The sequence below is a fragment of the Eupeodes corollae genome, chromosome 3 (genome assembly GCF_945859685.1).
Source record: "Eupeodes corollae chromosome 3, idEupCoro1.1, whole genome shotgun sequence".
Classification (NCBI taxonomy): domain Eukaryota; kingdom Metazoa; phylum Arthropoda; class Insecta; order Diptera; family Syrphidae; genus Eupeodes; species Eupeodes corollae.
In genome coordinates this window covers 63,937,811-64,064,754 of record NC_079149.1, presented here as the reverse complement: position 1 = coordinate 64,064,754, position 126,944 = coordinate 63,937,811, and the positions used below count along the sequence as shown (strand labels likewise).

At 33.0% G+C, this 126,944-nt stretch overlaps 5 protein-coding genes across 8 annotated transcripts; 3 read left to right on the top strand and 2 right to left on the bottom strand.

The window, feature by feature from the left end:
* Positions 1-52,081: 52,081 nt before the first annotated feature.
* Positions 52,082-68,037, top strand: LOC129950517 (fork head domain-containing protein FD3). The gene is made up of 2 exons (XM_056062450.1): positions 52,082-52,296; positions 66,883-68,037. The coding sequence occupies exons 1-2, from the start codon at positions 52,082-52,084 to the stop codon at positions 67,976-67,978; spliced, it is 1,311 nt and encodes a 436-aa protein (XP_055918425.1). The 3' UTR covers positions 67,979-68,037.
* Positions 68,038-71,962: 3,925 nt separating this feature from the next.
* On the bottom strand, positions 71,963-84,010 carry LOC129950516 (putative uncharacterized protein DDB_G0274435). Its single transcript, XM_056062449.1, has 3 exons — positions 83,447-84,010; positions 83,184-83,371; positions 71,963-72,053 (listed from the first exon to the last, which is right to left on the bottom strand). The coding sequence occupies exons 1-3, from the start codon at positions 84,008-84,010 to the stop codon at positions 71,963-71,965; spliced, it is 843 nt and encodes a 280-aa protein (XP_055918424.1).
* A 1,307-nt stretch (positions 84,011-85,317) lies between these two features.
* On the top strand, positions 85,318-92,090 carry LOC129952600 (uncharacterized). 2 transcript variants are annotated; one of them, XM_056065272.1, is made up of 6 exons: positions 85,318-85,820; positions 86,094-86,287; positions 86,370-86,532; positions 86,612-86,720; positions 86,807-86,988; positions 91,894-92,090. In XM_056065272.1, exons 1-6 carry the CDS (start codon positions 85,754-85,756, stop codon positions 91,971-91,973), a joined length of 795 nt encoding a protein of 264 aa, XP_055921247.1. In that variant the 5' UTR covers positions 85,318-85,753; the 3' UTR covers positions 91,974-92,090. The 2 variants fall into 2 exon arrangements, with proteins under 2 accessions (XP_055921247.1, XP_055921248.1); XM_056065273.1 differs by having other exon boundaries at positions 86,807-86,998.
* Positions 92,091-101,270: 9,180 nt separating this feature from the next.
* On the top strand, positions 101,271-119,602 carry LOC129951396 (phosphatidylinositol 4-phosphate 5-kinase type-1 alpha). Of its 3 annotated transcripts, none has more exons than XM_056063520.1 (16): positions 101,271-101,530; positions 108,564-108,592; positions 108,651-108,800; positions 108,896-109,093; positions 109,404-109,546; positions 109,610-110,131; positions 110,206-110,310; positions 110,378-110,510; positions 110,575-110,662; positions 110,813-110,875; positions 111,176-111,256; positions 111,335-111,592; positions 112,588-112,744; positions 118,975-119,147; positions 119,223-119,286; positions 119,362-119,602. In XM_056063520.1, the coding sequence occupies exons 1-15, from the start codon at positions 101,437-101,439 to the stop codon at positions 119,264-119,266; spliced, it is 2,238 nt and encodes a 745-aa protein (XP_055919495.1). In that variant the 5' UTR covers positions 101,271-101,436; the 3' UTR covers positions 119,267-119,286; positions 119,362-119,602. The 3 variants fall into 3 exon arrangements, with proteins under 3 accessions (XP_055919495.1, XP_055919494.1, XP_055919493.1); XM_056063519.1 differs by having other exon boundaries at positions 101,272-101,530; positions 110,218-110,310; positions 119,201-119,286; XM_056063518.1 differs by having other exon boundaries at positions 101,272-101,530; positions 119,201-119,286.
* Positions 119,603-122,653: 3,051 nt separating this feature from the next.
* Positions 122,654-124,196, bottom strand: LOC129951499 (inactive selenide, water dikinase-like protein). Its single transcript, XM_056063687.1, has one exon. The coding sequence runs from the start codon at positions 124,079-124,081 to the stop codon at positions 122,879-122,881; it is 1,203 nt and encodes a 400-aa protein (XP_055919662.1). The 5' UTR covers positions 124,082-124,196; the 3' UTR covers positions 122,654-122,878.
* Positions 124,197-126,944: the final 2,748 nt, after the last annotated feature.

Below are 126,944 nucleotides of genomic sequence, written 5' to 3'. Positions count from 1 at the left end.
TAGTAAAGGAATATAATGAATAACATAATCCGGATAGTTCAAATGAATTATCAAGTGCATAGGAAAAAAAATTGAGAGGCTATATTCGTATTGAACTAATAATAAGTTATTTTTATACCTATTCTAAGATTTTATAAAACACAGTTTTTTTAGAAATGCGTGAAATAGGCAAGGGTTTTTTTGACTTTAATATAAAAGACTCAATTCGTTCAACATTCTGCTCATTGAAATTGAATTGGGAACTAACCTAAGAGACCTTAAAAAATTAAAGTGTCTAAATTTGTATGTATGTACATATGTATGTATTTTATTATAGAAACTTTGCGAAATATTTGATTTTGGCGAAAATTATATCGGAAACGGTTAAAATATTACCAAAGTTTATGTTTCGAAACAAAAAACCAACTCTCTATCCATGTTTTCTAACATAAGGAATTTAAATCTATAAACATACGAGTATGTTTGAGTTTGCTCTTATTTTTTTGCACTATTAAAGCCAGAAACTTCAATATCACAATTGATATGACGTTTTCTCCGATTAAAATAGAAGGTTATGTCAAGAGGGCCCTGTAATTGGTGCCCTCAAAAATTGGCAATTGCTGTTTTTCAACTTTGAAATGTTTGCAATCAATAACTTAATCTTAAGATATTTTCTGTCGTAATATTTTGGACGTCTTAGTAAATAGAGAATCAAATTGAGTAGACGTGTAATATGGAAGCACCTAGAAAAACTTTGTCTAACATTTTTTTGGAACAAGAGTTTTAATTAGATACCAGGCTTTTAAAAGGGGTTTTCAAAATGAGTGTATTTTGTCATTTAAGTTAAAAACTTAAATTATTTCAGTAGCATACCGTGACTATTTGTCAGAAAAGTGTTTCTCCTAACGAAAATCATTTTATTACGATTTCATAAAGAACGTTTACGTAGTTGGGGGTGTATTTAAATAAAATGCACGACTGGGTCGCACGAACTTGCTCCTGTATGCAAAGAGTCTGTTATATACCTGTAAAATAAGTTTGGCTTCAAAGATATAAATGCCATTTGATTGGTCAAAATCCTGTGATTCATCTAGGATAACTCATCCCGGAAATGAAAAATACTTGAAAGCATACTTAACGAAAACAATTGTTTGTGTATTCAACTAGTTCGTTCAAAGGCTTTTTCTTAGGATAGCTTTATTTTAATTTCATATTAGAAGGACCAGGGCGGAAAGTAAATTATCTGAAGATAAGAAAGAGGAAGAACATGTACATTTGTTTAAATTGTAAAGTGATCGCCTATTGGTTGTGTAGTTAGGCTGATGCCTAAAACGAATAAAGAATAGTTCGTTGGTGTGCTCAGTCATGTTTATGATGATAATGAAGGAAAGTTAATAGTAGCTAGAAGGTATTTACTTCAATCCAATCACATTCCTTCTTTCCTACAAGTTTTTAGCGCAAACATGGAGTTATTACGTTCAGTTTATTGTTTTTCGTTAAATTTTAAAAGAAGCAAGCATACGAACAAGTACAAAAAATTGCTATTCATATGTGTTTACAGTCAGGCTCTTATGCGTTTTGGATTTTAGTTATGAAGTGGCAGTTAAGCAGGGGTTGTGCGTAACACCTATACATACAGGTATAATGTGTAAACATACGTTAAAAAACTGATTCTAATTGAAAATACATATACCTACTCTTTCTTGTCCGTTTCTTAAACTTGTACTAAGTATTTATTCTTTTATATAGGCGAAGGCAAGTAAAAATGTGTGAAACCAGCTTATTTGTAAAGAATAATATTTTAAAATCACATATACAAAGGTACCAAGATAATACTTCTTGATAGACACTTTAAAATAGATTGTTGATTAACTATATCATATAAAAGTGTACCAAATCTATTGTCGTTGTGGTTTAATGAAAATGCGACAATCAATCAATACAAGTAAATTAATTCTTTATTTTATAATTTAAAGTTTCTTAAACAAAATATTTCGCACAGCCTTTTTAATCTAGACGACAAGTTGGAATGATTGAAAAATGTCTGCTTCCTTTCTTCCTTTCTTATTTTTACTGGATGATGCCATTCATTTAATTTAATAGTTATGCCATCTATGTTTCAGTCTCTACAAATCCATGAATTTGGATAAAAGATAGTAATGTAATTACTAGTTTGTGAAAATAATGCGCTTTTTCGGGCTCATGCACAGTTAAAATAATTAAAAAAAAATATTAAAAATTTTACCCGAAAAATAAGTTTGCCTTAAATTCCATTTTATAAATAATTTTTTTTTTGAAAATCGTTAGAGCGGTTTTTTTTTTAAATTATTTTGTATATATAAAATTTTTCAATTTTCTTCTAAAAATATTTTTGGTATGCAGTTGTTTAGTGATTGTAAATATACGCTTTACATTTGAATTTGTAAAAAAATATTGACCCGTTTATGAGATATACATACATATGTAGAATTTTGAAAAAAAAAAATTATTTTTTTTAAATCCAATTAATAAAAAATTGCATTTTTGATAATTAAATATTGTTAAGGCAATATAAGAGCTTATTCAGAATAAAAATTATTGAAATCGGTTAATAAGTTGCTGAGAAAATTAAGAAACAAAATAACGGTTCTATGAGTGGTACCTTTTCGAAGCAAAACAAAAATATTTTTTTCTTACTAAAAGAAGCTAAGTTATTTTTTTAAATTTTAGAGAAAATTAAAAAAAATCTATCGGTTTGTTTTTGAGAAAATTAGAGTTTTCGTTTTTTGACAAAAAAAATGTATGGGGGCAACCGTTTGTTTTAATCTTAAAAAAAATGAAAAAAAACGCCTAACGCAAATCTGCTCAAAACCTTAACTTCCAAGTTTAAACTCAATCGACAATAGTTTAGGCTGTAAGAGCATGGACAGACAGAAAAAACCGACCGCACGGAATCGCGGGATCCTACTTTTTTCCACTTCTCTACCATCGTAATATCATGTTTGATTTAAATCTCGAGTTCGAAATTATGCACGAATGCAAAACTTGCCATATAGTTCCTATCCTATATGTCGTAAGAAAAAAGAGTAACAACTACAATCCACAACAGACGAGTAAAAGTGAAGTTTTCCCAGGGATCGGAAATTTGTATCCTTGCTCTGATAAACATTTAATTGAAAGTCGATATTGGTATAACTTTTGAGAGATAGAAGCAAGGGCGAATCCAGAATTTTAATCAGGGGGGGGGGGGGCATATTTCATCCACTAAACATACATATATACGAGTTTTTACTCACCGCTTATAAATGTTCTTTAACGTTTATTAAATTAATGTGCATCTTAACCTTACATTTACTCATTTCAAGGTCTAAAGTGACAACTTTGGCTATAAAATGATTTTAGAACACTGTTGCCCAGCAAGTAATTGTCTTACTTTTTAGTTTACGACTTCCTACATATGAAAGCATTCCAAGATTCCAACAGTTTTTTAATATGTCATATTTAAGAGCTAAAACACAATAGTTTAGACGTTTTTTAGTGCATTACACGCAGAAATGTAATAAATTGTTTGAGAGGATCTTTTACGTAGTATTTTCGAATTCAATTTTCTATTATTAATATCGCTATCAGTCTGCTTACTCGAAGAAGGTAGATAATATTTTGATCTTACAGAAGTCAACAAAACTTAAAAATTTTAGAGAGAAAATGTTTTATTCTTGAATTTAAGGAAATACGTAGGTGCATTTACTCGTAAGTACATAATTTCTTTAAAAATTAGATAAAAATAAATTAAGATAAACAAATAAGTTGAGCAGAAACTTTTGTGTGGAACTCACAAATTACACGTTTTCAGAATCTCTTTTCATTTTAAATCTCAAGAGATTCAAAGCCTTCATACCAATAGATATGACACGTTCAATATGTTTTTCAATTAGCCTTTAGTTTAACAAAAGTGTCACTTTTGCTGTTTTTGGGACATTTATAGTATTGAAATTCTTGTTGAAATTTTTAAGCATCTAAAGCAAATTCACTTCAAAAAGTATATTTATTTAATTGTTTAATGCACAGACACACCAAATAAAGACCGGAATCTTTCGTAAGTTTTACCCTCCAACACCCATCTGGATCCGCCATTGGATAGAAGAATGTATGAACAGGGTTGTTAAATTGTTTTAAATTATTTTTTTTTCTGCAAATTTAATTAAATAGTTCTTTTTTTCTTTCAAATCCATCTATAGGCATATGTTTTGAAATGCGAGTAAATTGAAGTTAAAAAAAGGAGGCTTGGATACGATACACACTGATAACTTCCCATCCCATCTGTCGATTTGTCCTTCTTCAAACTTTTACGAAATATTTATAACAATATTGTGTGTGCGATAAATAGTTTAAAGTCAAAATCTTTTATTGTTCTCCTTTTACTTGATACAAAAAAAATGTATTATCTGATTTTTGTTGTGTTGTAGGTTTTCGCGTCTTTTAAAAAAAGTGGATATTTTAAATTTCCTAAAAAAATACTAAAACAATATTTTGTATATAATGAACTTCTTTGATTTCAAAATCTATTTTTGTTAATGAAATTTTTAGTCGAAACCCATTTTAACCAATTTTAGTAGCATTTGTTGAAAGTTTGTATTCCTTATATAAACAAATAAAGTTTGGAATTTTGTTTTAAGAAACCTATGCACAGAATTAAATTATTTTAAAGTCAATACCTTTATTAGTTCACAAGATATCGAGAATTGAACATCAATTTTTACCAATTTTACGTACTATTTTTGTAGATTTTATTTTCTATGAAATAAACTGACAAATTAAGTGAATGTCGAAAACAATATTTTTTATAAGAAATGAGTCCAAAATCATTTTTTAGGTTTTTTCTGTCCTTTTGATTTTTCTCAAAATCTTACTGAATGTTGAAAGCAATATATTTTACCAACTTTTAGTATTGATTTTAAGGATTTTATTTTTTGTAAGAAAACTGTCAGTTAAATTTTGCTCAAAATTTTACTAGATGTCAAAAATGTTATTTCTTTTTGCATACAATTATTTTGGAGATAGACTAATTTTTTGTTCATAAAATATTCGAGGGGACGATTTTTTTAGTTTTGTTTTTATTTATAAAATTAAACATTAATTTTTTTTTCAAAATTATATCATTTTGAAATCAAGTCACATTATAAAAATAAAATTTAATTCAAGTCGCTAGCATTATTGGATGCGTGAGATATTTTGGGTAAACCAAACATTTTGTATGTTAATTGCTATGGTAATAAAAACATTTCTCAGATGATTTTTACAGAATATGTTAGTCCTTTAACGCTTTTAACACTTTTTAAAAAGGACGCTAAGCTTGTATTGGAGGCAACAAATTTTGGGAGAATGTGAGAGGAGTAGCAATGTTTTTTTTACAAAAGTTGTGGATTTAAAGTTTATGTAATTCTTCTCAAAAAGATTGTGACACTTTTTCGTTCAATTCATAGATTTGAAAAGAAGCAATCGAAAAGATTGGGTCAAATATTGTCAAACATAAAAAATATGTGAAAATTTTTATTTTTTGTTTAAGTTTGGACAAATCTTTTGTATTATTCAATATACGATTTTTAAAGTGGTACAGGAAAAAAAATCCTGAACAAAAAATTCATAGCATTTTGTTTAATACCTCCGAAGAATATTTACAAAATTCTCTAAAAAAGAAGTTGTAGAAAATACATTTAATTGTTACTCGTTCTTAAGTTTCAGCGCTGTAAATTTTATTTTTTTTGTCCAAAAGTGTATATGCCTTGCAGAAAGAGCACAGTTATTAACATGGAATATTTACATGGTCAACAACTTTTGACAAAAACTTTTCAAATCGATTGACAGGGAAAATGGTACATAAACATATTCTACGTAAGTTTTCCTATTCACTATTTAAACTATTGCGATATTCTCGAGGACTAACGGTTCTTTTTTTTAGACGTGTGGTTTTCAATCTGGCAATACCTTTTTTCTGTGTTAGCCTTTATGAGAGCTGTCACTTTATTTAAGTTCAGTTTCCAAATTTTATTAAAAATGAAATTAAAAAAATAAGAACGAACAAATCGATTTTTTGAATAAAGTGATTTTCTTGCGTCTTGGCCCTATATCCTTCAAAAGAATGCAATTCAAACCGCTGGACTTTTTTTGTTGGATTGTTTATGTGAATTAGTTTATACGCAGATAGGCCCGAGAAGATTGACGCCTTAGAATTGAATATTCGGGTCATTATTGATGTAATAAGTGGTCTCTTTCGGCTGAAAACCACACCTCTAAAAATACACTGCTTATTGAAGTATTCCCCAAAGTCTTGAATTATTTTCAATGATTTTGATTCCGAATTTCGTATTAAGGGCTTTGAAAAAGTAAAAATATGTGTTTTCGTTCATATGTTGTCAATTGCCGTCGGCTCGGAAGGTTCGGCGGCGGGGGGCCAGGCTGTATGCAGTTTTTATATTAACTTTAAATAGAATCTGTATTTGAACATGTCGTTGTGATTGTAAGTTCTTACATTTATTTTACTCAAATTGCTACTATCTGTCTATTTTTGTTCTCAATGTTAATCTATAAAAACAAATATATTTAATCCAACGTAAGATTTTGTTCCTAAAGAACCGTTGGGGTTCAAATCGGTATCTATAACTATTTAACAATAGATAGGATTATTGAGTCGAGAGGTGGAAGGATTATTTCTTTTATTCAAAGATGTACAGAATTTGCATCCAATTTCAGAATTTATACATCGTTTAATCAGAAATAGTCACAACTTCTAAATTTATATATTTTTTTGTTTCGCTAAGTCACATAAATAAATATCTGTACCAACACACATTCAAAGCTAAGAAGGATAGTTATAGTCACTCGATGTAGAAGTTTTGACACCAAATAAATTCATTTGAATTAATAAGAACACAAATTAGAACAAAACACTCTTATTTTATCACTGAAAGGAATATAAGCTCGTACCTCTAGGTTTTTTTTCTTCTCGAAAGTGTACGTTAGGGAAATAAACAATGACTACCTACAGGGAAAGAGAAAATTCGCTCAGCAAGGATCGTCTAGGGTTCATAAATAGCTACATTCACATTGTGTTTATTGTTTTGACAGAGTTTTGGGATAAGGAATTCTTGTGCTTGGATAACTTGGTATGTTCAACCAACGCAACGTACCTCTAGCTTTCTGAGTACGCTCTCTCAATCGGTATATCATGATGCAAACACGCCCTTATTTTCAACAGTATACACCCCTAGAAGTCCTAGTGCAGCCAATCAGGACGATTGCTGTTATTGAAACATCCCTTTATTTGAAATAAACATGGTGTAAATAAAATTGAATCTAAAGGGTCCGTCACTTTATGTAGTTTTGTATTGTGTGAATGGGGTTATCTTGCGGTGAACAGTTTGTTTTATTTGTTAGTCCTTTTTCCATTTATTTACTTCATATTATAAATTAATCTCCACAATCGGAAGAGAAATGCGTTTAAGAGGTGTAACGCTATTTACGAAAATGTTTACAAAGTGAAGGTTTGCAAATTAAATGTTTTTATGTTCATTCTTGTCTTTTTGTGTCGATAATTGGTACCTATACCTACCTACCTACCTATCTAAAGTTCTACAATAAAAAGCATGCGTGAATATTAAAGTTTTTGGTTGTACGTTTATATGAATAAAATTAATAATTAAGTTACTTCCATATCCAAATCTTGTAATACAAAAATTTCAAACAAGAACCACAAGTATTTGAGGCTCAATTGAGCAAAAATAAATTAAAATTTATGAAACCGTATAACGTGTTATGAGCCGTGCGTTGTCTATGTGTTTAGTTTCTCAAAGAAGTTGATTTTTAAATTTTATCTCCCTGAAACAAACATGACTGAATGTTACATCTTCATCAACAACTACAAAATATACACATTATAAAGTGAGGTCTAGCATAGATTATCCAAACTACATATCAATATTAAATAATTGTTTGATTCCATCGTTTCCCATTCAAAAGTAGTGCCAGGGATATACCTACGGGGATTTCCAATGTAGGGATTGGTACTTTTTAATAGTTCATGTTTCTCAAAAATTTATAACTGTTAGCTAACGTGCTTTGAATTTTATTATTCTAAACAAGTTTTAAGTTGACTTCATTTTCCGTACAGAAAAATCTTTTTTGACGGCACGGCTATATTTTAAATGGAAAAATCGTAAACAATGACGCAGTACATTACCAGAAAAATAATATTTTAGAAGTTGATTGTGGGCCAATGACATTCACATTATTATTAAAATATGTTTCAATAAATTTCGCAAATTTATAATCTTTATTGTCAAAATTCAACTTTGATATTTTGAGTATCTAATTTACTCGCAAGCAATTCTTCGTATGTTTTGTGAGTCTTCGCAACTGTAAGGACACGCAAAACAGCTTACACAGTTCTTAACCCAGCAGGCAAAATTATTTTTAAAGCAATCAAGTTAAGATTTCAAAACATAAATTATTACTGGATTATTACTTTCGAAAGAATCACTAAAATTCGCCTCTAGGACATATTTTTATTGTTGAGAATTTCGTAAACAAAGGGTTTTGAAAGATAAGGAAAGAAAACAAATTGTTTGTTACGAATTACATATGTACATACATATATCATGTTTTTACATTTTTGACGGAGTAACAGTACAAACTCGATTTACGCAATTAATAGAAATTGGGGCAGTTGGGATAACCGAGTTTGTTGCACTTATACTGGCTTGGAATTGTTTTTTGATACAAGTAATTAAAATAGTATAATCTCTCATACATAGATAACGACCTTGTTTTAAACAGAGAAACAAAACTAAACAAAAAAAAATGGTAGTATTTCATTAAAATTTACACAAAAGTAATATATTTTAAACTGCCCCCTGTAGTCCTGGTCCAGATTCAGTTCTAGCCACAAATTGCTTAAGATCGGTTCCCTTTTCTTATATGCGGATTTTTAAAGATATGATTATATTTATCGCCCGTGCGTTGGACTCTTGCAGCGCGTTTTCGACAAGATTCAGCGATATTGCGAATTTAAAGTCCAGAAGTCGGAGAAAATTATGTTCCGGACTAAGTTGGCTAGGGCCACAAGGGATACGTGCAAGAATTGGCGCAAGATGTTCATCGTTGATCATCATTTGCAGCGATTAGCGAACAAAAGTGTAGTGAAGTACCTAGGGGTCTGGTTAGATCAGTATTTATATTTCGACAGACATAAAAATGCTACTACTCTGACCAGGGCCAGAAAAACCTTCGCTGTGACGAAACGGCTGTTTTACAGCAGTCGGCTTGACCCCAATGTGAAGGTAATTTGCTACATGGCCCTCCTACGGCCGATGATCGTTTATGGTTGTCCTGTGTGGTTTAACGTTGCTCCTTTCCATATGGAGAAGTTTCGGGTATTCGAGCGGCAGCGTTTACGACGATGTACGGGCTTATTGCATTACTATTCCAACGAGGTCCTATACAACGGGGCTCGAATCAACAGAATTAACAATTTCGTGATCAAATTGTTTGAGGTCACATTGCAAGAGCTGTGTCTTCTACGTTCTACCAACAATTTAACTTTCGGGGCGTTCTATCCGAAAAACGAGTATTTTGAAAGTGCACGCTTGAGCGGTTTCATTCCACCAGAGGTATCTTTTTTTTTTAGATAGATGCAGTCTAATACAGGATAGATTGGCAGTTCCGCTAATTTGCCACGTCAGACGACGAACCGTGGATAGACGAGTCCTGTACAATCGATACGTGATGGTACAAGGCGGAGCAGAGCTCCTTCGGTTCAGTAGGGCTGTGTCCGAACGGGACCGAACTGATAGGGTGAAGCAGGAGAACCAGTTTTGGTGGCTTCAATCGGCACTTGATAGTTTGTAGTCGGGATGGGGTCTTAAGCCTTGGCCGGCTCACATGCTTGTTTTATAGTTTTAGGGTTTAGTTTTAAGTAGAATAGGCATTTTGGCACAAAAAAAAATACAAAAAAAACATGGAATAAGAATAATAAGGACACCAAAATATGAAAAACAAAAAATGTTAGATAGTTAGATTTGCTGCTGTGGTTATTCTATAGTTTTAAGAAGTTTATAAGTAGAATAGGTAGTTTAAGTTAGCTTTATGTTTTATATTAAGGACCTTATTTTAAGTCGTTTTAAGTAAAAAAAAATTGATATTGATATTAGTTTTTTTTTTCTTCAATTTTTCGAATAAATACAAAAATAAATAAAATTGAATTTAATTTAATTGAAGTATAATCGATCTTTGGGCCGAAAGGCATTATTATAAAGTGTTATAGTTTAACTTAGAGTGTCCGTATGGGACCAGTAAGTAAGTTGTAACTGTAAGTTATGGTTAATTAGGCTAGTTATAGGTTTAAGATTGAAGTAATAAAAATGAATTAAAAAAAAGTGCGTTGGACTTGTTTTGAAATTTAATATAAGCTTTACAATTCTGAAAACAAAAACTATTTTTTTTAACAAAATTTAAAGAAATTACTTAGCATTTTTTAGTAATAATTTTTGGTTGGAAACTTTTGTTTTAAGTTGTTTACTCGAACAACAATTTTTACCTGTGACATATAGGAATTATGTATGTATATGGCAAGTATTGCATTCGTAAAAAAGTTGAATTCGAGATTTTAATCAAATATGACATTATGATGGGAAAGAAGTCGAACAAAGTGCGTCCCCGATTCCATCCGTCAGTTTGTCTGTCATTGCCCCTACAGCCCAAATAATTAGTTCAATTGGGTTTTAAGCGGATTCACGTTAGCCTTTTTTTTTTTGAGTCTAAAAATAACAGTAGTCCCCTCCCCATAAAACTTTTTTGGTCAAAAACCGAACACATTATCTCAAAAATTAACTATTAGATTTAACCAGTCTTTTTTTTACCGGAACCAAATTTAAAACGTTTATAAATGAGTAAAAACTGCATACTAAAAATATTTGTAAAATAAAAATTAAAAAAATGGATGTATACACACAAACAAAATTTAGAAAGAAACTTTTTTAAATGAAAAAATTGAAAAATTTAGGTTTTTTCGAGAAATCAAAAGGCATTTAAATTTTTGAAAACAAACTTTTTGTACAGGTATATTTTTAAATCTTAAACTACAGGAAATATTTTTAAGCAGACTCTTTGGATATATGAGCAAGTTCATGCGACCCCATCATGCATTTTATTTTTTTTAATGTAAAAGTTTCAGTTATCTATAGTTCTGTCGTCTATTATATTTAAAGCTCCTACTTTGATTCTTTTCAAAAATTCTCTTTTAACGAGTTATATTTACGTTTAAAATGAAGATTTTGTAAATTACAGTCAGATCAGAAGGGGTGACAACATTCTAGCACCATCGGAGAAATCCTAAACAAATCATTCCATAGGAGGTGAACTATAATACACATTGAAGTAGTGACAAGTTTTCTCAATGAAAGTGCCGCTCATTGAAAGTGGCAGGAAACACCAAAGAGTTTTTTAAGCAATAACTAAATAAATTCTACAGGATTAATGATTCCCTAGTGGACAATGTGAGGTCGGACTTTCATGAGCTTATCATATGTTGCCGTTGAAGTTTCACAGCAGAAGGAAAAGGAAGTGGCTCTGAAAACGAATATGAAAAACTTGATTATATTGTTAAACAGTTCAACGAATTAGGGACTGTTTAAGAATACGAGATAGATAGTTGGAAACAAAACGGATCCATTGAGAACACAAGCATTTGTTTTATGAATTTCAGACCTGAAACCATCTAATACAATTTGTATTCAACGGTTAATAAGGTAGTTTCTAAACTAACGAAAAAGGGATTCACCAATACTAAAAGTACGCATTTTCGATAAGAAAACTTAGTGCCAAGCTCTTTTAAATATTTTTGAAACGATGTACAATTTTGTTCTGCTGTTCTTTTGGTATTTACATTGTATCGATATGTGTGTTTAATTGAAATTAACTTTCGTAACCGGAATGCGCTACTTAAACTTTAATTCATTACTTTTTTTCCAAAATCAAAAAATGATCGGGTCGTTTGGAGAAAATTCGAATTTCTGACTTTAATCAACAAATTTGTTTGATTAATTAAATTCACAATTAATTTTGTGATGATTTAGCCAGGTTTGTGGTCAGATTAATTAAATATTTAAAAAAGATTTTTCCTTATTGACCGCAAAAATCGTTATAAAAAGACAAAATTTGTTGTTGTTTTTAAAATTTGTATTATTAATTTAATTAATTTGTGTAATCTCTTTGTGTTTTTGTTTAATTGTCGTCCGCTGATGATGGTTCCGCAGTTGAGAACCGAAATGCATTCGTATTAAATAAAAAGTATACAAATTTTAAAAACAACAACAAATTTTGTCTTTTTATAACGATTTTTGCGGTCAATAAGGAAAAATCTTTTTTAAATATTTATTTAAATTTGTTTGAGAACTACTGCTATTTTTGGTATTAAATTTAAATGAAAAAAACACCTGACGCAAATCTGCTTAAGGTCTTAATTGACACTCCGGAACCACTTTTTTTGACTTATCTTCCATCGTAATATCATGTTTAATTAAAATATCTAGTTCACTAGTTAAAAAACACCCCACCCAAAAACATGAGGTTATTAAATTTTTGACTTAATTCACTACACCCCAATATTTTTGATCGTTTTTCTAGAAAACTAGAATTAAAAAAGCATTCAAATCGTTTTTTTTGTGGAATTAATTTTGAAAACTAAAGTTTTCGAGTAATTTGTATTAAACTGTATCTGCCCCCTTTTTATGCACGTAGAAGTGGATGACTTTCTATGGACTTTTAAATACGTATTAATGCACTGAAACACTCTGCCAAAATTTAGCTTTGTCGGAATTTAAATTTCTTAATTAAAATCTTCCTGAAGTAATAACATTAAAATAAATAATAAAATTAAAACAAATGTATGTGAGCGATTGCGAAGCCGCTTAGGACTTCCCCACTGCACATCCTGGGATTTAGATGTTAACTTCTGTCTTCGAGGGTATTTTAGGTTTGTAATTTAGATATGCATTAATCTGAGCCTTATTGAAGGCTCGTTGAGCTCCTGATTTCTGAAGTCCAACTACTTGAAATTATGTTTCATATTTTAAATGGCGGGTACTTAGTCGAAACTGATACTTGTATTAATGGAACAACTTTCTTTTTGTGAGCATTGAACATTATGAATCTCAATTTTCTCGACCGTTTGTATGTAGATTGTAAATATATGTGCTTATTTTCCCTTTACCATTGAAACACGTGTTGGCTAGCACTTAAGTGGATGTTGGCACGTGCCAACCGATTAATTTAACACCATGTATACAAATATTTTATTATTAGAATTGGTGCGATCACAACACCAAAGTAAATATTGTTTGTTGATTGAATTGCTTGTCTGGTGGTACTTTGATGTCCTGATTAAGTTAGGAATGTGTTTAATAAAACTTCTTGGAATGTGTACTTATTGAATGCATGCAGTTGTATCTGATGCGATGCTAAGATTGTGTGAATACATTTATTTGCAACTACACGTGTTTGTTGCCATGAGATAATGTAAATAATAAATATTTGATAAATAGGTACTTGAATTCAATTTTCATCCAAATTTCATTAAAAGCCAAGATCTATTTAGTTAAAAACACCATGTATAAGTAGAGGCAGTCAATTGGCATTGTTTGTATGGATATAGAACCGGACTTTTGATGCATTTTTACATATATAATTTTCTAAAACAAATGACATTAAAACAGGCAACAAAATATTATAAAATAACGTTATCAAATACAGGGTCATGGTATAGCATTTTAATAAGTTAGAGAAGCTCATACTTACTTACTTACTTACTTAAGGTGGCGGTACAGTCCTGTGTGAACAAGGGCCTCATACAACAAACTTCTTCATCTAACTCGGTCCCTCGGTCTAGTTTCGCGCTCTAATTTGGGTGAGATGACTTTCCACTTATGCGTGGTCCTATTCTACTGCGCTGAACTGTGGGTGTCGATTCGAAGACTTTCAGGGCCGAATCATCGGATTACATGCGCTCTTTGTGACCCAGCCATCTTAATCGTTGGACTTTTACCCTTCTGGCTAAGTCTACGTCGCTGTACAGTCCGTACAGCTCGTCGTTCCTTCTTCATCTCCACTCCCCTTCGATGCATACGGTATCGTAAATCACACGAAGAACTTTGCTCTCGAATCGACCCAATGTGATTTCATCCGCTTTTGTCATAATCTATGCTTCTGCACCGTATAGCAGGACGGGGATGATAAGGGTCTTATATAGCCACACTTTGGTCCTTCGAGAGAGGACTAACTAACTAACTAACTAATTCTGCGTTTGATCTTTGCGCTGGAGTTGTTTTCTGCGTTTACAGCGGAGCCTAGGTAGACGAAATCCTTGACTACCTCAAAGTTACAGCTGTTGATGGTGATCAAGACGTTGGTGTTGTATGTCCTTCCTTGACGACAGCATGTTCTTTGTTTTGCCCTCATTAACCGTTAAACCCATTTTTACCGCATCTGCCTCAATACTCACAAAAGCCCCACTGACATCACGCTGAGTTGTTCCGATTATGTCAATGTCATCAGCATATGCTAGTAATTGGACAGACTTTTGAAAGATAGTGCCTCTAGAGTTGACGTGTGAGCTCTGCACTGTTCTTTCAAAGTACGATGTTAATTTGTAAATAAAGTAACTTTACAATCGTCTTCCGAAACATGGAGAACTGGGGAGAAAATCCATCTGATTTTTGTTTTAAACTGAACATTGGCCTTCATAAAAAATATGAAATTTAGTCTTTGAATTCTCACAATTTTAATTTTGCGGTTAAAAAATATCGAACAATTTAAAAAAAGTATAATTTTATAATTTAATAATAAATTCAAAGGTTGTACAAGCTAATCGTATTTTACAGGAAATCTGGAGGCAAATGAGTAAATGTGTTCATTTATTGTTCCCAAATACATATGTTGATATTTTGTAACATTTCTGTTATATTGAGGAAGAAAAGTATTAAAAGTTGTTGTTATTAGTAAAGTTTGTAGATGTTGATGCTAAATTTCCTAATTTTTTGGCAAAACGGTATTTATTAGACGTCATTATCTAGAAAACTTATTTGTGTTATAGAAGTGATAGAAAAGCCAGATTTTCGGTTTTCGAATATGCAGGTCTTAACGTCGACACCTACCCGATTTTACCTGAAGCTACTCTGAATCTATATACTGAAATTGCAGCTTTTAGTACCTGGCACTAATTTTTCAGATAACCAACATACACCAAGATGCTCCCGAAGGGTCTCCTCAATGTGTGTCGTATGAAGACTAAGGGGTACCCTCTTGTCAACTTACCGGGCTGGACATACCCCGTGGCACCGTATATTGTTAGTTTTATTTAAATTGTGCATGAATTAAGGGACCCGCAGTGTGATGAACTGTCATTCAAGGAGTCTTGGGTTCAATCCCTGCCTGTGCCACCTAACATTTTTCACGGGTACTGAAAATGAAAAGTGCTTTCTCTTTAAACTGTAGGTCCCTTCCATCTCTGGCAACATAACTCGCACACAGGAATTGTTGAGAGTTGTTTTCTACGGACTGTTAGGCTACCTAATTTACTTATTTGTGAATTAAGGGACAATCAATTTTAAAAGGGGATCTGGGCCTACTTTCACCCATATACACCCCCTTGCACTGTAATATACAGTAACGTTACAATCTTATTATTGTAACTTTTACATCCGCGGTTACATTTATAATAATATCTTGCAATATGATTTTGATTAAGCGGGTTCTTTTGTTATCAGCCCCAGAACAAGGATATAAGAGACCTTATGATCCGGAGATCACCAAAAACAGTTCCGTTCAATATAGTTAACAAACTTACTGCATAAACAATCAGACTGCCTTATTTAGATATAACTATCTGTCATATGGTAATGATCGCCATCGGGTTCTTATATGCAGCAGTCGATTATCATATATCCAGGAGTCACCAACTGGAGTTACACTCAAGCATTTCCACAAACTGGTTATAGTATTCATTAATTGTTTTATTTGTTGTAGATTAAGGTACAAAAATCTTACATCTAACTTACATTCTTAAGAGTTTTGGAACTCAACATTTTGTTCTTTTCAGCTTTAGTACATTTGTATACAATAAAAAATAAATCAATTTATGTATATAATATTATTAAGGGAAATTCTACAAAACAAATTCCTTACCTAAGTAATACTTATAATCTAAATTGCACATAGGTTATTTATTAGACTGTTGTCCGAGAATTGACATTTATACAAAAAATCTGATACATATTTTATAGAAAGATTAGCAACAAGGTTGAAATTAGTTTTTTTAATGTAATTTCAATGTTAAAGTTGTTTAGGTAATTTAATTTTGTATTATTTGTAATTTTTTTTATGACAGGTAGCGCAATCGTACCAGACAGGAACACCGCACATTAAGATAGGTTGAAAGATTGTTTTATACAAAATAAGTTTGTTTTCTGTACTAAGCTTTGAACCTCGACTAATAAATGGTTAAAGTATTCTAATATACATATTTTTTTATGGTATCTATAGTACGTTTTTGAAAAGTTAGCTTTTTATTCAATATGGTACCCAAATATTTATATATACTGGTATATACATATGTACATAATTTAAGGCAAGCTGATGGTAAATAACTGCTTTTCCTGAAACGTGTAAAGAAAACGGCTTGTGACTTAGTAGTATTGGCTTTAATTTTTTAATTCTTAAAATAGTTTTCAATCTCTTTAAGTGATGTTTGCAATAAAGACATAATATTTACAGGGCTTACATTGGTAAAGTATATTGCAGTATCAACTGGAAAGTATATTGCAGTATCAACTGGAATATACACAATCCACAAATTGAAGAGGATAAAACCCAAAACTGATCCTTGAACGACACCAAGAGTGATATCCAAATATTCTGAATTACGGTTTAAAATAAATACAGAAAAAACTTTACATTATTTTGATCATGAATAGAAGAAATCTACACAAGTGCTTCTTGCCAAACTGTTTTAAATGCTTTCTTAATGTCCATCAAAACCAACCCTGTAGGCGTTTTTAAAGCCAAGCCTTTTTTATATAATTTTTTTATTCTGATGATTTGTACTATGCCCCAATAGAAAGCCAAATTGTTGTTTTGGCAGTACTTGATTTTCTGTTATGTGTTTAACTAAATACTTTTTTAATAGGCTGATAGCTTAATGGATTTATTTTGGGTTTTCCAAGTTTTGGAATGGCAACTACTTTTGCTTTTTTAAATTGATTTGGGAAATAGTTTAAAGTTCCTTGGCAGTTCCCTAAAATATTTGTTTCGTATCTTGTCAATTCCCACGGTTATAATATAGAACTTCCAATGGAGGTCTAATTTTACCAATTTAGTTCAATTTAGTCCGACTCCGGTTTTTCAGTAGGTGAGATCTTATGATATTTTTTCTGAACTATTGAATATGATTTCCAAGCCAAAAAAAACATAAGAACCTATACGCAGCTGCATGTCCCTTATTTGACAATGCGCCAAGATCGAATAAGCTTTTGGGCGATTTTTATCAAAAGTGCAAGTACAAAATTTACCACAGTGACACAAACAATTTGTGAAAACGCGTTTTAGTATTAGGCTACAAGGCTATACTTACTTACTTAGGTCCTCAGACCTGTTAAGTCCGTTCAGAACTGCTTAAGGGGCATAGGTCCTTTACTACGCCTACGCGCCATCGTGTACGGTTTCCGGAGATGTTTTTCAGCTCCCTCCAACTCTTGCATAGAGACGCTGATTCCGCCTTTACTGTCCTGCGCCATGTGCTTCGTGCAGTCGTTACCTTTTCGAAGCGTATGACCAATCCATTGCCACTTACGTCTTCTAATTATAGATTCTATAGGTTCCTGGCATGTCCTTCTATGAAGGATCTCATTTGATATACGGTTTGGCCAGGAAATCCATAGGATGTTACGAAGACATATATGTACGAAGGTTTGCAGATTTTTTGTTATGGCTGAAGTAACTTTCCTGCACCCATAAAGAGGAATTCGACATTTGTGCGAAACAGGCGTAGCTTTGTTCTTAAGCTGATAGAGTTATTTCTCCAAATTTTAGGCAGCACACCGAACGCCACTTTTGATTTGCCAATGCGGCAGATACTTCCAGGGTATTGAAAGCTCTTCACTTTTTCCGCCGGTTGCGAAATATATTTTACAACTGATCATTTTTGTTGCACGAAAAGGCTGTAATATGAAACCTTAATTTTATAAAAAGAAAGTTGTAGTTTTCAATTAATGTTATCATTTTAAATGGCTAACAGTTTTTGCTCTATTACGTTCTTAGAAATAAGAACAGTTTTATCTAGTCATCCAAAATTGTACGCATTTTTAAAACACGTCTGTCTCAGACACCTTTAAAAAACTGTTTTCTTGTTTCGCAATAGCGAGCCGACGAACGTCTTCAGCCGTCCAATCTCCGTTATCGTCTTTCAACACATACAGGCTCTACAAGTCAAAAGTTATGGTTAGGTTTCTGGATTTAAAGGGGTTTGACATACTATGTCATGGTATTTTGGGTAATTAATTTTTGGGCAACAAATTAATATTTGAAAAGCTAGAATTCGTTTCTTATAGTCGACCGCTCTTTTCAGTCTAATTTACTGGAATTTTGAATAGCAAATTAACTGTTGTAGCTCTAAAAACGAAATTAACGCTTGTAACTTAAAAGTATTTAAAAAAAACTACAAATTTAGACACCTCCCAAATGTGGTCACTATTTAAATTGTTGACCGTTTACTTTAAACTTATTTAAGTGAAAGATTCAATTAATTACTCAACAACTTTGGAAACTAAAAATGTTCGGCTTGTGCCATACAATTTCTGAGATTTAGTTTTATTGATCATAAGCTAATATAATCAAATGAAAACATTATTTTGATACATTTTGTTTGTGATTTTCATTTTAATTTTAGTTTCAGAAAGTTTTATTTCGGGTGTCTAACGAAGTTAACCAGACATTTTAAAAATCAGTTTTACTTAAATATACTTTATAGTTAAGTTCCTGATTTGGAAGTTGAGAAAACGAACTTTTAAAAATATCAGTTATCTATTTGTGAAAACTAACCCTTAGGGATCACTTTCATCGATGCGATGCCATTATTGCCAACGTTTTGTCTCTACATATGTTAGAGTCAACAATTTGTTTTTATAGCAATAAACATTTATTTATTTATCATCAACCCGAGTTATTAAATGCATTATTATTTTTAATGACCATCCATAAACGTTTGTGTCGATAAATGGGTAGGCTTTAATGTTAACTAATCCTTTGTTTGGATTCCATTCAGTTTGTGTGATATTAAACCATCAAAAGTAAATAAATATTATAAACACCCCACAAATATCAATTCTAATTCACCCACTCTTTTATACCAATTGCCGCCATGTGTGGGTTTGTTTCGCTCAGCGGTAGCTTAATAGCCTCGTTTGCGTGAAGCGCTTTATTGATCATTTCACTACCTCTAATCGGGTATCAACTATTTAATTTATACACTTGGTCTGTCAAATTCGAAGGGCTGATAGCTTGCTTTGCTATTGCTACTGGATTACCAAAAAAACAGAAAGGCTCACTGAAGCAAAATGTCCTTTCTCAATTATTATTATTGCTGACAAGGACAAGCCAGCAATAAGATTCCTTGCGCTGGTGTTTTCTGAAAGGGATTAACCGAGCGTAAAATATTATTGCTTGATACGTCCTTATTGCGATGGGCTCAACTCGGGCTCTGTGTGATTCAAGTTCTTTTCACAAATAGGTCTTCATATATACCTTCATTGAAGGATTAAATGAATACAGGGGGAAGCACTAAGTACGTTGTGTACCTACCTATAGTATAGTGGTACTGTATAGTCTATTCTATATTGTGTTTTGACTGTGTGTTTTTTCACCAATACGAATACCATTGAGAAGAGAACAATAATAAATCAAGTTATACTTTCGGAAGAGCCATGCATATAAAACGTCCCTTTTTAAGATTATAAGTATTCGGCATCCATTGTATACACACCCTGAGAGACAGTTTTGAATGAAATAACCCCCGATAAATTGAGCTAACGACTTTTGTTTTTGACTTTGAATGGAAGAATTGTCTTGTTGTTCCTTTGCACCGTATATACCTACTTGATAGCGATATTGCAGTAATTCAAGTGTCAGTTCTGTTATTTGCTTTGTGTAAATTTGCAATAAGGAACATTATTCAACATTCGACAAAAGGAGGATTTTATTAAACTCGTGAACATGTATATATATTTATTTATTATGAGGGTGGTTGCACTTTGATTTTATTGCTTTTTGAAGGTGGTTGCGGTTTTTTACCTATTTTATATTCCTTTAGTATTTGAGTCAGTGTTTTGTAAGTATATTGCAAATACAATAAGTTTTTTTCTATAGTTCAGTCAGACCACTAAATGATGTTTTGTTAAAAGACATTCTGGTGTTTATTAGTAATTTTTATTTTAGCCCAGGAACTGGCGATGGCCACAACATTTTTGAAAGATAATCTAAGGGCTGAATTTCATTAAATGCCTTAACTTATAGCTAGATTTTAATAAAATCAATTTCAACAGGCGCACCCTTGTCCAGTTTTTATTGGAGAGTTTTCAAAAAAGCTACCAAAAAAATATGTTAAAGAACGATGAAACCGGTAAAAGAAAAAGTTTAAACACACCCACATAATTTGGCTTCACGTTCAAAAAAACTTAAATATTTTGACTGTTTCTTATATATTTTTAGATACAAATTAAACAACATATTTCCTGCTTCAATACTGTTGCCATGCCGTACAAATAAAATGCACTGGATCACATGAGCTGCTCATGTATACCTGCTTAAAAATATTTACTGTATGTATTTTGAAATCTAAAAAAAGAGGCGGGGATTCGACCCACACTGATAACTTTCCATCCCGTCTGTCGATTTGTCTTGCTTAAGAGTTTGTAGGTTTTCGTGTTGGGTTAAAAAAGTTGTCTGTTGAATTATTCTAACAAATTTTAAAATAACTAGCAATATTTTTCATTTAAAGAAATAAGAAAAACAATTTTTACCAATTTAAGTAGCATTTCTTAAATTTTTACAAATTAAATGAATGGAATTAATTTGAGAGATATCAAGAACCGAACATCAATTTTTACCAACTTTTATTAATATTTTTGTTTAGGTTTTTTTTTTTTTTTAAAAAAAAACTGTCAGTTGGATTTTTCTCAAAATTTTTCCGAATGTTTAATTTTTACCAACTTTTGTTAAATTTTCTTTTCAGTTTTTATTTTTGTGAAAAAAATGTCAATTCGATTTTTCTCAAAATTTTACTGAATCTTAACAACAATATTTAAAAAAAATTAAATTAGTTTAAAGCCAATTTCTCAAAGTTTTAAAAAGTTATTTGAGTCCATAATCAATTTTTACCAAATTTTTTATAAATTTTCTTTAAGTGTGTATTTTTAATAATAAAAATAATTGTCAATTTGATTTTTTTCAAAATTTTTACGAATGTTGAAAACAATATTTTTATAAGTAAAATTAGTTGGAAGCCAAATGTTTTAAAAGATATGTATTTGAGTCGAAAATCAATTTTTACCAACTTCGAGTAGGTAATGTTTTTTTTTAGTTTTTTATTTTTTAATTTAAAAAAACTGACAATTTGATTTTCTCAAAACTTAATTAGATTTTGAAAACGTTACTTTTATTAGATTTTGAAAACGTTACTTTTATGTTTTGGATATGAAATCATTTTGCATTCGTAAATTTTTTGAGGTGACAATTTTTTTTCAGCTATTTTTTGATTTATAAAAAAAAATTGGTATCACGTTACAATATATAATATAGTTAATTTAAATCTCTGGCGTCATTGATTCGTGAGATATTTTTTTGTTAACCAAAATTTTCACCTTCTTTTTAAACTGCTATGGTAAAAAAAACCACCACGCAATTTTTTTGAGAGCCCTTTTTGCATATTTCTGCATTATTATCTGTCTAACAAAAATTATTTGAAGTCGATATCTCTTCTGATTCTTGAGCTATGGACAACGAAAAAACGTCGCAAACGTACGGACGTACGAACGTACATATGTACACACGCACGCACATACATCTTTCTAAAAATCTTTTATTTCGACTTTAGGGGCCTTGAAACGTCGAGAAATGTCAACATTTTCAATTCGACAAATCGGACCCATTAAGAAAAACTTCCAATGAGAAGTTAAAAATTTGATCTCAAAAATTTAAATGCTAAAAAAACTTAAATTTTTATTTAGAAGTCGTTGAGCGATTACAAAAAATAAATGGGTATAGATAGAATTTTTCAGTTTTAGTCTAAAAACATTTTAAGTATGTAGTTATTTAGATAAAACACGTTTTGCATTTTAATTTAATAATAATAAATATAACACCCGTTTTTATATCCATCTTCAATCACAATTTTTTAAATATTTTTTTAAACTCAAAATCAAAATAAATACAATGGTATTTTTGATCATCAAATATTATAAAAGACAGTAAAAGAGCTTGTGCAACGAGTGCGTGAAGTTAGCCCCCCTTTTTTTGATTTCCCAATTTTGGAAAGTTGTTCCAGGTTGTTTTTTTGAAAAATACCAAAAATGTGGGTTTAATACCTCAAAAACTGTTTTTGACGTAGACCCCCTTTTGAAAATCAATTTTTTGAAAATTGTTCCAGGTTTTTCTAGTTGTTCTGAACATTGTTCCAAATTTTTGGACCTCTATGATCAAAATTTTAAAAGATATGAGCAAAATTTGAAAAAAATTCTAGCCTCGCCTTTTTCGAAATTCCAACTTTTTTTATTTTTTTAAAGTCTTAAAAGTGTTCTAACCATTGTTCCAAAAAATGAGAGTCGTAAAATGTATATTTTAAAAGATATTGCCTCCAATTTTTTTTTCAAAAATGCAATGTACATCTCACAATTTTTTTTGTTTTTAAACCCCCATTTTTGGGTATTTTCAAAAACAACTTTGGAACAATGCGGAACAACCTGGAACAACTTTCCAAAATTGGGAAATACAAAAAAGAGGGACTAACTTCACGCACTCTTGTGCAACAAACAAATTTATGAAATCAGTTGATTAGTTCTTCTTATTTTATTTAAAAATAAAATAACGGTTTTAAGGGGGGTACTTTTCTGGAGCAATACAATAATATTTATATTGAAAGAAGCCAAATTAAGAAAAAAATGTTTGCGAACATTTTTAAAAAATCCATTGGTTGGTGATTTGAACAAATTTAAATTGGGACTACTTTTGTTTTTAGTCGAAACGAATTGGCTCGAAACGTGATTTTTAAATTTGAAGTCAATCGACCCATGGGTCGACAATGGGTTTTATTGCCCAATTCAATTGGAGTTCCAAATTTACGAATCTTTACCTTAACCTATGTGACTTTTAATAGTGACTCAAGCTTCCGGACTTTAAATACGATTTAAAAATCACTAAAGATTTATTGAAATATAGAAACCTTTAGATTAAATTTATGTTGTAACAAAGGGATATTGTAAACTTAAATCTTTTTACCACACTTACAGATAAGGAAGTAAATTATGAACTGAATACGGTTTGCTTTTTACAAGTGCTAACCTACAAGATCACGCTCAATTTAAGAACCACATTTTCTTTGAAATTCAATAATAATATAAAATCAAATATAATATATATAAATTATTCGATAGAGTTCCTGGTGGGTTAAAAAAAATTAGTAAAATTAGTAAATTTTAAGCTATAGACGTTTAGCAATACAACCCAAACCAATAGTTGAATTTTCAACTTTTTCCCTACAATTTTCTTCCGTAAAAACCTTATTTATTTATTTATTTATTTTTATCAGTAACATATTAAAATATATTACAAATAATACATTTAAGAGCACTAGCAGCTAGACTATCGGCTCTTTGTATTGAAAGTATTATAATTTAAGTTTAAGTAGTGTTAAAATAAAATTAATCATTTGGATATTATCATAGTTTGGTTTATTTAATATTTCTAAGATATTTGTCTTAAGGTTGATTTTGTTTTTTATAACATTAGAGGAGAGAAGGCAGGAGCTGAGAAGGTGATCAATTGTGATGATGTTTTGGCAGACACAAGTTGGGGGAGGGTCCTTTTTGAGTAGATACTCGTGAGTTATTGCGGTATGGCCCAGCCGAAGTCGAACAAAGTTGGAGATTTTTGACTTAGGTATATTTGTCGGATATTTTGGATGTGATTTGCTTGGGTTGATCTTAGAGTAATGGTGTTTGTATGCGTTCCACTCTTTTTGGTTGTTTTCGCAAATTTTCGAACGGATAAGTTTTATTAGATCACTCTCTGAGTACATGTCGAACGTATGAACCGGAGCCATTCGTGCGTTGTTAGCTGCTTTGTCGGCTAATTCGTTGCCTAGTATGCCAACGTGTCCTGGAGTCCATATTAACTTTAGTTTATTGGTTTTTGTAATTAGTACGTCTCGGATTTTTGAGATGATCATAGAGCTGTTTGAAGGATTCAAAATAGCTTGTAGGACAGAAAGACTATCAGAGCATATTGCCCATTTGCCTGATACATTAGAATATTTTTTTATCGCTTCTAATATTGCTATAGCTTCTGCTGTAAAAATAGAAGTTAAGAAATTTGGGTAAACATTTTTTTATATATTACGTCGTTGGTACTTTGTTTTTTGAATTCCGAGAGGGTGAGGAGGATTGATTCTGTGTTAAGAAGACTGGGTTTGTGAGATGGTGTATATTTTTGGTTACATCGATAGGGTATTTCCATTTGTTTCCCCGTTTCCAGTATGGTGTGGATAGTAGAACGGATTCGTCTGGGTCTTTTATGTGATGCAGCCAGTTTGATATCTTTATCTATAACAGATCCCGTTAAAAAAGTTAATTTGGGTAAAAGCCTGGCGATAGCACTAGAATGACGTTCTTCAATTGTTGGAAGCCCAGCTTCAGCAAGAATGTTTCTGATTGGGCTGGTTGGAAAGGCGTTGATACTTCTTCTTGCAGCTTGATGATAGGAAGGTTTGAAAATGTTACGTGTTGTTTTTGGGGCGGATCCGTAGATAGAGAGAGCGTAATCAATCTTACTCAATACTAACATTTTAGTTATTTGACATAGGGAGTTTATGTGTACATTGCTTTTGTTTGATGAAAGATATTTTGTTATATTGAGTCTAGCTGCTAGTGATTTTTTTAAATAAGTACAATGGTCTTTCCAATTATATTTACAATTAAAGACTAAACCTAAAATACATAGACTATTTACATTTACAATTTGAACATTATTAATTTCAAGATTAAAATTAAAACAATTTTTTTTTCTACAAATATGAAGGATTTTACATTTGCTTAGAGATAATTTAGAGCCAGAGAGCGTTGACCATTCATTGATATCTTTTAATAAGTTTAAAAATAAGTTTTTGGCGAGTTCTTGAGCATTGTGTTTACAAAGGATATATGCATCATCTGCATAGACACAATGATCTTGATCTTTGTATTTAGAGATAATAGAATTTATTTCATCAAAAGCAATGGAAAATAAAATTACTGATAATGGTGATCCTTGAGGGATACCGTTGTCAAGTAAAAATGTTTTAGAAAAACAATTACTAACTTTTACCGAAAATTTTCTATTAGTTAAAAACGATTTAATGTAATTGAAAATATTTGGGCCGACGCCCCATTGTCTTAATTTTTGCAAAACTAGGTGAATACCGATTCGGTCGAAGGCTTTTTCAAAATCAAGAGCCAAAACGGACACATGATTTCGAGCAGATAGAGCGTTTGAAATTACATAATCAAGATGAAGAAGGGCGTCAGTACAACCTCTTTTGGGCTTAAACGCAACTTGTTTATTGCTTAAGACTTTTTTAAATTCAGTAAACCACAAGATTCGATTGGCAACAATTTTTTCAAGTACCTTAGAAATACAAGGCAGTAAAGATATTGGCCGATAGCTATCAATAATGTCGATATCTTTCTTTGGTTTTAAAATAGGGATGGTTGTAGCTGTTTTCCAGCTTTGTGGTATGACACCACTGTCAAATATTTTATTGTAAAGGTTAAGGAGTCTAAGTTTAGTGAATTTTGGAAGGTTTTTGAGCATAGGATATGGTATTCTATCCCGACCAGGGGTCTTACCTTTGACTACACTCAAGCAACTTTCCAATTCAAGAGAAGTGATTTTGACTTCAATTCGTTTTGCTGCAGCGTTTTGAGCGGCTAGAACAGGTGCTGTGAGATACTCATTTTTGTTGGTATTAAATTCTGATGAGAAATTTGAGTTATTAGAATTACGAGACCATGTCTCAGCAAAAGCGTTTGATTGTTGTTCAGGGGTTGTGGCAAAGCTTTGTGCGTTTTTATTGAACTAGAGAAGGTGGTTTTGGAACTCCCTGTGAATGTACGAATGTTTTGCCATACTTGATTTATTGGGGAGTTGGGGTTAATCCTACTAGTGAACTCTTCAAAGGATTTTGTTTTACTCGTTCTCATAAGTTTTCTAAACCTAGCATTAGCTTTCTTGTATGCTAGTAAGTTGACTTGGTTGGGACTTTTTTTAAAAGACCGTCAGGTTCTGACTTTTTCGGCTCTAAGCATAGCTAATTCTTTATTCCACCAAGGAACAGATCTTTTTTTAAGATCTGTAGGTGCAGTTTGAGGAATAGAATTGTTGGCAGCATTACGAATGGTTTTGAGAATTTTTGCAGCTTCTTTGTTGACACAAGTGAAGTTCGGTTCAGGTGGAATGTTTTGGAAGCTGTTTTTGAACTTGTTCCAGTTAGCACGTTGGATGATATATCTTGGACTATGTACCTGAAGATTATGCTGTGAGCTAAGTTCAATAAATGCTAGGATTGGAAAGTGGTCACTGCTATATAATTCTTTAAGTGCACACCAAGATGTTTTCGTTATTAAATCAGAGGTGCAGCAAGTAATATCAATATGAGTTGGTGTGTTGTGTGTTGAAAAATGTGTAGGAGATCCGTCATTTAATAAAGACAGATTTGATTTTATAATAAAATCTTCAAAAATTGCCCCACGTTTAGTGGTTTTTGGAGATCCCCAAAGTTGGCTCCACGAATTAACATCCCCCATCAATATAAAAGGAGTGTTAACTTGTTTTATAATGTTAACTAAATCTCTGTAAGCGAAATTTTGATCAGGGTGAATGTAAATACAGATAATTGTTCGTTTGATACTTGACAGAATTTCGACTGCTGTTAAAAGTATATTCGAGTTGATTTGTAGTAGTCTGTGGGGGATATTATTTTTAATAAGGATACCAACTCCCTGTTTGCAAGTGTTGATGTGAGGGAAATTATTTAAATAAGCAATATATGGTTTAGGTATAAAGGGAACTGTATTATAGGCGCAATGCGTCTCTTGTAAACAGATAACATCTGAATTGAATTCTTTTATCAGAAGGTTCAATTCGTCGTAGTTGTTAATAAATCCTTGGATGTTCCATTGCATGAATTTGAGTAGTGATGTGTTATTTGTGAGATTGGGTATTTTGTTGAAGGTGGTATGGTGAGCTGGCCGATGCTTTCGACTGCGGAGGAGAGAGTAATCCCAACCTAGAGCGGATGGGCTCGCTTCCCCCTCCCCAGGTGAGAGCACCGGCTGAATTTTGGAGGTTGAAGGTTTTTCATTATATTTGTTCATTGTGTTCTGTTTGGTGAGCAGTCATATCGACTGATTGATCTATAGATATTGGAGTTGATTTAGTTTTTTTTTAATGTGTTTAATTGCGGGAGTTGGTTTGAGTTTGGAGAACTGGAGATTAGATTTTGATGATTGTGCTTTTGTAAATAATTGAGATTTGGAAGAGTTGGTTGATCATTATTAATAGATGAGTTGGAAAGGGATATGGGAGAGTAATGAAGAGAATTCGATTTAAGAACAATTTGTTCTGCGAGAGGTAGCTTATCAGAGAAGGATGTCGTAGTTTTCAGAGAATCAATATGAGAGGTGTGAGGAGGAGAAAGAGATGAGTTATTTGGTATTTGATTAGGGATAGACTTTTGTTTAAAAGTAAGAGAAGTACTTTCGAGAGGATTTTGTAGAGTAGGAGGGATAGATAGAGAGTTATTTGTTTTATCGGTAGAGTTTTGAGGTGAACTTGCGGGGGCAGATTGAGGAGCGTTGACTAATTGTTTAACTCTTTCGGCATAAGCAATGTTAATAGACTTAACAAGTTCGGGGTTTTGTTGGTTGTAAGCACGCTTGGCTTCAGCCATACTACATTTTTTTTGTGTTTTGATGATTAAGATGTTTTTGTTTTGGAGGTATTTAGGGCAAGTTTTTGAAGAGGCGGAGTGCTTATCTAAGCAATTAGCGCACATAACCCGTGAGCATATGGATGGTTCGTGAAATGGAGAATTGCAGTGTTCACAAATTGTTTGATCTTTTGAACAGCGTTTAGTCGTGTGGCCCAGTAATTGGCAATTGCGGCATCTCATGGGAGAGGGAATGTACTCTTTTACCTTTGCTTTATACCAACCGATCTCTACGGTTTGAGGGGCTTGGTATAAATGAAATGTGAAGAGCATTAAGCCTGTATGTTGGTATTTATTTGTATCAATTTTTTTGAGAACTTATATACTTCACTTACTCCCTGATCTTTCATTTCTGCTACAATCTCAGCTTCACTGACAGTAATAAGGGGCATACAAAATGCCTTTGGAAGAGTTGAGTTGTTTGTGTAGAGAAACGATAACTGGGATTTGATTTGCGAGATTTCTTATTTTCAGAATTCTGTCTGCGATTTGCTGATTTTTGACCAAAATAAGAATACTACCATCTCTCAAGAAGGAAATATTTTCATAATAAGTACTGATAGAATCAATAGATTTTCTTAGTATAAAAATACTTACAGTTGAAAGCGGAGTTTTTTGTGGGTCTTTAGCAGAAATAACAATAAATCGAGGATTTTTTGTGTTTTGCTGTTGCGGCAATGCTCGGAATTCATCAACACAATTTTTGTTTTTTTTTTGCCCTAGGTTCTAGCGACGAGTTATCATACAAACCATCGTAGTAACCTGGGGGTTTCTTTTTAGAACCCGTCTCCGGGCCCATGCTTTAATTTAAACCAAAATATGGTTATGTTTTCACACAAACAAAATTGAAAAAGAAGAGAAAAAATTAAGAAAATAATAACTTGAAAAAGGGAGACAACTGAATTGTCAATTGAAGCACTAATCAACGAATGAAGATGTCTCTTAATCGATGTTCTCGCTTTGAAAGCTAGTCTACGACTGTAAAAACCTTTTCTTCTGGTTATTATTAACAACTGAAAAAAAATGGATACATTTTTACACATATGAAATTATATGTCAACATGAAATCTTTTTTGTACACGTCTCCAGCCAGCTCGGTCCCTAGCTAGCTGTCTCGAGTTTCTCCTGAGTAGTGGTCATCCTGGAGCGTTGATGTCCATTCGCTGTAATGTCGCTGTAAAGCCTAAAGGCCCAACTATAATAGGCATAAGCAAACAAAAGCTTATGTCAAAAACCCAACGAAAATTCACTTAAGTTTGCGAAATTACTGCATAGCCATAATGCAATTTTGTTCACGTATAATAAGTACTATTCACATGAGCACGACCATAACGACCAACGAATGAACGAATATTCGTCGATTTTGACGTTTCTTTCACATGAGAGTTTTAAATTCGTCGCGAATGAAGCCACAGCCGAACACCATTCACCACCGAAACCAAAACAAAAATGATTTTTTAGGTTAAGTACACGCGATTATTTTATTCGTTGCGAATGTGGATAATGTGGAACGCGAATAAAGTTTGACAGTTCGTATCAAATATAATTTTTTCGCGACGAATACATTTTTTTTTCTTAAATTTATTAATATATTATATTGAAAAGTAAAAGTATGTAGCTTAAATCAAATAGAAACTATATTGCTATCGTTTTGTTAAGAATTTGTATGGAAATATGTCTTCAAACGTATATAAACTCACATTTTGTAATTCATTCGTCGTTCGTTGGTCGCGCTCATGTGAATACTACTATACTCATGTAGGGATGTGACTGATATATTAGTATTCACTAAGATATTACTAATATTTGCAAATATTCAATATCACTAATACTAATACCATAGACATCATAATACTCCGATATTTATTTAAATACCCAACAAACTTCTCCCTTCACAAAAATGTTAAGTTCTCTGTTCTCCCTTCACAAAAATATTGACTTCTCCCAACACAAAAATATTCACTTCTCCCTTCCCTACACATCAATGTTTGTTAACTTCTCTCTACACTAAAACTACTCAAACGCACCTTCTACCGATTTCAATCTTATATTCTGAATCTGAATATCTTATACATACTAAAACTAATACGAATACTATGAGATACCTACCAAAATATTCGCTTCAGCCGGCAATGATACTAGTACCTAATATACTATGATACAAAAATATTAGGTTTGAAGCTAATATTTTTGTAGCCTAATATTTGTGTATCCTAATATTTTTGTATCATAATATTTTTGGTATTAGGTAGGACGTAGGATCATTATTGTCGGTCGAAGTTCGAAGACGAAGCTAATATTTTTGTATCATACTTCGAACTATTTAAGATATTCATATTCTTATTATTAGTTAATACTATATTAGTATCAGTATGAGTATGAGAGAAAAAAGCGTTTGAGGGTTGATTTGGTGAATATTTTTTGTTTTAGGTGTAGCTTGGGCTACTTCAATCCTGCCACTTGAGTTTTTTGTGCAAATTAGTATGAAAATGAAAATCTGTTGACTTTTTTGAACCGTTTATTGTTCTTGGCCTCTTGGGCCAACATGTTAAATGTATGGAATGGCAGTACTTATGTTTTTTTGAATGCAACAAGGAAATTATTTCTTACAGTTATTTTACAGTTACAGAATACTCATGTCATATTTTACTTATGCGGCGAGCGACTGGGATCGCTCTTGCTTAAGTGTGCTTAAGTTAACGAAACTGAGAAAAATTGAACGAAACGGAGCTAGACTCCATGATGTTCACTCGTATTGAGATTCTTTGTATTCGCACGTTTACTTATGCGTGCATATGCTATCTTATGCCTATTATAGTTGGGCCTTAAAAGTTCGTGGTTGTATCTTGTCTTATGCAGATGTGACCAAAAATCACCCTTAGAATTTTTCTCTCGAAGCATCCTAAGACTCTCTCATCTTTTTTTGACAGGCTCCAGGGCTCCGCACCATAAATAAGAGCAGTGGTGATGAGTGTCTTATAGATGGTGATTTTAGATGCTCGAGAGAGGACTTTACTACTCAATCGCTGCTGCTGCTGGTGTCATTGTCTGAATTAATAACGGTGTCTAGGTAGATAAAGTCCTTAACTACGTCAGAGTTAAAGCGGTCCATGGTCACGCATTTACTTGGTCTTGCTATCATTCACTACTAAAGCCATCTTCTCCGTTTCCATCGCACTGCTCAAAAACGCTCCACCGAGAACACACTTTGATCTTCCAATTATGTCAATATTATCAGGCGACGTATCCGAGTAATTGGAAGGACCTTTGGAAGATTGTATACCTAGTGTTGACTGTTGAGCTTTCATACGCGGCTTTAAAACGATAAAGAGATGGTGGATATCGATTTGAATTTCCTGGATTTATTCCACGATATGCCGTAATGTGAATATTTATTCAATGGTGGAATTTCCTGGTCTGAAGCCACACTAAGAAAGGAAAGTTTGAACATGGTCCCAACCTATTCATCGCCTGTTACTTTAAATAATTCGACAGCGATATAATCAGCTCCACCAGTTTTGTTTAACTTCAGTTTCCATAAACGCTTAGTCCAAAATGTCGTCGTACAGCAGCCTAATCTTAGTATTTTTTGAAAAAAAGTACTAGGAAAAAATGTAAAAACCAAAGTGATAACAATGAAAAAAAGTCAGTTTCCACATTCAACTTTTTGCCAATTTTTAAAAAATTTTGATTGCGATTTTCAAAAACCTTAGCCTTAATACGGTTTGTCGTCATTCACTCGCTCACACTGTTAAGACTCTAGACTTTTTGCCTCAGTCTAGTTCCAACAACAAATCCACACCCAAATAGACTATGCCTTTGTTCTCAGTAGCAGTCCCCGTATTACGCAGCCTTTTAGTTTGCGAATCCCCAGTCCATCCCATCGCAATTCTTGGATGGCGGTAATATCTGCCTTGTAGCAGATTAGAGCTTCGGCTGGACGTGGTCTTTTAAGGGACCTAACATTCCACGCATAGATTCGAAGTTCGTTGTCCGTAAATCCTTCCGAATCCGGTGCTCGTTGGTGCTGAGAAACTAGAATGTTTTTAAATGGTCAACAAGACACCCCGACGACACAACCCCCTACGTGGACAGCCAGATCTTTAGTATAATTCCAAGAACGGGAAGCCAGATAAAACGCTCCGTATAGGGGCCTACAGAGCACTATAAGGTGTTCACTCACTGAGTAGTTCAACCTAACTAGAACTGAATCGTTGATTCCATATCGGAAATTCCTTCGCTGCGGAATGGATAATGAGAGGTGCCGTAGTGAAAACCTGCTGCCCCTAACAAATGTCCACTGGGGTTAGAATCTGATCTCCACGTAGTGGTAATATGCACCCAATGGTCACTGCGGGGAGGTGACAGTAGGAGTTGATAGACAGAGGTAAGAATGCACATATTAAACCGTTATTAATGGTTAAAATATCAGTCCATCAAATCATGGCTCGATAGCTCTTGCCATTCACCTCAATAACAGACTGCGGTAGTATTTGGACTGGATCTATTTAAAACCCAATGAATTATTTATAAACTCGTATTATCTAAGCGGCGCGTAACGTTATTACTACTTCACAAAACCTTTTTATCTGAAAAGCTTAATTAGAAAGGAAATACGTGAGTTTTAGAGGCGGAATAAGCTAAAACTGGTTAATAGTTTATTATCTAAATGTCATTTTTCACAAAGAGTGTGAGAGAAATGTTTTCACAATTTTGAAAGAATGTAAGTGGTTTTATTGAATTTTTGAATTATTTAAATAAAATTTGTTTTAATCAAATTATCTAAATGTCAGTTTTCAAAAAAAGTGTAAGGTTTTATCGAATATGTGAAGTATATAAAAATAAAATTTGTTTTAATCAAATGAAAATGGGGGATAAAGATTTTAGTAAAAAATAAAAAATTAATTCTGGGTATTTAGCTTATACTTCTTTTGACCTGGCTTAATTTATTGAAACTTTTCTTTGATTGATTGTCGAAAAAGACAAGAAAAGACAATGTACTTAAGAGAATTGCCTCCTGAGGTTTAAGACTTAAATTAACCCAGAATTTCATCACCTTCGTCCGTAGGGTTGGTGGGTGGTATTGGCCACATATTCACCCTGAAGAAAATATTTCATTTAGATGATAATACTTTTTTTTAATTAATTCAACACCAGAGCTTATGTGTCTTTACATAATCTTCTTCCAAAACGAAAACTAAATGCCCAAAATACTTCATTTAATACATTGGCAGTCATTTTCCTCCTAGGTATACTTTTTTAATATCTATTTTACATGTCAGATGTCCACATACAATTCTGTTCACATTGCACTATAGCAGCAACACGTTATAACCCTATATATGTAAGACATCAGGGCAGAGCATCAGTGTCGCAGTTATCGCATTAACCATTGAGCATTGAAATTTTGATTACAACGATTAGATCGACGTCACCCTCAGGGCATAATAAACAGATGGATTTTACTTTTGATATACGTGTGTACACAAAGGGACAATTGCGCACACTTTATACTATTCCGAGGATATTTCTAATATTGAATTTTCAAAACAAGTATAAAGGAAGAGGGCTGAATGGATTAACACAAATCAAATATTTAAAGTTGACAAATAAGTACCATTGTGAAAAAGACAATTATTTGTTTATGCTGTCATTTAAATTGAAATTCAATGTCTCAAACTTGTAATATTTATTTGTTCAAAACAAAACATAGAAACTTTACTTTATTTAAAAAAAAAGTGCAAATGTGTTTGATTTTAAGATTTCGTCTAAGGGATTAAATGTTTCTTTATGTACACAAAGGATATAGTTGTTAGTTTAGTCTGAGTTGTTAAATTCAGTTGAGTAGAATGGGAAGTAACTATAATCAGATTTATTTATGATAACAAAGAGTACTTTGCTACAACTTTTAATAATGCTCAAAATCAAAAATGCTCTTTTGGGGTAATTTTATCATATATGTACATAAAAATGAGCTAAGTTTTCAATGCGGCCACATTTTGTTCGTGTCAAGCTATCCTGTAATTCAATTTTGTACTAGCCCAACACGTATCTAATTTTGACACTTTTTAGTTTTTTTTTGGAAGTTATTGCAATCTGTCGATTTGTAAAGTTGCAAATTGAAGAGATGTGTGTGCTCGTGTGTATGCATTGGTGTGTTTTCTTATACATAAACACATACGGACATCAAAATTGTTTGTTGTTTGTTCTACAGTTAATAACATTAAGATTAAGGATTTTTAAAATAAAGTACAAAAAGTTGTACCAACTTGCTCATGTATCCAAAGAGTCTTTTTAAAAATATTTCCTGTATTTTAAGATTTAAAAATGCACCTGCAAGAAAAGTTTGTTTTCAAAAATTGAGAAACCATTTGGTTCCTCAATTAATTTTTTAATTTTTTTTATTTGAAAATCAACATTGTGTATATAAAATGTTTCAATTTTAGTTTAAAAACATTTTTTGGTATGTAGTTATTTAGAACTTATAAGAACACGTTTTACATTTTATTTTGCAAAAAATGATGACCCATTTTCAAGATATCGAATTTAAAAACAAATTTTAATATTTTTGTAATCGAAAATAAAAACAATGACATTATCTTATCTTTTGTTAAATGTTTCCCAACCGCGCATTTTCAATCTCCCGCAAAATGTTCTTTTGGATTTAAGTCAGCCAATTGAGATGTCCACTCCAATACGCAGATTTTTTGGTCTTTAAAGCACTTTTGAGCAGATTTGGATGTGCGCTAAGGGTCGTTGTCCTGCTGCATAAGACATTTGAGAGGCATGTTCTCATCCGCATAAGGCAGCATCGTATCCTTCATTATATTCACCTTCATATTTTGATCCATTTTACCCTCTATAAACTGTATTGGTCCAACCGCATACCAAGAAAATTAACCCCAAAGTATGATACTGCCTCCACCATTCTTGACTATTTTCTGGATGTATTTGGGATTCAGTTCTTTCAAATAAGCCTTCTAACGGTTTATTTGCCATCACTTCCGAACAAATTTATCTTTGTTTGATGCATCCACAAAACATTCCTCCACTTTTTGCCTAATTCTGGCCCACTCCAATCAAAATGATCGTGGGCGAATTTAAACCGCGTTGTTATATTTTGTCTTCATTCTTGGGAACCTTTTGAAAAACTAAGCATCAATAAGTCATCTACGAACAGTTCTGGAAGTTATTGGAAGCTGTAGTTTGTTTTTTATTTCCCTTGAAGACTTGTAAGGATTATTTTTAGAAGCGCAAATTATCTTTCAGTCTTTCTTTCTCTTGTAGTTGTTTTGCTTTGTTTTCCCCTCAGTTTGTTGGCTCTCAGAATTTAAATTGCTTTTGCAATCAACTAGAGAGATTTGCTCATTATTCTGGCTATTTCCATCAAAGATTTTACCTCACTTCCTATCCTGAAATCAATCGACTCAATGGTTTGGGCTTTAGTAGGACAGACGGACGGAATTGAGAGACCCCTTTTTTCGACATCTCTACCATATCGTAATGTCATGTTCGATCAAAATCTTGAACTCGAAATCCGTATGAATGCAAGACTTTCCATATATGTACATAGTTCCTAAATGGTGCAAGTAAAAAAGTGAAATATTTGTTAGACCATACTTATCAACCAAACCAACAATATTAAATCGACTTCAAAAAAATCAAACCAATATTTTTCTTTTGTATTCAAAAATGCTTACAAGCTCAAATATTTTACGAATAATGATATTGTCTTTAAGATGATTGTATTCTACGAACACGTAGCATTAAGTTATTTTTTGGGAAAACTCAAGTTACAAACCTTAAAGTCGTAACATAAAATACTACTAAATTGGTTAAGTCTCGAATACCTTACCAGAAAACAGTTTATTACAAGAAAAAACATCATCATCAATCTCCACACACTTAAGATATTATGGCTTTCACTAACATTTTTAAATATAGAACGTGCTTTGGGAAGACTTTAGAAGAGATGCTGAAACATGTTAATTTTATAATTCTGAGTATCGAAATAACAATAAAAAATAGAAATAGTAAAATGCATTATAAATTCTTCAAGAGCGGCTAAAAAAAATATTTATATTCGACTGAAGAATTTTTGGAAGGGCAAGTATAACAGTAAAATAGAAACGCAACTGGATCTATCGATAGCTTTTTATTTAATCCCAACGTCTTTCATGACAGATAACTTCCCATTCTTGTCCATCTGGTGGATATAAATACGTAAAAGTTTTACAAAATATTAATAACAACACTTTGATAAAAAAAATTAAATCAATATTTGTATTTGTTCTCAAGGTACTTAAGTCGAAAACCATTTCTAATCATTCTTTGTTTTTTTTTTGTTTATTGTAAAAAAATAGGTGTCGATTATATTTTTCTTAAAAAAATGAACTAAATGTTATCAACAATATTTCGCATTATGATAAATATAGTTTAATTTCAATACCTATTTTTGCTCCTTAGGAAGTTAATGTAATGTAACTTCCCATAGGAAGTTAATGTAATCGGTCCAATTTTTCGATTTAAAAATGTTGAATTTCTCGACGTTTCAAGTTCCCTAGAATCTAAATAAATTTTTTTTAGAGATAAAATCTCTTTTCGTGGTCCATATCACAAGAACCAGTAAAGATTTCTTCTTTAAATTAATTTTGTACATATAATGACACAGAAAGGACTCTCTAAAAAATCGAGTGCTTGTTTTTTTTTTACTATAGCAGTTTAAAAAATTTTGGCCAGCCGTTCTATTTATATAAATAGAAACCTATAAAAATTGATTTTCAACTTAAATATCTTTTTAAAAATTAGAGATATTCAAAACTCATTTCATCTTATAGAATCTATTTGTGTATCGTTTTCGACATTCAGTAAAATTTTAATAAGGATAAAACTGACAGTTTGTTCATACAAATTGAAATCTAGAAAACATAGTACGCAAAATTAGTAAAAATTGATATTCGATTCTCATAAATAAATGTATTGCCTTCAAAATTATTTCATTCTGTGCTTAATTTTGTTGTTAACGAAAGATATTGTTCTTAGAAAAATCTAATCTTAACGTGGTATAAGATATACAAATTTTCAAGAAATACTGCTTAAATTGGTCAAAATTGGTTTTCGACTAAAAATCATGTTAACAAAAATAGATTCTCAAATAAAACTATTTCATTATATGCAAAATATTGTTGGTAATTTTAAGTTAATCTTTTTAAAAAAATCAGTGTGGGTATCACCTTTTTTTTTATATTAATTTTGAGTGTTGTTTTGGACCTTGGACGTAATACCATTTTTGTTTGTAACTTGTTTTGATTTATAAAATGAACCGTTAGTTGATTTTTGTTTAAATTTATACAAATTAAGTATCACCAGGGTTATTAGTTTGAGAGTTATTTGGGTTCAAAAGAATTTTTCACATTTTTTTAAAATTGATGTAATAAAAAAAAAATATATATTTTTGATGTTGTTATCAATAACAATTTAGATTCTAGGGACTTTGAAACGCCAAGAAATGTCAAAGTTTAACTACCTATAGGAAGTTAAAAAAGTTTTTTCTTAAAAGTACTTCTTAGCTTTTAAATAATTCATCCTCCATTGATTTTTGAACATGCGCCTCGACAATGGATTATCACTCAATCAAATGCTACTAAATTGTTTTAAAGTCTCGAATACCTTGCCAGAAAACAGCTCATTACAAAAAAGAGGCTGGGATGCGACCCACACTGATAACTTCCCATCCCGTCTGTCGATTTGTCTTGCTTAAAAGTTTGTCTATATGTACTCGTATCAATTTTTACCAAATTTGCGTACCTACCATTGTTTGTAGATTTTATATTTTATGAAAAAAGGACTGCTGGATTTTTATATAAAAATAACTGAATATCGAAAACAATATTTTCTGTAAAATAAAATAAGTTTGAAGCCAATATTTTTAATTTTTGTAAAGCTATTTGAGTCGAAAATAAATTTTACCAACTTTTGTTAAATTTTTTGTAGGTTTTTAATTTTTTGTACAAAAACATTCAATTCGATCTTTTTCAAAATTTTACTGAGTGTTAAGAACAATATTTTTTGAAAGATAAAATTAGTTTGAAACCACTATTTCAAAATTATCGAATGTTAAAAATAATATTTCTTATAAGATAAAATAAGTTTGAAACCAATATTTCAAAGTTTAAAAAAGATATTTGAGCCGAAAATCAATTTTTACCAACTTTTATACATTTTTTTTAGGTTTTTTATTTTTTGTAAAAAAACTGTCAATTCGATTTTTCTCAAAATTTTATCAGATGTCAAAAAAATTATTCTTCGTTGCACAAAATTGTTTTGGAGATGAAATCATATTTAAGTCGTAAATTTTAAAGGTGACAAATTTTTTTTTTTCAGATTTTTTGATTTATAAAAAAACCGTTAAATGGAAAAAAAATATATTTCTTTAATATCACGTTTCAATATATTATATAAAATTTAATTCAAGTCACTAGCGTTTTTGGTTCGTAAGATATTTAGGGTTAACCAAAATGTTCTTTTTTTTCAAACTGCTGTGGTAAAAAAACCACGCACGAAATTTTCTTGAGAGCCCTTTCTGCATCTTTCTGCCTTATTATCTGTACAACAAAATTTATTTGAAATCGATATCTCTTCTGGTTCTTGAGCTATGGAAGACGAAAAATACGTCGCGAACGTACAGACGTACGAACGTACGCACACACGCACGCACAGACATCTTTCTAAAAATGGAACGTGCTTTAGGAAGATTGAAAAAGACTTAAAAAAAAATTGTTTGCCTCATAATAATAATATTTTATAAATAAATGTGCATGCAACAATCTTGATTTTGCTATAAATAATAAAATAAAGTTTCAAAAACAACAAATAACAATATAAGAAATAGTTATCGTTCAAAAAAAAAATATTTTAAGCCTTATGAAGTACCATTTTAAATTCATTTCATCATGCTAAAAATATTATTTTACTGTTTTAAACATTATCGTAACACTTATAATTATAATTTCTTAATAATTTTTTCACAAATGGTCACCGGTTGGATTTGTTAAGGTCAGATGCACAGTTACTATACTATTTTTCCAATCGAATATCCCATGTATATAACAGATACAAGGTCGACCCTAGGACACTTCCCTGTGGTACACCGGCTTCTAATTTTTTTAGTTCCGAGTAATTTTGGTCTTTCTGTACTCTAAAGACTATGTCCGTCTCGTTCATATGCAGTTTGTATTAAAGCTCCAAATGGAAAACTTGGTCAAAGGCTTGAGCAACATCTACAAATATAGGCGAGAAAACTTCTTTTTGTGTCTTTTTGTTATAAATACAAACTGATGGTATGAAATAAGTCTGCTTTCATCTATTATTTTTCTGAGGCTTTTCAGTATTAGTTTTCAAATTCTGTACCATAATTGGTTTAAGTCTGTAAGTTGTTACGAGGGCATTTCATTGAAAGCTTAAGCAGTTAAAAGATGGAAAAACATTGATAATTTATAATAATATTAGATAAATAATGTTATCGTTCTTATCAACAAGTTGTAAAAGATCTGAAGCCTTATGTGGTGGGAATGGTGGACAAACATTTCCGACATGTTCGGCAAAGAGATCAGATTTTGTTTCGGGTTTCCGATCCATTTGTTATCTTGAGATTCATTTACCAAAATCAACTTCTTTAGTTAGATCTGATCGAAAATAGTTGCAGTACTTTCTCCCGCAGCCTGTTGCACATCAGCTATAAATTGTTCAACTCCAATAATTATGTGTTCAATTTTTTGCATAGAAAATCAAAGGTTTATATAAATTACAAACTGATTAACTATATTTGATAGGTGTTCGGCATGGTTTGCTAGGCTACCATAAGGTTATGTTTTTTTTTTAAGGTAAGTGCGTTGGACTGTCATGCAAGGGATCTTGGGTTCAATCCCCGCCTATGTCACCTAACTTTTTTTACGGGTACTGCCTCTTTCGGGGAATTGACAAATCCTCCAACAGTAATTATTCTTGTCATAAAAAAGTGCTTTCCCAAATTAGCCGCTCGGATTCGGCGTATAAACTGACAACATTACTCGCACACAGGAATGGTTGAGAGTTGTAAGTCACTTGGCCCTGGTTCTTCTTATTTATTTATTTATGATTTATGAATTTGTTCCAATTTATTCTTTTGTTTACGAGCTTATTTGTTTTCTTTTATTTCCGCTTTAATCAGTGATAAAATTATTGGAGTAGGATGTGAAGATAAATGTTAATCACAATCGACACTTATATGATTTGTTTTGATACCTTTAACTACGAAAAAGTCTCAGAGGTCTAGTAGTCAGAGGAGTCAAAAATTGCCGGTCATTGTTATTATAAATACGTTTAAGTAAACCTAGATAGGAGCAACAGTGTATCTGAAATATAAGGTTTTGTAACCATTACACTTACATAATTTTTTTGGAAGTAAATTTTTTCAAAAAATTCTTGATGATTTTCTTTAACTATAATCAATGTCTTGAAGTTATAAAATCAAACTTCAGATGATGTTAAATGGAGTCTCATAACAAATTATAATTTCTTTAAAAAAAGTGAGATACTAAAATTGTTAAAACTGTGTCTAAAAGATAAATATATGTAATTTGCAAAATCATTTATATGACTTGTTCTTGAACACAACGTTAAACTACTACCGTTGACTTTTGCTTCTTATTTTTCCAAACCTTCTTCAATTAGATTTTCGATTGAAAAGTAAAATGATTTTGAGTTTGAGGTACTTATTCTAAATTCATGACAAAAGAAATTGATTTGATTGCATTATTGTAGGCAAATTAATAAATTTACACTATCGTCACACATACCGATTGTATGCTGGATAGGTATAGGCACCGATTTAACATTTTTTGTATCGTTTTTAATAAAGATATGAAAAGTACGTGTTCCGTATACTTGTCTTAACATTCATTAGAATTCAATCACAATTTTACACAATTATTTCCATACAGGAAGATATGCACAGAACGTTGAGGACGCTTAAAGTCCACTTATTGAACTTACCCTCATGTATGTATGTGCTGTGTATTTATGTGTCTATAGGTATATGGCTTCAGCCTTCGGGCTGCTGTTTTTGAAGTGGTGGTATAAACAAGTGCACTCATTGTAGAAAGAATATTTTGCTGTTGCGATGTTTTTTTTATAAACTTTATTATACGGGCTTTGAGTACACTCACACATCATTGGTATGTATTCCTAAGTCCTGTGCCTTGTCATTGGTACCCTTCCAAAAAGAAGTGCTTCAAGTGCTTTAAAATATAAAGAAAAATTGGAACTATTGATGTTATTGGGGAAGTTTGTTCTTCAAGGTGAAAGGAATCAATGTGTGTTGAGAGCAAATAGGTTTTTTCATGATATTAAAATGAACATACCCACTTATGTACAGATATTGGTGGTGCATTCTCGGAGTGCCTATACAAGTGTTTTTAGTAAATTCGTAATTTATTTGTTAGTAAATCTTCCAAACAACAAGGTAAACATTTTGAACATTGAGATTTAGGAAAAGGTTTTAAAACAATTTTTATTGAAAAAAGTAGGATGTCTGATTTCACATTGTTTTATAGATTACTTTTCATACATAGTACCAATACATTTCTTGTCAGCTTTCTAGTTATCAGATGAATTCTGTATTTAACAGATATTGCTTATTGAACTGTTCATGACATTTAATAGTTGAAGTTTTTGACGTCAGGTTTATAAAATACATCCATTCAAAATTAAGCTTCACAATGTTCTGTGACACTACACTCGAGAACAAACTCAACAACTCAAATTCGAAATATTTTCTAATTTAATGATCAACTAGCACCTCAATTAGACTAATGAGCCTCGCTTGGATATTGGATCCAAAAAGATTGAAGCAACAACAATTTATGACAAAAAGTTACAAAATTATGGCGTTCATGGTTTTGGAGCCGGAAATAGATAAATCTATGTTTAACGTATTTTACGTGCAACGAATTCGAACATGATCTACTTATTGTAGGTAGTTTTCTAAAAAGTCTTACACAAATGATTTGATCGAATACTCTTTACGAAAAGCAGCAAAGTTTCTTAAAACTATCCAGGCACAAGACCCGTCAATAAAATCTCAAGATGGTAAATGGTTTGGAAACCAGATCCTTTTGTCATGCTCAAAAGAAGAAGAATGCATATATCAACATAAGTTATTCTATAACAAATTAACAGGGAACGATCTTATCACTGCTCAGGTTTTTACAGAAATGCCTTCAAAAATTTTCAAAAAAAGATCCAATTTATAATAAATGAACAGAAGTAACATCTTACAGACTAATAAAACTTATAAAGGGTGATTTTTTTGAGGTTAGGATTTTCATGCATTAGTATTTGACAGATCACGCAGGATTTCAGACATGGTGTCAAAGAAAAAGATGCTCAGTATGCTTTGACATTTCATCATGAATAGACTTACTAACTAGCAACGCTTGCAAATCATTGAATTTTATTACCAAAATCAGTGTTCGGTTCGAAATGTGTTTCGCGCTTTACGTCCGATTTATGGTCTACATAATCGACCAAGTGAGCAAACAATTAATGCGATTGTGACCAAGTTTCGCACTCAGTTTACTTTATTGGACATTAAACCAACCACACGAATGCGTACAGTGCGTACAGAAGAGAATATTGCGTCTGTTTCTGAGAGTGTTGCTGAAGACCGTGAAATGTCGATTCGTCGCCGTTCGCAGCAATTGGGTTGGTGTTATTCGACCACATGGAAGATTTTACGCAAAGATCTTGGTGTAAAACCGTATAAAATATAGCTCGTGTAAGAACTGAAGCCGAACGATCTGCCACAACGTCGAATTTTCAGTGAATGGGCCCTAGAAAAGTTGGCAGTAAATCCGCTTTTTTGTCGACAAATTTTGTTCAGCGATGAGGCTCATTTCTGGTTGAATGGCTACGTAAATAAGCAAAATTGCCGCATTTGGAGTGAAGAGCAACCAGAAGCCGTTCAAGAACTGCCCATGCATCCCGAAAAATGCACTGTTTGGTGTGGTTTGTACGCTGGTGGAATCATTGGACCGTATTTTTTCAAAGATGCTGTTGAACGCAACGTTACGGTGAATGGCGATCGCTATCGTTCAATGCTAACAAACTTTTTGTTGCCAAAAATGGAAGAACTGAACTTGGTTGACATGTGGTTTCAACAAGATGGCGCTACATGCCACACAGCTCGCGATTCTATGGCCATTTTGAGGGAAAACTTCGGAGAACAATTCATCTCAAGGAATGGACCGGTAAGTTGGCCACCAAGATCAGGCGATTTGACGCCTTTAGACTATTTTTTGTGGGGCTACGTCAAGTCTAAAGTCTACACAAATAAGCCAGCAACTATTCCAGCTTTGGAAGACAACATTTCCGAAGAAATTCGGGCTATTCCGGCCGAAATGCTCGAAAAAGTTACCCAAAATTGGACTTTCCGAATGGACCACCTAAGACGCAGCCGCGGTCAACATTTAAATGAAATTATCTTTAAAAAGTAAATGTCATGGACCAATCTAACGTTTTAAATAAAGAATCGATGAGATTTTGCAAATTTTATGCGTTTTTTTTTTTTAAAGTTCTCAAGCTCTTAAAAAATCACCGTTTACCAATCATGGTACAAATTTCCAAAAAATTGCTTCTGAAAAGGCTCAATAAAATAATAGAAGAAAAACGACTAAAGACATGATCGAAAAAGTACATTTATGGAATTACAGATGTGGTGGCAAGGGCACTTGAAGAAAAACAAGTATGCTCGGCTACATATGTTCTTAGATGTTGCTAAGTCATAACGTTGTCGGTTTGGCACTTAAGGCTTGAGTACAAATTAAATAATGATCTTTCAAGAAAGTACTATGAAATATTGAAATCCTACCTTACAAACCAACGCTGTAGCGTACGATTGTTGGACTACTATTTCTCGAATACGAAGAGTAAAATATTATTTAATATAAACAAATTAATCGAATTTACTCGCGGGTAAAATTATTATTATGATTGTATTTAAGATAAGAAAAAGTTAAGGAGAATGGACGAAGTCGAATGTCTAAAACTAAATTTGGTTTCAAGATCAAACCCTGTATTTTTTATATTCAAGGAATATTGCAGTTGATATGAACGCTATTATGCCCACTTTTGCTGATGATACTGCATTATTTGCGGATAATACGAAAGGCTATACAAAAATTGCAAAATACAGTCGATAAAGTAAAAATGGAGTATTAAACTAAATGAAGCCAATTCAACGCAAATGAATTTTACAAACAAAAAAGCAAACAGTTTCAATTTCTTAAAACAGTCAAGAATACCTTACTCCAATACTTTCAAATACCTGAAAATATTTGAATGCAAAGCTCAAATGGAAAAAATACATCAATAAAGAAAAGAATATAACTTGAAGTAAAGAACAATGTACTCATTAAGGAAAGAACTCTAACCTATCCATTCAGAACAAACTAATGGTATATAATCAAGTTCTAAATGCCGTTTGGACTAACGACATCCAATTATCAAGCTCTTCAAAAAAAAACGCTGAACATATCCAAAAAGTCTAAAACAAAGTCCTTCATGGAATAATAAATCCCACTTGGTAAATAAGAAAAAATGATATACATACATCGTGACCATCCAGTTGAATTGATTACATAAGTAGTTAAAAATCACGTTGATAGCCAAAAAGCTATGGAAAAGTATTACAATTATAAACTTCCGAAAAAGTGAGTTTTAAATTAAGTATCACTTGTCGACATTTCATAGATTGGTCTCGATTAACCGATCGTCTCAAAGCTGTATGAGTCAAAAAATAGTCGGAACCGATTCTTACCGAATGTCTTCTGAAGATTTCCATCGGAGCAATTTCTTTAACACCCAGTATAATGTAACCGTTGCTAACTCGTTATATTTCCATAACTTGATAAGAGTTTCCAAACTCGACCACCTCCAAAGGATTACATTTTTCATTGATTGATGTCATTGGTTTTAAAAACAAAAATGATCTGGACTTCAAAATAAAAATGTTCAATTGGTAAAAGTAAAAAAAATCATTTTTTACAAAGAATAAGAAAAAAAACATTTAGTAAAATTGCTTTCCGACTCGAATATCTCGAAAACTTACCAAAGGAAGAATACATTTTATAATAACTATGAACTTTATAATACCTTCCCTTTTTAAACATTGTTTATAAAGTTCAAAAAAATGTTCGTGATTATTTCCGTCGCTTTGGATCCAATGGTGTTAAGACCCAGTAAATCTAATTTTTCTTCTGAGGTGTTTTTACTTCGAGCTACTTATGCTACACAACGGAAAAGTTATCTTGGTGATTGGAACTCTAATAGACAACTGAAAAGTTACAACAAAAATATGGACTTCTCCGGACATAAAACATTTTTCAACGCGCATTATGTTGATATAAAATTTTTCACATTATTTGTATTATTTTATTATTATTGTAATGAACTTACCTTGAATAATTTTGAATAACTGTTCAAAAACTGATGGCACTAATATAGTGGTTTATGAAAATTTCAAAAATCTCAAACCGTAAATGACTATTGATATTTTCCAATTTATCAAAAAAATACGATTATTTTTTTCTTCATCTCTTGTACAATGTACACTGTGGCATATACCCAATTTTTATATTTCATATGAATGAGTAGTTGAAAACACCTATAAAATGGTATATATGTACATAAATTATAGAACATCATGATTTTTGTTGATCCTATTATGATAAATATGATTATTTTGAATTTTTGTTGATTATTTCCTAATTACCAGAATGAATTAAGATTGTTAAAGTAACTTAGTTACTTAAATTAAAAGTGAAAAATGGATAAGAAGAATTTTGACAGTATTTAGTAAGGTTCTTATTGTGTTGCTGGAAAGTATTTTATGGAACATAGAGCATAGCATATAAATAGATTGACTAAACAAATGCGCTCTACACATGTAAATATTTCATTTCAATAGAAAATGTTGCGCTTTTTGTTATAGATTTTGTACTTTATTAATAGGCTCATATTTCATTGGGAATTAATTCTTAATAGGTGTAACTCCTAATATAATTTTTTTCGGGCAGTAGAAACAAGTGATAACGCGGCTTTTTGAAGTAAGGGACAGTGTTTCCAAAATTTTTAGTTTGAAGATTTTTCCAAGGTGTGCGACCGAAAAGTGAGGCCAGCAGATATGTTGTCACCAATTCTATTGATATTTTTAATCGATTAAGTTCGGTTACGTTTGTATGAATAAGAGACCGACAAGCAGATTTACATAAGCAACACCTTCAAAGCATCAAACATTCTGCAAGCCTGTTGTAAAACATAAAAAAATTGGCCACGCTTTTCTATGAAAAATGAAAACATTTTGTTTCAAGTCTAAAAAATAAAAAACATTAAATTTCGTATGAATATTTTATTTCAAATATTATAAACCTTAATATAAACTTAAATAATTGCATTTTCGATTTCAAAATATCAAATATAAACAAAAAGAAATGTTCAAAGCTTGATCGATTTTAAGTGTTTTCTTTTTCAAAAGTGTTGGATAGTTAATATGTTGAGTTCCCCCTCTAGCATCAATTACAGCTTGTATTGGATTGGGCATACTGTCGACAAAATTCTTACATATCCCTGGGCTTAAATTTTCCCACGCTGTTTTTATGTTTGGCCAGAGTTCTGTTAAATTTGCAGTTTCTCCTGCAATGGACCTTTTTAATACAACCCACAAGTGTTCGATGGGGTTAAGATCTGGGGATAGTGGTGGCCATGTCAACATTGTGTAGCCGTGGTCTGTTAACCATTTTTGGGTGATCTTGGCAGTACGATTCGGATCATTTTCTTGTGATTCAAGAACGGTTCAGATAAAAATGTCCCGTTTGTGTTGTGTTTGTAATTTAAGAGATAAAGGATGTTCTGACTATATTTTGTGTAAAATTGTTTTTATATAGGAAAAACGGTAGCAGAATGGTTACTTCTTGAGCAGCACATTTCCAGCAGCGCAGAGCCTGGATTGCATTAGGCGATTCGTTTTCATCACATCAATATTAAAATTAACTAAGGAAACATGGCGTGTTTTTGGCATTTAAATTATTAGCAATATGCTAATCTTAATAAAACTCCAAAGCTATTTGATTGTTGGTGAAAATGCTGTTTAATTGATAAACATTTTAAAAAACGTCTATCTTTTTAAAAGATATGGTGCAAAATTTTAAAAAAATTATTGTTAAGGGCTTAACAATTAACTAATTAGTAATTTGCTAGATATTTAAAAATGTATGATCTGTAAATTGTGGACATGTGCATTCAAGAGGACACAAGCTTCCACCGGTTTTTCTCAAAATCCACCTATGTCTTTCAACTCCTACTCTTACCTCCCCGTGGTGAACATCGGATGCCTAGTACCTCAACTGGAGATTGGGTTCCAACAACAGTGGAAAGGTTTTGGGGGCAGCAGACGAGAGAGGGGGAGAGATGTTCTTCAAGCTCTTAGACAAAACATGTGAGCAGTGTCCTAGCTGCGATATTAAAATTGTCCTGGGCGATTTTAATGCCAAGCTAGGAAGTAAAGACATCTTTGGTGGAATGCACGACAACACTTCTGACAACAGATTCAGGCTCATAGATTTTGCTGCGGGGCGAAACGTCATGGTAGCCAGTACGCGTTTTCCACACATGAACATCCACAAAGAAACTTGGACTTCTCCAGATCAATCTACCGTAAACCAGATTGACCATATTGCGATCGACGCCAGACACGCTTCCAGCATCATGGATGTACGAACTTTCCGAGGAGTTAACATCGACTCGGACCACTACCTCGTTGGATCTAGAGAAGTCCAGTGGCTACATTGCCAAGATGCAATCAGGGAAGACGCCTCTAATGTGCTGGGTTTCAAACAGCCACCAACAAGGAACTCCTGGTTTGATGAGGAAGGTCGGCAGGCAAATGCAGCCAAACACGCAAATCGGCGCTGCATAAAAGGACGAGAGCTGCTTATGAGCTCTATGAGCAGAAAAGGCGAGAGGAACGCCGACTTTTCAGAAGGAAAAAGAGAGGGCATGATAAGCGTGCGGTCGAAGATGTTGAAAGGTTTAAAAGCAGGAATGAAGTTCGAAAGTTTTATGAACAGGTGAAACGAAACTCACAGGTACATAAATCTAGAACCGAAGGCTGCAAAGACAAAGTGGAAACATCATAGTGGAACCGCAGTCAATGCTGAGGATATGGAAGGACCACTTCTGCAGACTGCATAACGGCGACGAAGAACTGAATTCCGCTGTTAGGCAGGATGATCCATTCAACATAGACGACGAAAGCCATCAATCCCGTCCTCCCAACTAAGACGGAGTAAAGATTGCCATACCTAAGCTGAAGTCTAATAAAGCCGTTGGAGCGGATGGCTTGACTGCCAAGCTCTTTAAAGCAGCTGAAGATAAGTTGGTTGGGAGCATGCACCAACTTATCATGCCCGATGAATGGAACCTCAGTATTGTTTGCCCGATCCTGAAAAAAGGAGACTATAGAGGAATCAGTATACTTAAAATCGCCTATAAAATCATTACTGCCGTAATATGTGAACGTCTAAAGCCCATCGTCAACAACCTGATAGGTTCTTATCCACAGTCGATCAAATATTTACATTACGGTAGATCCTATAGAAAAAACGTAAGAACGCCAAATCATGTCTAGTTTTGGCATCCCTGTCAAACTCGTCGAATATACACGCTGCTCCATAAAGTTTGGAAACAACTTAACAGAACCTTTTGATGTCAAAAAAGATTTAAGACAAGGTGATGCGCTGTCATGTGATTTTTTTAACATCGTGCTTGAAAGAATAGTGCAGAGCTCACACGTCAACACCAGAGGCACTATCTTTCAAAAGTCTGTCCAATTACTAGCATATGCTGATGACATTGACTTAATCGGAAGAACTCAGCGTGATGTCAATGGGGCTTTTGTGAGTATTGAGACAGAGGCTGCAAAAATGGGTCGTCAAAAAAGAACATACAACACCGACGCGACGTCTTGGTCAAAACATCACCATCGGCAGACGTAACTTTGAGGTATTCAAGGACTTCGTTTACCTAGGCTCCGCTGTAAACGCAGAAAACAACACCAGCGCTGAGATCAAACGCAGAATAACTCTTGCTTATACCGCTGTTCCTTTGGAATAAGAAAAATGAGTGGTAAAGTCAGTCCTCTCTCTCGGGGGACCAAAGTGTCATCCCCGTCCTGCTATATACGCTGCAGAAGCATGGACTATGACAAAAGCGGATGAAAGCACCTTGGGTCGGTTCGAGAGAAAAGTTCTTCGGGCGATCTACGGTCCCGTATGCATCGAAGGGGAGTGGAGGAGAAGATGGAACGACGAGCTGTACAGCGACGTAGACTTAACCAGAAGGATAAAAGTCCAACGACTAAGATGGCTGGGTCACGTAGAGCGCATGGAAACTAATGTTACGGCCCGGAAAGTCTTCGAATCCACACCCACAGGCCAGCGCAATAGAGGAAGACCGCGGATCAGGCGGCGCACAAGTGGAAAGTCACCTCACCCAACTTGGAGCGCGAAACTCGAGACATATAGGTAGGGACCGAGCTAGGTGGAGAAGTTTGTTGGGTGAATCCCTAGTTCACACAGGACTGTAGCGCCACCTTAACTAAGTAAGTATTTAGCAATTTATGCATATTTTAAGGAAGTCCAGGATTTTAAACCTTTCTTTTCGTTTAGCTTACTAGTAAACTGCTTAAACTGTTGTCTAAAAACGAAACAAATACGATTAAACGGACGTATAAATTGGAATTGACAACTGTTTACTGGACTATCACATCCACTGCTCTGCTTTTATAAGAATAATTGTATAAGTGACATATGGATTTCGCAAATTGCTCAAAGTTAAAGAAGTCATTTCGTGAGTTTCACTTTAGAAAATTGTTAAGAGATAGTAGAAGATGTTTAAATCGCTTAGAATAAGATAAATCATCTTTTAAGCTTCGAAAATTGCTAAAATGCCTTTTACATTTTACTAAATCGCTTTAAATTTTGAGCTTATGTTAAAATATGTATATTCATATTCAACTGAACTAATCATTTGTATTATATTTCATCTGAAATTAATTGATTGTACTTTTACCATTATTTTAATAGAAAATATCTGTGACTCCTGTTTTTTAGTTAAGTTTGTCGATAATATCAAATTCAACCTAGAAAAAACGGATAAGTCCTTTATTATATCATATATTAATATTAAAATGCATTTAAACTAAAAGAATACAAAATGTTAACATATCCTGTTATGCTTCCCCTTTTAAGCTCTATATCAAATCTAATGTCTTTAAATAAATCGGCCAAAAGACAGTTTTTTTTTATTCACTTTCACAACTATAAAATTGCATCTCATTGTTTCATTGGCGTTTTGCAAACCTAATCATTTGTACTCTCGAACGGTATCGTGTTCATGTAATCAAATCATAACACGTATCCGTTCGTTGCATGTAAAGTTATATAGTGCCAAGCAAATAAACACAACCAAACTAAAAACAAAAATAATACAACGCTAAGGTAGTAAATATCCTTCATGTAGCACCCAAGCACCCCCTTTCATAGTATACCCTTAATACCATTGCTAGCTACATATTTTTCCATATAGAGAAACACATAAGCTCATCAATGGCAATGGCAACATGGACTTGTCACGGAATCACAAATAAACGGAAATCTTCCTTCTGTCACCAGGACCAGAGAATATTGTATTGTTGTTGATGGCGCAAAGCAAAGTATCTAGGAAGAGAGCATCATCATCATCATCGTCAGGAACATCATCATCATCATGGCATAGGTGGCACAGTAGGTGTGTGTATAGATAAACTGACTGTGTCGTTATACCTATCCATCCACTTATATACACAGATGCCATCGCAGGACAAAATTCACATAGGAATGAGGCGGTATATAACAAGTATAGCATGTCCTACCCATTAGCAAATTTTCATCCCCTTTTGATGTACAATAGAAAAACAAATCTTATATTCATAGAACACCATTTTATGGCATCCTCTAAAATATTTTGTTTACGTAATCGTCATCCCTTCAAATAACCCAACTCTGTATTCATTCACACCAGTTACTAGCCGAATACTACTTTCCTTATCTAGAGACAGTGGTTTCGATAAATAAATGTTTGAGTTGTGTAGAAATAAAATTTTGGGCGAGAGATTTTCGTTTCATTTCAGTGAACATTTCGTAAAAAGATTTTGTTTAAATCAGACGCAAGAATTTCACCAGTGTAACTTACTCTTGTAAGCTATTAAAAGTGACAAAAGGCGTTAAAAATAATATTTATTTACATAAGCCAATTCTTAAATTTGACACTGCTGCGTGTTGATTTAATTTCAAGTGAAAAAAAAAATTAATTTAAATTTTAAAACAAATTAAATCTCGAATAAAAATATTAAGTATATTTTACCCAATTTTATAGTTATTTTTAAACAAATCAATTCAGTGATTTTTGTGGAAGAGTGCTCATCTAGAAATATAACTGAAAAAAAACTAAAAATTTATTTTATTTTTATAAAAAGAGTTCCTACCTACTAATAAACAACAGATACTTAATAATTTATTTAGTGTTCAAATTTCATTCTATAATAGATACCTAAAACAAAATCACATAACTATATTAATTAATTTTCCAACAAGAAAGAAGAAGCTGCATTCACATAAAAAAAAAGTTGTATACCGCTTTGGAGTATATCTTGAGATGCTCTCATCGGCGTCCTTATCTCCGCCTCCTTTAGATTTACGGCCCGCCCTGAACACCCAGGCGTCAACCAATACAAACTTAAGTGAGGATAAGTCTCATGCGCCCTTAGTTAAACCGCCCTATTCCTACATTGCTCTCATTACCATGGCAATTTTACAGTCGCCGCATAAAAAATTAACCCTAAGTGGAATATGTGATTTTATAATGACGAGGTGAGTGAAGATGATTTATTAAATACCTGCGTATAAAAATAATTCACACTTTTATCGTCAGTAAATAAAAATGTTAGTAGTTGCGTTTTTCTATCGGTTCGCGTTAAATCTCCTTGAATTCTTTTAAAATTTCGAACAATTAATGTAGATATGGTTGGTTGATATAATAAGTTTCTTTAAGGAAATGTTAGTTTTTTTTAATTGTCTATAAATTGAGGATGCCTACGCCAAAACATAAATTTGAATTTCAAAATCATATCAACAGCGGGAACATGGAATTTAAAGTGTTTTTTAACAAAAATAGTAAAATGTTTCTTAGTTGTAACAATAGAATTCTCCAAACTTTCGAAAAATCTGAGTGTTTTGGATACTATACATACAAGTCCTTTTTTTGAAATTCCGACGACCGGCCGGCGGCATTGATGACAACGGATCATAAACGCAAATAAAAAGAAAGAAATTGAGCAAGATACACTTTTGTTAGATTGTTCCATACAAAACTTTTAGAACTTTTATTTTACTACTAATTTTCGGTCAATGTTTGTAGAAAATTTATATTTTTGAGTCTTCAAGATTTTTAACAACCAATTTTAAAATGTAAACATTTAGTTTAACTGTTGGATTGATATAAACATACATACAAGTTTAAATTTAAGCCATAATATATTTCTTCATTAAACATAAGAAAACCGCCAACGTTGCCGCCGCCGCGCCGGCCGGCTATTGGATCGACAGTAAAGAAAGTTTATTTCTGATTCTAAATTTATCACGGTTATGCCTTCTAGTTTTTGCAATACTCGATTTAAAATACCACGAAAACTAAGAGAGGAAATCCAGTGGTAATTTTTGCCTTACGAGTTTATTAACTTCACATAGGAAGTTATTGTAATGGGTCCGATTGTAAAATTGCGTGTGTGCGTGTGTACGTACGTTCGTACGTTCGCTACGTTTTTTTGTCTAAGGTAGCTCAAGAACCTGAAGAGATATGGACTTCAAATAAATTTGGTTATAGAGATAATAATGCAAAAAGACGCAGAAAGGGCTCTCAAGAAAATTACGTGGGCGGTTTTTTTTAGTATAGCAGTTTAAAAAAAGGTGAAAATGTTGGTTAGCCCTAAACATCTCACGGACCAAGGACGTAATAGACTTGAATTAAATTTTATATAATATATTGCAACGTGATAGCAAACCACTATATTTTTAGAAAAAAATCCAACTAACCGCTTTTTTTTATAAATCAAAAAAAAAATAAACAAAAATTTGTCACCTCGAAAATTTTACGAATAAAAAATGATTTCATCTCCAAAATAATTGTGTGCAACGAAAAATATCGTTAATAACATGTGATAAAATTTTGAATAAAATCGAATTGAAAGGTTTTTTACAAAAAATAAAAACCTAAACAGTGATGTTCGACTCAAATATATTTTCAAAACTTTGAGATATTGGCTTTAAACTACTTTTATCTTTGAAAAAATATTGTTCTCAACATTCTTTAAAATTTTGAAAAAAATCTAATTGACAGTTTTTTTTTACAAAAAATAAAAACCTTAAAAAAAAACAATACTAGAACTTTTGTTAAAATTTACTTTCGACTGAAAAAGCTTTACAAAAATAAAAAATATTGTCTTCAAACTTTTTTCATTTCATAGAAAATATTGTTTCCGGTATTCAGTATATAACAATCAAACAGTCCGTTTTTTCATAAAAAAATTAAATCTACAAAAAATAGGACGCAAATTTGGTGAAAATTGATGATCGGTTCTTGATATCTCTCAAATTAATTGCATTCACCCAATTTATAAAAATTTAAGAAATGCTACTAAAATTGGAAACAAATTGTTTCCGACTAAAAATGTATTTAAAAAAACTAGATTTTCAAACTAAACTCTTTCTTTCTATGAAAAATATTGTTGGTAATTTTAAAACTTTTAAAAATAATTCAATTTACAACGAAAACCTACAAACTTTTAAGCAAGACAAATCGACAGACGGGATGGGAAGTTATCAGTGTGTGTCGTATCCCAGCCTCCTTTTTTTTGTTTTAATTTTCTCCGTCGCGTTTCTGTAAATACTCCAACTGATGCTATATCCGTCGAGTTGGGGTTCTAAATCGAACTTCTAATCGCACTCTTTTCAAGTAGGTTCTAATTATTTTTTTAGCTTTAAAAAGAGAATAGGCCTTATTTAACGTAAATAAAAGTTAAAACAGGTTATAATTTTGGACTAATTGTTTCAACAAAACATCAAGTTTGCAATTCTCAAACTTTTGATCAAGACGTAAAAAATGGAGACAAAACTTTTCAAAATTGCCATTGATATGGTGTTGAAATAAACTTGCAATTTGCAACTATTTTTTTTGCACAATATTGTTGAACGTTTTGCTGTGGTACAAACTTTTTACTTCAGGGAAGCATCAGTAATCTATGGGATAGTCCTCTATTAACCATCATCAGCCAACCCAGAGAAACTGCTACCATAGTAATAAAGCATAGTTATTTTTCCAGTCGAATAGTCTATTTATGGTCCAAAATTCCCGATAAACCATTTTGTTTATTATCAAGAAATCATAACTTTGTCTTTACTATCGTGAAATAATTAATTTATAATTTATATAAAATTTACAATCTTTGTTACAAAACACTTGTAGTTACAACAAATGGAGAATAATTTATTTTATTTTTTGAACGGGCATCTAGTTTTTTAAGAAATTGAAAAAGTTCAAAACTTAGTTGAGTATTTATTAATTTTTTTTCTTCAAATAATCAATATCATTAGAATTCTAATTTCATCGACTTGAATTTGAACTTTGGAAAATAATATCCTCAAACAATTTCATACAATTTGAAATCCTAAAATTGAAAGAAGTTTGGTACTGATACGAAAATAGAATTGAAGTGTAATCTTTCTAATAAACTGATTTGGATAAATAATCATTTTCTTTTCATTATAAACTTTGATGATGTTAAATTATTGTGTCTGCTATTTGGATTTCTGATCTTTCACCTGACTTTTGATATAAAATGAATTAAAAAATACTAATGTGTATTTTGTACATCCAAAGCGATTAAGAAAACACACAAAAAAAGAGGTTGCGGGATACGACCCACATTGATGACTTCATATTCGTACCCATCTGCCGATATTCCATTTTGTGAAAAATAAATAAAGTTTAAAATCAATACCTTTTTTTGTTCTCAAGATACTTCAATGGAAACCCATTTTTTATTAGTTTTTAGTTGGTTTTGTAGGTTTTCATTCTTTGTAAAAAATAGTTGCCAGTTTGATTTTTCATGAAATGCTAACTAAAAGTTAAAAATAATATTTTATATTTTACATATTATAAAATAAATTTTCTTTTGTTTTTATTCACGAAATGTTTAAGTTGAAAGTCAGTTTGTAATAATTTTGTGTAGTATTTCTTGAGTTTTAATTTTGTATAAGAAAATGCCAATTGAATAAGATAATATAAAAAAGTTTATAGTAAACATCTGTGACTATTGCCAATATATTCGAATTGTAAATTACTTTCTATTAATTTTAAGTATGTTATTTTCAAGTTTTTAATTTTTACAAATAATTATATTAATTCAATTCAAAAAAACGAACTAAAACTAATAAAGTGGACAATTTTCAAAAAGAAATGGTAAGAAACATCTGGAAATTGAGATTCTATAAAAAAAGTTAACAATTGCAGCTGTAACATAAAATTAAAACTTCAAGAAGGGGGTTTGTTCGTAGACTACTACATTAACATGCCATTTTATCGTAAGCGACATTTTCAACAAAAAAGACAACTTACTTATTTAAATTCGCTCTAGTAACTCAAGAAGGCTTTTTTCATGTTTTTACTTCAGCATAATTAATAATTTCCAATACTAACTATGTGTTCATTGTACAAGGTGTATCAATTGAAGCTCGCCTCAATTGTTTATATACCGGAATCGAGTTGAACTCGATTCTGGTCGGAAATTGAAGTTTACAGATAATGCATTGTGGTCTATTTATTTGCAAGTTTGTGTACAAAAATACAGTTTTGTTTTATTCAAATAAAAAAAAAATTGCACATGTAGTAGGTAGCTTATTCTTAAAAATTCAGTTCTTAATTGTTTAACACTAATCAAACTATCTCACGTGCTCTTCATAAGAAACATCGAAACACCATTTGCATTTTAGAAAGTGCTGTCAAACTTAATCATTTTTAAATCTTCTTGTAACTTCTTAACTAAGCAAAACCTTATTCTCTTTTCTATTGTTTTCTCTTGCAAAATAAGCCCAGTTAGTCCATTTTCATTAACAAAACAAAATAATATCAACAGTAACAGATTTATTTGTTTCCCCAATGGAAAACACATGATTTCAAATGCACAAATACTCAACGAACACAGCCATCGAGATACAAAGGCAATATCATTCGTACCAACATTTGAGAACGAAATCACATAAGATCGATTCGAGACTCGTATACATGTCAAAAACCGATCCGTAGTAAGATTCTACTTTAACTTTTATCGGTAATATTCATACTGCGGATATTGTTTTTGTTATTCGTGTAAAATCCTACTACACTATTGATAGATTTTAAAAGAAACCATGGGTATTATAAAAAACCAACCTAACATTTTTTTGAAAGACTTTTTGCATCTTCTGATCTTATTATCCGCAAAATAAAATGTATTGGAATATTTCCGTCGAAAAAGGAATCCTTAACTTATGGACGTATAATCACATTTGATTTAGATTCTGAAACGTCTAACAATGTAAAATCTTTGAATTCTATAAATCAGACCGATTACAATAACTTGTGATACGAGCAAGCAGTAATGCTTATTTCATTAAAAAGGCCTTGAAAGTTTTGTATTTCATAAAAGAGACTTATAGTTTTTTACTTTAATATAAAAAGTTATGACGGCTTCTTCGAATATGAGAACAAAACGTTGTCTTAGTAGTGTTTTTAGTTATTTTATTGTTTCATAAGGTTACATACATAATAAAAAGAAGCAGAGCCAAAACTAATCCTTAAACACTTTTAAAACAACAATTACATAAGGTGTGGCAATAACTTGATATCAACTAACAATACTTTTTAGTTTATTTATATTCTAAAATAGCAAACAATAATTTTAATTTGTTTGTTTCAATAAAACAACACGTTAAAAAATTAATTTTTATTGTTATATCATTTGTAAATTGATTTGAATTCGAGCTAGAACCAAAAAGGGTGGACTAAATTCCTTCAAATTTGAGAAAAAATAATTCCCTCATTTTTAAAGCTATGTTAAAACGTTTACATACAAAAACAATGCCGCAACAGATATGTTTGGTGCATATTAATTGTAGTTTATAAAGAATCATTTATCATTTTCTAAAAAGATTACCAGATATCAAAAATATTTTTAAAAATATTATTGAATTATTCGATTTAGCTTATTTCCACAAATAAAATTCGATTTCGGTTCAACCTATCGAAATGTATTCAACCGATTTAAAATTCCACTATTTCATGTCTAATAAACAACTAATCATATGCGTTAAAACACATTTTCAAAGTCTGATCTTTTATTTATGTATCTACAAATGTAATTTGAAAAAAAAAAATTATTTTCAAATTGAATTGTTTTTTTTTTTCTACACAAGTTGTTAGAATTTTAGCATAATTTTTGAATTTAATAAACCTTTCCATAGTAAATCAATAAACAATACAAAAACTACCCGCAAATATCTCACATTTACTATACACACATTTATATTCTATCCTAAATTGAAAATATATTTCTCGAAAAAAATAGGGTGCGTGAATGTGTTGTCAGATTACACTTCAAACATACAATAGATTGTAAAAAGTGCATAAAAATAAGGGTAAAAGAAAAAGAAGTGTCAAGCATGTAAAATAGCAGAGCTTCAAGCAACTATGCATGTAATTGAATTGTTTGTACGACTCCTGCCGCTAAAACAGTCAAAATACTCTTTTATTGTCAGCTCCGAATATGAAGTGTTACAAATATTTATTATAATAAAAAGAAAAATAGCATCAATTTGTCAATTAATTTAGCGGCATTTTCAGTTACGAATAAAAGATCTTAAGATGATAACGAATAATTTCAAAAGCTTAGTACGCAGTTGAAAGAAAGTAAAAATGTTCAAACATCAAAGTAATACATCGAATAATGTAGTTTTAATTTTTGCTGTTTATCATTGTATCAGACTTTAAAATTGTACTAGATCATTTTGAGAAGTTTCCATTGCTTTTTGGATAAGTTGTTGATACAAATGCTTTTATTTGAAATTTGAAACTAAGTGTAACTTGAAAATTTGACTTGTTTTCAATTTCAATTGTTTTCGTTCTTGAGAAAACAATTGAATTGTACGGCTAAAGGTTAAGATATTTCTCTTAAATAACCGAGAAATCGAAGTGAAAAACTTTTTTTTTAATTTTTAACAAAATACTTACTTACTTACTTGCTTAAGGTGGCGCTACAGTCCTGTGTGAACTAGGGCCTCACCCAACAAACTTCTCCATCTAGCTCAATCCCTAGCTAGATGTCTCCAGTTTCGCGCTCCAAGTTGGGTGAGGTCACCTTCCACTTGTGCGCGCCACCTGATCCGCGGTCTTCCTCTACTGCGCTGTCCTGTGGGTGCGGATTCGAAGACTTTCCGGGCCGGAGCATTGGTTTCCATGCGCTCTACGTGACCCAGCCATCTTAGCCGTTGGACTTTTACTCTTCTTGCTAGGTCTACGTCGCTGTACAGCCCGTACAGTTCGTCGTTCCATCTTCTCCTCCACTCCTCTTCGATGCATACGGGACCGTAGATCACACGAAGAACTTTTCTCTCGAAGCGACCCAAGGTGCTTTCATCCGCTTTTGTCATGGTCCATGCTTCTGCACCGCATAGTAGGACGGGGATGATAAGCGTCTTATATAGCAACACTTTGGTCCCTCGAGAGAGGACATTACCACTCAATTGCTTTCTTAGTCCAAAGAAACAGCGGTTAGCAAGAGTTATTCTGCGTTTGATCTCAGCGCTGGTGTTGTTTTCTGCGTTTACAGCGGAGCCTAGGTAGACGAAGTCCTTGACTACCTCAAAGTTACGTCTGTCGATTGTGACGTTTTGACCAAAACGTCGGTGTTGTATGTCCTTTCTAGACGACAGCATGTTCTTTGTTTTGCCCTCATTAACCGTTAAACCCATTTTTGCCGCCTCTGCCTCAATAGTCACAAAAGCCCCATTGACATCACGCTGAGTTCTTCCGATTATGTCAATGTCATCAGCATATGCCAGTAATTGGACAGACTTTTGAAAGATAGTGCCTCTAGTGTTGACGTGTGAGCTCTGCACTATTCTTTCAAGCACGATGTTAAAAAAATCGCATGACAGCGCATCACCTTGTCTAAAACCTTTTTTGACATCAAAAGGTTCTGTTAAGTTGTTTCCAACCTCTATGGAGCAGCGTGAATTCTCCATGGTCATCCTGCACAAACGGACGAGTTTGGCAGGGATGCCAAAACTAGACATGGCTCTATACAGCTCGTCCCTGTAGATGCTGTCATATGCGGCCTTGAAATCGATGAAAAGATGGTGGGTGTCGATTTGGTGCTCTTGAGTTTTTTCCAGGATCTGCCGTAATGTGAATATTTGATCAACTGTGGACTTTCCTGGTCTAAAACCACACTGATAAGGACCTATCAGGTTGTTGACGATGGGCTTTAGACGTTCACATATTATGGCAGAGAAGATTTTATAGGCGATGTTAAGTAGACTTATTCCTCTATAGTTGGTGCAGTTTAGAGGGTCTCCTTTTTTCAGGATCGGGCAAACAATACTGAGGTTCCATTCATCGGGCATGTTTTCTTCCGACCATATCTTACAGATAAGTTGGTGCATGCTCCTAACCAACTTATCTCCAGCTGCTTTAAAGAGCTCGGCATTCAAGCCATCTGCTCCAGCGGCTTTATTAGACTTCAACTTAGATATGTCAATCTTTACTTCGTCTAAGTCGGGAGGACGGGATTGTTGGCTTTCATCGTCTATATTGAATGGATCATCCTGCCTGACAGCGAAATTCAGTTCTTCGTCGCCGTTATACAGTCTGCAGAAGTGGTCCTTCCATATCCTCAGCATTGACTGCGGTTCCACTATGATGTTTCCACTTTCGTCTTTGCAGCCTTCGGTTCTAGGTTTATGTACCTGTGAATTTCGTTTCACCTGTTCATAAAACTTTCGAACCTCATTCCTGCTTTTATACCTCTCAACATCTTCGACCGCACCCTTCTCATGCCCTCTCTTTTTCCTTCTGAAAAGTCAGCGTTCCTCTCGCCTCTTCTGCTCATACAGCTCACGGGCAGCTCTCGTCCTTTTATGCAGCGCCGCTTTGCGTGCCTGTTGTTTGGCTGCATTTGCCTGCCGACATTCCTCATCAAACCAGGGGTTCCTTGTTGGTGGCTGTTTGAAACCCAGCACATCAGAGGCGGCTTCTCTGATTGCATCTTGGCAATGTTGCCACTGGTTTTCGATACATTGTGTTGGCGGCAGAGAACTTCGAGAGAGGTTACTTGTCACTCGGTCGGAAAAGGATTTGGCGATCTCTGGCGATTGTAGCCGTTCGACGTTGTATCTTCTCCCAGCAACTCCCTGTTTTGCCTTGGGTCTGGAAATCCGAAGTGCTACCCTGGCTACAACGAGGTAGTGGTCCGAGTCGATGTTAGCTCCTCGGAAAGTTCGTACATCCATAATGCTGGAAGCGTGTCTGGCGTCGATCGCAATATGGTCAATCTGGTTGACGGTAGATTGATCTGGAGAAGTCCAAGTTCCTTTGTGGATGTTGAGGTGTGGAGAACGCGTACTGGCTACCATGACGTTTCGCCCCGCAGCAAAATCTATGAGCCTGAATCCATTGTCGGAAGTGTTGTCGTGCAGGCTGTTCTTCCCGATTATTCCACCAAAGATGTCTTCCCTTCCTAGCTTGGCATTAAAATCGCCCAGGACTATTTTAATATCGTAGCTAGGGCACTGCTCATATGTTTTGTCTAAGAGCTCGAAGAACATATCTTTGGTGTTGTAGTCTTTCACTTCTGTGGGGGCGTGCGCGCATATCAGGCTAATGTTGCCGAATTTAGCCTTGATGCGTATGGTCATGAGGCGCTCATTGATGCTCCTATAGCTCAAGACTTCTTGCCTAAGTCTGGCTCCAATGAGGAATCCGCATCCAAATAAGCGCTGTTGGTTTTCGTGGTAGCAGTCACCATAGTAAATATCGCCCATCCCATCGTATTTCCTGGATGGCGGTGATATCTGCTTTATATCGTTCTAGGGCCTCCGCTAATTCTTCGGCCGCACGTGGTCTGTTAAGGGACCTAACATTCCACGTGCATATCCGAAGTTCGTTGTCCTTTATTCGTTTGCGTTGGTTGTCAACAGTAAATCCGTCCGTATCCGAGGCTTGTTAGTGCTTCGCAACTTTGAAAGCTTTTACGTGGCCAGGAAGTCACCCCGACGCACAACCCCCAACCTGGAGGGCCAGATCCTAAGTATAACTCCAAGGATGGGGAGCCGGATAAATCCGCTGCTTACAGGCCTGGGCTCCGAATAAGTCGAAGAAGCCCTATAAGGTGTTCACTAAGTAGTTCAACCTTACTGGAACTGTAGACGCCACCGTTGATTCCATCTCGGGAATTAACAAATTAACAAAATAGACATTTATCAAAGTTGACAAAATCATTTTTGTTTTAATTTTCTATGTTTAAAACAATGTATATAAAACGTTTGAATAAGATCACCAAAATGTTCGTACTTGTTGATAGGATCCATTACATTTTTGCAACATTTTAATGCTGTAAATATAGTTTCAACACAATGGAGCGTATTCATAGAGAATTACTAAAGTCGTGATTTTTTGATCTATAGTTTAAGGCTTGTTGATAAAGCACAGCTCTTATTCATAGTCAATTTTCCTGATGTGCTTATTCAAACCCCAGTTTAAGGTTGTATTCTACTACAATTATACTTCAAATGACAGGTCAAAGCAAAAAAAATACTGCAATGATTTATAATTTTGACCAAGTTGATGTTTATGTTTGATTTGAGAACAATTAAGTGGTGATTCTCATCGGCTTTGTTGATCTTTTTGTTTACATTTAACAGTGACAAGTCTTCAAAGTCGGAAGCGCTTTAAATTTTATTGGTTTTAATTGTTTAAATTGTTTTTTGTTTTAATGTTTTTGTAATATTTAAATCAATACATCCACTGAAGAAGACGGCAATCACCGTCGAAACGTTGGGAAAAATCAGATGAAAATTGTTTTCATTTAATCATCAAAAAGATCAACAAAGCCGATGAGAATCACCACTTAATTGTTCTCAAATCAAACAAAAAAAATACTGTTAAAAAGTATTCACATGAGCGTGACCAACGAACGACGGATGAATTACAAAATGTGAGTTTATATATGTTTGAAGACATATTTTCACACAAATTCTTAACAAAACGATAGCAATATAGTTTCCATATGATTTGTTATGTATACTTTTACATTTTAAAATCATATATTAATAAATTTAAGAAAACAAATTTATTCGTAGCGAAAAAATTGTAGTTGATACGAACTGTCAAACTTTATTTGCGTTTTACATTATCCACACTAGCAACGGATTAAATAACCGCACGACTTCACCTAAACAAATTATTCTTGTTTTGGTTTCGGTGGTGAATGGTGAATGGCAGTTTTATTAAGGAAACATATTCTAATTCAATTTTCCGATTTGCATTAAATGGATGCACATGCAATTTTTTTCTTGTTTTGTTTATTAACAAGGACACTAATAACTTTTTTTTAACACTTCGACCGCGTTTTCTCAATCGTTTGTTTTCAAAACAAAACACAATAATGATAAACACAAAAAGAAAAAGATAATTGCCAAAGTCAAACTTCATTCGCGAAGAATTAAAAAGAAATGTCAAAATCGAAGAATATTCGTTCATTTGTTCGTCTTGCTCATGTGAATAGTGCATCATATTTTCAAACTTGTTATTTTGTGCTGTGATTCATTAAATTGGATAAAATACTATTAAAAAAAATGTGACTCTTTTTTTATATAAACGATATCATTCCTAAAAATTCTTGTCGCTTAATTCAAATGAATTGAACCGTGTTTTGTATATTTTTCTTTTTCTTGGTGGCATATTTTGAAGATTACCGAATATCTCAAACTCCTCAAAGAAATCCATATCTTGTTCAATTGCGGTATCAATCGACATTTTTATTTGGTATAATTAACTTTTCCTGCTTTTCAATTCACAAACAAAAATCAAATATGACATTTGGCTGTGATAATAACAACTTAAACACAGCAATTGCTATGTTATAGTTAAACCACAGATTAAGTCCTAAACTTAGGTTTAAATTTATTTATAAATAGCCTAAGCTCTGGACTTGATTATTAACATCTTAGCGAGAGTTTAGCAAACATCTATGAATATGCCCCAATTTGTTTTTTTTTTTTATAGACATAATACATATGTTTTTATATATTGTTTATTGAATTAATTTAAAAAAAAAAACATAAATTTAAAGATATTATATAGACTATATGATATTTTCAACTTTACAAGAATTAAAGAAACTGTTAAATCAACTTAATTATTTACATTAAAAAGCAATTTATAGAAAATAAATTTAAGTTAATTTGCAAATATGAACAGAGTTAAATTTTTCTTCAAACATCTTGTGGGTAGATAAGGTGGCTTTGATTCGAGGGATAGTGTTAGTACTTGATGGATTTATATTGAATGCATCTGTTTGTCTTGGAACAATTTGAGCATTCTTCTGCAGCCTGATGATTTTCAAAATGTTTGCTTGTAAACAGAGTTTATCCTATTGTAACTCACGATACGTTAATGCAATCTTCTCTACTTTATAGATAGATTGATTTTATGAGATACGTGTGATGACGGGTTGACGTTTTCGGTGAAGGTATCTGAATTTTAATATTGTTCTGTAAACTCTTATTTTGAAGATGAACTAAAGTTTATCGCAGAAGTTGCGACTGTCATGCCAGAGGCTTGGGTTCAATCCCTGTGCCATCTAAAGCTTTTTTACGGGTTCTGCCTTTTGCGAGGAATTGAAAAATCCTCCAAGAGTAATTCTTGTCATAAAAATTGCTTTCTTTAATTTGCCGTTGCGACTCAGATTAAAACTGTAGGTCCTCTCTATCCATGACGACATTACTCTCACGCAGGAATGGTTGAGAGTTACTTTATCTATTTTTGTTTGTGTTCCTTTTTTTTATTATTATTATTATTATAACATTATTAATATGTAATAAATTACACAAATTAATAATAATATTATTCGGCACAAGCTACCAGGACTTCGGCCGATAAGGGCAGTTATTTAAATATTATTATATGTTGTTAGGTCTTGAGTTTAACTTAAATATAGTTATACTTAATATAAATATAATAGTTAAATTTGAGTTTGAAGTTTAATTGCAGTTAATATTTTGAAAACGTCTTTAATGTTTTCTTCAGTAGGGACGGTTAAAAGTTTTAACAGAGTGCTTGTTGCATTGATTCTTTTGGATATGAGTTTGACATGCTCGCAATCGACGTTAAGGTGATAAATGTTGAGAGGAATATTTTTGTTACAAAGGTGACAGAGTGGTTGTTGTTCTTTTGTTATGCAGTGGATATAAGTAATGTTGCAGTGGCCGAGTCTGAGTCTAATATAGCATCTTAGCATATTTTGGGATATATTTGTTGGGTATATAGTTTTTTGACCTTGAGGGTTGATTCGAGAATAATGATGGACATATTCTTTTTTTTATGTTTTTTTTTATGTTTTACGTACCCAACTAAATGTGGTACGTTAAACATTGTCATCTGTTTTAATCAGCTGTATTCATACTTACAACGTAAAAGAGACTTTATTTTTTTCATTCTTTGTAAGCCATTAGATAAAACATCGAAAATTAAAATTACTAAAATTATAAATTTTATTTTAAATGTTATCAAACTTTTATATGCAACATTAATTACAAATATCAGTTAACATTTAAACCAAAGATGTTCCTCCTTCATTGTTATCATCTTTAATATATTGAAAAACACTTCTGACTTCTTGCAATATAATGTTTTTATTCAATTGAGATTAAAACGAATATTTTTTTTTCAATTTTCAAAAGTTAGATAAAATTTATCAAATTCATTTTGAATTTGTAAGTATTTACTGTATTTATGTTTTCATGTATTCATTTCAGAAACCAAGAAAGTGTGTAGAGCAGTAAAGTAGTGAAATTAATTTTTAAAATTTTAGTTCAAGGTATTATAATAAGAAATTTATAGATGCGGATATTAGTGGTTGGTCATAAATTAATAGAAACATAAATTCCTGAGATGTGATGGCAACGACATTTTCAAAATAGTATTTATGTATGTATAGAGTGTTCCAATAAGAGTTATAATTTGAATAGATTGCTATTTTGGTAGCTATCTTTGACATTTAAAAATAAAAAGCAACACCTGTACTAAAAGTGGAAAAAATGCTTAGATAAATAAGTAAGGTGGCGCAAAAGTCCTTTGAGAACTAGGGCCTAGTGACTTACAACTCTCAACCATTCCTGTTTGCGAGTATTGTTTTCAGGAATGGAGGGGACCTACAGTTTCAAGCCGATTCTGAATTGCTTAATTAAGAGAGCCCTTTTTAAGACAAAAATTACTCTTGGAGAATTTTTCAATTCCTCGCAAGAGGAAGTATCAGCGAAAAAAACTTTAGATGGCACAGGCAGTATTTGAACCCAAGACCTGTGGCATTATAGTCCAACGCACTTAAATAAATGCTTAAGCATCTTAATTGTTAAAGTTTTGTTTTAGTAAATTGGTGAAAATTTTACAATGACATCAATGCGCAGTTTTGAAGGAATAGTTTCCTGGCCATGTTTCGGGATGAGATGAACAAAATTGACCACCGATGTCTTATGATTTAACACCATTAGACCTAAGCCTTCAAAGTCCATTCAAGAAATACACATGTCAAATGCGCAAATTGCAAATGCACAGATTTGTACAATAAGTTCAACATCTATTGATTTATCTTAAATGTACTCTTTTTTGTAAGACCGAAATGAAATCTCCTATTGGAAGACCATATGTAGAAATACCTACAAAGTTATTAAGGCTATTCAATAAAACTTCGTCAACTTTATTATAAATGATATTAATAACATTTTATGAGCTTTAAACATTTTTCGAAATGAATAATTGTTATAAATAAATACGCGTCATACCTATTTAAAGTCTAACCAACTTTTTTTCTGAATTTTGGATGTGCATAGTAGATATGTTTAATATCAAATCAAAAATAATGGGGTTATATAAAAAACATATAATATGAAGTTGTATGTTTTAATAATTTAACTTATTTTGAAATTGTGTGGCTTTAATATTAAAAACAACACAAAATAGTTCACCAATAACGATTCAAACTGAGGGTGGCATTGTTAATTTTAGGATATTTTTCTTATTTTTCAAAAGTAATTGACCATTTTCGTTTAGAAAATTATCTCTAACAAGTAAACTTATTTTCGTTTCAGGTTTGCATACTACAAAGAAAAATTTCCAGCGTGGCAAAACTCCATACGTCACAATCTGAGTTTAAACGATTGCTTTATAAAAGTTCCACGGGAGCCGGGAAATCCAGGTAAAGGCAATTTTTGGACCCTAGACCCACTAGCCGAAGATATGTTCGATAATGGCAGCTTCCTACGGAGAAGAAAGCGGTATAAAAGAGCTCCGGTTGCACATCGGTTTCCGTTTCCCTCAGTGTTTGGTCCATTTTCACCATTTTGGATAAGAAAACCCGTTCCAGTGCTGCCAGTACATTTTAATGTTGCCAATTTTGGTAACACCCATGATCCTTTTGAGTCAGTTAGCTCGCAGGCCGATGCAATTGATGTAACATCTCCCAACAACAAATTTGACTTTTTCGCTAACCTAGAAACTCCGTTTTATCATAACACTGACAAAATCGAATTAATTCGACAGAATGTAGCGCGTTTCCGACGAACGGCTGATAATTTGGAAACGACAAATCCAAATGAAATGTTAAATAATTCCGATTTGAACAGTTTATACAGGAAAATCCCTACAATGGGTGAATATCCACAACATAACGATCCTCCTGTTAACGGATTGGGCTATGCTAGCCTCGAACAACGAAGCCCCGACAGAAATTACAATGCCATCGAAGATATATCCTGCGACAGAATTGACGTTGAAAGCGAACACGAGGAATCACATAAATCAGATTCATCCGACATAGTGTGTACTCGAATTGAAAGGCTACAATCCGATGCGATTAGTGATGCATCTACGCTAAAGAAGGCAAAAAGATCTCTTCAGTTCATGAACAATAACGAAAAATGTAGCAAGGTTTCTAATAGCTTAAATCCATATGTCCTTCTGTTTGAAAACTCAAATCTATCCGAAAACTCACTTTCTGTTTCGACAACTCCTGAAGACAATTTTTCAAACAAAATCCTGAGTTCCTTGGAGTCTTCAAATCGAAATATCTTTAAGCCAACACTTTTGTCTCTAGATTTCGATCACAGCAAAACAAAGCACAGTCATTCAAAAGATTTCAGTATAGAGACTTTAATTGGCAATGCAGCGGAGTTTGGTGAAACATAGTTTTATTATAATTTATAACATTAGTTAATTTAATCGTATAATAAAGAGACACAAATTTAGTTGCAATATTTTCGTAAGTTAGTTTTTAAGGAATTTGCAATTGTATATAATAGAAGTATTTTGTATGTAACAGTGTTTAATGCACCTTTCCTAATTAGATTAAATAACTGTAAACGGATTCGAAAACCACAAAAGGTATTGAAATTTGTCAGTCATCCAAAATATAAAGCTCAATGAAATAGATTAATTAAGGAAAATAATATGTTATTACTATATTTTTGCTTAAGTTGTATAAAACAAAACAACAGTTTTGCATTCCAATACTACAACTATAATAATCTTCCGCTTTTATTTTATTTTAATTATAGTCTGGTAGAGTCGAGTGCAACATTAGGTTTGCCTTGCCTGTCCTATAAAAACATACAATTATTTGCCTCAAATACTTCCGTGATAAGCGGGATCATCACTGTGTAGACAAACAAACATTTCGAAAAATTGTTTATACATATATTCTCCACAACTCAAATACAAACTAACACGTTATGTTCTAAGTCCTGAATTGATACTTAAAATATTTTTAAATATGTTAAAAAAAAATACCAAGAAATATTTTTCTTTTTAAATCAAATTTTCAATTTGTGTTATATAGAAAAATTAATTATGTTGCTGTTCCAATAAAATAATCTTCAATTTAAAAACTTTTGTTCAAAAGTAAATATCATTAGTTTAATTTAAATAAATCTCAATAGTGCCACATCAGCAACCCTGTCCTTTAAACATAATTTTTAAAAATTTTAAACTTTGTAGGATTATTGTATTTTTTTTATACGACATTCAGTTAATCTTTGCCGTTATCTTACCTTTTTTGACTATTTCAGTGAGCGCATTATGACAAACTTTTTGAACTCAATGCCAGCTATAAAACAAAAATTCAAAAACCGTCCGTTTTAATTGGTATTAAGTATTTGGAAAATGTACATATAGGTTTAGTAATAAAATATAAAACAACATTAAATATTTCACATACAAATACTTTTTGTATTTTATTAAGATTAGTTTTATTTTTTTTAAGAACGACAGGTAATCAACTAAATGTAAATTCATATATCTTTAATTTGATGACGGTTAACAGTAATTTTTTTAAATTCTGATTGACAGCTACTAGAAAATATAAATCACTTCAGAATTTTAACGTCCTTATGTAAACTTCTCAAAACTGATTGTTTGAATCTTTTTTTTTATGAAAAGATGTAGACTAAAAATATTTATTATTTTTTTGAACACTTTTTTGCAGTAGTTTTTGTTTTTTTTTTTTAATTAATTTAAGAGAACAGAATTTTCGAATAACAGAATTGAGGGCAATGAAATTTCTCACAACTTAATTTTATTTGATAACTTATAAGCAAAACACACTACACAATTATGTAAAAGAACCTTAATTTTACGGATAAAACTGATTATACTTTTTTGGAGCTCTTAAAGAAGTCTTAAGACTAAACATAATATTTGTGATTAGAAATTCGGCTAAGATTTTAGTTATCGGTCGTATTTGGAAGATGTCGATTTCTATAGTCTCACAAATTGCATAATATTGAATTAAAACAGCATTTTTCGGAAAATAATGCCTTAGCAACAGAGATTTTAACATCAAAAAAGGATCATTTAATTGATTTTCGGTTTTCAGAAGATGAAATTCTTTTCTCCTTTCATCCAGTAATATGAATCAAATCGTATTTTTCAATACGGCAATCTCTAGCAGAGTTCTGGCATCCAAAAACACAGATAAAAAGAATCAAAGAATATAAATTAAAAGCTCTACTAATAGATTTTGGAGGTGCAGTCAACTATTTATTATTTTGTTATATCGAGAATTCGTTGTACAGAAATTGTTTGTTCTTACTTTTATTTAAAGAAGACAGTGATTTTAGTTTGGATTGCATTCTTCCATTTTACATTCCATACTTTGCTTAGATGTCGAGCGGCTTGTAGCCTTTGACCTATGACCGAAACAGATTTACTCTCGTCCATTTGCTTTAATATGTTCGTCAAAATAATGTTTAAGTAATGTTGTTTTAAGTTGTAGATAATGCCTTGGTCCATTGGATGAAGTAAAGTAGTCATGTTGGGAGGAAAAATGACAAGCTCAATATGTTGCAATTTATCTTTTACATCTTATGATGCGCCGTGCAGTTATCAACAAAAAAAGAACCTTCCTCTTTTGCCAAAGAAATTGTTTGTCCAACTTAAAAAGCCATTTTGTAAAAATTTCACTTGTCATCCATGCTTTTTTGTTAAACTCTTAATCGACATACAGAGATTTTATTTCGTTACACCATCTTGGCAAGCAATTTAAGCTTCTTAGACCCAGTCTGCTCATATTGCATACTCTTTGCTCTGTTTCCTACCAAAGCATTTCTTATTTTTAAACGCCAGCGTTTTATTCGGTAAGCATTTGGAAAACAAACTAGTCTTATCACAATTAAAGATTTTGTTTTTTTTTTTAACAATCGTGGCAAAAGATTTATAACCCAATCAGAACGATCCTGTGTGTTGACATCTGCACTGTCCCCACATAGGGTTTATTGAACGATTCCGTGCCGTTTCCTGAACTTGTCTAACCATCCTACCCCATTGCATTGGTGAACTCCTTGGCTTTTTGTCTCATTAATGGTCCAGAGATAAGAAGATTGCTACCAAGAGCGGCGGTTATCCATTTCAGCATTGTTTCATCAATATCCTTGACAAGAAATTTTCGAAGACTTTTGCGTTTAGTGCTTAATTCCTCGTTTTCTACATTTTTTAAAATCGCTGCTTTGGTTTTTTAAATTGTTGATAAGCTATTGGGAGTAATTAAAAATTGCCTTTTTTCAGGGCCGGATTTAGAGCTCCAGAGACCTCGGTACAAGAAATTATTTTCAAAATAAAGTAAACCATTTTTTTCACTCGACTTTTTCAATAAATAATTTATTGTGAAACCAAGTAGATTACTTTAGTATTGAAAAAACACATATAAATATAAGTTTTAGGGTTAGCGAACGGAACCTTTCGAGCTTTTTTCGCCGAAAAATCGTTGATTATTTCGTTGAAATCCAATTCTCGAATTAAATCGTTTTCAATGCTCAGGAGAGAAAGCTTCTATAGACGGGTTTGTCCCATCGTTGTTCGAAGCCTTTTTTATAATTGTCATTTTTGAAAATGAGCGGTATCCAGTGCAATTTGTTACCATCAAAAACAAACACATTTTCAATACAATTTCAAGGTTTGGGAATGTAGCTCTGAAATTTTGATTTTCAAGAATTTGTTTGTAAAATAGTTCCGGCGATTGATCTGTTCCATAATCCTTTTCCTTTTTGTATGGGTAAATGATGGGATGAAGGCGGATACTTTGTATTTTTCCTTGGGTGACAGATTTGTGTCTTATGCTTTCCCGTAATCGAGTGAATTCAACCTCACATTTATCGTTCTGTTGCGGGTACGTGATTGTACATATTCATCAGTATGGGATATATTTTTAACTGTTTCCTCGTATTTATCAAAATCATTTCGTTTGAATTCCGCTCATGATTTCAATGCTTCTAGTGCAAGCATTGCCGATTCAAGAATCATTTTCGGGTCTTGCAATATTTTGTTTGTAGCGTTGAATCGCTCCAAGATATCATTCCAAATTGTTGCAAACAAAGTGGTTGCTCTTTAATGGAAGATATGCTGGTTAGAGCTTCTTCGATTTCTGAATAGCCGTTGACTAAGGCTTTCGTAGCTTCAGCTCGGCAAGGCCAAGGAGTGTAGATCAGCTTTTTCAAGACTAAAAACTGGCCGCTTTTCTTCTCCGATAATTTTTCAATTAGAATTCGGTCACGCTCTGTACTGGATGTGATCGCAATTTTGAATTTCTGTTTTTTTACTTTGTTATATTAGCTGGCCAACGGCCGATGTCATTTTCGAGACCACAAACTCCTCTGAGGTTGCGGGCAAATACCACCCCACTCAGCGATTAAGCGATTGGGTAACTCCCTCAGGATGGGTGGTGAATTGGAACTGCTTTTTATCAGGGCCATTTTGATATTTCACTGATTGCCTGATTGGAGTGAACAAATATAGATCAATGATTTCAGCAACAAAATTTGTTCGTTGTAGAGAAAAATTCGTTATAAGGAGATCAACGCACACAAAAGAAGTACCCAAAAATCAATTCCTAATAGAGAGGGCTTCGTTATGTTTGACTGTATTAATAATAGAGTTTTCAAAAAAGAGGTTTAATTTTGAATGTGCCGCTTTTTGGGCAGCTGTCACTTTTAAAGTTGTTGTCTTATTACATCTGACAGTTAAAATCTAAGCCATTAGTTTAAATAAAACGAAATACTCTTCAACCACGCATTGAAAGATTTTCTGAACTTGTCCAGATGATCACAATTGCCCAGCGAAATCTTCTAATTTAACAAAATTTCGTCACTTTGAGCACGATCAAAGAAAGGTCTATAGCAATGCTCTACGATCAATTCAATACCTTAATGGTAAAATTTGTTAAGTTATCGAGGACATAAAACCGAAAATGTAATAATTGGTCATTTCAAATTTCATGAAAAGAAATATGGTAATGCAACGGTAGTCACCATTTAGCTAATATCGTTTTGCACTATTAATGAAGTACTCTTTTTTAAAGTAAATCGCTCATTTTTGTTCCACCTTAAAACGAAACATAATATTGGTTTACTTTATATTATTAAATCTTTATTTAATTAAAACAAAAAGAATGCCTAAAGCAAGGCTTAGCTGGTCGCTTTATTTTGCAATACAGTCCTGTTGTGTTAAAAGAACGAGAGCGACGTAAATATTTAAAATCTAATTTTAAGAAGCTACGACGATGGCGATTTTTATAGTTTCAGTAACATTTAAGATTTTAAATAAGATTATCCACAAAATTAGTTTAACAAATACATCTTATTGTTTCTGTATATAATTTGTTTCTCTGTGTAACCTTAAGTTCTTATTTAAAGTCTTAAGTAGTATTCACATGTGTGCGACAAATGAACGACGAATGAATTACAAAATGTGAGTTTATATACGTTTGAAGACATAATTCCACTTAAAAAAACGATAGCAATATAGTTTTTTTTTGATTTATGATGCATACTTTTACTTTTCAATATATTATTATTATATATTAATAAACTTAAGATAACAAATTTATTTATAGTTGATACGAACTGTCAAACTTCCCTAGATATTTTTCTAGCAGTCTTATAAAGAAAACATATCAATTTTCCGGTTTGCATTAAATGGATGCACATGAAATCTTTTTCTTGTTTTGTTTATTAAAAAGGACACCAATAACTTTTTTTTAAATAAATATAGCTTTTACCGCATTTTCTCAATCGTTTGTTTTCAAAACAAAACACAATAATGATGAACACAAAAAAAAAGACAATTGTCAAAGTCAAACTTCATTCTCGACGAATTAAAAACTCTCATGTGAAAGAAATGTCAAAATCAACGAAGTTCATTCGTTGGTCGTGCTCATGTGAATAGTGCTTTAAAAGTAAATCATCAGCCGTAATGCTAATAATTGTGTAGTATATATATTTAATATTTTCTTAACCCACAAATTAAAAACATTAAAAATAAAAACTTTTAAGAGAAGTGAATACAAATAAAAATCTGTTAGCAATTATTTATTTTCTGAAATTTGTCTTTAAAGTGTAAAATTGAATTTAAACTAATATAAACTTTTTTTTTATTTATCACCCTATGATTTGTTTTAACTACGAAAAGAGTCAAACAATTTCATCTAAGTACAACTTACCAGGCCGTTTATCTTAACTCCTTACAAATTCACATTTGTAAGTTTGAAAATCATACCGTCGCGTCGCCGTCGTTTCATATCGTATTTATTAATAATTGCATTAAATTTTATCCTTAATATGTTAAAATGAAACCTGTAGCTTCTTACTTAAGAAAAAAAAGATATTGAATGTGTAATTTTTTTACTTGTTCAATGTGTAATGTGATATAAAATAAAATAAAAATGTATCTCTATAATGAAAAAAATCATTGTCTTTGTATTATTTATTCAATCGGAGAACTTCTATTGAATCATAAGATAACTTTAAGAAAAACTTTTAGTTTTTCTCAATGAATGTGGTCTGAGTCGGATTTTGGTACCCTTTTTATGCCAAAGACACAGTTTGAACATGAGGAAAAGGAGACAGGGTTTTAAAAAAAGGGATCGGTGCACATTGGTTTTGAATTCCTGAATATCGAAATGAGTGGAAAAGAAAGTGTGTATTTTGTTCATTACACAGCGGTTGTTGATGACATACCGAAGACGGTCGAACTAGTGTTCAATTTGATTTTAAACTCCTCAAATAAGAAATTCATTTCATTTATATAGTAAAACTAATGTTTTGCAAGATTACTTAATAAGGGCCCCCGCAGACTGCGGGTGAAAGTGCGCACACCGAGCCAACTAAACAGTTTGATTGGTGAACAGGGCGCAGACTATCCAACAGCCGGCCGACTATTCTCGACCTTGTTTGTAACTGACTGTTGAAGCGGTTGCACAATGAAAATATTGTCCAGAAAAATTATTGCTCTCATCATACTCCGGAGGAGGAAATTCAAGAAGATTACCCGAAAAAAATTGTCGCCTATTATTGAATGAGCATTACCAGCTTCAATGAACTTGTCAAGCTAATTGGACCAGCAATAGAAGAGGAGGATACATATTTGCATTACATTACATTTCACACTACTCAGCATATAAATGTACAGAGTAGAGAACACACCACCTTGAGCCACTAGACTATGTAAGGTGATAACAACACAAGACATTAATACAAGACAGAAGAGAAAGAACAACAGTCTTGAAGAACACATGACAACAGCACGCGGTAGGTTTCGAGACGGTTCACCATCTTTCTACTAACCACGCTCACTGATGCTTGATTTCGGTGATCGATGGGAACCGAAGCTTTATTAGTGACTAGCCCTGGATATAATTTTAAGACTTTCTATACTTGTGGAGGAGGGATTGAGCGTAACGATAAGGTAAGATAAACCCAAATACTTTTCAACTATTTTTATTAGAATTAATATTAAAAAATCGGCGTTTTGAGATATTAAGTTATTTAAAAGTATTTGCGATTCATCTGAAAAATTTTAATAAGACTGGTTTGTATCGTTGGAGTTGCCAGGTGATGAAATGTTTTGAATGGTTGTCTGTTTCGAAATTGGAAAAGGGTAAAAGGGTTGCTGTACCCTGCTTTGCAAACTTCCTCCCATAGTTCTTTCTTCACATTCGCCGTCGGAGTACTCTTTAAAACTTTTTTTATAAAGGGCAGGTCTTTTCTCGACTTCTTCAATCAACTTTTCGACGGAACTTTCTACAGTCAACAATTGTGATTTGGGCGGCGCCATATTCAAAATACACGCACAAGACGCCAAATCACAAAACGAACTGAACTATCGGCCGAAACAATCGTCATGTATGCACAGGCGTGTATGCGCCAATACTGATTAAACAGTCGGTCGATAGTTGCCTCTATAAACATGGTAAAAACAATTCTCGAGAAAACGACAATAATTTTATCGGATGATCATTTTTGTTCTACGTAATAAGAGCCCAGTTTTATAAATATATATAGAAAGAATGTTTTGGAATTTTTAGCAATAGAAACATTTTTGGCTTACAGCGACTGGTTTTTACTCAATTACACAACTTTGGCTTTTAAGTTCTCCATCAAAACGACTCCATAGAAAAAATCCGAAGATATGATATTGCACTATTAATCTAGGCAGTTGACAAGTCCAAAACGCAAAATTAGCTGTCCACAAAAGTGAAAGTCGTAAGCCCCTTCTAAATAAAATAGACCATCATTAATGTCTTCAACTTTAAGCACCAAAAAGCTGTCCCATAAACTATACCAACCAGTGCTGTTTTTTAAGAAAAGAGGCTGGGATGCGACTCACACTGATAACTTCCCATCCCTTCTGTCGATTTGTGTTGCTTAAAAATTACCAACAATATTTTGCATTTAATGAAAAATCAGTTTTTGTTAACGAGATTTTTAGTCGAAAACCAATTCTTACCAATTTTAGTAGCATTTCTTCAAAGTTTTTATTTCTTATAAATACAAATTGGATAAATTAAATGAATTTGAAGTCAATACTTTCTATTGTTTACGAGATATCGAGAACCGAACATAATTTTTTAATAAATTTGCGTACTATTTTTTGTTGGTTATATTTTTTAATGAAAAAACTAACTGTTGGATTTTATTTAAAAATTTATCTAATGTCGAAAATTATATTTTCTGTAAGAAAATTAGTTTGGAGCCAATATTTGAGTCGAAATTAAATTTTTACCAACTTTGAGTACCTAATGTCTATTTTAGGTTTTTATTTTTATAAAAAAAAATGTCAATTCGATTTTTCTTAAAATTTTACTGAATGTTAAAAACAATATTTCTTATAAGCTTAAATTAGCTGGAAGCTTTAATCCCAAATTTTTGAAAATATATTTAAGTCGAAAATGAATTTTTACCAACTTTTATTAAATTTTCTTTTCAGGTTTAATTTTTTGTAAAAAATCTGTCAATTCGATTTTAATCAAAATTTTACTGAATGTTGACAACAATATCTTTTAAAAGATTAAAGGAGTTAAAAGACAATATCTCAAAGTTTTGAAAAGATATTTGAGTCGAAAAACAATTTTTACCAACTTTCGTTAAATTTCCTCTTAAGTTTTTATTTTTTGTAAAAAAACTGTCAATTCGATTTTTCTCAAAATTTTACCAGATTTTAAAAACGTTATTTTTCGTTGCACAACATTGTTTTGAATTAGTAAATTGTTCGAGGTGACACATTTTGTTCAGTTTTTTTGATTTATAAAAAAACGTTAATTGGATTTTTTTCAAAACTATACTGGTTTGGTATCACGTTACAATATGTAATATAAAATTCAAGTCTCTAGTGTTTTTTTTGTTCGTAACATATTTAGGGTTAACCAAAATGTTCACCTTTTTTTCAAATTGCTATGGCATCTTTCTTCATTATTATCTGTACAACAAAATTTATTTGAAGTCGATATAAGTCTGGTTCTTGAGCTTTAGACAACGACAAAAACGCTGCGAACGTACGTACGTACACACGTACGCGCAGACATCTTTCTAAAAATCTTTTTTTTAGACTCTAGGGACCTTAAAACGTCGAGAAATGTCTTTTTTTTTAATTTGACAAATCGGACCCGTTACAATAACTTCGTATGGGAAGTTAAAAATTCGTAATTTAACATTTTCATTAAGCAAGAAGACATAATGATATCTAGATGTGAAAAGGGACTTGTGGTTTTTCATTGAGATGTCCACGTGCGAATCTTTTCATGATGAACTGTCCAACAATAATATTAAATTGAAATTAAAAGAGACTAGGAGAACAGCAACCTATGGATGATCTGTCGAATTCATATGCCAATAGAACACATTTCTTATGCCGCTAAAAGTTTAAGATAAACGTAAACTGCATATTTTACCATACAAATCATTATTTCAATGGACAAACAATAAATGATTATGTCTCTTTATTTACCCGTGGCATGATGGTTAGTGCGTTGGACTGTAATTGACAATTTCGTAATAAAACTCGTTCGAGGTCACATTGCAAGAGCTATGTCTTCGACCAACAATTTAATTTTCGGGGCGTTCTATCCGAACGACGAGTATTTTGAAAGTGCACGCTTGAGCGGGTTCATTCCACCAGAGGCATTCCTCTTTTTAGACAAATGCGGTCTGATACAGGATAGATTGGCAGTTCCGTTAATCTACCACGTCAGACGAAGAACCGTGGATAGGCGACTCCTGTACAATCGGGACGTCATGGCACAAGGTGGAGCAGAGCTCCTTCGGTTCAGTAGGGCTGTGTCCGAACGGGACCGAACTGATAGGGTGAAGCAGGAGAACCAGTTTTGGTGGCTTCAATCGGCACTTGATAGTGGGTAGTCGGGATGGGGTTTTAAGCCTTGGCCGGCTTACATACTTGTTTAATAGTATTAGGGTTTAGTTTTAAGTAGAATAGGCATGGTGGCACGAAAAGAAATAGAAAAAAAAATACAAAAAATACAAAAAATACAAAAAATACAAAAAAAAATAAAAAAAAAGAACATTAAAATAAAAAAAAAAAAAACATGGATTAAAAAAAAAAAAATTAAAAAAAATAGACAACAAAATATGAAAAACAAAAATGTTAGATAGTTTTTTTTTTTTTTTTTTTACAATTCATTTTTATTTAATTCAATCTTAAACCTATCTTAAAGCTAGACAAAAATTCATAAAACTAGCCTAAATTATCCAAAACTTACAACTAACTTAATGGTCCCATACGGACACTCTAAGCTAAACTATAACACTAATTACTAATGCCTTTCGGCCTTAAGATATATTTTACTTCAATTTAAATTTTATTTGTTTTGTTTTCATTAGAAAATTTTGAAAAAAAACTAATATCAATAACCTTTTTTATTTTTACTTACAAACTACTTAAAATAAGGTCCTTAAATAAAACTTAAAACTAACTTAAACTACCTATTCTACCTATAAACTACTTAAAACTAGAACAACCACAGCAGCAAATGTAACGTGTTTTGTTTTTATATTTTACTGTCTTTTTTGTATGTTTTTTTTTTTATTCCATGTTTTTTTTTTCTTTGTTTTTTTTTTGTTTTTAATTTTTTTTGTTTTTTTTTTTTTTTATTTTTATTTTTTAATTTTTTTTTTTTTTTTTTTTTTTGTGCCACCATGCCTATTCTACTTAAAACTAAACCCTAAAACTATAAAACAAGTATGTAAGCCGGCCAAGGCTTAAAGCCCCATCCCGACTACCCAATATCAAGTGCCGATTGAAGCCACCAAAACTGGTTCTCCTGCTTCACCCTATCCGTTCGGTCCCGTTCGGACACAGCCCTACTGAACCGAAGGAGCTCTGCTCCGCCTTGTGCCATGACGTCCCGATTGTACAGGAGTCGCCTATCCACGGTTCTTCGTCTGACGTGGTAGATTAACGGAACTGCCAATCTATCCTGTATCAGACCGCATCTATCTAAAAAGAGGAATGCCTCTGGGGGAATGAAGCCGCTCAAGCGTGCACTCTCAAAATACTCGTCGTTCGGATAGAACGCCCCGAAAATTAAATTGTTGGTCGCAGACATAGCTCTTGCAATGTGACCTCGAACGAGTTTTATCACGAAATTGTCAATTCTGTTGATTCGAGCCCCGTTGTATAGGACCTCGTTTGAATAATAATGCACATAAGAAGATTCGGCTGTTCGATATAAGCCGGTACAGCGTCGTAAACACTGCCGCTCGAACACCCGAAACTTCTCCATCTGGGAAGGGGCAACGTTGAACCACACAGGACAACCATACACGATCATTGGCCGTATGAGGGCCATGTAGCAAATTACCTTCACTCTGGGGTCAAGCCGACTGCTAAAAAACAGCCGTTTCGTCAGAGCGAAGGCTCCTCTGGCCCTGGTCAGAGCAGCATTTATATGTCTGTCGAAATATAAATACTGATCTAACCAGATACCGAGGTACTTCACTACACTTTTGCTCGCCAATGGCTGCCCGTGAAGATCAACGATGACCATCTTGCGCCAATTCTTACACGTATCCCTCGTGGCCCTAGCCAACGGAGTCCGGAACAGAATTGTCTCTGACTTCTGGACATTTATTTTCAGTTTCCAGTCGTCGCAATATCGCTGAATCTTGTCGAAATCACGCTGCAAGAGAATTCTAATAACCTCAACCCTTCGGGCCGTTCTGTACGCAATTAGATCGTCGGCGTACGCAATTGCCTTTGTAAGACTACCTATCAGATCGCTGGTGTAAATGCTGAAGAGAATCGGCGAATTCACCGCTCCCTGTTGAAGACCATTTTTAATTGAGAATGTTGTGGTAGAAGTTACATTGCCACTTTTGACAACAAACTTTCTACCGTTAAGCATATCATAAAGTATATACAACAATGGCTTGCTTATGCCAAGCCTGCTCAGTTTTAGGTAAAGACCCTCTAACCATACGGTGTCAAAGGCCTTTTCCAAATCAACCAGAACAGCACCTGTGCATTGTTGTTTTGATTTATTCCATTGGATATCAGAAACGAGTTTAGACGCAGCATGAATTGTGTCATGACCCGCCTTGAACCCGAACTGTTTATCCGGAATTATTTTGTTGTCCGCAGCCCACTTAGTCAGAGCCCTATTAATGATTTTTTCGAAAACTTTGCTGATGCTCGGAAGAAGACTTATCGACCGAAGATTTGACGGGTTGGAGTTGTCCTTTCCCTTTTTCGGGAGAGGATGAACCACAGCAGTCTTCCAATGCACTGGATAATATGCATTATTCAGTGCATTATTGAAGAGTGTGGTGTAAATGTCAATTGCTTCCATCGGTAAATGTCTTAGTACAACGTTGGATATACCATCGACACCTGCTGACTTTTTGTTTTTTATTGAATTGAAGATGAGCTGAAGCTCAACCTTCGTCACTAACAAGGGACTTGGTCCCGTTTGCTCGGCGATTATGGCATTTGCCAAGGAATCGTCATTGAACCGCATGAAACCGCGGTTCTCAGATCGCCATTGTGTCATATCATTTCGAAGGTAAAAGTGATTAAGTAGGGCTCTGTTTTCCAGGTCGTGGTTGGGGCGAATGCTAACATTCACCTTGTACACTTGCTGAAAAGCAGCTCCCACCGCCTCCACTTTTTCCTTCGGATCTTCAATTATGTAAAAGTCATCGTCAAAGATGGCTTCCTCTGGATCTATTTGCGCTGTCCTTAGTACGTTTCTGTTCTCTTCAGTTCTTTGGAGTTTAAGACACGGAAGGTCATTATCGTTTTTTTTCCTGAATATCTTGTTGATTTTGGGGAACATACTAGGGTCACTCGAATTAACTGACCGGATCTTGCGGTCCCAGTACTTGTTAATTGATAGCCTGTAGTTCTCCTTAATCAACAGATTGACATTTTTTATTGACGATTTCAGTGTCCTAACCTCCAAGTCGCGTGGGTCTGTAAGTCGTCTGTGCAAGTTTTTGAGTCTTGTCAGTAAGCCACTCTTGTGCCTACGTAGTGCGTCAATTGTCGCGTTTCTGTAAGCGTCCATTTGGTCAAGTTCTTTGTACTTTGGGATTGTCCGTTCCATCGTTCGTTTTATTGTTTCGTCCATCTGTTGTAAGAGTTGGTCGATTTCTGTATTTGTCAGGTTTCTGTTGTTTGGTGGGGCTATGTCACTCGAACGAAGTTCTCTCGCTAGGGCATTGGTGAAACGAGGCCACCGCATCTTACTGTAATTGTAAGAATGCGTTGGAACGTATTCCTCCAACTCCACGCGTTCGTTCGGAATCTGCATTACAGCAGCCAGTCCGCAGTGATCACTGTCGTACTCGACTGTCTGTAAGCAGTTTCGCGGGTGATTACCCACTTTGTCTGTAACTGTCAGTCTGGTGTCGTACAGCAAAAGGTCCAGAAAGGAGCCGCTTCTTGGATACGATGGCCTTTCAGTAGCCAGCAGGTCGACACCATATTCAACGCTGTAAAGATTCATCAAATTAAAAAGATGATTACCTCTGGGATTACTATGTTGATTTCCCCAATCTTCATGTTTTGCGTTCAAATCACCGGCCAAGATAAAATAGTTTTCTTCCAAGCTCAGTTTAAGTTCCCTAAAAAGAATCTCGAGTTCTGAAGCAAAGTAAGTAACCTGCGGAGCTCCAGCCGCATAAGCCGCAATCATATACATCCGCTTCCCTTGAGAGAGAGAGATGCGTACGACGCAAACTTCTAGCGTCTTGAGCTTTCGCAATTCATTGTTGTATATGACTTTATAATTAATGCCTTTTCGTATAAAGAGAGCGACACCGCCCCCTTGAGTGGAGTCGGGCCGGTCTCTTCTTACGATATTGTAATTTTTATGAGTCAATTTGTGTTTGTGGTTTAGCTTAGTTTCGCTAGCCATAAATACATCGGGACTGTAGTCTGTCAACAATTGGAACATATTGGCTCTTCGTTCAATCCTAATCAGTGAATTTACATTCACAGCTAGGACTTTAAGGCGCGTCTCCGGCAGCGCGCCCATTATGATCTAAATTGCGCCAGGCCAGGCAACAAAGAGTAGAGATGATCTACCCTTTTGCCTTGCTCCTTTATCTGACTTTGCAGTCCTGTTAGTTGACCTTGAATGCTCAACAACAAGGCTACAATGTCAGGCTGCACCTCTGGTGCCTTAGGCACAGGGGCCTTTGGGGCAACCGTTGGTGGAGCCTGTCTCGTGTTCCCATTCCCTGACACCATTTGGGCGTAGGAAAATTTGGGATCTACGAATTTTTGTGTTGGAGCCTGTCGACTTTTTTCGGCTTTTTGACTGGCCTGTTTCTGTTTCATTTGTTGGACCTTAGGGCAACCCCTATAGTTAGCCGGGTGCCCTTGGTTTCCACAAAGGACACACTTGAGCAGGGTCAAATCCTCAACCCGCTCATTCCCCAGCTTACACTCTCCTTCTTTGTGGGTTTCTCCGCACCTCACACAACGCAACTGCATATTGCAGTTGGCATTGGCATGGCCAAACCTCTGGCACTTCGTACATTGTAGAATGTCGTCGTGCCTTTTTAATGTCTCCCAGCGTACAGCTTGATTGTCGAGAGATACGATTCTCTCGACACTATTCAAACTGCTTTGGGGCGATAATGTTACGAGGAACATTGGCAGCCTATAACCCCCTCGTCTTGACTTCACCGTAGTGAAAGGCTTGACTCCGATAAAATCGAGATCGTCACTGGCTTTTTGGCGGAGCTCAGCTAAGAGCTCCTCCGGTTCCGTGCAGGAACTTATGCCCTTCAGAAGGACCGTCTTGAATTTTTCGCTCTTAGGCGTGTAGCTGAAGAACTCAGCTGTGGCCTCTTTTAGCAACTCTTTAACTAACTTATATTCGGCCAGTGAGAAGCACTGGACCGAATAATTCTTTTCTTTTTCGTTTAGAATTTTAATGAGGAATTTGCCCTTAGTGGCCGACTTACATACCTGTTTAATGTCCTGTATGTCAACCTTATGGGTCCTAATAGGTGGTATTTTTTCTTTTCCAGCCTGTGGTTGTTTCTGGTGTTGCAGCTGCTGCTGTTTCTGCTGCTGCTGTTTCTGCTGCTGTTGTTTCTGCTGCTGTTGCTGTTGCTGCTGCTGCAGGATTGGTTGTTGCTGCGGCTGTTTTGACTCTTCTTGTAGCCGTTGTTTGGCTTTTGTTGAGGTTGTTGGGCCCTCAACACTTGGGCCTGCTGTTGCTGGCGGTGTCTTTTTAAAATGCTCCGCTCCTGAGATTTTGGAAGCGGGCTTGTTTTGTGGTTGTTGTTGCTGTGGTTGTTTTTGCTGTGGTTGTTGTTGCTTTTTTTTGTTTTCCTGTTGTTTTTGTTGCTGTTGCCGTTGAGCCGCCTCTTCTTGACGGCGCGCCTCTTGCTTCAACTTTAACTGTCTAAGGAGGGGCTCCATTTCCTCCTTAAGCTTTTTGAGGTTTTGCTCAAACTGGCTGATGGCAGCCTGTTTGGCTTGCAGGGCCTCCACCAGTTCTGTTTCTTCTTGGAGGTCCCCCTCTCCCTCCAACACCTTCTTTGTTGACGGCACTGGCTCTGGCTCCGATAGGATTGAATACCTATTATTCGGAGACCTGTAGTGGCCCTCTCCACCTTCGGAAATGTATTCCGTTTTCTCAGACTCAGCATAGTCTGAGAAGTCACTTTCAGTGGTAAAGTCCCCTTTACCACTCCCTTCCATTTTTTTTTTATTCGCCTGCCGCTTAGCCGAGTTGGTTCTTTTAACCTTGTTTGGGCTTTGTTTTTTTAATTTCCTTTTTTGTATTCTGGAAGTTGACTGGTCAGAAGCCTGACCTGATGTTGTTGCGGTTGTTTTTGGTACCGCTGCTGGCACCATCACAACATCGCCTGATATGTTGGCAGAGGTATCTTTCGATACCCCTGCTCTTTTTTCCTTCTCCATTTCTTTTTGCTCCCAACTGATAAAATCTACAACTTCTCGATTATGAAAAAAAGCAATTAGATTTTTCGTCGACTCAGCCTGGGACTCGAACCCACGACCCTTGGATTTGTTTCCGGACGCCACCTCCACTGGGCTACCAATTGATTATTTTAAACAGCTGCAAACTGCCTTCTTGCTTCTCAAACACTACAAATGCACTTTATTTAATTAACTATTTATTACTTCTCACTTTGAAAGTCAAAGAACGACTTAATGTTAGATAGTTAGATTAGCTGCTGTGGTTGTTCTAGTTTTAAGTAGTTTATAGGTAGAATAGGTAGTTTTAGTTAGTTTTAAGTTTTATTTAAGGACCTTTTTTTGAGTAGTTTTTAAGCAAAAGTAAAAAAGGATATTGATATTAGTTTTTTTTTCTCAAACTTTTCTAATAAATACAAAAATAAATAAAATTTAAATTGAAGTAAAATAGATCTTAGGGCCGAAAGGCATTAGTATAAAGTGTTATAGTTTAGCTTAGAGTGTCCGTATGGGACCATTAAGTTAGTTGTAAGTTATGGAAAATTAGGCTAGTTTTATGAATTTTTGTCTAGCTTTAAGATAGGTTTAAGAATGAATTAATAAAAATGAATTTAAAAAAAAAAAAGTGCGTTGGACTGTCATGCTAGAGGTCTTGGCCTCGATCCCTGCCTATGCCATCTAAAGTCTTTTCACGGGTACTGCCTCTTGCGAGGAATTGACAAATTCTCCAAGAGTAACTATTGTCATGAAAAAGTGCTTTCTCAAAATTAGCCGTTCGGAGTCGGCATATAAACTGTAGGTCCCCTCCATTCCGGACAACATTACTCGCACACAGGAAGGGTTGAGAGTTGTAAGTCACTAGGCCTTGGTTTTTTTTTTTTATTAAACAATTCATACATTTATTTTAACAATTCGGAACTTTAAATTTATACATCTAATTCATTTCTAAACAAATGATTCGCTCTCATCCACGTTCACCCTTATTTTTAGCAGCACAACCTAAGTCCGTAAGCTCAAGTACAATTATTTTAAGCTACAAGCACTAAATACGAACAAGGCAAGAATCGATAACATGTCTAGTCTATATGGAAGTCACATACATACAAACATATTTCTGTAATGGAAATTATGTTAAAACTTCCAATTTGACATTTAGTGTACTAAAATTTGTACCCATCCGAATACTAAAATTGAATAGGTATACAATAACAAAATCGAAAAATCCTTTTTCGATATAAAAGCTTCCATGCCTGATTATGCGCACTGTACTGCCAGAACTTTGAGGGAAAAATCAAATTTTAATCGGGAAGAAACAGGAGATTTTCATATATCCTCGCAGCTAAATTAGACGATTTTTGTGAAAAAAACAACAAGACAATGCATAGTGAAAAATTATAATTAGTGAGCAAACAGTAAATTACATAACAAAAACACAACGATAACAATATAAAGTTACAATGAAAATGTGATATATATCCTTAAATTCAAAACCCAAAAAAAAAGAAAGGAAAAGAAAGAATAAAGAAAAGTTAAAAGCGACTAATGAATTCTCAAAGGCTTAGTCAATTATGTATGCATATTATTTCTTTTCGGGAAAGTTTGCTGCTATTTTTATCAATTTTGTAAATTCTACAAAAACCTAAACTGCCAGTGAATGCAAATGCAATTTATTGAAGACTTGTTTTAAAACAAAACAATATACAACAGACCGAAAAATCGTATTTAAATATGAATATTGTTTTAAATAGATATGCATTATTTATTTTCATACTAGCTTGGTTTACATTTCTTTCTGGTAAGTCTTGGCACGAGTCTATAATTATTATCTATAAAAATACATATAATAATTCGTTTCCTTAGTGATGATTTAATGAGAAACATTATAACAAACGGGGCATGTTTCATTTTTATATCAGATTCAGAATTATAGTATTCTTGATATTGATATACTCGACTCGTATTGCTATTGATATCATTCTATAGTCGTTATACTCGTTACCTACTACATATTATTTGGCTTTGTGTATGCAGTATAATTGTTTGGTATTTTTATCTATCCACTCCATAGTATCGAATTCGGTGAGAATAACAAACTTAAAAGTGCCACAAATGTATACATTGGATCGCAATGGAGAATCCGAACCACTAATTTTGGATTGCGAGTATGAATTGGGGCCAAGGGAGAAGGGATTTGTACTGAAATGGCTTTTTAATAACAACTCGATTTATCAATGGATCCCGTCTGTCAAAGGATTTGCGATGGTAAAAATTATACTTACTTTGTGATAAGATAAATAACCTTGATTGGAAATTATGGTAAATGCTTGATTTCGTTTGTTTTTAGGGGTTCATGAAATCTAAGATTGATACAAAAATATTCTCGCTGGAAGGTAATCCCGGAGTTATATCGATTAATAAGCCCGATTGGAATATGACGGGCGAATACACATGTTCGGTCCAAACATTTGAGTCCACTGATAAGAGGAGTGCTCGCCTCCAAATAATTGGTTATATTTACTTTAAATTTATAGATTCCTTGGCATTCGGAAAATAATGTTTTTTTTTTATTTTGTTTCTAAATAAAAGTTCCTGAATCTGAATTTGGCTTGGAGACGAGAATAGACGTAGAAGAAAGCAATGTAGATGTAATTTGCACAGTTCAGAATGTTTTTCCACAGCCCGTTTTATCTGTGCTGTATGTATTAAAAATGTCATATAATATTTTATGAATCTAATTTAAAATGTTGTATTTTGTTTTTTTTTTTTCCTTGATTTTTATAGTTTTAATACAAGGAGGTTAGAGTCTGTTCTTACCCAAATGGATCAAGATCCGAGCGGTCTTTACAGTATGACGGTCAAATCGAAAATTCCAAGGAATAAGCTGGAATCACCTACTCCAATCACATGTGCATTTTTCTTGCTTGGTACGAATTATACCAAAAGGAGAGAAACTATTTTTTATGGTAAGTACAGGTAAGAAAACAAGACAACAAAAAATTGAAATGTTGAAAATACAATAGTAATTTAAAGTTTTAATCAACTTTTAACAATTTTTTGCTAATTCCATAAAAAGCTGTAGTGTGAGTTTCATATTTTCATTTTTTTTTAAATACTAAAATAATTATTGTTCATACATTTTGTTGATTCACTTTTTATATTCTTTTAAATCCAGAATGATTAAAGAATAAAAATGGAAACAAAAAACAACAAAAAAGTAATCATTAAGAGTTTAAAATTTCATGCAGTTAAGAACTTAAAATATGTTCTTAAAACCAGTTGTCTTTATCGATCTTTAATAATTAAACATTTGTACATATACAAATAATGCATGCAAATTCTTACAATTTCCTTTACAAATCTAGAGTAATTAAAACATTAATTATAAAATTTAAAACAAAATTAAAATTGTACACATTCTAGTTTTCACTAGTAAACATTAGGTTCAATTTGCCTTATGTGTGAAACTTGAGTTAGGCGCCCTTTATAGCTATCATTGGTTTTCATCATTGAAAACAAACATTTGAATTTTGTTTGCGTCGGTACTTGAGCCTACGCCCAAGATCCAACTGACCCTGAACCTCAAAGTTCATGAACATAGACATCGCCGTTTGTTCCCTGACTTCGCTTCTAATCGTTTGGAAAAGGACCGAAAAATCATATTAAGTGACGAGGTGCATTTTTGGATGAATGGCTGTGTTAACAAGCCAGGGGATAATGTATCCTCAAAAATGTACCGTTTGGTGTAAATTTTGGGTCAGGCGGCCGGGGCGGCGGCGGCGTCGTAATTGGTGCGTACTTTTTTGAAAACGACGTTAGCGAGCGCTATATAACGATTATAACTAATTTCTTATGGCCCATTGTGGCACTACGTGCCACGAACGTCTACACACAACATCTACCCGCCTTTATCGAAAAACTTTATAGAAATGGCTTCAACATACTTTTAATTGCTGTTTGTACTTGGCAAAGATGGAAAAACTAAAATTTTCCTCTTTGTATCCCTTTTTTATTAGCCAGAAGAACAAGCGTTAACAACATTTATTATCTGTCAGGTTGTTATGATGATTTTAGTGAGTTTAATGTCTTGAGCAGCTAACACTTGTGTAAGCACAGTTGTCGGTGTTCGGAAATGTCAAATGTGGGCCGGTGCAAATACCGATTTTCAGTATCGTGCACGAAATGACTAAAAATCACATGTTTTTATTTTTGGGGCATGCCGGTGTAAGACGCGTGCCCATTTAATATTCACTTTAATAGGAATCGGAATTTGTTTTGAATGAAAATGTAGATTTATTATAATATTTTTTCTTTATGTAGGGTGTATGGCAGCTTCACACAAATATGTCGGTACAAATGTGCACACACAAGTGTGATGTCTGTGGGGCTTTTTAGACTTTGGTAAAGTTTGTTAGTAGCAAAATTTTCAAGAGCTTCAATGGGAAATTTGATTCGAACTATGCTTCACCATTGACCGGTTGAGTAGAAATGTAAATATTACATCCAAGAGTAATTCTTGTCATAATAAGTACTTCTCAAATTAGTGGTTTGGAGTCGGCATAAAATTCTGCGTCCCCTTTATCGTTTTCGAAAAAAAACAGTTTTGGATCGAGAATTTTTAAAGTTAAAATAAATTCTACTCATATCGTTTTACATTACTTTACCTGACCATTACTGCATTTGCAAGAAGAAGTTCATAATTCAGTTAAATCCTAAGCGGATTCAATGATATTAAATCGTATTAATTGCAAGTCTACTTAGGCAACTAATCATTTTAATTTCACCTTTAAGTTTCTAAATTAATGTTTGCCTTTTAAGCATCCCATAGCAAGTTACATTTCTCGACGTTTTAGGGTCCCTTAAATCTAAATCAAAGATCCTTAGAGATATTTATATGTGTGCGTTCGTGTGTACAATCGGGAAGTTGTTTTAGTCGTCTCTATCGCAAGAACCAGAAGAGATATACATTTTAAATGCATATACAGATAACAAAGCAGAAAGATGTAAAATAACTCACGAACCAATAAAGCTAGCGACTTCAATTAAATTTTATATTATGTAAAGTGACACCATACTAAATAATTATTTCAAAAACATTTCAATTAACGGTTCTGTTTATGAACCAAAAAACTTTAAAAAAATATTAATCACCTCGACTATTTTTTTCAACAAGAAATGATAATAATTCTAAAATAGTTTATATAAAGAAAAATAATGTTCTGGCAAAGCTTTAAAAAAAATCCAATTTTTTTAAATTAAAACTTAAAAAATGACTACTAAAAATTGGAAAATATTTTCGACTCAAATATCTGAAGAATAAATAAGTTTCCTGCCTTCAAAATGAATAATGATGTTAATAAAAACTAAATGATAATTTTTGCATTCAAAATAAAACCTTCCAAGAATATTACTGAAATTTTGTAAAAAAGATTTTTCCCGTTGAATATCTCAAGCAAAAAATTAGTATATTTGCTTAAAATTTATTTGCTTCTGCACAGAACGTTGTTGTTAAAATTTTATTCATTTTGGGTAAAAATTCAATTTAAATATTTTTTACAAAAAAAAACGATTTTCGTTTTAAATTAAATTGTTATTATTGTATTGTAAAACTGTAGCCAATTAAGATAAAAATAAAAACCTAAAACAAATAGCTATCGAAAAGTACAAAAACCTATATTTTGAGTTAAGATCTTGGGAAACAAAGATCTAAAAGATCTAAAAGCTTCTTTAAAAAAATAATAATTAAGTAACAACGTCGGTTCAAATTCACCTCAAGAATAATAATCATAATTGAAAACATCAAAATAGTCATTTCTATAAAAAGGTGTTTTAAGGTTTTTTAGATTACAAACAAGTAAAAATTAAAGTACTTACATATAACTCGGGCAATCCTGACATTTGATGGAGCCTTCATTAACTACTTATTACGATTCAAATATCGTACTTTTCGGAATTATTTTCAAATACATTAATGGCATAATGGTTTAGCACTAACCGTTACACATGCACCTAATAGCTGTTGGCGTTTTTTTTTATCAATATGAGTAGTTTCTTCGGAACTTCTAGTGTTAATTTGTTCGGCATCAGAACCAAATCGAAATTCATCTATTAATACCACTTGTCGGCTTGTTGATGGATGATTTGGGACATGTTTGATTACATGTTTTGTGGAAAACATGATCCTCGTTCTCTTTTTCGCTTGGATGAAAAATGTTCAACACCAGACCAATTGTAGCAAAGATTTGCTTTAGGATACGTTTTAACATTTTGTCGAATATTCTTTCTAATTTTTGTAGACGAAGTCGCAGGTTTTAATCAGTTGAATGAGATACATTTACGTGAGCGGAAACCATATCACGTTATTGAGAATAACGGTGAAATAACTGTTTTAATTCACCATCGATTATAGAATGAATTGTTTGACGCTCTTCGACATTCGCACCGGAAGCGAGTTCTTAGATCTTCAAAATTTATACCATGATGGATGATTTTGAAGAGATGAACGTTGTTTTCCGAATTTTGTTAATTACATCGGAAATTAAATAATTATGACCAACATTTGTGTGAAATTTGGCACGGAATTCTTCCTAAGTCTTGGAGTTATTGATACTAACGAATAATTCTGCAGCGAAACCATGTTTCATAAGACGACTGATACATTTTAATCGGAATGTAGAATCTCCATGAACTGATTCACAAGTTTGTTCAAAAAAATCCAACCACATTTTGGCATCATATGAGCCATCCCCAGAATATTCTGAAATAGAATATTGTATACCTTTGAATAAAGTTGTGAAATGTCGCCATTATTTGATGAACTAGCTTCGTCTTACAATCTTAATTCGTTGCGTAATGTTAGTACTTTTTGTTTTGTTTTTCTAATAAACGAATTTCCTTCTCAACACAAGCTTCTCGTCGTCCAATTGCGTAGTGTTACTCGGAATCAATCCATTAGGCTGAACGCTTTGTTGCTCGGAATGTCCAGAAATTTCACTATTTTCTGTCCTTTCATCCTGTTCGGAAGTTGTTGACAGCTCAGTAACCACAGAATTTTCGGGATTTATAACATCAGGTTTTATAAGTTCAGTATAAAGGTCTCGCAGCTTTGCTATGGTTGCACTTAACCGAACTTCCACATTATTGGCACCATGCTAGAAGATCGCCTTTATTCTTTCTTGACATATCCGGAAAATGGTATTGGTTTTTTTTCTATAACTTAAACGAATCCCACTTCAGATGTTGTAAAGGCTTCTTTATTTAAATAATAATTAAGTAGCAACGTCTGTTCAAGAATGATAATTATAATTGAAACATCAAAATAATCTTTTCTATAAAAAGGTGTCTTAAGGTTTTTTTTAAATTACAAACAAGTAAAAAGTAAAGTACTTATAATACTGACTTCAAAGTTGTTTCTTGAGGGTTTTTTTATTGATTCAACATCATAAATACAACTTTTCATGAAACAGTTTAAACTATCTATTCTTTCAATAATTTATCTTGCTACACAATTTGTATTTCTCAACATTGGCAAGTTATCACTGTGGGTCGCATTCCAACCTCTTATATTCATTGGATTAAAATCCATTTTTACTAAAAAAATGTTAAAAAACAGGGAACATTGTTGCACAAGACTTTAACAAAGAAATTACTTATCTTGGTAGGATATACCCATCAATATATTGTAAGTTCAAGTTCCTATTTGTTTTTGAAATGTGTTTTTAGTTATAAACAATAAACATGCATGTGTAAACTGAACAAATTATAGGAAAACATCAAAGAACATTTTTATAAACAAATATCAATAATTTTTTTAAACATTTTGTCTGACTACTTAATATTGATTTTTCAAAAATGTGTTTGTTTATTTTCAGATAAAGCTAGCCACATACAAAGAAAGTGGACTACTGTAGCCATAGTGATGTCCATAGCGTCATTAGCTCTAAGCAGTTAGTTAAATTAAAATAAAGTAATAATAAATAACTATTATTTAATAAATTTATAGAGTTTGCCGTATTTTTAAAAAGTGCTTATTTTGTAAATGTATGTAAATATATGGATACAATTGAAATTCTCTTAGTTTCTCATATGATTATTAACGGTTTTAAACAGATAATCCTTTTGTCTATACGCTTTGATAATTAATGTCAACTTACAAAATCTATATTTTCATTAAGAACTCATTTTTTCCAATCATTTATCTTCATTAATAATAATATCTTTCCTGAATTTTTTTAAAGGCTAGTTAAAACTATAATTGGCTTATGTCATTGAACATTTTGTTCCGAGGTTTAAAAGCAATTAAGAAAGTTGACCTTGTTATGTTTGATATTAAAATTAATCTAACAATTTGGACATTTTTTTACCAAACAAAATACTTTTTTAAACCCAGAACTAGGTTGTGAACTTTTCAATGAAGATCTAACTTTCTATTTGATAATTCGGATAAAATTCGTTCCACTGAAAGCGTTCTATTTTCTTGATATTTCTACCTGTCAGTTTTACTTTTAATGATCAACTTTTACCCAAATGTTTGATACCAATCAAAAAGATTGTATCCAATAACAGATGATTGAAATGATAGCTATAAGTAACCTTCCCATCATTTGTTTTCATAATGAAAACATTGAAAGGTATAAACTAATGTAATTATTTTCGAACGAAAATATTTATTAGTTGATTACAATTCCAAATTTTAATCATTATTTCTGGGACTCCGAGCTGTCACATTAATAGAGAATTATCTATAAACTAATTTTTTAACCCTTGTTCCTAAATTTCCTTAATTCCGATTTCATAAGTACATTGGAACATCCTATTTAAAATTTCGCTGATTCATAAAATAACCTGTTTTTCGAAAAAATATTAATAGTCATAATTTTGTCACAACTTGAAACGAAGTTCATTTGACAAAATTGAGCTCGATCAGTCCATTAGTACAGGGTGGGCCATCTAGCTGCTTCTCTTTTAATTATGGGGTAATTTGATACTGATAGCACCATACTTCCGAGAAGAGTAATCGAATTGAGCCGCTTAAAAAATTTGGAAAATATTGCCTGTCGTTCTGCGAAACAAATTTTAGCTGAAATTAAAGATCCGTCGTACAGAGGAGAATGTGACAACTAGAATAGAAAGTGTGATACTCGATTTACGACAAGGTTCAATTCCCTCAGCAATGAAAGGCGTACGACATCCCACGTTTTCGTTTTCGCTTTACAATTTTGACTTTAGAACCCCTTGACAAAGACTTAATTATATTTTCCGAATCTGGTATTCAGAAAACAGGAAATTTATTGTCAGGAAAACAATACATGCACGGCAATTAATGACATTTTGAGCGGATTCTAACGTCCTATGTTACAATAAATTTTTTGCGCATCATATTCCCAAATCGTTTTATTATCCGTCTTAGAAAAGTCAATTTAGCGCCGAGCAACGTCTATTTGACCCCTTTGGACTTTTTGAGAACAATCCGGAAACGATTTTAGCAATAAAGACCAATAATAATTAATTAATTCGTGAACTGCAGCTCGAGACCCGCTACAAGTTCTCAAAAATAGTTTTGTGGTCTTATTTCAAAATACATGCATAAAATCCAAGAACTTGAAATTTATTTTTTCTGTCGAAGTTTTATCTTTTTATGGAGCTCTTTTAAATTATAAGAAAAGAGTAAATGTATTTATAAGAGGATAATTGAGGCATTGAAACCAATAGTGGCTTAACCCTAATTTTTATCAATTTTGAGCTTAGTACACTAACATGACCAAAATTAATTTTTTTTTCTATGCAGAAGTATCGTAGTTCGTATTTGTTCATAAACTTATACAAAATTATTGAAACATTGTTTCTGCACTCAATTTTTCGCAGGACAGAAATGGCGTAACCCGCTTACGCCACTTCTGCATTATGTATTTTGTTTTTTTAAATTAATTAGTTCCTAACACATACGCCATTTCTGCCCCAAAATTGTACAGAAAGCTAAATCAAACATAAACTTCATCTTAGAAAAGCGGGGTCGGCTAGAAATGGCATAAGACATGATGCGGCAAAAGCAAAGGAATCTAATGACACTTCCGTAATTCCATTTGATCTTATGAAAACCTTGCCTACTCCAGTCAGTTCAAGGGTACTATTATAGGAGAAAGCTTTGGACAAAATGTCTAGGTATCCATGGCATTATAAAGAACAAAGCTTACATGTATATTTGGGAAGGATCAAGAGCTCAAGTAGCACAAAATTCCAAAATACACCAAAATATTTGGGGTATATTTTACACTTTCGTGATATACATTTTGAATATAAAAAATACACCACTTTTTGGTGCAATATTTGAACATTTCATTTCGATTCAGTGTAAATTATACCGCGTCACCGTTTAAAATTTGCACCAGCTGTGCAAAAAGTATACCGAATTTTGGTATTTAAATTGTACTAGTGGTATGCAAATTGTTCTAGTAACTAGAATAAATAATACGCCAGAGGTGTATATTATGTTCTTAAAATATGCTCAATTCTTACACCTCAATGGTATACAATTTACACCACTTTTGTTGGAAAATCTTTCCCAAGAGCGTGAAAAATACACGATGATTTGATGGAAAATATACCATTAGTGTAAAAAATCCAAAACTCAGAATTCATTTTGAAACAAAATATACACCGAAGTTTATTTCTTTTATCGGAAACTAGATTGATGAATTAAAATTTACACCATGATTTATTTCCTGATGGAAAATGTATATAAAAGAATTCCGATCTTTCTATGATTCTAATACATAATATGTGCGCAATAAAATCAGCAATTAATATGAATTTGAGTGTCTCATTTCAAAACGAAGTACATTCTGTCGACTGATTTTCGGAACTACCCCATCTAAAAATCGAGCGCCTTAATAATTTTACTTAATTAAAGCTTTCTAAATGGATTCGTGAAAATTAATTTTTCAAAATTCATAGTTTTTTGGTTGTTCTTATTTTTTTTAAATACGTGCTGTTGAAAAAGAGTCGGAAATACCAAAAAAGGGGAATTATTCACTCGAAATATGTAATAAAAAAATTAATAATAGTCTTCAATTTGAAGATGGCGGCTAGTGGAATCTCATGTTTACCTTAATATTTTTTGAAAAATATGGCTGCCGTGTAAAAAATACATCGATTCGTGAATCTAGAGAATAAAATGCACTAATTTAGAAAAACAAGAAAAAAATACACCACTTGAAACAATTATATGTCATCTTCTATTTTCGGTACATTTATTTTGCTGAAAACTGTGCAAAATATTCACTGATGTGTATCAATTTGAGAAAATGGTATAGAAAATCACCAAGTCAAAGGAGAAATGAAAAAAATGCACCATTGTGCAAAATATATACAGGAATATTTTTCGCTATGTTTAATATATTCTAAATGGTGTATTAAATGTATAAAAATTCATTCAAAAAAAAAAACAAAATTGGTTCATAAGAAGTAAAAATATTTATTAATATTTAGAGACATATGAAGTAGAAAAATATTTATTTATATTAAGGTACATATGTAGTTGTATTAGTAATTTATAAGTTTTAATTTTAAGCTTTAGGTCGCAACATTCGACACGGCTCCCACTAACTAGCATCGCTCAAATTTGCCGGTAAATCTAATTGGCATTGGTTTTTCTGATTTTTTTTAGATCTCGGCCAATAAATATAGTTTTCCTTGTACCAATTGAATGGTACGGCCTCGACAAACTGTGATTTATCCTTTTCCTCGCAAATATGTTGGTTTCGTTAACCATGTTTTTATTACAAAAAATATTTGCTTGTTGATGTTGGCAAGACAATTGACTGAATATATGAGACGATATATTTCAATTCTATGTTTGGTGTATGGAATGGTGCAAATTCTACCAAAATAGTGTATTTATTAGACCCATTCTCTTTGTTGGGTACATATTTCACCAAAAAAGAGTATAAATTACACCTCTTCCCTGTGTGGTGTATTCATTCAAGTATATTCTATCAAAATAGTGTATTAATTACACCCATCGTTATGTGTAATGCACGAGATGATCTTTCTTTACAACATATATTATATTTCAAATAACTTTTTGTTTAGTGAAAAAAATATAGCTAAATATCAACTAAATGTATAAAACATTATAATGTGTGAATTAAAGGGAAAAAGACGCCTTTTTTAGCGTTAAAAGATTGTTTATTATGTCTACATTCCATATGATATGGATGTAAACAAATAAGTTTGCATTTGATATGCTCAGCAGGATATTCTTTCAGGATAACACTTCAAATAATTCTTAAATTTTGAGCTACTCATTTTTGTAAATTATCAATAATTGTAGTGTGAGCACGTTAACAATTCAATGGAGACTGAATATATTCAGTCTAAGTTCAATAATATTTTTATATTTATTTTTCACACCATTTAGTTCAGTGTATTTAATTTCCACGGGGTTTAAATTTTCCACCAAAATATAATTGCCATTTCAGATAGTGTGTTTTATCTACTAAATATAGTGTACAAAATATACAACTTTGGTTTGTTTCAGAATCGAATAACTTTATGCACCATTAATGGTGTATTATAAAAACATCTAAGAATCAGTTTATTTTGTACACCGAATTTAAAAAAAATGATAAAATTTTGCACAGAAAAGTCAATGGTGTATTTTGATTACCGGCACATTTTGAAAAATACACCAAAGTATTAAATGTTTTTTCAATTTTCTCAGTTTTGCACCAAAATTATTGAACTTACACCAAAATATGCACCAGTGTGCTACTTGAGAGGTTCCTTAGCAGCTGCTTATTGCATTGTATTAAACATTTTGTGGTCTCAAATTAAATTATGTACACTGACTAGTGTGGTGGGCAAAATAGGAATATTAATGTCCGTTTTGTGCCAATATATTGTTTCGCATAGTGACTATCTTGCAAATAAAATTGATCACAAATTTCTATTGAGTGGCTACTCTTACTTACCTTGTTAACAAGACTTTGGTCTTATCGAAAAACAAAAGAAATATTCAAAAGATATTTTTGGCCCTATGGACTGGTTTAAGGTTATAGCAACGGCAAGAAAGAAGGATCCATTTCAAATTATTTAAATGAATTGATCTGTGATGTTTTTGATAAAAAAATTGGAAAAAAAATTTAACAAATCCAAAGATTAATGTTAATAAAGGGAAAGTGGAATAGCTTCAATTTTTGAAAGAGACCCCCTTCCATACTTCTTACTAGTAAAGCAATAACGAAGAAATACTTTTTGAAACTTTGATATTAAAAAAAAAAGAACATTTGCATTAATCACAGATCTCGAATTTCTATTTCCAAAAGGAAATGCCGTAAGTGAAGCGAAAAAGAAAGATTTACTCCACGTACTAAATTTTATTCTTCGAGTTACCAGGACTTTTATAAGAACTGACAACTGTTTCTACAGACAGAGACGTTGGCTTAGTAAGTTAGGATTTAAAATAGAAGATATTCCACCAGATATGTCATAGCCGAAGTGTATTAGCCATTATTTTAAAAAGGAAAACAATGTTCCCTAAAATCTTCAGTAACAACAGAAAATACCAACCAATGAAATATCTCTTGACAAAATGGTATGACCAAAGAGGTGTTGCCTATCCATCATAATACCAACAGATTCAATTGAAGAACGATGCAAACCAATGAAAAGCTGTATTTATAAAGCAAACGGAGCTCTCATGCAACAAAATGTTAAGTTTGAGCCAAAAAAAACTTTGTTTCATTTAGCATGTTTTATGGCCACGGAAAATGCCCTTAAACATTTAAATCCTTCAGAAAACTGAACCTGGAAATATGTCGTAGAAACTACTATGACGCCAACAAAAAATATAGGATCTTATACAAAACTAAAAACCAAGCTTATTTCTTTAGCCTCACTAGGAGTCTTGAATCTGTTCATTCAGCCCGAGAGTGGTGGAAGATTGCAAAGCATATACGCGACGCGGACAGTCGAATAAAACCACAACGTCAATAAAAGTACATAATTTAAAAATGCTGCTGGTTTTGATGGAATACCATATGAATTTTATAAAAATGCATGTCTATCCCTTATTGAAGAAATACAGAAGTTATTCACTGAGATTCTTGAACATACAACGCTACCATCATCTTTCAGAAAATCTATTATATACCCACTGTTCAAGACAGGAGATACAAATTTTGTGTCAAACTATAGAGGACTTTCATTTCTCGATATACGCTCTATAAGCTGTTTACTACAGTTCTCTTGAACAGTCTGTTCAGCTTGGTTAAAAAAAAAACAACATCATCAATAAATTTCAAGCTGCATATAGAACCAACTATTCTACTTTAACTGTGCCAAAAGAAGAAACTCTACGCTTTTTCAACGATCTTAAGGCTGATAGCATTGACAGGAATGCTCTTATTTACAAGCTATCCACTGTGGGAATATCTTCGAAGATACTGGCTACTGTAAAGTCTCTTTATAATGATACTACTTCAGCTGTTTGGAATGGTTCGTGTTTGTCAGACTTCTTCCCCACGAAGAAAGGTGTTCGTCAAAGATGTGTGCTAAGTTCTCTTCTTTTCGTTCTGTTTTTAAATGATCTTCATGCGGAACCTCCAATCGGTATTGTTTAAGACGATCCTCAAACTTACGCTTTCCTATATGCGGACGATATTGTACTGTTTTTAGATAATCCTTTCACTTAGCAACAGCTAATTGAGGGTTTTAAGACTTACTGCGTTCAATGGAATCTTGAAATAATTCTTGATAAGTCGAAAATAGTAATATTTCGCAATGGTGGAAGAAGAGCAGCGTGCGAAAAATGGTTTTACAATAATTCAGAAATAAAAGTGTCTAATCAATACAAATATCTTGGCGTAGTGTTTAATTACAACATGTCTTGGAACGAGCATCTAACAAACAGATTGTTATTGATAAGTCGTTCGTACGTCCGTACGTTCGCGACGTTTTTTTCGTCCTCCATAGTTCAAGAACTTCAAATAAATTTTTTTATACAGATAATAATGCAGAAAGGGCTCTCAACAAAATTGCGTGGGTGGTTTTTTTACCATAGCAGTTAGAAAAAAAGGTGAAAATTTTGGTTAACACTACATATCTTACGAACTAAAAACGCTAGAGACTTGAATTAAATTTAATGTAATATATTGTAACGTGATACCAAACAGGTATATTTTTTGAAAAAAATCAACATAACGGTTTTTTTATAAATCAATAAAACTGAAAATAAAAAATTTGTCACCTCAAAAATTTTACGACTGAAATATGATTTCATCTCTAAAACAATTTTGTGCAACGAAGAATAATGTTTTTGACATCTCATAAAATTTTGAGAAAAATCGACAGTTTTTTTTATAAAACATAAAAATCTAAAAAAAACATTACTCAAAGTTCGTAAAAATTGAATATCGATTCAAATATCTTTTCAAAATCTTGAAATTTAGGCTTTAAGCTTATTTTATCTTATAAGAAATATTGTTTACAACATTTTGAAAAATGTTGAGAAAAAACGAATTGACAGTTTTTTTTTACAAAAAATAAAAACCTAATAAAAATGTATAAAAGTTGGTAAAAATTGATTTTCGACTTAAATATCTTTTCAAAACTTTGAGATATTGGCTTTAATTTACTTTTATCTTTCAAAAAATCTTGTTGTCAACATTCAGTTAAAGTTTGAAAAAATCGAATTGAAAGTTTTTTTACAAAAAATTAAAAACTGAAAAAAAAATTAACAAAAGTGGGTAAAAATTGATTTTCGACTCAAATATCTTTTAAAGATAATAGCTTCTTACTATTTTTTTCTTATAAGAAATATTGTTTTCAACATTAGGACAAATTTTGAGAAAAATTGAATTGACGTTTTGGTAACAATTTATTTTCGACTCAAATATCTCTTCAAAAATTTTAAATATTGGCTTCAAACTAATTTTATCTTATAAGAAATATTGTTTTCAACATTTGGCAAAATTTTTAAAAAATTAGAATTGACAGTTTTCTTACAAAAAATAAAAATCTAAAAAAAACTTGGTAAAAATTTACTTTCGGCTCAAATAGCTTTTCAAAAATTAAAAATATTGTCTTCAAACTTATTTTATTTCACAGAAAATATTGTTTATAATATACAGTCATTTTTATATAAAAATCCAAAGTCCGATTTTTCATAAAAAATAAAATCTACAAAAAATTTTACTCAAATTTGGTAAAAATTGATACGAGTGCATAAGACAAACTTTTAAGCAAGACAAATCGAAAGACGGGATGGGAAGTTATCAGTGTGAGTCGCATCCCAGCCTCTTTTCTTTATTTCTGTCAACAGTTTAAACTTATAAATTAAGAATGTAGTATTCAACATAATTGCAAAAATAATTCTGACACAAAAAATAAGAAAAGGCGATGTTGATATTTCCCTCAAAACAGTTCCAGTATAGTCCATATTTCATGATGGCAAGTAAATTTCTAAATTGAACATAATTGATAACAAATCATTTGAAATTCCAATATGGTTAAATATGTACATACATGAGCGCATCATATTTCAAACGAGTGTTGCGGGAGCATCGTATTGTCTGTGGGATTAATTTCACATACAATTTTAATAAAAACAATATTTATGGAAAAAAGGTGTAAAAACGTATATTTCCAAAATCCTAACCTCAAAAATTGTATAGTTTGATGGTAATGCCTTTAATATCAAGGTAAGGCAGTTTGACAATAAATCATGAACATTCTATAGCTCCAAGTCTAGAGCACATCTGTTCAGCTTAATCGGTGTTTTATAAAATTTAAAAAGCCAACTCCGACTAAACCTTATATTTTGAAAAGTTGTATTATTGTTTTTGAATTCTTGAATGTGCAGAGAATTTGGTATTCAAATCGTTGAAGGTAATAGACAAAAGTACAGTACATAACTGCAAAATTATATCCGATAGATCCACTGACGTTTCCACCAATATCTTCAACTGGCAAGTGTTGTTTTTTTTTAATGTCAGCTGTTAGGATTTCAAGCAAGACAAATCTGTTTTACCGACCTGTTTTCAACATGTTGATGGTAATAACAAAACAATACTAAGGGTTGATTTCATTTTAGATTCTGCTCCGTGTAATTCCTATTGACTGAGCATGATTTTCATCAAGGAAAAGAAAAAGCTAATTTTGTTGAAGAGCATAAAATGAGTAATATCTTGTATACATAAATGAGTTGGAGGAAGACTTGAATATACTCCCCTCTCCCACAAGAGAATGATCAAAATTTAGTTCGTTTATTTCAGTTAAGGTTTGTTAAGTAACGGACTCACAAGAATTATTTTCCTTACCATACAAAATCTAAGTTTTAGATTAAACTTTTTGTTAAAAATATGACTTAAAAAAACAAAAATACTCTATTATTTGCTTTAACAAAAATTGCTAGGATGGAGTCAATTGACGGAATAAATTCAATTGACTTGGAGTCATCATCTCTAACTAATACTAAAAACGCGGATAGTTCTATTTGCGAAAAAGATGGTAATTAAATTAAATAAAAACTAATTCTTTCGTAAACAAAAATTATTAACCCTTAATAACAAATTATGAAAAGACAAAGTACTACAAGTCTTTTTGATTTTTTCACCAACAAAATTTGCAATCAATAAACGTGTAGGAAGCAATGTATTATACCAAAAAAAATATTTGCTTATTTTTTCTTCCTCATAATTTAAAAGGAACAATGTCAAGGAATAAGTGTGTTTTTTTTCGTCAAATGAAATTCTTCAAGTCTTTTTATTGTTTTGTGTTTTTCTTTGATTAAATTCGGATTATCAATGAAAATTGATTATGTGAATGAACCGGAAGGGTTGAAAATAGTTAGTTAAAAATTATTAAAATCTTGAAGGTCCTTCCTTCTCCACAATCTTCTCTGTATATCGAATTGAAAACCAGTAGATTCTGTTCAAGTGCCGGAAGGGATAACTAATTGATAAATGAGTTTTTAATGTGTATTGTGTATATTTATCCTCCCATTTATTGTGTTCTAATGGTAAAATATAAAAAATAATAAAATAAATTATATTAATAGCATATATGTACATTCGATTTGTATGTTTTTATAATATTGAATTGTTGTACTCTTTTTTTCCATTGGAGGTTTAAAGTTTTTTGCTTGTTATTTTGGTGCTTAAATCGATATTTCGTCCACTCACCAGGACAACTGGTGGAAGGATTAACAACCTTTAAAACTGAAAGATAGGCCAACTAACCAAAACTTTATAAATAGTTTTCATATCGTTATTCTGGTAGAAAATATTTGAAGGCAAATAATAATGCAAATGTTTTTTTTTTTCTTTTTTAAGAAAGAAACAATTAAATTTCACGAATCATAATTATTAAATGTTTATCTGGTTCCTTCAGATTATTATTAATACAAAAAGCGATTATTTAGATTTAATCTAAATTAAATCGTTAGTATTTTTCTTAGAATTTAAAAAGTAGGGAGATTTTCTTCAAAATCTCACTCTCATAAAAAAACAAGAAAAATCTGAATGTTAATGATTTTTTTAAGGGACATACAGTTTTCTTGTTGGTGGAGACAAATGTGGGTACTTTTACAAATAGCATTTACTCGAATGATATTCTCATGACATCACAAGATATATGATTGTATGAAAAGAGGTCCCCACATTCCTTCTTGTATATCTATTCTATTCGCATGTTTTCAAGGCTACAGTCTAAATAACTGGGTCGATTCAAATTAAAATTTCGATTATAGGTTCGAATTTGTGTCACTTATTAATTTATGATTTTTAAAAGAATTACGATTTTGTTCTTAGCATCTAATCTGTTAGCTTTGAATTGTTTTTTAAAGAAGTTCATACTATATACAAAATGTATATAATACAAAAAAGATAAAATAATTATATTCGAATTAATATTTAAAATACATCCCCATGGCATATATTCTACATAAGGATCACTGTTTTGATGAACATTTTTATTTGGAAACTTGGATGGTTTTTAAAGTACAAATAAGATCATTTAATCGTTTACCACTCCTTTTTATCATTTTTAATTGGCCCACATAAACACTTGTATAGGACAAGTATTGCATTCGTAAAAATTTCGAAGTCGAAAAAAGTGGGTCTCCCTATTCCGTCCGTCTGTTTGACTGTCTGTCCTCGCCTCTTCCATTGAGTTTAAACTTGGAAGTTAAGGTTTTACGCCGATTAGCGTTAGACGTTTTTTCTGTTTTTTAAAGACTAAAAATAACAGTGCCCATACAAATTTGTTGGTCAAACATCAAAAATTCGAATTTTCTCAAAAACGAACAGATAGATTTTTATTAAATTTTTTCTATTTTATTTCAACTTATCTCATTTAAAAAAAAAAGAAGCTGCGATGCGACTCTCACTGATAAGTTCCCATCCCATATGTCGATTTGTCTTGCTTAAAAGTTTGTAGGTTTCGTGTTGGGTTAAAAAAGTTGTCAGTTAAATTATTCTTAAAAAAATTAAAACTACTTGCAATATTTTTAATTTAAAGAAATAGTTTAGTTTGAAAAACTAAGTTTGTTAAATAGATTTTTAGTCGAAAACAAATTTTACCAATTTGAGTAACATTTTTTAAATTTCTATAAATTGGAAATGAAATTAATTTGAGAGACATCGAGAACCGAACCAAAATTTTTACCAAATTTGCGTAATATTTTTTGTTGATATTATTTTTTTATGAAAAAACAGACTGTTGGATTTTTATAATAAAAATCTACTGAATATCGAAAACAATATTTTCTGTGAAACGAAAAAAGTTTGAAGACAATATTTTTAATGTTTGAAAAGCTATTTGAGTCGAAAGTAAATTTTGATAAGGTTTTTATATTTTCATAAAACTGATTTCCATTAGATTTTTCTCAAAATTTCACTGAATGTTGACAACAATATTTTTGAAAGACAATAAAGTTATTTAAAGCCAATATCATAAAGTTTTGAAAAGATATTTGAGTCAAAAATAAATTTTTACCAACTTTCGTTAAATTTTCTTTTAAGTTTTTATTTTTTCATAAAAAAACTGTCAATTCGTTTTTTCTTAAAATTTAGCCGAATGTTGACAGCAATATTTTTTATAACTTAAAATTAGCTGGAAGCCATAATTTCAAATTTTTGAAAAGATATTTGTGTCGAAATTCAATTTTTACCAACTTTAGTTAAATTTTCTTTTAAGTTTTTATTTTTTCATAAAAACAATGTCAATTCGATTTTTCTCAAAATTTTACTGAATATTGACTACAATATTTTTTAAAAGATAAAAATAGTTTAAGGCCAATATCTTAAAGTTCTGAAAAGATATTTGAGTCGATATTCAATTTTTAATAACTTTTGTTAAATTTTCTTTTAAAAAAAATGTCAACTTGATTTTTCTTAAAATTTTTCCAAATGTTAATAACAATAATTCTTATAAAATTAAATTAATTGAAATAATCTCAAATTTTTGAAAAGATATTTGAGTCGAAATTCAATTTTTACCAACTTTTAGTAATGTTTATTTTATTTTTTTATTTTTCATAAAAAAAAACTGTCAATTTGATTTTTCTCAACATTTTACTAAATCTTAAAAACGTTATTTTTCGCTGCACAAAATTGTTTAAGAGATAAAATCATTTTCTATTCGTAAAATTTTCGAGGTGACAATTTTTTTTCAGTTTTTTTTTTCATTTATAAAAAAAACGTTATTTGGATTTTTTCCAAAACTATATTTGTTTGGTATCACGTTACAATATACCATATAAAATTTAATACAAGTCTCTAGCCTCATTAGTTTGTGAGAAATGTAATGTTAACCAAAATGTTCACCTTTTTTTTAACTGCTATGGTAAAAAAAACCACCCACGCAATTTTCTTGAGAGATCTTTCTGCGTTGTTATCCGTATAACAAAATTCATTTGAAGTCGATATCTCTACTGGTTCTTGAGCTATGGACGACGAAAAAAAGTTCCCGAATGTACGTACACACTCACGCACAGACGTGATTACTTAAGAACTAATGAACAGATTTCACTAATTTTTATATTATGTCTTATACTGTTTTAAAAAAAATCTGATGATCAAAAATGTTAAATTTTCCTTTTTTGATTTTTGAAAATCTTTAAAATTTTATTTTTTGAAATTTTCTATATCAATCAACGCTCTATCGTTAGATACTCGTAAATACACATTTTGAAAATAAAGGTTTCTTAAAAAAAAAAATAGCATTTCTATTTTTGAAACCAAACTTTTTCTTGGGGTACATTATTAAATCTTAAAACACAGGAAATATTTTAAACAGACACTTTGGATTCATGTGTATTTTTTTGTACCTACGTATACAGCTATGGCCAAAATAATAGCAACACTCTCAAGTTTTTGCTAATATTGTGTTTAGTACTTACAGTATACAAATATTCAAAAATATATTCCTTACCTATTTTATATACATTTTTTTTTAAACTAAAAGAGGTGTCCAAAATTTCGTAGTCCATTTACCTCAGGCTTCACAACAAGTTGGTCATAATAATAGCAACCCTTGATTAATTTAGCGAAAAACAACACACTTTGATAACCAATGCATTTTTTTATTTATTAGCTATGAATATTTAAAATTTCGTTGAAAACCCCTTTATTTTTCAACACTGCATCCATTCGATTTGGCATAGAGTCCAACTTCTTGCACTTTCCTTGTAAAATCGAATACCACACTACTTGGACAATTTTCCAAGGATCCGCTTTGCTGCTATGCTTATGCTTACTAACCTCAATCTTCAGTTCATTCCAGAGGTTCTCAATAGGATTTAGATTTAGATGATTGAGAAAGCCACTTCATTACGTTTAACTTGTTTCGCTGGCACCAGAGCTTTGTTGATTTTGCCGTATGCTTAGATTCGTTGTATTGCTGGAAACACCATTTAAGTGGCATGTTTTCGTCAGCCCCCGGAAGCATAACATTTTGCAGTATGTCCACATACGACTCCTTTGTTATAATGTCATCTATAACGAATATTGGACCAACGCCCCACCAAGAAAAACAACCCCATAACATTATGCTGCCACCTCCATGCTTCACGGTTGATTTTTGTATACCGCGGATTGTAGGCCTCGCACTTTGGGCGATCAACAAACTGTTTTCCATCCATTCTGAATAAATTTATTTTCGTTTCGTCGCTCCAAAGCACATTCCTCCATTGCTTCTTTTCAATTTGACAAATAGGACCACCTTGGCCTCGTCTTTCATCTGATGCCTTTTTGAAAAACAGATCCACTTTTTGGTGTATACTTTTCTTAATAAGGACACCTTCCTTGGAGATCGTGCATAAAACTAACTGACGTTCGTATTTCTCACTGCAGATCCTTTGAGGACATAAACGGATCAGTTTTAGGTTTTCTCACCAACGTAGCTTTGTTTCTTGGAGTCATTTAAACGGACGCCCTCTCTTTTCTTCAACATTTTTGGAGTTTATAGCATTCCACACCATTCTGGCAGAGCGCCCAATGACTTTTGCTATCTCTCTTATGGATCCACCACTGTTCTTATGGATCCACCGCTGTTCGATGCAGAGATTAAATGGCTTCTCGTTGTTCTACAGTGCAGTGCTTCACTCTTCATAATTCTATGTGCTATATTAAAAAAAATGAGCCTAATATTTTACAATTATTCTCAGATTAACAAATCTCACCAAAATTTTGAAGTTTTCAAGCTAATAAAAATTTTTTCTTTGACTTTTATTTAAATTTTGTTATTTTTTTGGCAAGCAAAAATGTGATCGATCGTTGAAAAGTTTTTTCTGAAACCAGCCTGTTTTAGGAATTCCATCTTCACCAGGTGCCTTGTTGTTTTTTGCTTTGTTTAACACAGCTTGAATTTCTTCGCTGTATGCATCTTATATTTGGTCAGTGATTAATGAATCCGCTGTGAAAGTTGAAAAGCTGGAATCATTGGTGAGAAGAAGCTTAAAGTGAGTGGCAAGATTTTCGGTAGAAATACCCGCATCTATTTTATAATTGTTTACGTTTATTTCTTTCGCAATTTTAAAGAAGTCCTTTGGATTTTTAGTTCGACCTAGATCAGTTGCTTATTTATTATCATAAGCATTTTTTTTTTGCATACATAACATTTTATAACTTGCGTTCGCTTCCAGATATAAGCTTTTCAATTGAAGATCATTTGTTGAGCGTATTATATATATATGTATTCAGCTAACTTATTAGTGAGAACTTCCGACAGTTTTTGATGCAAGAAAAACTTGTAATGTAATGTGATTAACACCTTGAAAAAATAGTAATGAGTCTATTCTGTTTTTTAACCTCAATTTAAAACGCCAATTATAGAGTTGCCATGACAACGTTGAACATTTTAGGAGTTAGTTTTAAGGTTTTTAGAAGAGTTCATTTTAAGTCTTAGTTTTCCATAATATTTATATCTTTTATAATATTTTTCTAATGAAATACTGAATTTTTAATAATATAAATAATTCTTAGTGAAAAGTTGGGAGAGCAGCATTTGCCAACAAGTTTGTACGAAAGTTATAAATTAAATTTTGTGTGTGTATCAAAGATTCAAAAATTTTGATAATTATTTCTAAATAAGGCCATAACTGCCGAAATAATCAAATAACGTTTTTTTTAAGAAAATCTTTCTGTTTAGTAAGGGACAGCTGACGTAAATTCTTTCATCGATACCAAACACTTTGAATATTGATTCGTCATCCTAAAATGACTTTTTACAAAAACGAATACTTTTATGAAAGTCTTCTAGCTTGAAACGAAGTCATCACTTTGTAAAAAGATATGGTAATAAATATATAAAAGTAAACCGATATAAAGATTTGTTTACGGAGTAATTCGTCTGCAATGACAATTTTGACCTCTCGCTCCTTGATAACTTGGATAAACTAAAAGATTATCTCAGTTTTGAACTAATACCTAAAATTACTGAGAAATTACTTCATCTCGTATGTAAATGAGAAGGCAATTTAGATTTCATGCATTTTGATCCATCAAAACCTATATAAGCGATTCCAATTGCTTGAAAGCATTTTACAGAAAGACTAATATTTCTTCGTCAAAAGTAGCATTACTCTTTTATTTTTGAATTGTTTCTTTGAACTTCATCACCTTTTCCTTTTTTTAACATAAGAACAACCATTTTAGTTTGTTCAAATCAAATGGGGTGGCGCAACAGTCCGTTGTGAACCAGGGCCTAGTGACTTACAACTCTCAACCATTCCTGTGTGCGAGTAATGTTGTCAGGAATGGAGGGGACCTACAATTTTATGCCGAATCCGAACGGCTAGTTTGAGAAAGCACTTTTTCATGACAAGAATTACTCTTGAAGGAATTGTCAGTTCCTCGCAAGAGGCAGTACCCGCGAAAATTAATTTTTTTTTAAATTAAGGTGGCACAGGCAGGGATTGAACCCAAGACCCCTTGCATGACAGTCCAACGCACTAACCATCATGCCACGGGTACTACCATTTTAGTTTGTTATTTTGTTTATAAAGGTCATTTAATTAAATACAATCTTTTAACTTTTCTAGACCGCTTGGGTCAACTTAGTACTCCCGAGGTAAGTATTTTTTTTTTCTTCAACTAAATTAAATTTAATTAAAAAATTTCTTATTTAGGGCCTGCGAGCACAAAATTCAAAATATGGCAAAATCGACAAAGAACGAAAAATCGGCCATCGGCGTGTGGGTGAAGGTGGAGAAATTACGTACAAAAAAATTCAAACTTCACAGATCATGGGCTCCATTCAGTTGGGAATACAACATACGGTACCAAATAATATAACTTTTTATTACTCTACTTAATATTTTTTAAAACCATTACTAACATTTGTTTTGGTTTGTTGTTTTTTTTTTGTCTAAAGGTCGGAAGTCTTGCATCTAAGCCAAAGCGAGATCTCCTTATGATGGATTTTTGGGAGATAGAAAGCATATCATTTTCTCCTGAAGGCTCTAGTTTAACTCCTGCACATCACTACAGCGAATTTAGATTTAAAATATATGCTCCCATTGCATTTCGTTATTTTAGAGATTTGTTTGGAATTCAACCAGATGACTTCATGGTAAGGAATACTTTTTTATTTGTACACAAACTTGAATAATTAATTTCTTTATCTTTTTGTTAAAATTTATTTTGGGTTTAAAGGAACATGTATTGTCCTTGGAAAGAAAAGAAGAGTACATTTTCTAACCTACAGTTTCTAAGCATCTTTATTTAAAAGGCTTTATATTGTTTGTCAAACCTTTATTTTTATCAATAACTTGTCTTTTGCTTAGTTAGACTTGTTATATCCTCTTAATCGTAAAATTAAGATTTTGTTTTTATTTTATTCCTTATTCATATGATAATTTGTATTTAATTGTGTTTTCTAGATGTCAATGTGTTCAGCTCCTTTGAGAGAATTATCAAATCCGGGTGCATCCGGTTCAATATTTTACCTAACCAACGATGACGAGTTTATAATAAAAACCGTCCAACATAAAGAGGGAGAATTCTTACAAAAACTTTTGCCAGGGTATTTTACTATAATAATTGTCCTGTCTCCAATATTTTTCAACTTTTAACTTTAATTACGTAGATATTATATGAATTTAAATCAAAATCCAAGGACGTTGTTGCCAAAATTCTTTGGTCTTTACTGCTTTCAATGCAATAGCAAAAATGTTCGATTAATTGTTATGAATAATCTGCTACCATCATTTGTGAAAATGCATCTTAAATACGATTTAAAAGGATCAACATACAAACGGAAAGCATCGAAAGCTGAACGGGGTAAGAAATCGCCAACATTTAAGGACCTGGATTTCATGGAACATCATCCAAATGGAATTCTTCTTGAAGCCGAAACATATAATGCATTGATTAAAACAATTCAACGCGACTGTACTGTCTTAGAGTCTTTCAAAATAATGGACTATTCACTTTTAGTCGGTGTTCATAATTTAGATCTTTCTTCCAAAGAGAAACAGAATGCCCGTAATACAAATCCAAAGGCAAACCTTCCCAATAAAAGTGAAGATTCGGATTTAGAAGATGCTCCTGAGGCTGATCAGTGCATTGCAATGGAGGGACGTGAAAACTCTAGTATCAATAGAAATAGGTATGTATTCTAAACATTTGTATTTCCTTATTTTCCGTAAAATTTTGTTGCCAATAAAGTAAACGAAATTATAGCTTATTATATAGATCTGTTAATAAACAACGTCTGGTTGCACACTCTACAGCAATGGAGAGTATCCAAGCGGAAAGCGAGCCTATTGATGACGAAGATGATGTTCCGTGAGTATATCCGCATATCTCTTACCCGCTCTATAATATTCCTCAATACAAATTATGTTTTCTAAAGACCTGGTGGTATTCCTGCCCGAAGCGAAAAAGGAGAAAGGTTGCTTCTTTTTATCGGAATAATTGATATTTTGCAATCTTACCGGTTGAAAAAAAAGTTAGAGCATACTTTTAAGGCCATAATACACGACGGAGTATGCGAAAACATCCTTATACTTCAGTAAGCTTATACTAAACACGCATATTTGTTCTTCCTAGGAAACCGTATCTGTTTGCCGTCCATCCTTTTATGCGCAACGCTTTCAAAACTTCATGGCTAAAAAGGTGTTTAGAAAAATCCCTTCACGTGAGTACCATTTAGTCGCAAAACTTAGTTTTGCTAGTTGATATTCACCAGACAAACATGTAAAAGACTTCACACACCAAACTTATTTATGTACATATGTAAAATGCTAAAAAATATTAATGATGTTTATCTTTTCGTTTTATTGCAAAGTGGATCTCCCAGAAATTAAGGGGAACCATAGAAAGTTTCGTACTTTGGTATCAAGTTATATAGGTAAAATAAATCAAGCTTAAAAAGATTATTATTTTTCTAACTAAACATGTCAGACTTTAGTTAAGCAAACATTTTTGGGACACATTGTGTATTTTGAAAAGATTGTTTTTTGATTTTTGTTTACAAACTTTAATTTAAATAATAATAAATCTACACATAAAGTCCGTAGACTTTGTAAAAGCTGCACATAAAAATATCAAGCTTTGTAGATATGAGTGCAGTGTATTTTTTAAATTAATTTTTGTGTATTTTCTTAAAAATAGACTTAATGTTAAAAAAAAAAAACAATTCATCTTTTAGCCCTTAAACATTCCCCATCGAAGAAGAAGAGTTTATCGCGGGTTATACAAAAGTCTATTGATAGCGAAACGGAATCCCGGTGTAAGCTTATACGAAATTATGTGTTTTCAGCTTCTTTTTAACCTTTGCCAATTTGTTTGTTCCTTAAAATTTATATAGCTGCTAACACTGCTGGCCTATCTCAAGTATCAAGTAGCCAAGTTTCAAAACCACCAAACAGAGCAACAGCAGTGGCTTCAAATTCGAGTGGACCTCAAAGCAAACAAAAATCAGCAAGTACTGTTAAAGCGAAAGTACCACCACCAGTGCCACCACGGGGATCTCCTCGAAATAAAAAAGGAGAACAAACGCGACAACCAAAATCCACATCCGTTTTAGAGGAGCAATCTTCTCTACAGCAACGAGCTTCATCAACAGGTAGACACATAAGTTATGATAACCAATCCCAAAAAATAGACCACCTTCAAGCGCCACCAATTCCCAAATTTGGCGAACGTCGCTCACCTAGTAATGTTAAAGATTGGTTGGAGTTGCATGATCTTTTTGACGTCGAAGATGACTATCATCCAAACAAACAAACGATAGTTCCTAATGAAACCCAATATCAACCCGTTACTCGAAAAGATCTATTTAAAAAGAGAAATAGTTTCATGTCGCATAGTTATATGTCAACTGTTGGATCTATTGTCAAAAGCTTTCCGCCCATTCAGCCTGAAAATTCAACGGCCACATTGCAGGTTCCACGAAAAGTACACGCTACAAAAAAGAAACGAGACAAGCAGAAGTACATTCAATACGCTGATATGGCATTCGGAGAAGACGATGGACAAGAAGAGAATATTCTACAATCTTTGAATTCATTTATCGAGGTTAAAAGAGAACTCGAAAACAATACTAGGGCTCGACGACAAAAGCCTAATTTGCAGCCCATTGAAAGTGATCGAAAACCCTCGACTACCTCAAGTAGAGACACTACGGCAGTAAAACAGTTTAAAAATAGGTATCCACCATCATCGGTATCAACAATTCAAAACACTTCTACCAGTAACCACGCATATCGAAATAATTTCTCAAAGAGTCCGAATTCAAATTTCATCAGAGCTCGACAAAAATTTGAAATGCAAAGCAAGAATTTCGATGCTTTTTCAACAGTTTCAAGTGGACATATGATATGAAAATTTAAAAACAAAATTAAAACTCCTCCATCTGCAACACAAAACATTTTTCAAAAAGTCGTCCAGGAAAAGCTTAAGTCTCATCTACCTACACCATTATATACATACTTTATTTTAGTTTTCGCTCTTTTAAACAAACTCATCTTCTTATTATACTTCTAGATACCTAGTCCTTAATCACTAATTTATAGTTTAATTTATTATACGTTAGATAACATTCATTTCATGTACTGCTAGGCACTACACCTTCTTGTTGCTCGACACCTCCCCCTGCTTTTGATGAAATTTCTGAAGAAAGCTTACAGAAACAAAGTTCTGGACGTAGAAAGAATGAACGTCAAGTGAACACAAGCGGATCGATGTTGAGAACATCAACCAGGGAAGATACAATTAGGTGAGTAGCAACAAATCTAATAATAAAGTTAAAGTATAATTTCTTCCCCAAGCAAAGACTATTTTTGAAAATATTAATTTCCATTTTATAACGATTGCATCATATAAGAATATTTATTCATTAAGTTCCTTTAAGTTTTGTTCAAATTTATGCAGTTGAAAACATTGACAGGATTTGAATTGCGATTTGATTAGTATATTGCCAACAGTATTAGCATTTGTTCAACTGAGGTTTTCATTTCAATCCAAGGTATGGGAGAAGAGCCAAATTCTTTTTTGATATTATTCTTACTTGTTGTCCTTTTGGAAAACATTCAACTTTTCAAGTTACAGAAACGAGTTAGTTCATTTAAAAATAATAAATTCTAGCCGTGACTCAATTTTCGACTAGTTTTTGTAGCTTGAGTCAGTATATCAGCAATAACGCACAGAATATTCCCTTCCAAGGCACCAAACGTTTTGGATGACGTAGACAAGCAACTTCACATAACCCCAAACAGTCTAGAGGGGTTAAATCGCCACAAGACCCACTACGCGAAATAATGCGCTCATCAAAAGTTTTCAATCAACTGATTTTTTCGATGCGGCCCTCGAACCGAACGATTATTTTGGTAAACAATTTGAATAATTTACAAAAATTATTCAGAAATTGGTCTATTCATTATAAGGGGCCAGTTATAGCTATGATTAAAATCGATCAGGAACAATTTTTAAATCGATATTTGACTGTGTTTCCCTTTGATTAGAAATAAAATGTACACAGAATTTTTTTGAGAAAAAAAGTGTAATTTCGTATTTATTTTTCTCTAAAATTGTATTTTTCTAATTTCCGGGAGGAAAATTATTTTCCTGAGCAGCGATACTTTTATGTTCAAAAATGAAACTTTGAAATTTCAATTTAGTGAACAGCTGACTGCCGAAAGCCAAAAAAAAAAATTAATTTAGTTTACTGTTGGTGTTCCAATTTTGTCTGTTTCGATCACATCATTAAAAATGTTACTGATGAAAGATACAGCAAAAAAATTGTCTGACGAGCTAAGATCGATGTTATGATCGAAAGAAAACAAAACATTTAATGATGTAAATGTACTGATGGCTCTAAGCCCTCGTCAGTAAAACATATCAGATTCCTTCTGTTTCAAATTTGACTGATAGATTTAACCGGCTCCTAAAATAGCAAACCAAACTGAGTATAAAGTGACAGCTGTCAAAAAAAAACCAACTCGGAAATAAGTTGTTCCAGATTTAAAAAAAATACTCGTTACCTTCTGTTTTGCGTTGTAAACATTAGGCAGGTTCAGGCAACATAAAGGACTTCATTTTTTGGACGTAAATTTTGACCAAGGCGAATAGTTAGTTTTTCAAGTGTCATGAATTTTAAATTCAGAACTTTACTTCACAAACCTCTACCTTAAGTTCATAGTACAAAAAGCACCAACAAAATTATTGTCTACAAAGCACTCCTACATTATCAACTGTCATTTTGATAGAAGTAGACTTGACTTAATAGTCAGGGAGATTTTTCTTAACTAACTTTCCATCAAAGTTGCCTTAATTGGAAGGTAATTTTTTGGCATCTGGGCAATCGGATACTAGAAACTTGCCTAACTTTCAAGTCCCTTATGTTGTCTGAACCTGCCCAATCTCTCTTGGCTATTCAATAGTTTCAATGATGTCCACAAGTATTACCAAAATAATCAAATTCAGAAATCTTTTTTGTCTCAAATATTTAGTAGATGAAAGGTTTCAGATATATGTAATTGTCAGAAAATTCGAATATTTGTGATAATTTTGCAAATTGACAAAATAATTCAACAAATTTGTGAAATAATAATATTTCCAGTACTTAGTTTGCTTTTAGAAAAAATCCTCATTAGTTGCTAGTATTTACATACATACTTACTTACTTAAGGTGGCGCTACAGTCCGGGGCGGACCTGGGCCTCAACCAACAAGCGTCTCCAGCCAGCTCGGTCCCTAGCTAGCTGTCTCCAGTTTCGCACGCCAAGTTGGTTGAGGTCCTCTCCCACCTGGGTGCGCCACCTGAGTCGCGGTCTTCCTCTACTGCGCCGTCCCTCGGGATTGGATTCGAAGACCTTCCGGGCTGGAGCGTTGATGTCCATCCGCTCTACATGACCTAGCCATCTAAGCCGTTGGACTTTGATTCTGCTAACTAGGTCAGTGTCGCTGTACAGCCCGTACAGCTCGTCGTTATATCTTCTCCTCCATTCTCCATCTATGCGTACGGGACCAAAAAATCGCCCGAAGAATTTTTCTCTCAAAGCATCCTAAGACGCTCTCATCTTTCTTTGACAGGGTCCAGGCCTCAGCGCCATAAATGAGAACCGGGATGATGAGTGTCTTATAGATGGTGATTTTACATGCTCGAGAGAGGACTTTACTTCTCAATTGCCTTCTAAGTCCAAAGAAGCAGCGATTTGCAAGAGTTATTCTTCGTTTGATTTCAGCGCTGGTGTCGTTGTCTGCATTAATAGCGGTGCCTAGGTAGACAAAGTCCTTAACTACCTCAAAGTTATAGCTGTCCATGGTGACGTTTTGTCCAAGACGTCGTTGTTCAGTGTCCTTTTTTGATGACAGCATATACTTGGTCTTGCCCTCATTGACCACTAAACCCATCTTCTTCGCTTCCGTCGCAATGCTCAAAAACGCTCCACTGACATCACGCTTTGATCTTCCAATTATGTTAATATCATCTGCGTATCCGAGTAATTGGATGGATCTTTGGAAGATTGTGCCTCTAGTGTTGACGGTTGAGTTTTGCACAATTCTTTCCAGAACGATGTTGAAGAAGTCGCATGACAATGCATCGCCTTGTCTAAAACCTTTTTTGACATCAAATGCATCGGTAAGATCTTTTCCGACCTTGATAGAGCAGCGTGCATTCTCCATCGTCATTCTGCACAAACGGATAAGTTTGACAGGGATGCCAAAACTAGACATTGCTCGGTAGAACTCTTCCCTATAGATGCTGTCATACGCGGCTTTAAAATCGATAAAGAGATGGTGGGTATCGATTTGAAGCTCCTGGGTTTTTTCCAAGATCTGCCGTAGTGTGAATATTTGGTCGATAGTGGACTTTCCTGGTCTGAAGCCACACTGATAAGGACCAATCAGGTTGTTGACGAATGGCTTCAGACGTTCACATAATACGGCAGAGAGGATCTTATATGCAATGTTAAGAAGACTGATGCCTCTGTAGTTGGCGCAGTTTAGAGGGTCTCCTTTCTTATGTATCGGGCACACTATGCTGAGATTCCACTCATCGGGCATGCTTTCTTCCGACCAAATTTTGCAGATGAGTTGGTGCATGCTCCGTACCAAGTCATCGCCTGCTGCTTTGAATAGTTCGGCAGCGATGGCGTCAGCTCCAGCAGCTTTGTTTGACTTAAGTTTAGATATAGCTATCTTCACTTCGTCAAGGTCGGGTAGGCGGAATTGTTGATCTGCGTCGCCGAGGTTGAGTGGTTCTATCTCCCTTACAGCGGAATTCGGTTCGTCTTCGCCGTTATATAATTTGGAGAAGTGATCTTTCCATATTCTCAGCATCGACTGTGGTTCTACTACGATGTTCCCTTGATCGTCTTTACAGGCTTCGGTTCGTGGCTGGTACCCTTGGGAGGTTTTTTTTACCTTTTGGTAAAATTTACGAACCTCATTCCTGTTGTGACATCCCTCTATCTCCTCGATCGCGCGCTTCTCATGCTCCCTTTTTTTCCGTCTAAGAAGCCGGTGTTCCTCTCTCCTCTTCTGCTCGTAGAGCTCGCGAGCAGCTCTCGTCCTTTTGTGCAGCGCCGTTTTGTATGCCTCTTGTTTCGCTGCGTGAGCTTGCTGGCATTCGTCGTCAAACCAGGGGTTTCGCTGTGGTGGCCGTGTGAAACCTAGCACTTCAGAGGCGGCATCTCTGATGGCTGCAAGGCAATGTTGCCACTGGTTTTCAATGCTTAATGCAGGAAGCATAGGACTCCTTAGGAGGTTATTAGAGACTCGATCGGAAAAGGACATGGCAGTCTCTTGCGATTGTAGCCGTCTAACGTCGAATCTTCTCACAGTACTTCCTTGTTTTGGCTTGGATCGGGATATCCGTAGCCGTACCTTGGCTACAACGAGGTAGTGGTCCGAGTCAATGTTGGCCTCTCGGAATGTTCGGATATCCTGAATACTGGAGAAGTGTCGTGCGTCGATCGCAATGTGGTCAATCTGGTTGACGGTTGATTGATCAGGAGATTTCCATGTCGTACTAGCTACCAGAACGTCTCGCCCCGCAGCGAAATCGACCAGCCTGAATCCGTTGTCGGAGGTAGTGTCGTGCAGGCTGTATCTCCCGATTATGCCACCAAAGATGTCTTCTCTTCCTAGCTTGGCATTAAAATCTCCTAAGACAATTTTAATGTCATAGCCAGGGCACTGCTCATATGTCTTGTCCAAGAGCTCGAAGAACATATCTTTGGTGTCTTCATCTTTCTCCTCTGTTGGGGCATGCGCGCATATTAGGCTTATGTTGGCGAATTTAGCCTTGATGCGGATTGTCGTGATGCGCTCGCTCACACTGTTGAAACTCAAGACTTTTTGCCTGAGCCTAGTTCCAACAACAAATCCACACCCAAATAGACGCTGTCTTTGTTCTCGGTAGCAGTCACCGTAGTAGATATCGCAGTCTTTTAGTTTGCGTTTACCCGGTCCATCCCATCGCACTTCTTGGATGGCTGTAATATCTGCCTTGCAGCAGTTTAGGGCTTCCGCTAATTGTTCGGCTGCACGTGGTCTGTTAAGGGACCTAACATTCCACGTACATATCCGAAGTTCGTTGTCCTTATTTCGTTTGCGTGGGTTGTCAACAGTGAATCCGTCCGTATCCGAGGCTTGTTGTTGCTTCGAGACTATGATGTTTTTACGTGGCCAGGAAGTCACCCCGACGGCACAACCCCCAACCTGGAGGGCCAGATCCTTAGTATAACTCCAAGGAAGGGGAGCCGGATGAACCGCTCCTTATAGGCCTGGGCTCCGAATATGTCGAAGAAGCCCTATAAGGTGTTCACTAAGTAGTTCGACCTTACTGGAACTGTAGACGCCACCGTTGATTCTATCTCGAGAATTCGTCCGCTGCCGCCTGGATAAGGAGAGGTGCCTTAGTGGAAACACCTCTCCCCCCCTCTCTCGTTTGCTGCCCCCAACAACTTTCCACTGGGGTTGGAACCCAATCTCCAGTTGAGGTACTAGGCACCCGATGTTCACCGCGGGGAGGTGAGAGTAGGAGTTGATAGACAGAGGTGGGTTTTGAGAAAAACCTGTGGACGCTTGTGTCCTCTTGAATGCACATGTCTACCATTTGAACATCATTTTACATACATATGTGTCGTAATAAAATTTGAAGAAATGTTCACAACAAATAAGAATTTCTTGAAAATGTTGAACAGTATTACCCATATAAAGATGTGTACCTTCTTTGTTGTTAAGAACTTTGTATGTATGTTGTGTTGTGATTTACCTTAGCCTCGAAAATACCATATTTAATTGTTGTTGTATATGTTTTAAAGTTGAGAAAACGTTCCTTTAACCATCAAAGATAAGTACAAAGAATTATTATGGCATCTTAAAAGTAAGGATTTCATGGTTTTCTGGTTTTAGAATTTAATATTTGACTATGCACAACGAGCTTAAAATTTTTGAAATTGGTCCTAAGACGCTTCTTTTCTTACAATAAAATTTTGATTTCGATATTATTTTTATAACACACCTACGGCAGAAATACTTTTTTTAACTTTCAAAGATTTATACAAAAATCTTAATTTGGTTGTGTAAATTGAACCCCAAGGCATGATAGTGGCGTTTTCTCTTCTTATTTTAAACAAAAATACTCATAAGGATGATACATTAAGACCATCAAAATCTCAATAGATCTGCCTCTTTTTTTGCGCACATCTCTTGCCTCTTTTGTAAGGCACATTGCTTTTTTATTGAATTGGTACACGTCTAATATCAAGTTGATAAAACACTAAGGTGTATTTTTTAATAAGAACACCACTCTGCTTGTCATGGTCACATAGGTGTAACGAATGACTTTTTTTTATTTAAAATAGAGTACAAAATAATAATTTTGTATGTATTTATTTGTTGCTAAACAATATTCAAATTTAAACAAAATAAGCGCATAATGCTTTTCTTAATACATGATTGAATTCATAAAAAAAAATTATGTAAATAAATATTTTAGTGTTTCTGAAGTTCATTTGGAACCATACCTTGCTGTTGATACCTCGCTTAGCAGTCAATATTCTTCTCGTGGTGGCTTAGCATGGACCCCACCCGCCTCAGGTGAAGGTTCAACTCCAACGTGGACCGAAGGTACACCAAGTTTTACGGATTCCAGTTCAAGCGGAGACTTCGGTATGAAGTAAATACTTAATATTATTTTTTTAAATTAAAACACAACCTTTTAGATAATTTTTCGCCCATAAGCAGACCTAAATTCGATAGACATAAGCCAACCGTTGAAGATGCCCTAAGTTCGCTCACTTCAGAAATGGTTAAACAAAAACAAAATCTAAATTTACAAACAAATTTCAAATTTTAATTCAAATTTATTTTATATATTTTTCAGATAAACTAACATCGCTGCAGTAAAACAGTAATAACATATACATATGCCACATACAATTTTAACTAGTTCTAGTTTAATTTGTTCGTTTGATCATAGATAGAACCTATAACGTATGTACAATAATAGATCGTTGTATTCATTTGTATTTATTATCAAATTATACTGTAAATCTTGTCTTATATTACTATGTATGTATGTAAAATAATCAATAAATTCAATCGTTCATGAATCAAATTAATAATTCATCCTATGTTTTCAAAAAAAAAAAAAAGAACTTTTTTTGAAGTGTTACTTGGTCGAAAGAAGCATTCGCTCAATGGTTTTTGAGTTTGGTTTTGTATATTATTATTAGATTCATTTTATACCTATTCGAATGGATTCGTACTTTCTGGAAAATATTGTAGAAAAGTTTAACTAAACTATAAACAGAGATTAAGCCACATAAATAAGACACCATTTAGGTTTTTTTCTATCGTCCATAGTTTCCAAACCAAACATGCTAGAGACCTATTTTTTTTTTAATTTTAAGTTCGTTTAATTGTTTTTATTTCATCTGAAAAAAAAATTAATGCTAAGGATTTAAGTATTAATGAAAAATTATTGATCAAAAACAGTCAAACTGCGGGGTCCAAATTTCGCACCACTTGAATAGGACAATTTAATAAAAAGAACATTTTAGAGTATTACTTTTCTTTTTATTACTAACGTTACTTAAATTGGAGGTAACTGGGGTATTTTATTTAACAAACAAAAATGTTGAGCCACCTTTCTGCTCCAAAACTTCACACATTCTGTTTGGAAGGGATGCATACAAACTGTCCAAATAATTTAGCGAAATCGCGCTCCAAGCCAATTCGATGGCGTAGGTTAGTACGGATATAGTTGAATACGTGTTATTCATCCCCAAACATTTTCTATGATTTTCAAGTCCGGTGAGTAGGGCGGCAAGCTTAATAGTTGATAATTACAGGGCATAGGTCCAAAAAGGGTTTGAAAGTATGGAAAGGCCTCTTTCAATATACCATTGTAAGACAACGCATTCATTGTTGTTGACACAAAATGGGGTTTGCAGGTAACATAATAGGAAATAGCTACCCAAACCATTACATCTACAAGTCTGCAATGCAGCCGGTCCAGATAATGAGTTTCTTTGCGGAGGTCATGGAAATAGTAGCTATGTATATCCATCGGGACCTTCAAAATTATTTTTTTTTTTTCATCGGAGAAGACCAAAAACTGAGGCGTTGCTCTTTTCGAACTGGGTTAAGGGGTGGCTTCTTTTTGATTTTAAGTCTTTTTATGTTTTTAGCTTTCGAAATAAAGCGACGCATGGTTGTTAGAATTACTTTAACACCACATTTTTCCCTGTTTTTAGCCAAAGAGTCGTGAGAATTTGCCGTTTTTCTTAATATAAGTCGCCACAGTGTGCAGCCTTTCATGTATTTCCCATATTTAAGCTCATTACCTAAAAATTTGGGTATCACGTGTCGGCTTCTCTCGACTTTTTTTTAGCTATTTTGGCAATAGATAAGCTAGCGTCCTTATATGCTTTTTCCAGAACTTACAATTTGTCAAAGAGAAAAAAGAAAAGAGTTGCAAAAACAAAACTCTAAACTCAAAGCTCTAAAGACTTGTTATCTCAAAGCAGACTTCATATTAGCTCCCTAATAGCTGTCCTTACGGGACACTGTCTTATAGGCAGACACGCAATACAACTTGGTGTAGCCTCAAACGACTTCTGCAGGAGCTGTATGAACGAAGAAGAAGAAACAATCTCTCACCTTCTCTGCACTTGCCCTGCTCTTTCGCTATGAAAGCAAACTTCATCTGGGAGACTACTCTTTTGAAAATCCCAGCGAACTAGCTAAAAAGGATATCAAATATCTTCTTCGCTTTATAAAAAGCTCAAAATGGTTCGACTAGTGAGAAGTAATTCTCTAGATTCATGTGGTATCACAATAAGCCTTTTCTTTTGCCAAAGTGTGTGGATTCTGAATCGGCAGCCACCTTAACCTAACCTAACCTAAAAAACAAATCAATTTATCTAAAAAATACAACATATTTAATTCAGTAGAGAAATCTCCTCTCTTGTATGCTGCTCAGGTTTGAGGATCAGTGGAATATGAAGAAATCGAAAAATTTTATAAAGAAACTTTTCAACCTAACTCTGAATACGCCAAGTTATGCCATATATTTAGAAACAGGACTTTCAAAACTTCCATCAAGCACCCTGAAGTCTCAAGCTGACTACATCATCAAAGTCTGCAGCAACCATCAGAGCACAAGACTTTCGAAAAAACTTCTTTTATATTAGCTGAGAAACAAGGACTAATGGTTTGCAAGATGGCAATCTGTTGGCAATGAGTGTGGAGTGAGATTGGATGTTGATTTTAGCAATGTAAACCATGTGAAAGAACAAATGTACAGCATCATTGGAAAAAATGAGGACATAATGAGGCATTCACTGGTAGAAGAAGCTCAAGACTCACGCATTAGAATAATCTAGTCAACTCAGCTATAATCTTGGTGCCAGACATTATTTCAAGGATTCACTGAGTTATGAAGAGATATCCCTAATCTTTAAAGCAAGATGTGAAGTTCTCAACATAAATGGAAGTCCTTATAATGGTAGTTTTAACCAATTCTGTACGCTGTGCAACTTAAAATCAAAAGAAGATTGTCTACCTCTCATTGGTATCTGTCCAATATTCAAAAAAGACGATACTTTTTCGGGGAAAATAATCTTATCTTACAAAAGACTATTAACATCTTTAACGAGCATGATTGGAAAACATTAAGTACATTTTGGAAAGATATTTACAAGCATAGATTATTATTAGTAACAGAATTCTATTAAATCCAAAACATACACAACTTTAAATATTCTTAATTTTTTTTGTCAACCTGGCTGACGGCATAGCCAGAGCATATAAATTCAAAAAATTGTATAAAATTTTGTAATAATTACATACTTACTTACTTCTTTGCCTTGTATCTTACAAACGAGGTCAATTTTAAATTTGTTTAGAAAACCAAAACAAAAAGTACATCATTATTTTTTTTGAGCAATATTATACCAAATTTTTATTTGCCTCATGTGTTTCTCTTTTTATAATAAACAAGAACAGTCAAGCCCGGACATAAACATAAAGCTTATCAAACAAGATGCGATAAGCATCATTTGACTCCCAAGCCCAAGCAACGCGATCCATTCAAAGATCCTCATTTTCTAATTCTATTGTTTAAATAGTACCTAGTTGTTTTTTTTTAATTAGAAGGAAATATTTGAAGGTGGTTTTTATTTTTCGTTTAATTCAATTATTTTGTTGTTAAGTTAATGACGTGAACAAATCTAACATTTTCTTCAAAACAGAAAGTTATATTTATACATAAGCATAAAGTTTATTGTTTCAGCATTTGGTTGACACAAAAGAAATAATAAAACTATTTAATATTAAAAAAAGTCGAATCATTAACATAGTACAGAGAAAGATAAAAAAAAATAAACTCAACTTATTTAATCCTTAGCTGGTACTTCGATGACTCGTGGCTTGTCAATTATCCGAGCACTCTTGTTGCCCTTTTCTACAATGCCAATGATCCAAGCCTGGTAGCCCTCCTGTTTTTCAATGTCCTTGCAGTATGCTGCAGCTTGTTCACGTGGCAAGCAAATAAGCAATCCTCCTGATGTCTCTGCTGAGTGTCCCTGCAACAGTTGGAACATGTTTCCACATGCCTTCGCCACAGCGGCCATTTTAGCGATTACTGGAAGGTTGTGAATAACAAAGGACACATCCTTCTTTTGGTGCGAAGCCAGTGTTTGTGCGTGTCCCAAAAGTCCGAATCCGGTGATGTCGGTCGATCCATGAGCATTGTACTTGTGCATAAGACGAGCAGCTGTGCGATTAAGTCTGGACATGGAACTCATGGCTCTATGATATGCTTTGCGTACATCCTCTTCTGATACAACCAACTTGATACGATTCCATCGTTCTGGCTGATCAAGCCACTGGTGAGCATTCACGGCTACTTGGGTTCCCAGAGGCTTTGTCATAACCAGAACATCACCAACCACTGCGTTATCTGGGACAATGTATTCGTTTGGCTGGCATATAGTAGAGGCCACGCCTCCGATTGTGCACCAAGGGTTTACCACACTTTGGCCTCCGGTGACAGTAGTTCCAGCTTCAAGAGCAGAGTCCTTGAACCCTCTCATGATCAAGGGAATGACAACATCTCGCTCCTTCTCAGTCATCTTTGTACTCACAGCCAGAAGCATCAGCATATTATCACACTCGGTCACTCCCATGGCATACAGGTCACTCAGTACATTGGCGCAAGCTATTTTACCCATCATGTATGGATCGTCGACTATCGGATAGAAAAAGTCCGTCGTCTGCACTAGACAAAGCCCTCCATGGCGTAATGGAATTACCGAACAATCAAGGCCAATTCCGATACGGGGAATTGCCATATGCATGAATTGTGAATCATCTTGTAGGGAATAGTCTTGTTGCAAGGAGGATACTAGTTTTCCTAAGACTTCTTGGGGAACCTTGCAGCCTCTCCCCTTTAGGTCAGCAAAACGGGTTAGACGAAAGGTGCTCTCCAGATCGTGTGCGGTCGGATCAAAGGGTCGTCTAAGGGCTGCCGGATTGCCCTGCAGCTCCAAATGGGTGGCATTAAGTGCGTCTGCAGTTACACTTTGATATTCACTCATTTTTGCTTATTTTGAATGTTAAAAACAACCGAAATTACTGGTTTTCGATGCAAAACAAAATATGGCGTTCGACTCTACCATTCAATGCGTTGGAATAAAAATCGCGTTCTCCCTCAATTTAAAAATTGCTCTACACATCCACGGAAAATCGTGTATGTACACGAAGGTTTAAAAAATATATGTGACAGTGTTGGTAAGTCGAATGCGGATTGGTTGGTTAGGTCATTTGAAATGAAAACGGGCGAAGTCAGTATTTCTCCCTGGTACAATGCCGGTGTTCGTTCACCAAATGGGTGCATTCAGCTAGCAATAGATGTTCTTTTTTGAAGAGCATTGGAGGTGTCCATTGTAAGGTTCAGTGAAAAAAATAAGTGCGGAAAGTGAGTTGCACACTTCTGAAAAACCATTTTCACACGATGGAACTATTTATTAAATGTTTTTTTTCTTTTTATTTAATGCGAAACAAATACGATTCTGCAACTATACAAATTAGTATATTCGTAAATGGATTATTTATATTAAACATCTTATCTGAAAACAAAATTCTTAACTTGCATAGGGTTGTATATTTTTTTTTTGTTTTTGTAGTTTGGTGCCACTGCATATCATATGTTGCTGATTCAATCTGTTTTGCGATATATGTTCTATTTGGGAAAAAGAAAAGTGAAAAGAAGACTCATCGTTAAATTTCCTTTTCTGATGGGGAAATTGAAAATAAAGGTTCTTCCATGTTATATGGGATCTTTATAGACAATGGGCCTTACTAACAATAAATCGCTAAACACACGTTCAGGTATCCTTGAGTTAAATTTTAACAGCGAGTTAATTTGCGTGTATACTAATAACCGAAATAAACACTAGTAAAAGACGTGTTTATTTCGGTTATTAGTATACACGCAAATTAACTCGCTGTTAAAATTTAACTCAAGGATACCTGAACGTGTGTTTAGCGATTTATTGTTAGTAAGGCCCATTGTCTAGGCTTCTATTACAATATCTACTATATTTTTGGTCAAAAAGACAGCATTGAATTGACATTAGCGGAATTTGCAAACATAAACAAAACAAAAATATTTGATTAAAATTAAATTTTATAATATTTAAATTAAAATTATTTAGAGTTCGAAATAACAAATGGTTCGAAATTTTTGAGAGAAAAAAATAAGAACAAAACAAATTTTTGAGTAACAATTATTTATTAATGACTTTTTAAAAAAGGCATAGATATCAAATTCTGCGGTATCTTCAACAAAATCCAGAGCGTAAATTTCAGAAATTTCATAATCGATCTCAGAAAGTTCCTTGGGAGGTTTTCCACCACCGGTGTCTCTCTGAGTTCAAATTATTTGGTCCGCACCTATTGCTTGTAGCGGCTTCATTGGTCCCTTACTTGGTTTGGCATTAATTCAATGCCTCTTGTCTGAATGACTTGCCATCATTTAGCTTATTACTTACTTACATGCACAAGTGGTGTAGCTCCTTCGACTTGTAGCTGCTCCATTGCCATCGTCGATCTGACGATCTGCCGTTTTAAATTTTGTTTTTCAGCCATTTCTAAAATGATGGATATTTATTAGGACATAATCACAATTACATATAAAAACAAGTATTATTCGACTTACTTTTTTATAACAACCGTAACGAATCTCAACTCTTGTGACCTGCAAAATATTTGTTGGATGTGCTGTCAAAATGACAGTACAAACCATGGAGTTTAATTTAACTGTGCGTCTATAGTTGAATTTCCCAACAATACAACTTAACTGTGTGTTAGCCCTTAACCTAACTATTAAAATGTTTATTGGTATGGCAAAATATTTAAAACCCAATTAAATATTTAAGTGAGCTTTAATTTTGATTATTGGTAAGGCCCAATAGCTATAAAATTATCATAGACCAGTTTTTTTGACGTTTGCCGCGTTGTCTCTTGATGATAGTACTATAGATTTTATATACAAAGACGGAATGTGATTTTATTTTATTAAGCTATTTCTAGCAAACATTTAACCTTATATTCCTTTATAGTTTTTGATGAACATGCTTCTAGCAAATTTTGTTTCTTCTGTAGGTACCACTTAATCGTTTAACACTTCAATAAAAAAAAAGAATTTTATTTCCAATTTGTATTTTGAGGAAATATTACGATGGAGATGCAAGGCATAAGAGTTTTAGATAATACCTACGTTTTGAAGTAAGCTAAATACAAATACGAAATTAATCAAACTTTTCTTCATTTTGAGACCCCTTTAGATTAGTTACATATATGATATTTCATTTATCGGCGTAGCTATACAATATTTCCAATACGATAGACACTTCCCACGTGAAAGAAATTGACTGTTTGTAATAATTAAAAATCAAAATTTTCAAACAGAAAAAGTGAGCTTGGCTGCATCGTGTAATTGGATTATTTGCAGAATCAAATCTAGGAATCTTTAATGTTGGCCATGAGAAAAAATGGATTCCCAATGTAAATGAATATAATCGTCCATTTTGAAATTTCGATGGCCTGACATATGTATTTCATGTTGACAACTTTCTATGTAAAATCTTTACTATTAACATAGAGCTATTTTTTGTACGCCGTAACCACAAGGTGGCGTTGGAAGTTCTATATACAAAAGTTGAGTAAAAAAACTGCAATAACTAAAGTCACCGTAGCCACTAGGTGCGGCCCCCATAAAAAGGTTTTATATACAGAGCTGGCATACATTCATACATACATACATGGAATACAAACATTTCAAAACACATTATTCACTGTATTTTCTAATGCATCTATTTTTGAATAGTTTTAATGAGCAAATTTGAATCTAATGTTTGTTAGTATTTGAAAGCGGATATAATTAAGACATTCGATAAG

Coding starts and splice junctions, on each gene's coding strand:
- LOC129950517 (XM_056062450.1), top strand. CDS start 52,082: ATGCTCTCATCGGCGTCCTTATCTCCGCCTCCTTTAGATTTACGGCCC. Junction 52,297..66,882: donor TGTGATTTTATAATGACGAG/GTGAGTGAAGAT, acceptor TTTTCGTTTCAG/GTTTGCATACTACAAAGAAA.
- LOC129950516 (XM_056062449.1), bottom strand. CDS start 84,010: ATGGAGAAGGAAAAAAGAGCAGGGGTATCGAAAGATACCTCTGCCAAC. Junction 83,372..83,446: donor CGCGCCGTCAAGAAGAGGCG/GCTCAACGGCAA, acceptor AAACAACCACAG/CAACAACAACCACAAAACAA. Junction 72,054..83,183: donor CAGCAGCAGCAACAGCAACA/GCAGCAGAAACA, acceptor CACTCCAATCAG/GCAATCAGTGAAATATCAAA.
- LOC129952600 (XM_056065272.1), top strand. CDS start 85,754: ATGAATATTGTTTTAAATAGATATGCATTATTTATTTTCATACTAGCT. Junction 86,721..86,806: donor CAGCCCGTTTTATCTGTGCT/GTATGTATTAAA, acceptor TGATTTTTATAG/TTTTAATACAAGGAGGTTAG. Junction 86,989..91,893: donor GAGAGAAACTATTTTTTATG/GTAAGTACAGGT, acceptor GTTTATTTTCAG/ATAAAGCTAGCCACATACAA.
- LOC129951396 (XM_056063518.1), top strand. CDS start 101,437: ATGGAGTCAATTGACGGAATAAATTCAATTGACTTGGAGTCATCATCT. Junction 108,801..108,895: donor AGTTGGGAATACAACATACG/GTACCAAATAAT, acceptor TTTTGTCTAAAG/GTCGGAAGTCTTGCATCTAA. Junction 110,132..110,205: donor TCTAGTATCAATAGAAATAG/GTATGTATTCTA, acceptor ACGAAATTATAG/CTTATTATATAGATCTGTTA.
- LOC129951499 (XM_056063687.1), bottom strand. CDS start 124,081: ATGAGTGAATATCAAAGTGTAACTGCAGACGCACTTAATGCCACCCAT.